The 144179-nt window shown below is 37.2% G+C and overlaps 1 protein-coding gene and 1 pseudogene across 2 annotated transcripts; one reads left to right on the plus strand and one right to left on the minus strand.

Annotated features, from left to right (window-relative positions):
- Positions 1-21500: 21500 nt before the first annotated feature.
- On the minus strand, positions 21501-24335 carry LOC147918227 (uncharacterized; annotated as a pseudogene).
- On the plus strand, positions 23865-112983 carry ZNRF2 (zinc and ring finger 2). Of its 2 annotated transcripts, none has more exons than XM_004419202.3 (5): positions 23865-24347; positions 72540-72635; positions 98101-98206; positions 105010-105089; positions 107914-112983. In XM_004419202.3, exons 1-4 carry the CDS (start codon positions 23897-23899, stop codon positions 105065-105067), a joined length of 711 nt encoding a protein of 236 aa, XP_004419259.3. In that variant the 5' UTR covers positions 23865-23896; the 3' UTR covers positions 105068-105089; positions 107914-112983. The 2 variants fall into 2 exon arrangements, with proteins under 2 accessions (XP_004419259.3, XP_087285295.1); XM_087429169.1 differs by lacking the exon at positions 107914-112983 and adding an exon at positions 107197-107895.
- The last annotated feature ends 31196 nt before the right edge of the window (positions 112984-144179 follow it).

Below are 144179 nucleotides of genomic sequence, written 5' to 3' on the forward strand. Positions count from 1 at the left end.
CAATTGGGTTATTTGTCTTATTATTATTGATTTGTAAGAGTTTTTTGTACATCTTGGAGAGCAGACCTTATAAGATATATGATCTCCAAATACTTTCTCCCATTCTCTGGGTTGTCTTTTCACTTTCTTAATAGTGTCCTTTGAAGGACAAACATTTTTAATTTTTGATAAAATCCAATTGATCTATTTTTTCTTTGGTTGCTAGTGCTATTGCTGTCATATCTAAGACCATTGCCTAATTCAAGGTCATGAAGATTTACATTTATATTTCCTTCTAAGGCTTTATAGTTTTAGGTCCTACATTTAGGTCTTTGATCCATTTTGAATTAATTTTGAATATTGTGTGAGGTAGGGATCCAAAATCGTTCTTTTGCTTGTCGATATCCAATTGTCCCAGCACTGTTTGTTGGAAAGACTATTCTTTATCCCCATTGAATTGTTTTGGCACTCTTGTCAATATCAACTGACCGTAAATGTATGGGTTTATTTCTTGATTCTTGATTTTCTTCTATTGATCTATATGTCAATCCTTATGTCAGTATCACACAGTCTTGATTACTGCGGCTTTGTAGTAAGTTTTGAAGTCAGGAAGTGTAAATTTTCCAAATTTGCTTTTCTTTTTCAAGATTGTTTTGACTCTTCTGGTCCCTTGAATTTCCGTATGAATTTTAGGATCATCTTATCAATTTCTACAAAGGAGCCAGCTGAGATATTGATAGGGATTGCACTCAATCTGTAGATGAATTGGAAAGTATTGACCTTAACTATTAGATCTTCCCATCTATGAACATGATATCTTTCCACTTATTTAGGTCTTCTTTAATTTCTTTCAATGATGTTTTGTATTTTTCAGTACTTTCAGTGTCTTGTGCTTCTTTTGTTAAATTCATTCCTAAGTATTTTATTCTTCTCAGTGTTATTGTAAATAGAAGTGTTTCCTTGATTTCATTTTCAGATTGTTCATTCCTAGTGTATAGAAATACAATTGATTTTTGTACATTGATCTTGTATCCTGCAACCTCACTGAATGCATTTTTTAGCTCTAATAGTTTTTTTGTGGTTTCCTTAGGAATATTCCAAATACTAGATCATGTCACCTGCAAATAGAGAGTTTTATTTCTTCCTTTCCAATTTGGATGCCTTTTATTTATTTTTCTTGCATAAATGCCCCAGCTAGAATCTATAGTACAATGTTGAACAGAAGTGGCATGAGTGAACATCTTTGTTTTATTTCTGATCTTGGGGAGAAAGCTTTCAGTCTTTCCTCATTAAGTATGATTTTAGCTGTGGGTTTTTCATAGATACCCTTTATTAGGCTTGCATTCCCAGTTTGTTGAATATTTTTAACATGAAGTGGTGTTGGATTTTGTCAAACACCTTTTCTGTGTCTATTGATATAATCATGTGGTTTTTTCTTTATTCTATTAATATGGTGTTTCACATTGATTGATTTTCATATGTTGAACCAACCCTGCATTCCTGGGATAGAAATCATTCCAATGATGTATAATCCTTTTTAGGTACTGCTGGATTCAGTTTGCTAGCATTTCATTGAAGATTTTTACCTCTAGATTCATAAGGAATATTGGTCTGTAGTCCATTTTTCTTGTAATGTCTTCATCTGATTTTGGTACCAGGGTAATACTGGTCTCATAGAATCAGATGGGAAGTGTTCCTTCCTCTTCTTTTTGCAAGAGTTTGTGAAGGATTGTAAACCTTTGTTAGAATTCATCAGTTTCTTCATACAGTGAAAACTTCTGGTCCTGAGGTTTTATTTATAAGAATTTTGTGTGTGTGTGTGTGTGTGTGTGTGTGTGTGTATGAGGAAGATTGGCCCTTAGCTAACATCCATTGCCAGTCTTCCTCTTTTTGCTGAGGAAGATTGGCTCTGAGCTGACATCAGTGCCTATCTTCCTCTATTTTTTTGTATATGGGACGTCGCCACAGCATGGCTTGATGAGCAGTGTGTTGGTCTGTGCCTGGGATTTGAACCTGCAAACCCTGGGCCGCCAAAGCAGAGTCCACAAACTTAACCACAACACTGGGCTGGCCTGAGAATTTTTTTATTATTAATTCAATCTCTTTACTTCTTATAGGTCAATTCAGATTTTCTCTTTATTCTTGTGTCCATTTTGGTAGTTTGTGTCTTCCTAGGAATTTGTCCATTTCATCTAGGCTATCTAATTTGTTGGCATACAATTGTACATAGCATTCCCTTATAATCCTTTTCATTTCTGTAAGATTAGTAGTAATGTCCCCTCTTTTATTCCTGATTTTAGTGATTCGATTATTCTCTCTCTTTTTCTTTGTAACTCCAGCTAAAAGTTTGTAAATTTAATGACGTTTTCAAAGAATGAACTTTCAGTTTTATTGATTTTCTCTATTGTTTTTCTTTTCTCTATTTCATTTATTTCTATTCTAATCTTTATTGTTTCCTTCCTTCTATGTGCTTTGGATTTAGTTTGCCCTTCTTTTTCTAGTCTTAAGGTGGAAGTTTATGTTATTGATTTGTATCTTTCTTCTTTTTTAATATACATTTTTATAGCTATAAATTTCCCTCTAATCATTACTTTCACTGTATCTCATAAGATTTGGTATGTTGTGTTTTCATTTTCATTCTTCTCAAAGTATTTTCTAATTTCCCTTGTGATTTTCTTTGACTTATTGGTTATTTAGAAATGTGTTAATTTCCACATATTTGTGAATTCCCCAAATTTCCTTCTGTTAATTGATTTTAATTTCATTCCATAGTGATCCAAGAAGACATTTTTATCAACTTTGATCTTTTAAGATTTGTTTTATGTTTAAATTTGTTTGAAGGTGTTTTATAGCCTAACATATTGTCTAGCCTTCAGAGTGTTCCATGTGCACTTGAGAAGAATGTGTATTGTGCTGTTGTTGGGTCGAGAGTTTTATAGATGTCTGTTAGGTCCAGTTGGCTTATAGTGTTGTTCAAGTCTTCTGATTCCTTGTTATCTTCTGTCTAGTTCTATTCATTATTGAAAGCGTCATGTTGAAGTCTCCAGCAATTATTGTTAATTGTCTTTTTCTTCCTTCATTTCTGATAGTTTTTGTTTGTTTATTTTTGACACTTAAGTCTCTGCTCAGTTAGCTTAGTGGTCAGGTAATGATTAGACAGAGATTTCCTTAAATGCTGGGAACCAATAAGTCTCCCAGTCTTTGCAGAGAGGCTCTGCGTACATGTTGGGGCATGCCTCCAACATCCAGGCAGGCAATTGACAACTCTGCCTTGGCCTTCACTTCCTGCTTGCACACAGCTTCAAGGTTAGGTTGCATAAAGGTGACAACTTAGGGCCTTCTCAGGTCTTTCCTGAGCATGTATGCAGCCCTGGGCACATGTACAGTCCTATGCATGCACATGGCCTTCTAGTTTCTCAGGAATTTGTTGGAGCTTTTCAAAGTCCCTATGGGCATCTCATTTCCCAGCTTTTCCTTTTAAGCTTTTTGGTTAGCCTATTGTTTTCCAGCTGTTATCCACTGCCTCAGTCATGAAATTAAGCAATTGCCTCTAAGTATTTTTAACAAAAGTCCCCAGGGAAAAGGCTTTTCACACTGGATGAGCTCCAAATCAAGTTAAATAAAGACTGCCTTGCAGACAAGTAAAATTATGACAGTTCTCTGAGAGCAAGGCTTTGAGGGTGTTCTAGTCCTATTTTGCCCCCTCCAGTGGCTGTCAGCCTGCTAGTTTTCACTGTGATTGTGAGGTGTTGATTTTCAAGACTACCACAGAGCTGGGGGAAGTGGGTGTTGGAAACAGGGCAAATTAAGCTCACTGTTATTAGTGAGATTCAACTGTTCTTCTTGAATAAACACTCCCTGAGTTGCTGCAAGTCTTTGATTAATTTCCAGAGTCCTGAAAAAGTTGATTCTGACAATTTTTGCCAGTTATCCCATTGCTTTTACGGAGGAGAGAATTTTTGGAGATCCTTACTCACTGACATTACTCCAATGAGGTCTTAATGGGGAAAAAGAGGGAGTGTTTTGAAAAAGTAGTGCTGAAGTTATGTACTCTCAGAGGTGGAATAGTTTCAAGTAATGACAAAGTCTAGGGTACGATCATGGGGCTGGACAGCTGGAGTGCAGTGTAAATGAATGTCACTGCTGTGGGGTAAGGGGGCAGGCGATGGATTTTGAAGCCAGGCTGATGAGAAGGTACCATGGTCTGAATGTTTATGTCCCCCACGCCCCTCATTCACATGTTGAAATCCTAACCCCCAATACTACCCAAGGTGATGATATTAAGAGGTGGGGCCTTTGGGAGGTGATTAGGTCATGAAGGTGGCGTACCCATGAATGGGATCAGTGCCCTTATAAAAGAGGCCCCAGAGAGCTCCTTAGCCCCTTCTACTCTGTGAGCTTACAGTGAAAAGACAGCCATCTAGGAAGGGGTCCTTCCCCAGACACTGAATCTACTGGCGCCTTGATCTTGGACGTCCCAGGCTCAGAACTGTGAGAAATAAATTTCTGTTGTTTATAAGCCACCCAGTTTATGGTATTTTGTTATAGCGGCCTGAATGGACTAAGACAGAGGGTGTACACATAGATTTTGAAATCTTCCAGGATGAAGATATTATTTGGGGGAGAAGAAGATTGACCAGGTGCTTAAGTTCCCCATGACTGCGGAGGAGTTACCCGAGATTGATGGATGGTAGCAGTGTCAGTGTTTGAAATTTGAGAAATAAAAGTTACTGTATGCATAGCCAATAGAATAAAGCAATGGCAGAGATATTCCGATGGTGGAAGATGACCAAGAAATTTTAAATGAGAATTATGATAGTTATATGGAAATTATACCAAGATTAAAAAGGAGAGCTGTTGTCAATATAACTAATATGGTCTACCAGTAGGAACATTTCTTAATGCCAAAAAATTATTTTCATGCATCAGGAAGTGAAGGAAAGAACTGCAGCCCTTGATAGCTGCATCTTCTTGTGGAGTTGCCCTCTCTATTCATTCTTCAAGGGGGTCCTCTTTCTCTGAACTTTATGCTACCTTGTTTTCTCTCTAAATTTATATTATAGTAGAGCCCACAAGACTTTGTCATTGGACATGACCCACCATAAGGTTAGTCAAGGCCTTAAGGATTCCAGGGAGCCCCACACCGCCTTTGTCTTTGGAAAGTCACTGCTTTCTGTAAGCTCTGAGGGCACTGATTCCGATATCTTTGGTTTTACACACAGAATCATGAATATTCATTATGTTAAATTCTTTTAATTGATCTTTTCACTATTTATAATAGCTAAACTACAGTGGTCTACAACGCTAATGTGCAAAGCATTATACACTGAAACGACCTCACTGGGCCATTACCAGGTTACATCTAAATACAAGCCAAGACATCAAGATTTGGGGCTGGAAAACACACTCTTAACATAATTGCTTAAAGCCACCATCACTCTGGACCAGGAAAAGCACTTTAAGTTCAGCTCTCTTGACTGCGAAAGTGAGACCCAGGGGACCTGGGGTAAATTCAGCTGCTTTTTCTCTAATTTTCTAACCACATGTTTACGCCAGACTTAGAAGTAAACGGCATGAGGAAAATGAAGCAGGGAAACTGCCTCCCCATCAAGCTGCTGTAATTTCTTCTCCTGCTGGTCGTTAGCCTCCTAGAAAGAGTGGTCTATAGCTGCTGTCTAGTCCTCATTCCCATGCAGTTTTCAACATGCGGCGGCCTGGCTTCCACCTCTACCACTCTAAAAAGGTCAACAATGATGGATGCTCTCCTGTCAAGAATGATGTCGGTCTTCATCACTCTCTACCTCTTTGAGTGTTGAATGAATGACTTGATCTTCATTCCCTAAACGTTTGCCTCCTTCTAGCACCTTCTGGGATACCTTCTCTTCCTATTTTTCCTCCTACCACTCTGACTCCCTCTTTCTTCCCTGGCTTCTCTTCTTCCACCAGCCCCTTGCCATTCTCTAGAAGTCCATCCTAGGTTTCATATTTTCTCCGTCTCCACCTTCTTTCCCTCGGTGATTTTTAGCAACTTCCACCTAGTATTATTACCTGTAATGACCTAACCTATATCTGCAATGTCCACGTGTGAGCTCCACATCTTGTGCTCTAACTGCCTGCTGGACACTGACATGGACACCAATATTTAGCAAATATCTCCAACTCACCATGCCTCAGACTGTACAAACTGTTTTCCCAAAACCTGCTCCTCTTGTCTTCCTTAGTCCCCACATCACCCAGCCCGGAAATTCTGAGGCATTAACTATTCTTGCTGTCTCTGTCTCCATATATTCAATCTATTTCTGACGAAACCATTCCTAGATGTCTCTCCTCTCCATTTCCACTGCCTTCCTAGTTATCTATCTCCCTGACTATAGGTACCCCTCTCCTTCCCAATCCACTTTGCCACCAGAATTCCCTCTGTAATACACAAATCTGGTCAGTGTCAAGCCTTAGAGGTTTCCCATGGCTACAGTGACTAGATGGCCCTGTTAGCCTGGAACAGTGCAGTTTCATGTTGGGTGTTGCATTATTTCATCTGGTTAGCATACCATTTTACTCTCAAAAGTGACCCATTTGGATGATGAATTATGTGGTCATCCTACCAGGCTAACAAGATAAAATCCAAACTCTTTTATCCGGCTTACAATCTTGCCCAAGCTAACTTTCTAGCTCCATCTTCTTCCTCTCTGGCCACCTGCCATTCCCTAAACATACCAAGCTGTTTCCCATTTCATTGTCGTTCATCCTGTTCTTTCTTCCCGAACACCTTTCCTTTCACTTTCCCCTTGTCACCTCCTCCTTAACCTTCACCATCCAGCCGAAATAGCACCTCTTCTGCGAGACATCATATCTGGTCTGCTCCCATCCCCATCTGTCAGAGCCTATCTCCCCCCACCCCCCAAGTCCCTGCCTGTGATGTTGTAGCAATTTGTTCAAACCTCTGGTACAGGTTCTACTTTGAATCTGATACAACACCTGGCATATCGCAGGTCTTCAAAGCGTTTTGAAAGAGAGGCTGTAAAGCAGCATGAAGCTAGGAGTATTTTCTCTGGCTCTGATTAGAATTAAGAGCTTTTATCCTCCATATGGGACTTGCTTGAGAAAATCCAACATGTCAGAGCCAAGTCTATTTCTTCTTCATCTCTAAAGTAATAAGGAGAATAATTGCTGCTGCCAAAACCTACCCACGTGAACTCAATAGAGTAATAAAAACAAGTCCTGCTGTTGAAGTATAACACATTGAAATAAAGAGTGAGACGAGCCTCCCATCTCCTGTCATCTGTCCCCACAGCCTAGGGCCTGTGGAGGGTGGGGGCAGGAGAAGATTGTGAGATCTGGCAGATGGTTAAATGGAAAAGGTACCTATGGGAGGTCACAATCATTTATCCCAACACAAATGAAACTAATCTGAAGAATAACCATTTATTGACCATGTACACAGGTCAAATACTGTGCTAAGAATTTTACATACCATCTCTTTGTGTAAAGCCAATCTTGTAAGATGAATATTATGGTTTCCTATTTTACATTTGAGGAAATTGAAGCTCAAAGAGGTTAAGTAACTTACCAAGGGCACAAAGTAGTAAGCAGAGTTGAGATACCTAATCATAATATTAATAATGCACATGTATGCACCAGAGTCTTTATGAAGTATGCTGCTTGGTCCTCACAACCACTCTGAGTTAAGATACTGTTATATCTCCATTACCAGATGGGAAAACCCTTAAGTAACTAACCCAAGGTCACATAGCTGGTAAGAAACTGTGCCAGGCACTTTACTCCAGAAGCCACATGCCTGGTCGCTAACTTCGCTGTTGTTCAGCTCTGTTGATTTTGCTATCTCGGCTCATTCAATATGGCTAGCGTCCATCAGATACTCTTCCCTTGCTCCTCAAAGGATAGTCTGCAGACCAGCAGCATCACTATCACCTGGAAGTATGCTAGAAAGGATCTTGAGCCCCACTCCAGACATAGGGAATCAGAACCTGCATTGTAACAAGATCCCTAGCTCCTGGTCTAAACCAGTGGGTCTCAACCTTGTCTGTATGTAGAACTCCCCTGGGGAGCTTTAAAGAATCCTGATGCCTGGGCTCCACTGACAGTGATTTTGCTTTAATTGTCTGGGTGTGCTCTGGGTATTGGGCTTTTAAAAACCTTCCTAGTGGATTCTTTTATGATGTTAGGTCTGAGAACCACTCCTTAAGCAAATACAGCTGTTGGTTCCTTCCTTTCTTCCCTCCTTCACGCATTTCTCTTATGTGCAACTGACTTCACTGACGTACAGGCACAGCTTACTGGGGCGATGGACAAACAATCAAAATATAGTAGAGTAAGCATTATGAAAATCATTATCCCAAGGGCCAGGGGAGATCCAGAGGAAGGCCTGACATCCAAGTCTGCATGGAGGAATCAAGGCAGATTGCTGGCAGAACACCACATTAGTCCCAAGGACGAATAGGAGCTCTTGGATTTACTGAGGGGGATGGTGAGCTGGTCTGGGTGAAGGGAGAGTTCTGCGTTTACTATGACAGTGAAATTCACAGAATTTTAAGCTATAACAGATTATAGAGATCATTTAATGAATCCAGTAGTTTTCTAACCTTTTTGACTATAGCCCACATTAGGAGAAATATGTCTCAGCCCAGAATATATGTAAAGTTTCATGAAACAATATTTACCTTTGTTACATGCGATGTGCTTTGATATTTTCTAGTCTTTCAATACTCTTCTCTTTCATTAAAAAAAAAAAAAAAAATACTGGGGCCGCCCCAGTGGTGTAGTGGTTAGGTTTGCGAGCTCCACTTCGGCAGCCCAAGGTTCACGGGTTTGGATCCTGGGCCAGACCTACACACCACTCATCAAGCCATGCTGTGGTGGCATCTCACATACAAAATACAGGATGATTGGCACAGATGTTAGCTCAGGGACAATCCTCCTCAAGCAAAAAGAGGAAGATTGGCAACAAATGTTAGCTCAGGGCCAACCTTTCTCACCAATAAAGAAAAATACTGGTCATGCTTAACCAAGTTGGTTTCCTGCCCCACCAATGGGTCACAACCTACAGTTTGAAAGACCTGACTTAATCCCTTCAATATTTCCTTGAGGAAACAACGACCCAGAATATCTAAATACCCTGGAAGAGTAAAGAAAAATGTGTTCAAATTCCAAGATTGGTGTTAGAAATAAAGAAAGTCTTCTCTATGGTATTGGTTGTTGGATATTTCAGAAGGACTTGCCTTCCCTGGAAGCCCCACACATTTTCTGGGAGGCTAAGGCTCAGCCCTGTAGAGAAGGCAAAATGGTGAATTAATAAATGAGGTGTCCAGGTCCTTTTTAGCCCCACTAAAATATCCTGGGTGTATTAATACTACTTGGCAGGAATTCTCAGTTTAGCTGGGGAGGGAGGGTGGGAGTCAATACCACCTGGGAGCGGGGAGAGGGCCCTATTAGAACCACCTGGGACCTTTATATAGTATACATGACTCCCAGCCATTCTGATATGCACCTTGCCCCTTCAAGGCCAAAATTCCAGCTGACAATAAGCCCTACTGAGACTCTGGCTGATGGAGGTGTATCATATCACTCCAGTGTCCTGGGGCAGGCAGGAAAAACAAAGGTGAGAGCCACTGATCTCCTGAGCAATGATTCCCTACCTTTTAGGTTTGACAGGCCAATAAAAATTCAAAATGAGTTTAGGAATCAATATCAGGGCACCAATTTTTCATTGTGTCAAATAAGGAAGTAAAAAAAAACTCAAACAAAAAAGCGAATCTCCCCAAACTACTGCCATCTACAACTATTATAAGAATAGAAAGTCTTGTAAATTGAATAAATTCAGCTTTAAGCAATTTTAAAGAAATCTTTAATTAGGTAAATATACATAACATAAAATTGATCATCTTAACCATTTTTAAGTGTACAGTTCAGTAGGGTTAATTACATTCAATTGTTGTGCAACCAATCTCCAGAACTCTCCATCTTGCAAAACCGAAACTCTGTACCCATTAACGACTCACCATTTCCCCCTCCCCCCAGCCCCTGGCAACCACCATTCTACTTTCTGTTTCTATGAATCTGACTACTCTAAGTACCTCATATAAGTGGAATCATACAGTATTTGTCTTTTTGTGACTGACATCTTTCATTTAGCATGTCCTCAAGGTTCATCCATGTTGTAGCATGGGTCAGAATTTTCTTCCTTTTTAAATCTGAATCATATTCCATTAGCTAGCCCTGGTGGTCTAGTGGTTAAGATTCTGTGCTCTCATTGCCATGGCCTGGCTTCATTTCCTGGTCAGGAAACCACACCACCCATCTGTCGGTTGTCATACTGTGGCAGCTGTGTGTTGCTGTGATGCTGAAAGCTATGCCACCAGTATTTCAAATACCAGCAGGGTCACCCATGGTGGGCAGGTTTCAGTGGAGCTTCCAGACTAAGACAGACTAGGAAGAAGGACCTGGACACCCACTTCCAAAAAATTGGTCATGAAAACCCTATGAATAGCAGTGGGGTACTGTCTGATATGGCACCAGAAGGTGAGAGGATGGTGCAAAAAGACCAGGCAGGGTTCTGCTCTGCTGTAGACAGGGTTGCTAGGAATTGGAATTGACTTGAGGGCACTAAACACGACAATTTTCCATTGTATATATATACCACGTTAATCCATTCATCCATGGATGGACACAGATGGCTTCCACCTTTGGCTATTGTAAATAATGCTGCTACGAACATGGGTGTACAAATATCCGTTCAAGTCCCTGCTTTCAATTCTTTGGGGTATATACCCAGAGGTGGAATCGCTGGATCATATGGTAATTGTATGCTTAATTTTTTGAGGAACCATCATACTGTTTGAAGGCATTTAGCTTTTTATAGAGAAAAAAGCAATTACTGCATTGTCCTAATTTTTCTTATTTCACTGTGAACACTTCATCACAGACTGGCGTTAGTCTGTAGATCAGTACCTAGAATTACTACGCCAACAGACACAAACTTCTTCCTGAGGCTATTCACTCTTCAGATGAGGAAATCTTGATTCTTTATATCTTGCCTGACAAGAAAGATAATTATTTTAAATCATAAAATATCCATTAAGTAGTCTGGAAAATTATACAATAGCCATTAGCTTGATTACACTAAATATGAAAAACAAGACAGTTCCTATTATTCAATTTATCAAGCCATCACCATTTCAAATGTAGGCCACGATCATTTTAATATTGGGCTTTGAAGGTAATGGACACTTGCTTTTCTCCTGCATGATGGCTGAGTTTACAAAAACCCTAGAGGAGGTGGCCTGGCTTTCCAAAACTCTTGTTTCTCTAAAGTCCGTATGTATCAAGCTAAGCAATTTTCTGCCCAGTGGGGCTTTAAAATGTTTTTTTAAGTCGTACAACTTAAGTTCTTTGTGAGCTCCAGAAGAAACTCTTTTGCTACTGAAACTCCTGAGCTATTATCAAATAACTTTCATTCAGTAGAAAAAATCGCTGTATTACGATGAAATCCTAATTGTAGCTGTCATTCTTCTCATCAATATTGGTCTTGACACTAGTTTTACTTTTTGGCCCCATCATTGGTGGGGGGCGGGGATGAAGAAACTCAGTTAAATTTATTAGTAGTATGCTATCTGTCAAAAGATATACTGGAGAAACTAGATTGATGTACATCTGAACATTTAATTGAAATGTTACGTTTTAGTGAAGAAATTCCAAATCTCTTCTAATTCTTCCCTGGAATTTCAATGAGTCACAATTTCAATGCATTACAAATTCTAAAAAGTAACAAATCATCATTCCCAAAGCTATGAATCTGCTGTTTGCACAACTTATGTCCGAAGTTCCTTCTTATTTATCTTTTCCTTTTTGGCTTGCCTCACAGAAGCAACTGAAATTTTGGAAATGTTTTTACCTCTCTCTTATTTCTGAGAGTCAAAACTGAATCAGAGATGCTTCATGGAGTGGTATTGTTTTTTTCCTTTTTGCCCTTTCTCTGCTAAATCTGTGTGCTTTTAGTGTAGCACATTTTATTTTTCCACCTGTATGATTTTCTTGAAACTTGATATTTACACGTCATAAAAGAAAATGCTCTAAATGTATGAAGAAAAACACATTTCATTGTAAAATCTGATTAAGTTATTTCATAACGTTTATGTCTGTTTGTTTCAATGAGAAGGTTGTAAGAGTATTTTTGGCATTAGAGTTCTAGAGTTTAATATTTGTTCATCTGCACTTAATCTGCACATTTTGCCCCTGAGAATGATATGGAAATATATCTGCATCCAATCACTTGATTAGACCTGTAGAACCTTCTTCCATTCCCACCGTTACTGATACGGGTCAGCCTCTCTTTTTTTTTTTTTATTGTGGTAAAATATACATATCATAAAATTTACCGTTTTAAACATTTTTTTCCCTCCCCGAAGCCCTAGTTGTAAGTCCTTCTAGTTCTTCTATGTGAGCTGCCGCCACAGCATGGAAACTGACAGATGGGTGGCGTGGTTCCATGACTGGGAAACGAACCCAGGCCGCCAATGCAGTGAGAGCACCGAACTTTAACCACTAGGCTATCAGGGCTGGCTCCCATTCGAAGCATTTTTAAGTGTACAGCTCAGTCGCATTAAGTGCAGTCACATTGTTATGCATCATTTTTTACCTGGATTACTGCAACAGCCTTCAAAATCCAGTCTTGCTTCCAATTTTGCCCCCTTTAAGAAAGGAAATAGAGATCTTATCCCTGTTGACTTATTTTCACCACGTGCATTGGAGAAAAATGGAAAAGGCATTCTTTGCCATTTCTTCTGTGCTTTAGGCTTCATAGTTGATGAAAATCAAATGCGGATAAAGTTCTAGGGACAAAGAAGGGCATGTCCCCACTGCACTTGTTCTATCTCTGATGCAGGTCATTCCTTGCTCAGGACATCACAGCCAAAACCACTGTTCTGTGAACGTAGAAAATATAAATGCTCGTAAAAACTCATTTGGCATTAAAGTGTTTGGCCACCAGAACCACAAAAAGGCTTTTAGAAGTAAAATATTTAGCTTTAAAGTGTGCAGAAATAATCATTTCAAAAAATTAAGAGGCAAAACCCTTAGGTAGCTAAACTTTGCAGCAGTGCATGCAAGCATATAGGAGCCTGCCTGCCTCACCCCACCCAGGGTGGCTGAAGTCACCTGGTCTGCACTGAGTCCTGAGCCCTCTCGGGGGGTAGGTGTGTCAAAAGTGAGGAGCCCATTGATGCAAACTGCAGCAGGTTTCGAGCCTTTGGCAGTGCAGCTTTGTATCACTAGATGTCAGTGTGGACTTTCCTGATAGCCACCTTCTCTCCTCTGCAGGAGATGTACCAGACATCACCCAGGGTCCTTCCTCAAGTCCTGGCAAATACACGGCTATTTTCAGAACCACAATTTCATTAAATACATTATCCACTTACATATTTTGACTTTTCAGAGTTCTTTTAAAACACAGAAACCCTGAACCAAAGCCTGCTCTTTTTAATGCTGTGACCTTCTAACCTCAATGCTTGCATTTAGAAGGCTGCCTACAAGGCTGCTTGGCTGTGTTCCACTTAGGGTCTTTTAACAGCAGCATGCTACTTCAGTGCCCAACTTCAGGAAACCGTAGGGTCCTATGCTACCATGGCTCAAGAGTGAGGCAGGAAGCCAAGAAAAAATATGTATGATTGGCTACATAAGGATTTGATGGCCATGTTTACTAGTTTTTTTTTCTTTTTTTGAGGCAGCTTATAATCAGGGGGCTTCTGAAATCTTAAAGGTCATTATATTAATTTCTTGTTGCTGCTGTAACAGATTACCACAAATTTAGCTAGTTAAAACAACACAAATTTATTATCTTACAGTTCTAAAGGTCAGAAATCCAAAATGGGTCTCACTGGGCTAAAATCAAGATGTCTGCAGGGCTGTGTTCCTCTTGGAGGCTCTTGGGAAGGATCCATTTCCTTTGCCTTTTCCAGCTTCTAGAAGCCATCAGCATTCCCTGGCTTGTGGTCCCCCTCGGTTTTCAAAGCCAACAATGGCTGACTGAGTCCTTCTTGCACTGCATCCCTCTGACTCTGCCTCTCCTCCTCCCTCTTTTACTTATAAGGAACGTTGTAATTACACTGGGCCCACTCAGATAATCCAGAACAATCTCCCAATCTCAAGGTCCTTAATTTATTTACATCTGCAAAGTTCCTCTTGCCATGTAAGGTAACATATTCACAGGTTCCAGGGATGAGGGCATAGACATCCTTAGGTGGGCATTTTTCTGCTGACTGCAGTCATTATTTTAAAAATAATATATGATGCAATTTTTGGAGTGATGAACTTTCTAATAGCCTAATTCAATGTAATAGAAAACTGCTGTTTGTACTGTAGACTGTGTTGGAAAATAACAAGGCCTAAATTTCCTTCGTTCATGGAATGTTAACAATGAAGAAAAATAAATTTGCCACACCTAGCGTTAATATTTGGTCACCCTCCAACCTAACTATGCATAGCACTAACTCTGCTGCCCCTTGTGACTCCCCATTTTCAGGATGTCTATCCTAGGAATAGCACGGAGTTGGTGCAGGGTGAATACACACAGAGATCAGGAGACATGGTTCCAGCACTGAGAAGCATTGTGCAAAATGATACCCAGTGCTCTAGGTAACAGGACTAGGGTAACCTGTTCATACTCTCATGCAAATTCAACATAGGATTGGATGCCTAAAGCCAACAAAACTTAACCCCATGCCTTGCCACACGCTCATGGCTGGTTCCCTCTGCCTTGTCAAGCTGAATTCATCGCCCCAATTCTCAAATTTGATCTCTCCTCCATATTTCCTACCCAGTGCTACCAGGGACCAGAAAGCATACCTGTGATCCTTGAGTATTCCTTCTCAGTTGTGCACAACATCCAATTGGTCTCCAAGACCTGTGGAGGCTACTCTCTTAATAGCTTTGGAATCTGCCCTACATTAGCCTCCTAACTAGTCTTCTAATTCACTGTGCTTTCTTCCCTCCTACCAATAAGTTCTCCAAAATACTGCCTGAGCTATCCATCTAAACTGTAAACACAGTCATGCTACTTCTGTGTTTATGAAAGTGGTTCCCTTTCGCCTTCTGAAGTGATTCCAACCTCCTAGTCCATCACACCAAGTCTCTGAGACTCTGCCGTAACCTACTTTTCCAGTCTATTCGCTCACCTCATTGCCTCCCACTCTTCATTCCAGTTATAATGAACTGCTTGCAGCTCTTCAGATGCTCAAAGCTTTCCCTTGCTTCATGCTCCCTCAGCCTGGAATGCCTCTGGCTGCTTAAGCCAACTCTCCCTCTCAAGACTCAGCTTGGTATCACTTTTGGGAATGCATCCTTGTCCTTCACCCAACCCCCATCCCTGCATTCAGCTTCAGCATGCATTTACCACATTGCAATCTAATCATCTCATTATTTATAGCTATGTCCCCTGACTATGAGCTATAAGGTCTTTGAAGGCAGGGACCCTGTTTGGTTTAACTTGGCATCCTCAGGGCTAAGCACAGGGCCTGGCACATTACAAATGCTCAGTCCCTTTTTGTTTAAGGAATGAAGACATCTCCAGGGCGGGTCCCAAGGTATCCTGATGTTTCCATGACCAGGGATGACCCAGTTCAGGGCTATGTTCCAAAACCTACCTGGTTTAGACCTGTGTCCCTCGAGTGTAGCCAGAGCCCAGCTAGCACAGAGGGTGGGGCCAGTTGAACAGTAGCTCTTCTTGCTCTATTTTTTCTTGTTGCCAGTGAAAGATAGTCCTGCAGTCATGGGCTTACCATTTCCAACCTGGCCTAACCTGGGGGCATACATCAATTAGTAGCAACTCAAAGGGAACTGGCCACCAAAGGTACAGACTGCCCTGGCTGAAAAGCGTAGAAGACAGCACATTTAACTCACACAAACTTAATGTGGTTCTGACAGCCTGTTACATCAGGAATAATTCAGGACATGTATTACCACTGCTGCCCCTCGTGATCCACAGCAGTTACTGTCTCCTGTGTGCAGATTGTCTTGGAGCTCTAGAAGCAGACACTATAGGGAGTTAAAAATAAAACAGAAATAGAGTTTCTGTACTTGGGAGGCTTATGCAATCTAGGCCTAAAATAAGGGGCTTGCCTTTACTGGGGCTTTTGGCTAACTTTGGGGGAGGAGGTGGTAAGGGAAAATGTCTTATAATACTTTTTAATCATTCATGTATAACCATAGTGATTTAAACAAGCGACAGGAAGCAGGGAGGAGAGTGCATATGCATTGGAGGAGGGACCACATGCATTATGTAGCAGAGAGCTATTTTTTCTCCAAGCTGTTCTTCACTTCTGTAGGCTGGGAAAATCCCCTCGGTACTGACCCCATGACACAGCTTTCCACTAAATTTTATGTCTTTTCAACAGTATGCCCCTCTTAAAGATCCAAGATTCCTTTCAAAACATTATGTATGGAATCTGAGAGATTTCTTCATAATGGAGGAAAAGCACCATGGGTTGTATTTGTTTTGTATTAAGGGCTTTAAAATAGGGCTTTTAAAGATTTTTAAAAAATATTGTTTGCAATCCAAAGTGGATTAATTGAGAATAGAGCATAATATAAATATTTAAGCTCTTATTAATACTCCATACCATTTTGATAAGCAAGAATTAAGCTATTCTTATTAGCATGTACTGACATTGTGTCTCAAGCTGTTTTTAGAAAGAAAAATGATTCCAGAATCTATGTTTGACATAGCTTAGGGCTCTGGTCACTGACTGATTAACATGAAATGCTTCTGCAACACATTTAATCCTATTCAGGACCCCAAAGACTCCTTGGTGAAAGTGTAATTTAACTACCCTGTAGAATCAAGAGATATTAAAAAAAAAGCTTTAAGTACGAGAGATTTCAAATAGCTAGTCCCTGGTCTCTTAATGACAATTTCTTTTCAAAATTCCATAGATACATATATGCAAATACATACATCCATCCCATTGTAGAAAGATGTAGATTGGTCATCATACCATGTCATATTGTCATCAAGATTAGAGTAGTGATGTACATACTTACTAGTAAATTACTACTAAACAATTATTACCAATAAATCCTTAAGTGTCAATAATGCATTAGAATTATACAAAGTGGTAAAATCAATTCCAGTGCATCTTAGGCTATATTAAACTGCACAATATCACAACCTGTTTAGAGGTAGTATGCAAATTATACCAACCTGCTAGGGATAATAACATTGAGATTAAAATTTGTCTATCTATTAACAAATCTCAAAGTATTTTCAAATAGAAACTGAGTCATTTGAGACTCACAGCTGCTCTATAAGACTGGTATATGATCATCTGCATTTTACAGGGGAAACAGGTTTAGTGGGGTTAAGTGGCTTTACTAAATCCCACAGCCAGTGCTAGACAGAGCCAGGGCCTTACCCTGGCCCGAGCTCCCCCACTTCACAGTGTGTGCTTATAATCCTGTCATGACTGGCTCCATCCTTTAGAAGACGGGCCTGATTGATTAAAGAATGAATAAGAGTAAAGTGAAGGGAGAATTTGGCTTACTCATAACAGAAAAAAGCCTGTTAAAGACATTACATAAATTATTGACGTTTTCTGAAAAATTATCCAGCAATGTGATTTCTAAATATTCCTCTAACCTAACTTTAGTTTTAGAAGTTAAGCTTTGGGGCTGGCCCTGGGGCCGGCCCTGTGGCTTAGCGGTTAGGTGCGCGCACTCTGCTGCTGGTGGCCCGGGTTCGGATCCCCGGCGTGCACCGACGCACCGCTTCTCCAGCCATGCTGGGGCCATGTCCCACATACAGCAACTAGAAGGATATGCAGCTATGACATACAACTATCTACTGGGGCTTTGGGGGAAAAACATAAATAAATAAAATTAAAAAAAAAAAAGTTAAGATATAAGTTTCTAATCACCACTAAAATCCTAAACAGTGTTTTCTGTAGGATGTATTAAGATAAATTTTAATGTTTAGATGGTCATTTCTTTAAAAAATGAAGTATAGATCCAGCCCTGATGGCCTAGCAGTTAAAGTTCAGCGTGCTCGGCTTCAGAGGCCCGGGGTTCAGTTCCCAGGTGCAGAACCACACCACTCGTCTGTCAGTAGCCATGCGGTGGCGGCAGCTCACATAGAAGAACTAGAAGGACTTACAACTATACACAACTATGTACTGGGGCTGTGGGGGGCAGGGATAGTGAGGAAGATTGGCAACAGATGTTAGCTCAGAGTGACTCTTTCCCTTCAAAAATAATAATAATAATAATAATAATAGGAAAAAGGCATATTTAAAGATAGGTAATTATACATATAGTCCTATAGTTTGGTAAAGAGACTGGGTAGTGTACAACACACACACACACACACAAAGGCAAATCCATGGCCATCTTTTAAATACTATAACGAGAGGAAAAGTGGGATGGCAGAGACTTGAGCAAAAAGTGTAGGGCTGGTGCTGGCTGCAGGGGAGCACTGTTGGGAGGCTGTGGGCCCAACTGAGAGGACTAATGATTGGGACAGGTCTTCGGCCCTGTGCAAATCTGCTGCTCCACTTATCCAAGGTCTAACCCAGCATAGCTTTAAACGGGAGTGAAGAGAGGAAAGAGAAGTACAAAAAAGAATAAGAGCCAAAGAGAAGAGACTCACCTCAACTGAAACTCAAACTAGAAAACAGCAAACTGATCAGTCAGGTATTTTTATTGATAAGCCCACAACTAGCTTATCTGTTCCATGTGGGTTTCTGGCCACCAATTATGTCAATGTGAAATGCTTTAACAATTCAAACTAATTTTGAACCCCAAAAGTCATTGATTAAAATATCATCATTTAACCATGCGAGGAGCAAGAAAAATAGAGCGTATGAAAAAGCTCCAAATATTAGGAATTTTAAAAAGCTGTGGCTCTGGTCTCTTGAAGAGTCATTGAGGCATTAAAACAGCGTTTCTGATTATGTACAGGAAAGTGTCATTTAGACCAGTGCTTCTCCAAGTGTGGTCTGAGATCTTGTGGCATCAGCGTCACTGGGCTGCTTGTTAGCACGCAAGCTCTCAAGCCTCAGCCCTGATCTGTGATATGAGAATCATTGAGGGTGGGGACCGGCAGCATGGTTTAAGAAGGCCTCCAGGTGATTCTTTTTGCACTAAAGTTTGCAAAGCACCGATTCACACCATTGTTTGTCAAACTGCAGATTACAACCCATTAGTGGGTTGTAAAATCAATTCAGTAGGCAGTGACCATCATTTTACACAGGTGAAATGGAATAGGACAGAAAATGGAGTACATCCCATGTAGCGTGGGCATGATCTCATACAACTGGTTTCAGTTCTATATATGTGTGTATGGCCGTGTGTACCCCTTTGGATGAAGCAGCACTTTTAATTTTTGAAGAACTGGTAGGGTACAATAAAAAAGCTACAAATTTTAAATGAAGTCAAAACTGTTTGGTTGACAATAAAACACAGCGACAGCTTAACGTGGATTCCTGTGTGGAGATTGAGGAGAGAGGAAAGAGGGCCAAGGAAGGAACATAGCAGGCCAAAGTTTTATAACTCCAGAATCCTCGTGCAGAAAGAAACAAGAAGGCCCACCCAGAGAGGAAATGGAAGGGGCATCTACCACAGGGGAGATGTCAGGGATAAGTACAAGATGAGGTCATGTGTGACCTTCAAGAAATGATCAGTTAAGTATGAAATTCATTTACTCATTTATTCATTCACAGATCATTTATGGTGCCAGGCACTGTATTAGATGCTAGGGGTACAGATGTGAGGTCTGTCATGCACTGCATTGTTTAGTGACAAGCAAGAAGACCAATAATATAATAGCATGATCTGTGCTGTGAAGAAGTATTAACACAGCAGTGACTGGGAATCCTGAAGTCAGCCTGTGATGATGGGGGTGGGGTTGGGAGTGGGGTCACAGGGACATCCATATGGAGAGGGCATTTAATCAAAATGTTGACCACATCTTAACATGGTATTCTACCTTGAAACTAATCAGTGATTATCTAGATCAGTGGTTCTCAAATATCAGTGTGCATCAGAAGCCATCAGAGAACTTGTTCAAGTACTTTTTGGTTCAGTAGGTCTGGGGTGGGGGTCTGAAAATCTGCCTTTCTGACAAGTTCCCAGGCGATGCAGATACTGTTGATCTGGGAATCACATTTGGAGGATCACTGATCTAAATGGCCGAATTAAGACTTGTGCTAGATGGTGTTTCTAGAGGCACAATTTTAAAGCAGATAGAATTTAGTTGATCCACATGCACACAAAAAATTAGTTTTTCTTTACTACATTATAATGGCTTAGTAACAATAATTGTCACTAGAAATTTTTCATATGACAATTTTTATTGTAAAAGGTTTTACTAAGATTTAATAGTTAGCTTAGATATTTGACAGTCAGGCAACTGTTCTTGTGTGTGGCAAAGACATGCTTGCTAAAATTACTTCCTTTTCTTCCTGGGCACACACATAAAACCACATTTCCTGAGCCCCTTGCAGTTAGCTTGGACCATGTGACTGATTCTGCCAACATGGACAGTGGGCAGGAGGGATGCAAATCGTTACAGGTTTGTCCAAAACTTCTTTCACTCTCTGCCTCTTTCCTTTGGCCAGCTAGGTACACAGGACCTAGTGAAGGACTCCGTGTGTGAGGAGTCTGGGGGCCTGCTTAGCCATTAGATAAGAGCCTGAGTCCCTGAGTCACTACTTGGAGAAGAGACACCCAAGACTGCCACTCAAGAGGGGAACCATTTGGGGAGAAATGAGAGGGTGTGCCAAGTGAACTTGCAATGTGCTTTTGTTGCATCAAGGTCCTGAGGTGTGGGGCTTTGTCTCCACTGCATAGCTTAGGCTGCCCTGATTAATATGCTGTGCCTGACACCGAGTAACACAAAACACATATTTGCGAGCTGAATGAATGATCATCACAACTTCAATTTTTATTCTCTTATGTCTAACATTCAGCCTGTAAATGGCCTCACCACTCATTTATTTAACAAATACTTACCTAGAGGCTACTGTGTGCCCAGCATTGCAATGGTGAGCAAAAGCCACTCTTTCTATGCCCTCATGGAATTTACAGTCTTGTGAGGAATGGACATAAATCAATCAATCACTCAAACAAATGTAAAATTCCAACTGTTGTGAGTGGTGTCAATGCTGGAAACCTGGCACTATAAGGGTATTTTTTTCCTAGTTAGGAATATATGTTGAACACTTTTTTTTTTTGTTTTTTGCTTGAGGAAGATTCACCCTGAGCTAACATCTGTGCCAATCTTCCTCTATTTTGTATGTGGGTCACCACCACAGCATGGTCGTGGAAGAGTGGTGTAGGTCTGTGCCCAGGAACCGAACCCAGGCTGCCGAAGCCAAGCACACTGAACTTAACCACTAAGCCACAGGGCCGGCCCCAAATGTTGAGCACTTTTAAGGTGTAATTGCCATCTGGGTAAAAATGATTTAAAAATATAACTAAGTTTGAATGCAATAAAGCAAAATATAACTAAATCTGGATATGACTAAGAGTCACAGGTTTTATTTTAAATCTTTCCATTTAACAGTTTTAACTACTGAATGGGATTTGCTCCATATTATAGTTAACTAAACTTCTAAAATGCATGTATAATGATGAATGTGAAACCATTAGTTGTTAGCTTCTCAGAGACTTGCTGAAGTCTTTTTATTCCTTTTTTTAAATAATAGTGTTTGTTACTTTTATCTATTAACAGTAAGGTCTTACTGTATTGGTAACAAATTCCTGCTGAACCACAGTTTTACACTGAAGGCCTCATTCAATAAAAGTCAAATCAGGTCAAATCATTACCTTCTTGAATTAGAACTTGTCATTCTGGTAACCACTTTGGTCTTTCAAACTTTTCTCTGCTTACCAAGTAAGCATTGGTTTCAGTAAGCTCATAACACAGGATGAAACAATTTTAGATTTGCATTGAGTAGCTTTGTTTTCCCATTCCCAGATATATAAATATATATCTTATATATATTTTTGATATATATGATATATATACATACACACAATACATATCTACATCTACACATATATTCTTCACGTCTCTGTTTAAAAACTTGATTCTCATACTTGCAAGAGTGATGAAAAGAGTCATTACATAAATGACTCATTCCAAATACGGAAAAAAAGACAAAGATTTTATTTCTGTAGATGGTACAAAAACCACCAGTTGCCATTATTTTCACATAGAAGACACTTTAGGTATTTTCAAAACACGAGGGTCAGAGTAGGCTGTCCACCGGATATCCAGACCATGCTCTGCCAGCAAGATACTACATTACAGTTAAGAATGGACTGAGGAGAATTTTATTCAATTCCATTTGAGAGAAATTATAGGATTTTAAAGCTGCAAGTGCCCTAGGGATTTAATACAAACATTACAGGTAATGAAACTAAAGTCCAAAAAGGTAGAATAATTTGTTCACTACACGTAATTTAGTTTTGGTCCCAGACCTAGACCCCAGGTCTCCTAAATTCGGTGTAGCTTTCTCTGCACCACAGTTTTTGCCCTACAACTGAAGGTCAGGCTGGATTATCTCTAGTTCTTCCAACTCTGCCCTTCCTCCATGGTTGGGGTGTTTTATGGAATAGGTCTAATTCAGATCAAGCTGGCTTCTGCCTTTTTGGTTATTTCTTTTGTTTTCGCTCTTCTCAGTCTTTTATCATCAGTATTGCTGACCTTCTGGTTTATTTAAAAGACACACTCTGAGCATCACCATCGAGGAGGTTAACACCCACCCAATCGGAATGGCTCGGACACAGGACACAGCCATGTTCAGCCCCAGACTGGAAAAGGTTAAGGGACACGGTCTTCTCCAGTGTCTGACAGCCACGTGCGGGAGGAGGGGCTGCCGTCTGGTTGGCGCCCCGAGGGGCTTCCGTCCCTCCAATCGGCTTAGGCCCCGAAGTGGAGGGGGGCCGCGCCCTGGAGGGGAGGGCGCGGCCAGCGACCGGTCCATCACCGAGTCCGCGGGTGGCAGCACCTACCACACCGCGGTACCTTGGCGAGGCGGGGCCGGGGCGGGAAGGCCGCGGCTGGGGGAGGCGGGGCCAGGCCAGCGGGAGCCAATCCGCCAGGCGGCGCGAGGGGCGAGGGCGGGGTCACCGCGCGCGACCCAAACACATGGGCCTCAGCGCACCCTGCAGCCGCGCTGCTCCTCGGCCTTCCGGCGCGAGGGCCGGGGAGCCTCCTCCCCTCCTGGGCACCCCCACCTTCGCGGCCCAGACACCGCCCCCCACCCGCGGCCCCTCCTTTGCGGGGGGGGTCGCGGCAACGGTTGCCGGGAAGCGCGCGCCGCCCCTCCCTCCCCCCTCCGTCCTCCCCTCACGCGCCGCCCGTTTTTCCTCTTTCTCCGTTAATAACAGCTGGGTGGCTGGGGGAGGAGGGAAGGTGGCCCCGGCGGAGCCTGGGCGGGCGCCTCCCACTCACCCGCGAGCCGCCGTGGGAGCAGGAGGATGGCAGCGGTAGCAGCGGCCGCCCGGGAGGAGGCGGTGCCGAGACCCCGGGCGCAGAGCGCGGCGGCGGCGGCGGCGGCAGCGGCAGAGAGCGGCAGCGGCCCGTCGCGGCGCGCCAGAACCGAAACCAGCGGCCGCCGCGCAGCCACCTGAGCCGCCCCTCCCGCCAGAGCCAGCGAGCCTCCTTCTTCTCCGCCTCGCGTCGTCTCCCGCGCCCCCCGTCAGGCCACCGGCATCGCCACCGCCCCCGAGAAGGAGAGCGCGCCGGGCGCCGACCGCCCCTCGGGGCGCCGGGTGGCGGCCCTGGACGTGCGGGCGTCTCTCTGGGCCGGCAGCGGCGCCTCGGCCCTGCCCTCTCGCTCCCGCGCTCGCTCCCGCCCTCCCGGCGCTCCGGGTTCTGCGCGCGGGCCCGGCCCGGGGCAGGGCGGACATGGGCGCCAAGCAGAGCGGCCCGGCCGCGGCTAACGGCCGCACCCGCGCGTACTCGGGCTCGGATCTACCTTCCAGCAGCAGCGGCGGGGCCAATGGGACCGCGGGCGGCGGCGGCGGGGCGCGGGCCGCGGCCGCGGGGAGGTTTCCGGCTCAGGTGCCGGGCGCGCACCAGCCCAGCGCCTCGGGCGGCGCCGCGGCGGCCTCGGCGGCCCCGCGCAGCCGCTCCCTCGGCGGGGCCGTGGGGAGCGTGGCGTCGGGGCCCCGCGGCGCGCAGTCCTCCTTCAACATCCCCAACAGCAGCAGCGGCCCGTACGGCTCGCAGGACTCGGTCCACAGCAGCCCCGAGGACGGCGGCGGCGGCAGGGACCGGCCGGCGGGCGGGGGCCCCGGTGGGCCGCGCCTGGTGATCGGCTCCTTACCAGCTCACCTCTCGCCGCACATGTTCGGAGGTACGGCCCCCTCCCTCCCCCCTTCCTCGGTCCCTGCCCTCCGCGGGCGGCACGTGGGCCGCGGCCGCGGCGGCGTCTACCCTTCTCCTTGTCTCCTTCAGCTCGACCGCCAGGGCTTTGCCGCGCGGCCCGGTGCGGCCGCCCCTCCGGGGAGGAAAATCGCCGCTCCCGCATAGAACCCCGTGTTTGATTTTTTCCAAAAACACGGTGTGCACCCTCACCCCATAGCGGTTCCCCAGTGGAGAAAGCCCTTATTTCCCCCGTGAAGGGAATGGAGTAGATATTGTTTTAAAACAAACAGACGCAACAGCCCTCGTGCTTGTGGCTTTTAGTATCAGGAAGTCAGGAGAAGACCCGTTGCTGAATGGCGTTCTATCTGGGGACTCGAGTGGTGAGCGGTTTTTAAAGGCCAAAAGTCACAGGGTCCCGAGCGAACGCAGGTATTTGAAAAAAGAGGTAGTTAACTGCTTTGGACTGACTGTTAATATAAAACTGTAATTCGTAAGTTTGTGTGAATAGTCCCACCTTCTGCCTACAGTTTAATTGGATGAATGTGTTAATGACAAGTGTATTTTTAACCCCCGGTAAACTACTACTTTAGATAATGGTTAATGTGAGTCCTGCTTAATTTGGACAGAGCGTTTAAAAAGTTGAAAACAGTCTGTTAAGGAGAGAAACTAATAATTATCACAACCCTGCCTGCAAGATGCAGTAAAAGCCTGGGTGCTTTTGAAAAGCAGCGTTGGCCAGAGTTTAGGAGAAGTCACTTGTGAAAAATGGAAATTTTTAATAGGAAACTGTTGTTTTTTTATGTAGAAACAGGAGGGAGGGTGCACTTGATCTGAGAAAAATGAACTCGACCTCTTCAGTTATGTTTTATGGTGATCTTCTTTACCCCAAAACAGTTAATAGTAAATTAATCAAGACCGCTCTCCCTTCCCTGTTCATGCAAAGAAAGAGAAGTTAAATCTAGTTAGAGATGTTGACTGTAGAAGATAAACATTCCCATGTCATTGCATTTTGTATCGTGATGTTACATAGATTCACAATGGAGCACGGATGAACAGTGAAAACTCCATCCCCTCCATTTTTGTGCCCCTTCCTCTCATGTTTCTAAATGTGAAAAATTTGAGTAGGGAGTTGGTAAAGTGGAATGTTCAATAATGTAATTTATCGTGATGTTCTGTACTATCAGCATTCACGTTAGCATAAATTAAAAATGGGAATGTCATGTTTAGTTTTTCCATCTTTTTAGTATTGCTTTGCATGTTCGATATAGAACAACTCTTTAACTACCTTACTTTAATTACTTGTTATAAAGTAATTTTTGCTACATAAATAAAAATATTCATGTTTCTTAAAATTGGGCCATTGGAAAAAAAATCTTTTGTTTTTGGGAAAAAGAACTAGTGCTGTCCTTACTGTGATTTGATCCTAATTAACACAGTTGAAGGTGCTGTAGTCTCCACATGGAGGAATAACCAAAGACTGTTTCTTGAGAATGGGAGATTAGTGCAAGAATAAAGGATAAGCTGGTTTTAAAAAATATTTATCTTTTTAAAATGAAAATTTGCACTTAGCAGTTATGATCATCAAAAGATATTTATATTTCAAAGCTTGCTTAAGGAGGAATAGGAAAAGACTTGTAAAATTAATAGCTCTTATTTCTTTAATATACTGATTACTATTTACTCATTTTTTTTTAAGGGCTGATAATTTCCTTTAACCAACAATGTGTCTGGATGGGTTTATTTTCTTAAAATAAATATGTTCCACTCAGACCAGGGGGCCAATAGTTAACACCCATGCTGTTAATTCATAGTAAATTAGCAAATGAAAAAGTTCTAGTTGCTGAAAGTTGGAGAAGTAAAGCATTTATCCTTTATCTAAGTTCCTAGATTTGTGCACTTAGTTCTTTTAGTACTTTTGGAGTTAGGATGATTGGGGCCTACTAGCAGTGCAGTGACGTTGAGGAACTTGGGCCACCTTTCTTAACCTGGCCTCTGTAGAGAATGGACCCCTAATGTCCTAGGGTATCTATTGTATGCAATTAACTTTTAACAATTAATTAACTTTTTTCTCCTATGCTTTTAGAATGATTGTTGTTATGTATCATTCTTGGGAAATTTGAGAAAACAGTCAGTCAAATAATTTGTGTTTGCTGGTTCAGATGAGGAGCCCCAGTTGAGAAGGACTGGAAGGGAATCAGAGAAATTACCTGTTCCTATTATATGATGGGAACAAGTACTAGTTGAGACAGGGAGATGGAATACCCTTAGGTAAACATTCATCTTTCTAGTGGCATTTGCTTTAAGGAGGTTTTTACCTATATTTCAGTGAATAGTGTCATCAGGGAAACTTAATAGAAGCGTGTTTCTCATAGAAGCATGAGATTTAGGGAGCCAGATGATGAATCTTATTATTTTAAAAATTAGGCTTCATTATACTTCACATTGATGTAATTTTTTAGTATGTATTATGGTATTAATGTGTTTATTCAGTTACAAACTGTATAAATGTTTGGGCATATATAAAATAACTCCATCTGAAAATTGAGAAAGGGAATATTTCTGAATTAGTGGACAGTTCTTAGTGTAATTTTGTAAAACTTATGTTAATTGATGTTTGTACTATTAATATCTCCTAATAAGAAAATATGGTGCTAAGATTCAAAATTATCATTCTCTTGTGGGCTGTTGTGTAATTTATAGAAAAGGAAAACCTAAACAGTACCTTTTTTTTTTTTTTTTTTTAAATTTAGGAGTCTAGCAAGTTGAATTGTTACTAGTTCATCATAATGAATTACCTAATTGGATGAGGTTTTCTCTGTTGGTCTTTATGTTTTGCTGTCTTTGGACATGTATTTTGGCTATATACACTCTTACTTAAGTCTCTAGAGAGAGAACCAGAAGAGAGGTGCTTAATCTAGATATTTCAGTTTCCAGAAGCTTTCTAGAATTTCCTAGAACTGAGTTATTGGCTATCAGAAGATGATTATAATACAGGAGTTTTTAGGTGAAATAGGTTTTTCTTGTTTTTGTTATTCGTTTCCCGACTGCTGAGTTTAATACTATTAAAGTGAACAAAAGCCTTCCCTTGTCTATCACTTTTGTTTTAAAACCAGTCTTTAGAGGTATAGTCTAATATTTAAAAGCTTTAGTGGTATCTTAGCATTTTTTTGGCTGTATTTTATGTCTATATTTTTTCCACTGTCAAGTTGCTAATGTTCATAAAATCAATTATTATGGGTGGTAAAATAGTCTTTAATGATCCAACAGGGATGGGGGAGGTAAATTGGACTATAAAAATATACCAGGGAATGGAGATTATGTCTAGAGAAATCATATGGGCTTCTCTTATAATATATCCTTGAGTCTGGAAGTGAAAATGTAAAGTGAATTAATCTAGACAATTAACCCAACCGGTGGTACCGGCTTGCTTTTGGCCTCCGCCTAACTGGCTTGAGTTTGTTTGGGTGTGTTGTGTTCATGAGTATTTCAGTAGTCTGATTGTAATTCAGGTGCCTCCTGTTACTTAGGAAACATGCTTCCTTATATTGAAGGAGTGTGGGTTATCTCTTAAAACTGAATATGTTAAATAAAATCTGTATTTCTAGGCAGATTTATTTCTCTTAATCTTCAAGACATACGTGGGTTTTTAAGGTGTTAGATTATCTCCATTATCTCCTTTATTCAGTTGTTCTCAGTCATTACTTCTTACCAGTATCTAGTGCCAAAATGTTTGAATTTGGGGTATTGTGATTAATCTACTTCCTATTCCTGAATGTTCTTTTATCCAATTGAAGATTTTTATGGGCTGTGGCAGAAGAGAAATACCTGCTTCTTCCTAAGAAAAATGACATTTCTAACCACCACCCCTGTTACCCCCTCAAAAAAACAAGAACTCTGGTGGTTAATGTTTCTCACTTGTAATCTCATATATCTTTAAACACTGTAGGAGATACCTTGTGTTGTATGCTTTGTTATGCTGAAGTGTGGACGCTGTCATGGAAGTTTCTGCTTTGGGAATATTTTCAAAGTTCTCTTGACTGCAAGATGGAAGGTGGGCTGTAGGGAGGAGTGGTTTGTGTTGGCACCGGACATCCTCTGATAGGAGAGCTGCCTGACCTCAGTACTCTTGATGCTTTGCTGGCTGCAAAGCTAGTAAGAGTTCTGTTGTTTCACTAACAGACAGCTAATAAACAGATAGTTCGTTGGCCAGGTAACCAGTAAGTATGTTCTTATTTATTTTCTGGTTACTGATACCATTAATTAGGTACCAGCTTTTTTCATGTTTATTATTTATCTTGTGTTTATAAGGAGAATTGCCTTAATATATTTATTACATATACTGGGTATATGTACAATTGGATGTATTAGTGAATGGGTTAAAAAAGAAGTATAGGAACTGCTTTATGTAGCAAAATACTTCCTAAATGTTTTGGTTTTGCATGTACTTTTTTTTTTTTTTTAAAGATTTTATTTATTCATTTTTTTTCCCCCCAAAGCCCCAGTAGATAGTTGTATGTCATAGGTTCACATCCTTCTAGTTGCTGTACGTGGGTCTCGGCCTCACGTTGGACGGAGAAGTGGTGCCTTGGGGCGTGCCCGGGATCCGAACCCGGGCCGCCAGCATCAGAGCACACGCACTTAACCGCTAAGCCACGGAGCCGGCCCGGTTTTGCATGTACTTGACTGGTATTAATTAATCAGTTAAGTTTGTTCTACACTTATTTAAGTGTTTAGAAATTGGGGAAAATATGCCCTTTGTGTGAACAAAGGGTTCACAAATACTTTAGGTTCTGAGTGTATTAGTTTTCTGTGCTGCTTATTAACAAATTACTACAAATTTAGCTGCCTAAAACGACATATATTTATTATCTCCGAGTTTCTATGGGTTAGGAGTCTGGGTGCACCTTAGCTTGGGTCCTCTGCAAGACTGCAATCAAGGTGTTGGCCAGGACTGGGTTGTTATCTGGAGCCTCAGCTGGGGAATGGTTTGTTTCCGTGCTTCCAAGCTTCCTCATTCCCTCAGGTTGTTGGTAGAATTTATTTCCTCATGGTTGTTAAGCTAATGGCGGCTTGCTGCTTCAAAGCCAGCAAAGGAGAGACTCAAGCAAGGTGGGCTGGTGCCACACTGTTATATAAATATATACATGTAATCACATACCACCCATTGCCTTTGTTGCATTCCATTGGTTAGAAGCAGGTCACAGGTCCTGCTCACACTCAAGGGGAGGGAATGACAGAAAGGTGTAAATATCAGGTGGCAGGAAATACATGTGGCTAACGTCAAGTCTGTCTGCCACATTGATTATAGACTTTGGTTGACCAGCTAAATATGCAACTGTTCTAACATTTTTAAACTCGTATTTTATTTACTTTGAAAAAGTTGTAATAGTTATGTGGTAAGTGTAGCCTTAGTAAATATGAATTTGAGCCCCTTTTAGGAGCTGGGCATTGTAGTTGTCTGGGGTACAAACATGGGGCTTCTTCCTGTTCTTGCTTAGCTCTCAGTTGAATTTGAGATTATTATGTACTGTAACAAATGCTATAATAGGACTGTTAACAAAATGCATTGTGAGGAGGGCAGATATAGAATACTTCACAGAGGAAGGTAACACTTGAACTGTGTTTTGAAGGATTTAGAAGTTTTGTGCAAGGAGGACACTACAGACTAAAGAAGAATCCACAAGCCTTCGATTTTGATAGGGCATACTGGAAAGTTAAATGTGCCTGAATTGTAGGGTGTAAGGAAGAATAACAACATGAAGCTAGAAAAATAGGATTGGACCAGTTGTTGCAGGATTTTATAGTGCTGTAGGTATGTTTTACCCCACCAAGTTTTAAAGTGGGGTAGTATCATGATCAGGCCAGAGTGCACCATTACAATCATAGTTTGTATGGATGACAGTCTTCCTGAGCAGTGCAGTGCTCAGCCTTTGAAGCTGCATACAGTAGCCCTGATCATGGTTAAATTGCTCATTAGGAGGGGAGAGTGGTAGCACGAAGATAAGCTAGGACTCTTAGAATGTAATTGGTGGAAGATGCCTAAATGAAATCATGGCATTGGTGAGGGAGAGGAAAAGTTGGATTTGATTGAGATTTCTAAGGTAAAACTGATAGGATTGAGAACCTGGGTGCATAGTGATGTCATTAACCAATATTAAAAATAAAGAAGGAAAGAACAAGTTTTAGGAAATGATGATGAGTTCTTTTAGGCCTTTTAAAATTTGAATGGCTATAGAATTTCCATCTAGAGAAGTATCCTTTAAGCATTTGGAAATAGAAGTTTCTAATTTAGGACATTACAAAAAATTGAGAAATCGTCAATTTGCAGATTATAAATGAAGCCAGAAAGTGGATAAAATTACCAAGGGTTGGATGTAAATTGAGGAGGAGCAAGCATGGACTCCTCGGGAGCAAGAATTTTGAGAGACAGGCAGAGTAGGAGGCCAGCAATTAGAACTGAACCACAAGGAAAAGAAGTTGTTTAAATTTCTTTTATTATAAAAACAATACATATTCATTAGAGAAAACTAAAATATAGAAAACACAGAAGAGCGCATATAAGAAATTGCAAATCACTTGTAATCTTACCACCAGAAATAACCAGAATAAAATGTTGATGTCTGTTTTTTTGTATATATATGTTTGTTTTGAATATAAAATTTGGAACGTTAATTGTATATATTCTTTTGATTTTAAACCATTCTGGTGTTCTAATATAAGATTTTAAAGCTACAATTTCTCCTCCAAGAATTGCTTTAGCTGAATCACACAAATTTTGAAGTGTTTTTGTTAACATTCAGTTAGAAATATCTTCTAATTTCCCTTGCGATTTTATTCTTTGATCCATGGGTTACCTATTCTTTGGTAACATGCTTTTTCCACTTCATCAGTTTCTTCCATCTCATTAAATTTTTTTATCGCATGATTTTTAATGACTGCCCAGTGTTCCAAAATTCACTCAATAAATATTTAATGAGGATCTACTTTGCCATGTCCTAAGGATACAGTAGTGAAGAAATAAGATGCATATCCCTGCTTTTGTGGGCCTTATATTCTACTTGGGGGAGACAGTAAACAAACAAGTAAAATATATAGTGTCAGAGGGTTTTGAAAGTGATGGAGAAAAAAGGAGTGGAACAGTGGATAGAGACTGTGGGGTGGAGGCGTGTCCCTATTTTAAATAGGGTTTTAGGGATAACCTCACTGATAAGGTGACATTCAAGCAGAGACTGAGGGAGCAAACCATGAGGATTTCTAGGGTGAAAGCATACCCAGGCAGAAGGAACAGTAACCACCAAGGGCCTAAGGTCTGACTGTAATGAATGTATCTGATGTGTTCTGGGAACACTGTGAAACCAGTGTAGTTGGAGTGCAGAGGGTTGTAGAAGATGAGAGCAGAGAGGAGTTGGGTGGGGCAGAATCATAAAATGTCTTGTATCCATTGACCTGGTTTTTTGACTTTTGTTTTTATTGAGAGATGGGGAGGCATTTGAGAGTTTTTTGAGTAGAAGATTGACATAACCTGACTTGGGCTTCTAAAGGATTTTTCTGCCGCTGTGTGAGAGTGGACTCTGGAGGGCAAGAGTCAAGCAAGGAGGCAAAAATCTAGGCAGAAGATAACAGTGGCTTGGACCAGGGTGGTGGCACTGGAGGTGGTGAGCAGTGGCCAGATTCTGGGTGTCTGGTTATTTGAAGTCGAGGCCAGCTGGATTAGATGTGGAGGAGTGAGAGTGAAAGAGGAGTCAGGATTTATATAGTTTGTTTTCAGTTTGGTACTGTTAATATACCATTGCTGTCAAAATCCTGGTATGCAGATTTTTACCGTTTTCCAGTTCTTAGAAATTGATCAAAGATGTGGGATCGTTAGAACCAAAGAGACGCATTCATTCAAGGCATTTGATCTTTATTGTCGAATTGCCCTTTGGAAAGGGCAACTTCTTCAAGCAAGGTATAATGTTTAGGATTATCTAAAACTTTTTTTTCTCCCCCTGAAAACTCAAGTGAGATTTTTGATACTTATAAGTATAGATTGGTAGATGCATTTTGATGAATAATCAGAATCATTATTCAGTGCTCTTGTTTTACAATAAAGATATTTAGTATATCAAAAAAGAATAAGTACATTCCATCATTTGAATTTAATAAATTCTGACCATCCTGTATATCCTAATTTTTGTTTGAATTGTGATTAGTCTATGATAGTTCATTAATTTATCCTATTGGTATACATGTGAGCTGAGAAAAAAGGAAACCATATATACAAATGGGTTATTAATGTGATTTGTTTCAAAGAGCCAGCTCTTGGTTTGAACAATAAATTTTACTATTTTTATTATTGGTTTTTATTTCATTAGTTCTGCTCTTATCTGTTAGTTTCTTTCTCATTTTTTAAAGTTAATTTTGTTCTTTGTCCTAGCTTCTTAGTTCATTTATTTTTCATTTATTCTTTTTTAATGATAAAAGCATTTAAGGCTGTGATTACTCCTCAGTACCTATAGTCACTTCCCAGAGCTTTAGATACTTAGTATTTTCAGTCATTAAGTACACTTTTTTGTGTGTGTGTGTGAGGAGGATTAGCCCTAAGCTAACATCTGTTACCAATCCTCCTCTTTTTGCTGAGGAAGACTGGCCCTGGGCTAACATCTGTGCCCATCTTCCTCCACTGTATATGGGACGCCACCACAGCATGGCCTGACAAGCGGCGCATCATGTGTGCCCATTATCTGAACCCTGGGCTGCCGCAGCAGAGCACGCGCACTTAACTGCTACGCCACCAGGACGGTCCCCACTTTTTTCTTTTTAAAAAAATCAACTCTATTAGGAATAATTTTGTTAACTACATTTAGATTTTTTTTCTTTTACCTGGGAGTTATTTTAAAGTGTGGATTTAACATTTTTAGGTGGTAAATTTACTGTTGTTCTTGCTAACCTTTTGTTATTTCTAGCATTAACTGGAAGTATTGCATTGTGGTCAGAGATTTTCAGACCTTTTCAGTTGCATATGATAGAAACAACTCAAATAGTGTTACGTAGAAGAACAATATATTGTCTCAAATTATTAGCAAGGATCCTAGGGTAGCTCACAGAATTGAAGGAACAAGTGCAGAAATCAGAGTCCCTGGACCTGAAATTTAGCAATTGTGTGTGTGTGTGCCCACACCCACGTCACCTGGTCTCCTTTTGCTTCTTACCTGGTTTTATCCTCTTCTATTGTATATAGGTCTTCTTTAAGCTCATGGCCTGCAGGCTCACCCTTACTTCCATCCACAAGTGATCTGAGAGGCCTGAAGGGAGTATTTCCCTTTACATCCAGCAGAAGGCCTCTGATTAGCCCAATTTAAGTCATGTGCCTATTCATAAATCAATCACTGAAGAGAAGGAGATGGAATGCTCTGTATGTGCAGGCTGTATTCTGTTATTATGGGGAAGAGCTTGGGTCTTCAAGTCAGCCTGTCTGGGTTGAGTCCATCCACGCTGTGTGACCTTAAGCAAATTACTTAACCCCTCTGTACCTTAGTTTTCTATATCTAAAATCAGGATAAAAATAATACTTTTTAGTATTGTGAGGATTCAAGTAATCTACATAAGGTACATTATACCTTTATATTTTTAACTAACATTTGAACCTCTCCATCAAAAATGAAAACTCATATCCCACTCTGTATTCTCACTCCCTTCAGGAAGACCATGTACTTTTCTCAACTTCTCAGATTTTGCAAAAATAATCCAAAATTTAATTTTAGGTTTTTATTATTATTTTTATAATGTCTTCTATTTCCAAGAATCTCCCCTGAATTTTTTTTTTTTAAAGATTTTATTTATTTATTTTTCCCCCCAAAGCCCCAGTAGATAGTTGTGTGTCATAGCTGCACATCCTTCTAGTTGCTGTATGTGGGACACGGCCTCAGCATGGCCGGAGAAGCAGCGCGTCGGTGCGAGCCCGGGATCCGAACCCGGGTCGCCAGCAGTGGAGCGCGCTCACTTAACCACTAAGCCACGGGGCCGGCCCTCCCCTGAATTTTTGAATTAAGCTTTATAACACATTTACTGTGCTAGTCACATGGCAAATCTTTGTAAATACTCAGTGTTCTTCAAAATGTATTTAAGATTGTTGATCACCAAAATTATTGTTTCTTTAAATCATATATAAAAACGTTGTTCCAGAAAGAAGTGATATGTTATTTTTTCATTTGCGTAAATATGTGTAAACTGAATTTTTGAACCAAAGAAAATAGGTATAGTGTGAACTCTACAAATAGGGATAATCATAAAATTGTCTTAGAAATGAAACTTTGCTGTCCTTAATAGCTCTTCTTTTATAACCATTTGAATGTGCTGCAAAATATTCTTAATCAGTCTGAATATGTTTTGTGAGTGGTTGGAGATGGTTGAGGGGGTGGTTGGTGAGGAGTTAAGGCAGGTCAGTCTTTGTTAAGTGTGTGCTACTTCTCCAGGGCAGAATCTGAAAAACTTAGCATTTTTATAGTTATTGTATGATTTACTGCATCTTATGCAACCTGGATGACTTGGCATTTGATAAAGCGCATCACTGCTTTGCTGGTGCTTTGGCATGCTCCAATCTGGGAGCTCTAAGGTCTTGATTTGAAATTCTCCAGATTTCCTTTCTGTCGTAGCACTTCTTCAAAAACAGCACATCTGGTCACCTTGAAATCTTAGTTCCTTATTAACTCTCATTGTCCACTTTTTCCATCATCTTGCCATATTAAGTTCTTCAGAGGAATGCCATTAGTTTCTTTAAAAAAAAAAACATGGAGAATATTTAATCTTATAGACCACTTTTTGTGTCTTTAAATATTGAACCAGTACCATTGCTTTTGTATAGTAGTTTATGGGTTAAGAAAGTGATTTCACAAGCACTAACTTGAGTCTCATAAGAAGTGTATGGGGTTGGGCCGGCCCCGTGGCTTAGCGGTTAAGTGCGTGCGCTCCGCTGCCGGCGGCCCGGGTTCGGATCCCGGGTGCGCACTGAGGCACCACTCCTCCAGCCATGCTGAGGCCGCGTCCCACATACAGCAACTAGAAGGATGTGCAGCTATGACAGACAACTATGTACTGGGGCTTTGGGGGAAAAATAAATAAATAAAATCTTTAAAAAAAAAAAAAAAAAAAAAAGAAGTGTATGGGGTAGATAATTTCCTTGGTTGTTATTTGGAGATGAGAATCAGAAGTTAGATGAACTATGTGCACTGTTATATTTTAAGTGTTATTTATTTTGTATCTTAGTTGTAAAGCATGTGGAACCTAATTAACTTTGTTCTACTAATCCAGTGTCCTGTTCATAGTTGGCTGCTTTTCTTTCGCTGCACAATTTTGTATTTTTTAAAATTTGTTTAGTTTTGTGTGTAGTCCACAAACCCTCCCTCAGTTGTATAAATCTCCTCTCAGTTTGTTGATAAACCACATATTCTGTGAATTTGATATTCTTGTTAAAGTCTCTCCCAGGGCCTTCTGACCCACTCTATTCTGATTTAGTTATCGGGTGAGGTCTCTGTTCATTATCATCCTGGGGATTCCATTTGCCTTTCAGGTTAAATCTCCTAGTTCCTTGGTCTCATGTCTTTTCTTTCTTCATGTGGTACTCTTGTTGTTTTTAGTGGAACACAATCTCCTGTGTCTTACTGAGAAGGAATGTGTGTAAAGTAAAAGAGATGGAGACTTCAGTGTCTGAAAGAAAATATTTTATTTCTGCCCTTACTCTCGGTTAATAGTTTGGCTTGACATAGAATTCTAGGTTGGAAATTATTTTCCCTCAGTATTTTAAATGTGTTGCTCTGTTGCTTTCTGGCTTCTGGGTGTTGCAGTTGAGTGCATTGATGTCCTTCTGGTCTTTGATCCTTTGTATGAAACTTCTCTTTCACCCACCCTGAGCTTTTAGGATCTTCTTTTACCCTAGAGTTAGAAAGTTTCATCATTATATGTCTTGGGATGGTTCTGTGTTCATCCATTGCACTGCTTATTGGGCAGGCCCTTGCAGTCTGCTAACTCTTGTTTTTTATTTTAGGTAGTTTTTTTGAATTATTTCTGTGATTATTTCCTCTACCATTTTCTTTTCTCATTATTTTAGTGTTGGACACTTAGAGTGATCCTTTGCTTTATTTTTTTTGTCTTGCTCTCTTTTTTTTTTTTTTATCTTTTTGCTTTTTTTCTTTATTTTTGGCAGGGATTTTTTTTTCTCCAACTTTGTCTAATGCTTTAATTGATTTTTGTTTGTTTCTATAATCATTTTTAATTTCCAAGATTTTTTTTTATTGTGAATTTTTTTCTACATTCTGTTCGTATTTTGTGGGTACAGTATCTTTTGCTAAGAAGACTAATGATATGTATTTATGTGTGTGTATATGTGTATGCATATGCTTTTTCCCCTTTCTGATTACTCAGTTTCTTCCCCATTGCCTTTTCTCTTTGTTTGGCTTCAGTCTTTCATTAGGTTCTTTCTTCAAATGTTTGGTGATCTTTGGCAGGTTACTCAGACTTTAAAAATAAGGTAATAAAAAGCTAATCGGAAGCTGTCTGTGCATGTAAGGTCATCTGACTGTGCCCTTTTGTTAGGAATACTAAATTATTGTCTTTTTCTCTTGGGCTAGTCATTTTTCCAGAAAGGCTTTTCTCTTTTCTTGCCGAGGACATACTTTTTTATACCAGTGTTCTAGGAGCAGAGTGAGAAGAAAGTTGGGAGTCTTAGCACTCAGTAAGGTACTTTCGTTAAATCTTCATGTTCACCATCAGTAGGTACCTCTGGCATTAGCTATTTGTATTGTTCCCAAGTCCAGAAACCTTTCCCTTTCCGGATCACAAAGCTCTAGTCTAGTGCAGGGTTGGGGAGGAGCAGTTGCTTAGTTGCTCGAAGTCAGGACAACTGGGGAGCTCTAACTGCGTCTTACATGGATTTGCAGTAAGTCTCTCTCTTGTTAGTCCTCTTCTCGTGCCTATCAGTTCTTGTGCCAGGTGTAAATCAGTTGCTTCTCTGCTCTCCTAGTTCTGCAATGGAAGTCATCACTCATTTATTTTCTTTTCATAGTCTAGTTGTATTGCTTTTTTTCATTTTCTCTGTCCTTTTATAGGCTTATTCCCTTGGGGAAAAACCACATTTTTAATGATTTTGGTAGGATGTTTGGACTGAGCAGAGGCTGGTAAGTGTGTTCAGGCAGTTGTCTTTAACTGAAAGTCCTCTTTTTATAATTGCAGAAGAAATATATTTGCATTTCTATGAAATTTAAACAATTCAGATAAAATGAAAGTCACTTTTAGTCCTCCTTTGCTGATCCCAATCTCTCCCCAGATGTCACTATTATCATTTTTTATATATATACTTCCTAATTTTTTAATAAATTTATTTACACGTTTACAAGTACAGAGAAAAACAGTTTCATTTTGTTTGTGATTTTGTGATGGAGGCTGTTATTGTCAAGAATGTGGTCATACTATATTCTTCTAAAATCTGCTTTTTTCTCTTTAGTGTGTTTATTAGGAGGTTTAACTGCTGCATACTTACTGTTCATAGTATTCATGTACTGTAGTTTATTTAAGTGTTCTTCCATTGGTAAGAAATTAGGATGTTTACACTTTTTCACTTTTCCAGTGTTGTAATAAACATCTTGATAAATATGTACATATGTAGAGATTTTTCTCAGATAGATACTATTATGACACCAACCGTCTGGAATTAGTGTCAGACTCCACGGGTTTAAGGGCATGGTCCTGAGAAGCCTGCCGTCACTTAAGATGTCACCCACACTTTGGGGGAGCCCAGACCTCCTGCATTTCTGATCAACTGACTACAAATTTGTGGGGTTTCCACCACCCCTCAGGTTTGATAATTCACTAGAACAACTCGTAGAACTCAGGAAAATGCTATACTTGGAATTACAGTTTTATTATAAAGGATATATATTAATTAGGACCAGCCAAATGAAGAGATACAATGTGAGGTCTGAGAGGATCCTAAATGCGCTGCTTCTCTGCCTTCTTGTGGAATCAGGCTGTGTCACCCTCCTGGCACACCCTCCTGAACTAGGAAACTCCTCTGAGCCTAGGTGTCCAGACTTTGTATTTGGGTTTTTTTACATAGGCTTGATTGATTAAAAATTGGCTGCATGATTGAACTCAATCTCCAAATCCCTTTACTCCTTAGAGGTTTGCTTAGCTCAAAGCCACCCAACCCTTTACTCACATGGTTGTTCTTTCTGGTGACTAGCCCTCATTCTGAATCATCTCATTAACCAAAAGTCAGATATGATCCCAGGGGCTCATGAATAATGAAGACAGTCTTATTGTTTGTGAAATTCCAAGGGTATTAGAGGTATGCCGGGAACCCAGGAACAAAGACCAGACAAATTCTTTATTATACAACAGATTCCTAGAAGTAGAATTTTCTGGTTCAATGGTATACACACTTTAATTTTTAATAGATATTGAAACTCCCCCCCGAAGGAGTTACTAATCTATTCTGCACCATTATATGATAATACTAAATTTTCTGTAACTTTGCTGGTATTAGATGTTATTCTTGTTTTCCTCCATTTCACTTGATGAAAAATTTTGATTTGTATTTCCTGATTGCTAGTGAAAATGAGCATTTTTCCACGTGTTTAGTATTAGCCATGTATATTTCTTTTTTTAATTGCCTACTCAGTGACTTTGCCCTTTTTTTTTTTGTTGGGTTGTTCATCTATTTTATATTGATTTGTAGTTCATTATATATTCAACAGATTAGTCTTTGGTTGTTTATATGTTTTAAATATTTCCTCCCAGATTATTCACTTGTAAGATTAAATTGTTATGAATTATATTGTGTCAATTCTAACGGTGCAGGGTTTTGAATTTAAATTATTAAAATGGTACTTAATATTGCTTACTAAAGATGAAGAAGAAAGGGCCTTTATTAATGGCAAGATTTTTTTGTGATTTTTAGCTATTTCAGATATCTGATTTCATAGTGATTTAAATTATATAGGTTCCTGTCTGTCTCTTTTCCATTTTTTGGAACAGTTGAAATCTGGAAAAGTAATGCAGAGTAGGAAGAAGAGGAGAATATTTATTATGGCAGTATGATGGGAGAAGTCCAAAGGTAATAACTAATTAAAAAAAAAAAAAATTCTATGGGGTGCCGGCCCAGTGGCGTAGTAGTTAAGTTCCTGTGTTCCACTTCAGCAGCCCGGGGGTCGCAGGTTTGGATCCCAGGCGGGGACCGATGCACTGCTTGTCGAGCCATGCTGTGGTGGCATCCCATATAAAGTAGAGGAAGATGGGTACGGATGTTAGCCCAGAGCCAATCTTGCTTAGCAAAAAGAGGAGGATTGGCAGCAGGATGTTAGCTCAAGGCTAATCTTCCTGACACACAAAAAAATTCTTAAATTTTTTGGATGGTATTTATTCAGATCATCCCTCTTCTGTTTTATTAAAGATGATTTAGAATTGACCATAACTCCAAGTGACATAATTCTGTAAATATTAAATTCTCTATTATAATAATTTATTATACGTATAGTATCTTTATAATAAAATTGCTGTGTGGGGTGTTCTTTATGCAATATAGAAGTATGTAGTAAAAGACTTAGTTCTTACTATTTAAAATTTTACCATTGAAATTTTTTAGAAATTTAGATGCTGATATTTTTGGCATAAAACTGAGAAAGATATAAATAGCTTCAATAAATATTCATGGAACTTTGTCTCTGGAACTCTTAGTTGTATATGTATATGTATTGAATATATCTTAATATACCAGCATGAATGTAATCTTGTTCATATTAATCTTGTGTAATAATATTACTACCTCACATGTGTAGATAGTTTATAAAAGCATATTTACATACTCTATATCTTCAAGTAACACTTTGCCAGAGGCAGAGAACATAATTTCCCCATTTTATAAATGAGAAAACTGAGGCTCTGAGATGTTAAGAGATTTGGCTTTTAAGTGGTGTAAGTCATAATGACTCTGCATCAATTCAGTGCTTTTTGTCATTTCTCCATGTGTATTAGTTTCTTATGGATGCTCCAACAAATGACCACAAATGTAGTGACTTAAAACCACTCAAATTTATTATCTTATAGTTATGGAGGTCAGAGGTACAAAATGAGTTTCACTGGGCTAAAATCAAGGTGTTGGTAGGCTGCTTCTGGAGGTTCTAAGGGAGAACCTGTTTCCTTGACTTTTCCAGCTTCTAGACACCACCTGAATTTCTTGGCTTATGACTCCTTCCTCCAGATTGAAAGCCAGCAACACTGGGCCGAGTCTTTCTTACACTGCCATCTCTCTGGTTTTCACTCTTCTGCCTCACTCTTCCACTAGTTAAGGACCCTTGTGATTAGGTTGGCCTACCCAGATAATCTAGGATAATCTCCCTATTTTAAGATCAGTGATTAGCAACCTTAAGTCTATCTCCAACTTTAATTCCACTTTGTCATGTAACCTAACATGGTTCCAGAGATTAGGCTGAAGACATCTTTGGAAGGCCATTATTCTGCCTACCACACTATGATAACTCTTGAATATCTTGTTGTTTAAAGGAAATGCAGTATTTTTGGTTATATTAATGAGTTATCAATAGGAGAGAAAGAAAAATGATTGAGATGAAACTGTAAAAATAGTATTTTAAGTAAACTTTAGCTACTAGCTGTTGTACCTAAAAGAAAGTTCTATAAGGAATTCTTTATCTAAAAGATTGTTAAGTGAGTATTTTTCAAATCTTCTATGAAACAATAAAAATGAGTGGACTAGTAGAATTAAAACCAACAAAGAAAAGAAAAAATGCGATGATCATCTGGTGTGGTCTCTTGAACAATTCAGAGCAGAGTTGTCTGAATTGTTATTTTTATTCATATTAAATTTAATATTAAAATCAAATCTAGTTATAGAAAGAGGTTCTTCACTTACAGTCAGTAGGTCCCTGAGGAATTTATGGATAAAATTCAGGTGGTCCATAAAGCTTTTGAAATTATGTACAAAATTTTGTGGTTTAATGTTCAGTTTTCTAGAGGAATAATCTATAGTTTTCATCATATTCTCAAAGAGATATATCCCCCTACATTGATTAAGAACCATTGGTCTATGAATTTTTTTCATGTGTAATTAAATTCTTAATTTTTTTGGTACAGTTCTGATGTTTTTGTATAGTTGTTTTATATTTGAAATTTTATGTATACAACAAATTTTTAAGCTTCTGATATATGCTAGGTGCTGAATGTAACAAACATGGACCCTGTTTCATAAAGCTGGGTAATTGTCATGTTTTTTCCTCAATTTTTTAAAAAAATTATTTTAATTTTTTTCTTGAGCCTTCTCTAATTTTATCATCATTGGGAACTGACCTCTTTGTGGAAAGAAAACAACTCCTTTTTTCTTTTTTTAAAATTTAGGATTAATTTGCATACGTCAGAAGGCACAGATCCTAAATGGACCAGTTTGAAGAGTTTTGACAAATACATTTGACAATACACTGTGTAACCAACACACTATCAAAATAGAGAACAGTTTTTTCACTCTGAAAAGTTCCCTTATGCTCCTTCCGAGTCATTCCCACGAGGCTGATTAATATGACCTGTTTCTGTTATCATAGATTAGTTTTGCTTGTTCTTGAGCTTCATATAAGTGGAGTCATACAACGTGTACTCTTTCGTGTTGAGGGTTTGGGGTAATTGTATAGTAAGTTAGAAAAGGGAGGGAGACATTGGGAAGGGTAGTGAAATTCTTTCTTGCCACTCCCGTTTTCCGTGCTCTGTCTCCTTCATGCCACTGCTTCCTCAATCAGTTACTGTACAGTAACAGTGTACTCTAATGGGTGGACACCAGAGCTAAGAGTACCCAAAGTGTTTAACTAATGATGGATGTATAGTACAAGGCTTGAGTGTGTAAATATCTCAAGAGATAGACTTAATTTAAAAATTAATGCTTAAATTCATCCATACTTGATCCATTCTTTAATTTTAATTTATCTGATTGGCAAAGTTTTTGGATGATTATATGTTTTAGATAGCATTCACTATAGCCAAGTGAGATATAGTGGTTGATTTATTTGTACCACTAATTGTCAATTCTCAGGAAAAGGACAAAGTTCAGGGAATTGTATTTTAGTATCACTATTTCCAAGTATGGGAGAAATTTCACTTGTCCGAGGAATGTAGAGAATTGGTTGAACAAAGATTCAAGAGTTGGGAATTTATTGTTTTTGGTATAGTCTAAATCTTTTTAAAAATTAAGTAGACAATGGCTAGACATTTTCTTTCTGCCTATAGTACGTATTTTGTTTTCATATGTGAGTCTAGGAAGTATAAATGAGTCAAAGATCATATTAAGTTTTGTGTACAACTCAACTGTAATCCAAAATAACAGCTGGACCTAAAAGAAGTTCCAGCCTTATGCAAGAGGAACCAGAAAAGGGAGTTCTGTGACTGTTGTGACAATGAGACAGAAGGAACCAAGTCTTGAATATGGATCCGTGTTCACCAAAGATGAGAAGAGGAGAGAAGGATCTGCCCATCTTTTATAGCCTTTCATATCAAGCTGCATGGATTGAGAAAGGTGATTAGGATGACAGAACTTCAGCCTGGAGATTCCTTTAGTATCTATGGAGAAGAGTATTTTTAAAAAGCTAGTAAACGGGCTTGACTAAAATTCCTCAAAGCAGTCTGGGGTGTAGTTAGCTGCATTCACTTTTCATATATTAAATATTTTTGGAAGGGTCCCGGAGTATGGTGAGAACAAGTTCTACTTTGGGTCAGTAAAACTAGCTTTATGACCTTCATCTTTCATTTTCTTGGGCTTTAATTTCCAAGATAGACTAAAGAATAATGAGGCTTTTATTTTTTATTTAAAGCATGTCCATGTCTTGGATTTGAATAAACTAGTGCAGGCAAATGCCATGATTACAAACTCCAAAAAGGTAATTAAATTTACTGTATAAGAACAAATGACTAGGTCAGCAGCCTAGAGAAGTGTCCTCTTGTAGGCTAGTGCATTAAAGGGAGTCATGTGGTACTTTTGAAAGGGGCATGCTGTTCCGAGAAGGCGGTGGTTTCACTTTTTTCAGAGGGAGTGGTGAACGAGTTCTGTCAGCATCATTCCTTGGTGTTCTGAAAGCAGTCTTCTGTCTGAGAGTCAGGAGCTCTAGAGGAATTCGAGAAATCCAACAAGCTTACTCCACAGAAAGTTGAGATCTGTTGAGGACCAAATTGTCTACCACTCCATTGACCTTATTCTTGCTCTTGCTATGTATCCACATTAGTTGATGTCTTAAGGCTTTTTAAAAAAGTAGTGTTATATGTAGCAAAGACTAGAGAAGAATATTCCTTGTACTATATATGAAAATGTGATAGTGGACTTTTACAAGCAAAAGCAGCACAAGGCTTAGATATTCTTTTGTGTTTTAGCTGGCTTTAAAATTGAGCCTGAAGGAACCTTGAATTGTTCTCTTATTATCATGCATAGTCTGTGTATCTGATTTTTCTTTGTTGCTTTACTTATTCACTCAGTCAAAACATATTCAGTGCCTGCTGCATTAGCTAGGTAGGCTTTCTGGTACTGGGAATGCAAAGGTGAAAAACACTTTTGTCCTCAAGAAGCACATAGTCTAGTGGATAGATAGCTTGGAAACAAATGATTATAATATAAAAGTAGTATGGATTGTGTTTTGGTAATTTTGTTACCAAATTAGTGTGTATATGTGTACATAAAGAAAAAAAGACCAGAAGGTAATATCCATACACTAAAAATCAGTTATCTCCGTCTGGTAGGAATACTGCAATGCTATTTTTTTCTTATATATTGGCATATATTTTCTATAGTAATACCTGTCTAGCTTTTATAAACAGAAAAGAACTGGTAGTGGTGTCATCGTTGTTACTACTCTTATGTTACTACTCTTGTACTACCGTTACTCATACTTTGAGAGCTCAGATTCATACTCAAGTCTGTTGACTCTAGGTGTGTATCCTTAGCCCTCAGGCCTAAAGGAGCAAAATCTACTTTGGACAGCATCATTGAAAGTTTAATCCTATTGAACACTGGTTCCGTAAGATTCTCCTGGAAGGAGGAGTTCTGTAGCCAAGCAAGTTTGTAACCTATTAAAGTTCTGTAATAAAGAAAGAAACCTGGTTAACTCATTTTAATTCAGCATTTCCCAAATTAATTTCATAATAACTTGACTCTTTTTTTTCATTAATCCTTTCTTGATATTCTCTGGCTCTCAAATATTAGTGGGTGTAAGCATCACCCCCACCCTCAGAGTTTTTGATTCAGTAAGTTTGGGATGAGGGCTGAGAATTTGCATTTCTAACGCGTTTCTAGGTATTGCTGCTGCTCCTGGTCGGTCCAGGAACCACACCTTGTGTTCCCTTTGTTATGTGATTCGCAATCCCATTTTGCCTTGAGATATAAACTCATAGAACTCTTAGGATAGATTACAATTAGTGTTTTCCTGCTGAAAGAAGGTATCTTCAAAATAGGAAATAATTGTGTTTATCATGGAAAGGGGGTGTTCATTAACTAAATTAGCCAAGGGGCATTATTTCCCTTCTCTTGTCAGTATTTTTCTGCTTTCCTGTGAGCTTTAATTTAGTCGTCTCTAGATGGAAATGATTAAACCTACCTCAAAAGGTTGTAATAGGATTAAATGATATAATTGCAAAAGTGCCTTGTACAGAGCCTGGCACATTCCAAGTGCTTATCACCTTGCTAATAAATGTACAGTCTGTGGAACAATGATGTTACCTTCACTTGGGAGTTTTTTAAGAAATGCAGAATCTCAGGCTCTACTCCAGACTTACTGAAACAGAATCTGTGTTTTAAAAATGCCCAGGTGATTTGTATGCACATTACCACATGAGAAGCACTGATGGGAGCATACATCTTGGAAAAAGTTCCCCTAGTGCAGTACGTGACTTATTCTGCACTTTATAAACTGACCACCTAGGGCTCTTTATAGATGATACCAATTGGAGTATTATTTATTCTAGTGCCCAGAATACTTTGTCCAAAATGTCCCCAATTTACGATGGTTTGACTTATGATTTTTTGACTTTACAATGATGCGAAAGCAATAAGCATTCAATGGAAACCATACTTCGAATTTTTGATCTTTTCCCGGGTAGCGATATGTGGTACAATACTCTTGTGATGCTGGGCAGTGGCACCGAGCCACAGTTGTCAGTCAGTCACGTGATCACAAGTGTAAACAACTGATACCCTTAAAACCATTCTGTACCCATAGAGCTGTTCTTTGTATATTCTGTATTCTACTTTTTCGTCAGTTACATAAGTTCCAAATTTCTTCTCCCAGCTTAATGCTGTATAAGAGTGAAGGGAAAAATATACAAAGGTTGAGAAAAATAGTATAATAAACTGTCATCACTCAGGTTCAACATTTATCAAGATTGTTGCCGTACTTTATCTATCTCTAACCCCTCCTCTTTTCCTGAAATATTTTAAAGCAAATTCCAGACATGTCATTTCTGATGGAGACTTTTGATGAACAGAAGTCATTTGTTTAATGTCACATTTATCAGTCTTTTCCTGTTTTTTAAACTCTTCCCTTCTCCTGAGTCTTAAAGTATTATAGTTTTGCCTTTTATATTAAGACTTTAATCCTCCAGGAATTGATTTTTGTATATAATATAAGGTAAGGGTCCAATTTTTGGATACCCGTGTGGATACCCATTTGTCCTAGCACCGTTTGTAAATCCTCCGATCTGCATTGCCACCCTTGTCATAAAACGTTTGCTTCTTCCAGGATCCTGGGGATCTCTCTACATTAGTGGGCCTAGCAAAATGTGGTCCCAGACCAGCAGTATCAGCGTCACCTGGGAACTTGTCATGCAGATTATTGGGCCCACGCCAGACCTGCTAAAAACTTGGAGGGGGTGTGGGCAGCAGGGGTCTGTGCTTAAATAGGCCATCCAGGTGATTCTGACGCGTGCTCAAGTGTGAGAATTTCAGCTTAGGATTTTTAGACCACCTAGGAATTATAAATTAAGACAGCAAAAGCAGCAGGAGCTCTCTTTGTGGTTCCAAATTCTCAGTGGTGATTTTTCCACCCCCTCCCCACCCGGTATCAGGGTTCACTGGATTTTTGTTGAAGTTGCCTGGGAGGTGGTGGTAAGGAGAGAGGAGGGGTATTTCTAATTTACCCTAACAGTGAAATCATAGGCCTTTTGGGACATCCTAGCTCCAGGCAGAAGCCTCCTGCTATTGTTTACCTACCTTACTCGTTTGGGTTTCCAGCCTTCTCTCATTTTCTGGCCTAAGAATTTGTAGTTTTCTTGCCAGCTCATTAATGTTTTTAAGATTTTTTTTCCTTTAAATCCTGGACTTTGAGTTGTTTCTATTGGGAGGGTTGGTCTGAGTACCTATTCTGCTATATTCCTGGAACAGCATTCTGTATGATTAACTTCCGTAGATTTTGCCAGATTGCTTTCTAGGAAAATACAAACTAAAGTAGTAATTCAGTAGCACTTTATGCCTATCAGATTGGCAGAAAGTAAAGTAATAACATACCATTGCAGGTGATATGGATTGTAAATGGTACTGGTGTAAATGTAAATGATTCTGATCTTTTAAGAAATGTTAAAACAGCTTATGTCAGGTAAAAACTGTCACGTTGAAGGAATAAGTTGGGGGAGGTATTTTGGCAGCAAATGCAACTGGCCGTTCCTTTTATTTTTCTGTGGTGAGGACTGGAGAAAAATGTGAATGAATGTTATCAGTCTCTTATGTTTTAGGGGCATGGGGGTAGGCCTTGCTTAGCTGAACTGCGAGAATAGGTGGACTTAGGGGACATTCACATACGCTTAGAAGAAGTAGTTGAGAGAGCTGATTGATTAAAATATTACAGCTTTCTTCCTGGCTTAATAGGAAAGTGTAATAGCAAAAAGAAGGAAATAAACAAAGGACTGGAGTGAATTAAAAAGGGAACTGTATGCCAATGGTGTGCTGGAACCAGCTGTTCCTGGAGTTGATTGTTAAATTCAGGATTTTGGCAACCATCATTAAAATTAAATTATATAAACTTACAATTAAATAAATTATATTTAAAGCAAAGGTAACAAATACTCAAAATTCATCAGTCACTTCCTGGTTATCTTATTGCGTTTTACTATTATCTGTGTTCTTGAGATTATTAACATTTACCATATCTGTATGGTGGTGTCGGGGGAAGAGGGAGAATCTCCCTCTGCCCTTTCCCTTAAGGTTTTTCTGGCTGGCCAAATAATCAACAAGACAGGTTAGCAGGAGAAAATAATACCAAGTTTAATAACATGTATACATGGGAGAAAGCAGGGACACTGCGTTTCTCAACACAATAGCAGAAATTCTCGTCTTAAATATCATTTTCAGCCAATGACAAAGGAGGATTTTGGGGGTGAGGGGAGTCAGTTACAGGAGATTACCACTAAAGCACAGTAAACAAGAGTAAGGTTTATTATACAGCCCCAAGGCCTCATCTTTCACATTGATAAGTTACTAGAAATGAGCTCACCCCCCCTTTTCCCAATACAGAGAGGGAGATACCTTTACAAATGGAGACTTCCCTTGTAAATGATTGTCTGACAACTCCTCGCAGGACCATCCAAAAAATGTGGCCAGAGAGACAGAACTCCCGATAAGATGGGCTTGTTGGTGCCTTTTCTATTGTAACCTCTATCCTAAATTATCTTTTATAACAGTCATGATAATAACCCCTTCCTAAAACAGATTTTTTGGTTTTAAATTTTTTAGGCAGTTTGGGAGGGGAAACTCAAATATTTTTCCTGAGCTCTCTGAGTCCTTATTGTCTTCAGCTCGAAATAATCCGCATACCAGAGTGGTGCTTCCTGGGGCAGCTTGCCCTGAGCACCATCAGTGGAAATACTATGTTACAATGTGCTACTGCTCCTCTCTCAGTTCTCTGTTCAGTGATGGCAGTTTGGTAGCTTGAAATCAGATGTAGACGATTTATACCACGGAAATCAGCAAATACTAAAAATCAAGATTTTTTTTTTCCTCTGGAGAGCAGTTGTTAAACATCTACCGGAATACCACTGGGTATAACGTTTTGCTGTTTGCGATACAGATTGCCTTTCGTCTCTGTAAATGTACTTACTTTCTGAAGTTTTGTGCTTTTCAATCTTTTGTGTAAAGCTTTAATTGTTCTTAGGGAAATGGGGAGCTCTTAGAACTAGCTATATGCTGTTAGCTAGTAGAACTATAGCTATTAGAACTAGCTATACACTAGTTTTACTCAAGTGTTTTTAAAAATATCTTAAGCTTAAAGAAAGATGCCTTCTTTTATTTAGCTTTTACTTGAACATACACTGTATTTTTGTAAATTTGTTCTCCTAGTCTTTTAAAACATTGTTATTTAAAGGTATAGTTGAAAAATCTTTTTTCATAACAAACAGCCAAGCAGAATTTATCTTTCTTGTAAGCAATTAGTTTCATTTATTGAGTTCCTTGTAGCAAGAAGGAATATACTTTTCCATTCTTTTTAGCGTGGAAATGTTTGTGTGTGTGTGTGATTTAATTCTCACAGCAGTTATAAATGAGGTTGACCAGTTAACACTAAGAAACATTGCTTCTCTAGTATTTTAACTTGACTAGAATTGGACTTTTTGTAAGATTAAAGTGTTGTTGTTGTTTTAATTATTTCCTACTTGTATATTTGGTGTCTTTATGTTCTAGTACTCTAGAATATCAATGAATTGGGAAATTTACCTTAAGTCTTGATTCATGCTACATTTATCTGTAATACATATTTTAGGCACTTACAGGAGTAAGAAAATAAGATTGAAACATTGTGAAGGTATTATTCTAAGTTGCTTATTTATTACTCTCTGTACAGTATAGTGGTTTTTGGATGTGTAGTTGGACCTTTGTGACTTTGGCCTAATCATTTAAATTCTCTAAGCCTCTATTTCCTCAATATTAAAGTGATGATAATAATAGTACCTACTTTATGTAGTGGTTTTGAAGATTAGATGAAGTAATGTAGCATTTAGCAAATTGCTTGGCAAAGTGCTCTGCAAATGTGAGCTAACATCCAAATTATCAAAATAATAAATTCTCCTATCTACAAGTTGCTGTAAATGGTGGATATGAAAGCTAGCAGTAAGTAAAAGATACGTGAAATACTGAAAACAGTAAAAGCCATTGAAAAAGTCATGAAGAGTAAAATTCAATCTTTTATGGCATTAGATGTATATAAGTCAGGTGATTAGGTGTTGTAACCTTTCATTTGTTCAGGATAATGGTTAGATATCAACCATACCAGCAAATAATAAGACCATCTATTTTAAATTCACTGAAATGCTGAACAGCTACTTTAGTTGTGTAGATATATTTTGGATAAAGATAGGTGGTTTTCCTAAAATACTGGGTAGTCCAGTTGCTGTACAATACCATTTAAGTAAGAAAAGGTTTCTTGGTTCCCTTAGTAATTTAAGTTGCATATTGACTTGTTGGCTATAATAGAAATTACCGACTCTACTTTTTTGCCTTCCCGAGTCTGCTTTTTGGAATAGCTGTTAAGTAGCTCTGTGTCCAAATAATACGCAAAACAGGAATCAGAGGCAGAAGGGGGCATTGATAACCCACCTCTCAATACTACTAGAAAGTTGGCTGCCTAACCTCATATTTTATGTTTGTTTGCTATTTTATTCTGGGTGCCTAGAGTTAATATTGTGTTGCCACTCTTTATTCTTAGTATTGATTGGGTTTTCCCTCTTTTTTCTACTCTGCTACCTCTATTCCTTCTGGAACCAGTAGTTTAATGGTAAGTATTTAAATAAGATTTACAAAGTTTTTGACCTAGTGAGGAATTTTTTACCCTCACCTATCGTGGTGAAAACTTTGTAGACTCCGGATGGTCTCTGTGGTTTCCCAGGTTTTCACTGTTCCTTGTTTGTGTGTAGACTGATAAAACTTGGGTTGTGAGGTACTCATGTCCTTGCATGCTGTGTCAGATGGCGTCCATTGTTTGTGTGTTTCGTAGTGATGTTTTTCTTGGACATTGCATTCTCCTTTTCTCCTTCTTTCTGCTGTTTTTTTTTTTTTTGTGGGGGGAGGCTTAGGGGTGGGAAGGAGAAAAATCTTTCTCACACCTGCAGTTTTATTTTTCCTACAATATTTGGAATCTTTCCAAGTTTTGCCAGTTAGATAGATATCTGTAAGATATTTATTTGGACAGAATTATAGATTGAGTCCAGGTCCATTAAATGATACTGTTTTCATTCGTTGACTCTTAACTGCTAAATTTTCTATCAAATTCTGTGTTGCTTTATTTCTCGTTTCAAATTTAAAGATATTTGAGCCTTTTAAGTATTTTTAAAAGGTACAAATATGTTTTTTAGGATTTATCATAGCAGTATCTATTTGTTATGCTGTTGCCACAAAACTTTGTATTTTAATTTAATGAAATTTGCATTTACTACCGAGCCTAATATTTAATTCTTTGAACTTAGATTATGAATATAATTTAATTGATTAAAAGATGAGGCACCACTTCTCTGTCCATCCTGAGGCCGAGTCCCACATACAGCAACTAAAAGGGTGTGCAGCTATGGCATACAACTATCTACTGGGGCTTTGGGGGCAAAAAATAAAATAAATAAAATCTAAAAAAAAAAAAAAAAAAAAGATGAGGCTAGATTTAGAGTACTGAGATTCAGATAGTAAACTTCAGAAAGTCATTTTCATAAAATTCTGTCATTAAAGAAAATATCTTAAAAAAATTTTTTTGTTATAGATAAGAAAAAAATGCATGAAACAGAAAAATACCGTTTTACAAAATGAATACCAGTGCAGCTGTCATCTATGTCCAGAAGATACAATATTGCTAGTACCCCAGAAATCCTCCGCTATGTCTTCCTGATTATAAAACCTTTTCTTTCTCTTAGAATAATCATACTCTGTGATAATCACTTCCTTGCTTTTTGTTTTATCATTTATATATGCAATTCTAAAGAATATCTTTAATTTTGCCAGGTTGATGTAAGTGGCATCATACTCTTATTTTTGGGTCTTTCTTCTTTTCCCCCAGTATTATTTTTGTAAGATTCATTTATATTGTGTGTAGTGTAGAGGAGGAAAAATAATTTTTCCTCTATCCTTCTGAGTTCTCAGCTGAGACTCCTGTAATAAAAGACAGATTAACGAGAAAAACACAGAAGTTTATTAGCATGTGTACTTCATGTATATGTGGGAGATATCCAGGGAAAAATGAATAACTCTCCAAGATGGCTTAGATTTCAGGCTTAAATACAATCTTAACAGGAAAGGGGAGAGGGATGTAGCTCTCTCAGGGGATGTGCTGTCAACTTCTAGTCTTCTCTCCTGTGATAAGAGTCAGTCTTCCTTGGTTGATGAAACACTTTGGGAGAGGATTTATGACAACGGAACTCCTTTTGGAGAATATGTCTTTAGGTACATAGCAGGAGGCCAGAGAAAGCCTCTCCCTGCATTTGTTGTTTTTCAAATGCCTATAGCTCAAAATAATCAGTATACTAAAGCAGCATGTTTTAGGGTGGCATATTCTGCTACCCTTCAGTAGCTGTGGTTAATTTTCATCATTCCATTCTAGCCATACACCACAATTTATTTAACCATTTCTTCTTGGATATTTGCTTCCATTTCTCTATTATGAACACTGCTGCTGTGAATATTTTGTTAACATGTATTCTGGTGCATATGTGCACAGATTTCTTTAGTGTTAACTCAAAGAGTGTGGTCCTCCAACCAGCAGCATTGGTGTTGTCACCTTTGTGCTTTAGGAATGCAAATTCATGGGCCTCACCCTCACCTACTAAATCAGAATCTCTGGGGTCCAGGGAATTGAAACAAGCTCTCCAGATACATCTTATGCACAGTAAAGTTTGAGAATCACTGCTCTGGGATATATACCTTGAAATGGAATTGCTGAATCATAGGTTATGCCTACCTTCAGCTGTATTTAAACAGTTTTCCAACATAGTTCTATCAATTTTTACTTAGGCTGGTGGTGTTGGAGAGTCTTTTGTTGCTCTGCATTCTCTGTAACAATTAGTATTGTCAAAGTTTTATTTTTTTTAAAGTAGAATTTCAATATTTTCTGAGTTCACTTTTAACTGTAGTTGAATTTTGCCTTTTCAGATTTACTGAAAAAATTGACTTCTTAGATTTACTGAAGACTTTCTAAAAATATTATTAGAAAAGTTTTGAAACATATGCAGAAGTAGAGAGAAGTAGTACAGTGAACTAATAAACTTCATGTACCCATCATCTACATTTACCAGTTAATTATGTTTTGCCATATTTGCTTCATCTGTCTCTTTTCTCTGAAATATTTTAAGCCAGATCCCAGATATCATGTCATTTACTTAACATCATTTACCTCATGTACTTAAATGTGCATATCTGAAATATATACCATCTTATTTACATAATGATAATGTCTTTATTACTGAGGCCCTTTTTTGTTTTAAAAACTTAGAGCAACATCGTATTAAAAATGTAAAACTAAAATAATGACAAAGCACAGTTTATAAACTATGATCATTTGTGATATTGTGAGTGAGATATTTTGAATGAACTTACAGTCTTTTAACACTCTCTGACTCTTCTAATGTATTCACTTACATAATCATACTGAATTTTTTCTTTGTCACCAACAGAATCAGAAATTTAGATTTCTTAAAATGATTGATTTACCTAGGTTTTACTTTTAGGAATAAGAAAATGTTTTGAGTACTCAAATGTATTACTTCTCTGATAAAACTCAACATGTGTAATGATGTCCTAGTTGATGACTAGAGTAGACAGCTAAAAAAGACTATATTTTGTCTCTTTATTCTTAGAAGCAACCCTTTGAGAGCCCAGACATAGAGTCTTTGGGAAGTCCTTTTCATAAAGTTCTATCATCAAAGAATATATCTTAAAATATCTGCCACTGGCTTGCTGTTGAGTTGTGCTGAGTTCACTACCCTGAATCAGCACATCCCAATGTAAACTTCCAGCAGAATTAAGAACATATTCAAGGTTTTATAATGAATCAAGCAATGAGTATTTTTTGAGTAGGTCTACTATGTTGGTCATTGTCAGATAAGAATGAAAGTATAGGTAACTTTGAGGGTAGATGAGAAGGCAAAAATTAAATACTCCAACACTGTATGTTATTATGTAGTACAAAAGATGCTTAGTAATTTTCGTATTATAGTGATTCAGTTAAAGACTAAATCATGCTGATCAGGAAACTACAGATATGTTGTATGTTATATAAAAAAAAAGTCAAGTAGTGGTTGGAAGAGAAATGAGGCTGGAGTTGGGAGGGAACAGACAATGCAAGGCTTTGTATAATGAATAAAAAGTTTGTGTGTGTGTGTGTGTGTTTTAAATAGGAGAGTGACAAAACCAGATTTGTGTTTTGAAGATGGCCTGTAAAAATAGCATGAGGAGGGGAAGGGATAGATAGCTCAGATGTGTGTAGAGATTACTGCATTAGTCCGGGAAAAAATAAAGTAGCTAGATACTGGGTGGTGATAGATGTCTAGAGAAGTGGTTGAATTTCACAGATACTTGGGAGGTAAAATCTACTAGGTTGGTGATAGATTGAGAATAAGCAGGGGTGGCTTTAGGGAAGCAGTGATAATACTGGCCTGACTAGAACACGGTTATTCCTCAACTCTTGTAGACTAAACTTTTTAATCAAGTTCACTGGCAGCATACAAACAGAATTTTTGTCATAACCAAAATTTTTCCAAGGAGTTTTCCTAGTTCCCCCTTTGAAACAAATTTTCAGATATTTTGAACGACTTTCTATGACTTACTCCAGAGATCAGCAAACTTTCAGTAAAGGCTGAAAGGCCATTTGATCTCTGTCACGTCTTGTGTAGTGTGAAGCTAGCCGTAGAAAGTATGTAAATGCGTGCACATGGCTGAGTTCAATAAAACTTTATTAGTGGACGCTGAAATTTGATTTTCAAATAATTTTCATGTGTCACAAAATATTATTCTTCTGTTTCTTTTTTTTTTTTCAGCCATTTAAAAATGTAAAACCATTCTTGACTCCAGGGCTGTACAAAAGTAGGCAGTAGGCCACATACAGCCCACGGGCTCACAGTTTGCCAGAGTTGCCCCAAGTGCAGTTTCTTTATAAGAAACTTTTAAGATAAATAGCAAATAGGCTGTAAGGTGTTAATTCCTTTCATTCCTAAGGAGTTATTAATCCTTAAGTCTGTAATGCTGTTATTTGATCCTTCCACTTGTGAGTATGGCAGGACCCAAGAGACGGGGACACACTTAGAAACAAGAACTACGAGCAAACTCAGTAAGTTTAGCTGGGGAAGTATTTAATGCAGAGTGAATTCCCTGAAGAACTGTATCTTTAAGAAGGTAATTAACACATACCAATGAGAAGTAGTTTCCAGGGGTCAGCCCCTATGGGAAAGAAAGTAACTTTTGTCAGACTAAATACAAATATGTTAAGAAAGTGGAGAACTTGGTTTATATTCCGGAGCTGGTATTTCTTTTAGCCTTTGCTCGTCTTGGAGTATCATATACTAGTGATTTCACATTTTCTGCTAACCTTGAAAACCCTTATAGAACCAGCCCTTTAATTCTAAGTCAATTTTGACATGATAAGTCATAAGGATTAAATTACATATGCATGGTATTAGGAAATACTGGCAACAGTGAGTTCGATTATTTGAGTACAAACTTAGTGGGCAAAGTTTTCTCTGTGTAAAAGCAGTACTGATTACAGTCAGGTGCCCAACTGCTGCAGTTAACATTTGATTTTAATTGTGATACTAAACTGTTAATGTATGTTTAGCCTTCATGATTACCTCTTCATTTGTCACGGTGGCCTTAAAAAAATTAAAGTATTGACAATAACAGAAAATACTTTTAGACAAATATATTTACAATTTTAAAGCCCCAGTTGCCAAAAAAATTGTTTTTAAATCCTATCCGATTTTGTTAGGTACATTTTGCATTTGTATAGGTATCTAAAAACCGTTATTTGGTAGAATATGTAGTGTTTGTGATAAATAGATTTATGTTCAATATACACACTTGTGAATTACTATATTAATATTTATTGTTGATAAGAAATCTCTGTCTACAACATCAAAGCCATATTATTTTTAACGGAAAACTAGAATATTTAAGTAATATTTAAAAAATGATATCTGGCTACTATTTAAATTATAATTTTTTTTTAAAATTATTAGTTATTTTTGTCTCCTCACTTTTCAAATTAGTACATGGAGAAAAGTAGGTTTACTCATACAAGTGTAAGATACAACTAGGATGACACAAATATATTTTAAATCTAATTCTACAAGCTTAAAAAACGTAAATATTTTGCACACACGGTCCATGTATATTATCTGTTTCCCAGTAGTTTTTCTTTCAGCATTTCTTTGTTTCCAATTAAAATATTTTTTTCGTTTTTGGACAGTACAGAGTACAGTGAGAAGGGAAATGCAACTGTAGAAGAGCAGATATATTATTTTTGTTCTTTGCTGTGTCTTCCTATTTTACCACCTATGTTGTACCAGCTCTGCTTCAGCAAGTGCATCAGGCCATCGTACTTGCTCTTGCTCTTTAAGCCTTCCCAGTTGGATCTTAACTTTTCTTATTTTGCTTTTTTGTTCTAAGTATCTATTCTTGGGGAATTCTTTCTTGAAGTCTCTAATTCCGTGTGAGTGAATGGGATCATTAAAGATTTTAAGATTTAGTTGATTGGGATGAATGATAAAAGATTATCTTCTTTAGAAACAAAGTGCGCACTAAAAATTTTAGGATTTTATTAAAAAGTAGTCCTCTAGGGCCGGCTCCGTGGCTTAGCGGTTAAGTGCGTGCGCTCTGATGCTGGCGGCCCGGGTTCGGATCCCGGGTGCGCCCCAAGGCACCACTTCTCCGTCCAGCGCGAGGCCGAGTCCCACGTACAGCAACTAGAAGGATGTGAACCTATGACATACAACTATCTGCTGGGGCTTTGGGGGGAAAAAAAATGAATAAATAAAATCTTTAAAAAAAAAAAAAAAGGTAGTCCTCTAAGAGTGTAATGTACATATCAATCCTTGCTCTTTAGGAAAAAAGCATGTATTTTATGGTCAATTAGGGAAAATTTATACTATGGTTATTTATCAGAAGAATATGTGCCTCATTATGTCAGCTTCTCTGTCTTGTTCCTGTGGCTGAGTGGAACATTAGACCATTTTAAATGTATATTTTACCTGAAACAGTAACAGAAAGGCACCAGCTATTGTCCACCAAATAACTAGTCCAGCTTTACATTAAGAAAGTAACAGATATTGGAATTTCTGTCTCTTCAACCATATGGTCTCCGCTCCATCTTCTACTACATGCTAAAATATGAAATTTTACATATTTTGTTGTCTTTGATTTAGGTTTAATTCTGATTAAACCTAAAATCTCCGTGTTGTGTGTGCGTGTTCCTGTACATATACATGAGCTGGGGGGACATGGAGGGGAAGAGAGGAGAAAGGGGGAAACATAGTGAGCCATACTTTAAAAATGTCATTTAGCTAGCTCTTCAGAGCTGCCATTGTTAATTTCAGCACTAAGGGGAGAATTGTGGATAGAAAAAAAACTCCACACATTATCTTCAAATTTAGGCAAGAAGGAAGGATATTTTAGAGGGAGGACATAGTTGTTCAGTCATGCAGTAAATATTTATTGAGTATCTACTCTGCTTTGGCATGGTGCTGTGAAGTAAATGGTATCTTGATATGAAACATGAAGATATGTTTTAAAATCATTCCTTATGTTTTTGAGTTCAGTGAAATATGTTGAATATTTTGCATTTTTATTTGGAAAATTCTAAAGACATTTGACTAATAGTTTCATTAAGGCTATAACCGTGTCTGTAGTTCTTGAATAAATTTTAATTCTAATGAAGTCTGGTTACTACAAATTAAAAGCAGTAGTTTTTTTTCATTTACATTTTAAAGAGACTTAAGAGCCTCAATAAAATTCAACACAGCCTTTAGTAAATAGTTTTTGGAATAGCTAAAACATGGTAAGACAACAAATATAAATATGATAGAAACTTCATGTATATCTTACAGACAGAATCTGAAATGAAACAGGCAATAAACAGTTATAAGCCATGTGGAGTATACCGAAGTTGATACTCTGCTACTAGAGCTCACTATTAAACTTTGGTCATATGTTGTCTGCAACTCAAGGGAATTGGAAACATGTATGTTTAGAAGCAAACTGTTTTGGGAGGTTGAGCTTATTGAAAATTTTAGCTGTGGCCTATACAGATTTTTCATAGTGTTTGCCTTTAAACCAATGACTATAAACAGTTATTAACTGTAGTGGTTAAAGTTCATTGTGATAATCTGAAATCTATACTTGTTTAAATTTTTTTCTCTTCATTTGACTTCTGTGTTAATCTAGGGCCATGGCAAACCTAACATTATTGCTCATATGTTACAAATGACCCCATAGTCTAGTGGGCATTATACAGCTATACTGTGTCTTAGATGAGAAGTTGTGGCTCGAAGGTGCATTTCTCCATCTAGTGTGTGAATTCCCAGAGCAAATGCTATTACTCCATCCTCTCTCCCCCCATCCCCCCGAAAATTCTAGAGCAGAGGCCATTGTTCTGTTTATGAAAATAAACAAATAGACTCTGCTGTTGAAGCTCATTCTCAGTTCCAAAAGTTCCTTGCATACCGCTGTGGTTTGAATGTTTGTGTCTCCCCCAAATTCATATGTTGAAAACCTAATGACCAAGGAGATGGTATTAAGAGAGGGGGCCTTTGAGAGGTGATTAAGTCATGAGGGTGGAGCCCTCATGGAGGGATGAGTGCCCTTATGAAAGAGGCTCCAGAGAGCTCTCCTGCCTCTTCTACCCTGTGAAGATACAAGGAGAAGTCTACGACCAGAAGAGGGCCTTCACCAGACCATATTGGCATCCTGATCTCCAGAACTCTGAGAAATAAATTTCTGTTGTTTATAAGCTGTGTGGTCTCTGGTATTTTGTTATAGCAGCTAGAATGGATTAAAACACATATCTAGTCAAGTTTCTAAAATTGCCCCCAAGAATGCAGAGACTAAGTTACCCGTGGCACTGAGGCATCTTCCTCCTCTTCTAATAGTGAGCTTGTTTCTGTCAATGAAGGATAAAAATTACTTACCTCTTGTTGTCTATGTTTTGGTCATTCTGTACCCTCCTTCACTACCCTCCTCCCCCAGTGGGGGTGTGTGGCCATTTTGAGATTCACTGATGACAGAAGGTGTTCAATATATTGAATCTTACAAGACTCATTTGTACTAGTTAAACCTCTGATCCTTAGGTCCTTGTACCATAATTGGCATAACTTTTTCATACTATAAACTAAGTACACCTTGTTTATATTGCCACATGGAATTTTTTTAGTTTTCCATGGGAACTGACCTGCCCCATACTACCAGGTTTACTTTTCTACCATTCTGAATAGCCATTTGGCTCTTCTGTTCCCCCTTTCCAACTGTTTTAATAAGAGCAATCACATCTTATCCTATTTGGCATTCTTGTGTAAGATGGATTCATTTCTTAATTCACTCAAATTTAAAAGAGAATATTTATATTATTTGTTAGTTTTCCCAAGGAAATACTTATGTTGCTGAAGATATTTATTTTCTAATAAAGCTGTAATTTTCAGTATCAGAATTATTTTCTATACATAATATAGGGATCACACAAATTACAGTGACAGAGAAGCGTTATTATACTGTCTTATAGTTACTCTACTCTATCAGATTTGTAGGTTATATGTATTTAAAATAATCTAGACAATAAAGCCAAAATATAGGATGAGAAATAAAGCTAATGGGATATATTTGGGAGTGAGGTGGGGGAGAGGAAAAAAAAGTTGACACAAAGTTGATTGATAGGTAAAAGAGATAATAAAATAATGAAAAATAATAGGAAACAAAAGCAAAAAGATGGGCATCATTGCAGTGTTTTTAAAGATTGTGAATATGCCAAAGACATAAACATTTATGCATGTTATTGCAATTTATGATTTAAACAATGGCTGCAAAATTTTTTTCAGTTGGATGGAGGAAAATTATTGAATCTCCTGGGCCGGTCCCGTGGCTTAGCGGTTAAGTGCGCGCGCTCCGCTGCTGGCGGCCCGGGTTCGATCCTGGGCGCGCACCGCCGCACCGCTTCTCCGGCCATGCTGAGGCCGCGTCCCACATACAGCAACTAGAAGGATGTGCAGCTATGACCTACAACTATCTGCTGGGGCTTTGGGGGAAAAAATAAATAAAATAAAAAAAAAAAATATTGAATCTCCAATACTTAATCTGTCTGAATTTCTCAATAGTTTCCTAAATATGGCAAATACATTTGTTAAGGTGTCCAGAAGTTGCTCCCAGTATGGCAGTATGGATTTTGGTATGCTTCTGTTTCCTAATGTATGTTCTTAATCCTAACCATTCATTTTGTGGTATTTTGCCAGTGTTCATAAGGAATATCACCTCTCCTTGCGGGGGGTGAGGTCAAAATAGATCCCCTATAATGGTTGCATGGTTACAACATTTTTATGTATAAGGTGCTGTGAATTGTTAGTTTAATTGGTTATAGATGCTTATGAGAGAGGTCTGGTGGATGAGTGGGCTGCAGAGTGCAATGAAAAGAGCCCTAATTCTGGCCCTACTGCTGAGTTGTTTTATGACTTTGGCAAAAATTTTAGCTTCACTGGATTTTTTTTATCTGTAAAAGGAGATTAGAGTAGATGCTCCCTTAGGGTCCATTCACATTCTCATAAATTTGCATCTGGATGGTGTGGGAGTAATTACAGTGAACATGGAAAAGTAGCTCTTTTTGAACAACTGTGAGGGCGTTGTTGGGTGCACCCAGTGTAAAGCATATAAAAATGTCCAATCCTGTAAGTATTTTTGTTGTTTAAATCAGGAACCAAAAAAGGGAAAAGAAATTTAAACCACAAAGAAACCCTCAGGGCATATTTAAAGAATGCTTGTAGGCCATTTTATGAATCATTTCAGTGTGCTGATATTTAACATGAAAAACTAACACTGTTTTGGATAGCCTTTCATTAATTCCAGTATTTGAGTGTCTACTATATGTCATAATAGGCATACCAATGGCTTTGGGACTACAAAAAAATAGATCATGAATGTCACTTAAAATTGCTTCATTCATTTCCTCTTTCCATTCTCATCAGAAATAGTTCTTTTAAAAAGATAATGTATGAAAAAAGAATAAAGTGACAGAATTATCACAAATGGGTAGATAGTAGAAAATAATGACTTTCCCTAATGGGCGTAAAATACGAATTCTCACATAAACTTTTCGGGAATGTTTGTTATGCAAATTGATGTATAGTGATGTTAGTTTTGTAGGTTCATCAAGGATTGTTTTTGATGGTTTATAGAACTAGATATTTCAACATTTAATCTGGTCAATATGCTTGTTGAGTAAGGTTAAAATCTGGCATACTGTGTTGTGGGAACATTTGCTATCCTGCCATTTTTATTTTGTTGGAGATATTTTTGCCCTTTATTAAGTAGTTGTCATTTTTAAACAATGTAGGTTCTACTTAAGTATTTCCCTTTGGCTTCTTGAACATCTTTTCTCTTATAGCAGAAGTTTTACCTATTAGAAGACCATTGATAGAGAGAAGGTGGGTAGTCTGCAGCTGATCTTGCCTGTGGTTATTTAGGTAAATTGGCTTGTGTTTTCTGAGGAAATTTTTCATAAAGATACTCCTGTATTTGCTAAACTCAGAACAGGTCCTGCTGACAAATGAGATGTCTTTCTCCTCAGTTTACACTCTGGACCTTTTCCTGTACATCATATTATATACTATAAAACTTCGCTTATGAAAGTTGATTTATTTACGTTCTTTTTATTGGCATGTTTAGGACAATTTTACCTTTAAACTGAATTAAAAAAAATGCAATTCATTCCTGAATGCAATGCTTAGGACTCTATTAATTGCAGTTAGAATTACCAGTAATTAGAATTCCCTAATTTACCTTTAATTGTGCCAGTCTTGCCTCTGTAGAATTCAGACCAACTCTACAGTTCATTTATGCAGGCATTTAGATATTTATTGTCTCAACTATAAGTCTAGCTAGATGCTGGGGCAGGGTGGTTGAATAGAATACGTAAAAGAATATACAGTTTCTGCCCCACAGATGTTATCAAATTTGGGAGATAAAATCTACACAGAAGAAATGTTGTAGATGATGATATATATCAAATGAGTGTTATCAATAAAAGGAATAGAGTAGGACAGAGAAGGACATTATGATTTTGAGTTCTTTTAAAAGATTTCATTGAGATGGTGAGACTTACCTGGGCTTGAAGAGATGAGAGTAGTTTTTTTTTTTTTTTTTTTTTGTGAGGAGATCAGCCCTGTGCTAACATCCGCCAATCGCCAATCCTCCTCTTTTTTTTTTTTGCTGAGGAAGACGGCCCTGGGCTAACATCTGTGCCCATCTTCCCCCACTTTATATGGGACGCCGCCACAGCATGGCTTGCCAAGCAGTGCGTCGGTGCGCGCCCGGGATCCGAACCAGCGAACCCCGGGCCGCCGCAGCGGAGCGCGCGCACTTAACCGCTTGCACCACCGGGCCGGCCCCGAGAGTAGATTTTTAATAAAAGAAAAGCAAGGCATGTTGGTTTAAGAGCAAAGGCATAGAGGTGTGAATGGGTATGTTCTGTTGGAGGAAAAAGATTAAATTGACTATACCAAATTTGTACTAGGGCAATAGTTAGAGATTATGTGAAAAGCCTAGTGTAGGGGAAAATAGGGTGTGTGTGCAGTGGTGTGAAACATGATCAAGGGCCAGCAAGCTGTGGTAGAAAGCTTGATAGCTTAGCAATCAAGAGAGTTGAGTTCTGTCACTTTTGATTTCTTTGCACTTAGAAGACTGCCTTTCTTGTTAAGTGAGCACTTTAAACCAAGAGTCTGTAGACACCTTTTGCTTAATATTCTCTGGTTCATTATTGAAGATAGGAAGTGGCAGCTGCTGTTTTGTATTACTTGGGGAGTTGGGTGTAGTAGATGAAGGTCACCTGCTGTAAAAATCTCCTGAGCACATTCCTCTATGACTGATTCACTTCATTGTTTGTCACCTTTAGTGCACATATACCTAAGGGAGTTTTAAACCTATTGGTCATTTCCTTCCGGAAATTATTTATATTAGTCAATTAAATTACCTAATTGAGATCAGAAGAAATAGAGCTTTGTTTAAGGGAAAGTGTAGGAATAGTTTTGATTTTGAGGAAACTTGGAGTGTTACCAGCTTTGGGAAGAGAACGTTGACAATCAGTGAGGATAGTAGAAGGCTGATGACATCTGGAGGAGGGGCAGAATATTTGGATTATTATGAAGGTTGAAATAGAAGAGTCGTCAAGTCTGGCATCTGTTGTATCTCCACAGCAGCCAGCACAGGTTGTCTTTCTGTTCTTTTTCTCTACTCTGGTAGTGGTTGAGAGGATAGCTTCGCCAGTGTGACCCTCTCTGGTGTCTGTATTTTGTTTATAGCTATCAACTAAGCGAGCACATTTAGATAACTTGTTTGCAGTTGTAGAGTGACGATTTGATATGTAAATCCCATAATGGGGCCGGTACTTTCATCTGTCTTGCCCGAAAGATTCTGACTGATTGTGGGAACAGTTTTTCCACCTTCAAAAAAACAAAACTGAAAGCTCACCCTTATTTTCCCTGCCAGTAGATGTATTTACCAGACTCAGGTGGAGGATGGGTCCATTTTTGTGTGTGGTAGAAGGAAGCAATGTACAAATACTTAATAAAAGTAGGGTTGGGCCACTGGGGATATAAAGAAGAATCTTTTTGCCTTAGTCACCAACAGTGGAAAAGGACAAGGTATTCACATTTACTGGTGCTGATAGTATTTATTTCATTATGTAAAGTAACTGATGCAGCACGTATGTCTCGTTAAATTGTTACAGGAAGTTTTCCTTTAGTCTAAAGGGTCTGGATTTTATCATTAAAGAATGTCATTTTAGAACTGTACTGTTTTAAGAACTCACAAAGAATAAGTGAATTGTCTGAAAAAGGAAAAAGGGACAATTTCAATAAATAATAGCCACTGTTTACTGACTCCCTGTTAAGTTTTAGGCACTTTATATACATTATTATTTTTTTTTTTTTAAAGATTTTATTTATTCATTTTTTTCCCCCCAAAGCCCCAGTAGATAGTTGTATGTCATAGGTTCACATCCTTCTAGTTGCTGTACGTGGGACTCGGTCTCGCGTGGGACGGAGAAGTGGTGCCTCGGGGCGCGCCCGGGATCCGAACCCGGGCCGCCAGCATCAGAGCGCGTGCACTTAACCGCTAAGCCACGGAGCCGGCCCTATATACATTATTATAATCTTTAATCCTCACCAGATTGCCAATATATAAGTGATTTTATCAACAGGGAAGAAATCAGGCCTGGAGGACTTAAGTGCCTTCTCCAGGCACATACATAGTTTGTATGCTGTAGAACTGGATTTGTGCCCAGTTCTTTGAGATTTCAGAGTCTATGTTTTCACTAGACCGTTAAAGCTAATAAGGAAGATAGACACATAAATAATAATTACAGTGGCATGTGCTACCTTGTGGTATTGGAAGTATCAAAGTTCAGAAGAAATACAAAGGGAGGGAATGATTAAATCAGCTTTGAGGTGAAGCGTTTAGAGAGATTCCTAGAGAAGGGTGACACTTGAGTTAGGGTTTTGATGACAGCCTAAGAGTTATTTAGAAGTGAGGCAGTAATAACATTAGTTTCAGTACCTCTATACCTGTTCTTTGCTTTAAAAGAAAAGGGTGATCTGGCTCATTTCTACTGTGTATTCTATTACAGTCTCCTTTGTCCTTTTGATACACAAACACGATCCTGCCATTCTCATACCAATTTTTGTTAGTTATATCATTTTCACATTGTTGGCATTTTATACTGTAGCAATAATTGCTACAGTTGTTTACACTTATTTCTTCAATTAAATTAAATAATATGTGTGTAATGTACTACCAGTGTGTGTGTGTGTGTCTGTGTATACATATGTATATATACACCACAGTTTGTCCATTCCTGAATTCTTTATTTTGATTAATCTCTTGGTCTTGTCTTGAGTCTTTGAATATTTGAGGATATAAATTTCTTGAGCCCTACTTTTTTCTCCCTTCTAAGAGTTCTGAAGACACCCCCCCACAAACACACACACAAAATGTGTCCCAGCTAATCTATGTATTATTCTATGGATAATTCTAAGACCAGTAAGATTTCTGCCACCCTCACCCCTCAATTGTAGATGTCTTACATTTTCTGTTTAGATATTCACTAGGATTCGTTTTTTTACCATCTTTGATAATTTTGTTCTGTTCTTTTGATTTCATTCTCTGAGAGAAGCAATTAGCCTTTTGTTTTCCATAAATTTCATCTATTTTCAAATCACTGTCATCTCTGTTTCATTTTTTGTAAGCTTCCTTTCTGTGTCAGTGATGTTATCACTAGCTATTTCTATTGCTTTCTGATTCTGTTGTGGTTTTTATTTCTGTTACAGGTTTATTGTAATATTCAGTTTATTTGCTGAACTAGGGCAGCTCTGTTTCCTGAGTTAATTTTCTACGTTGTCTAATTCATCTGCCTTTTTTATGTTTTTGTCTTCCTTATATAGTGGGTTCAATGCTTAGGTCCCATATTGAATCCTTTCTCAAAGAATGGAGCCAGTTCTAGTTGGGCCTGCTGTAAGTGAAGAACAGTGAGGGGGCGTGCAGAGGAAGTGCTCTGGGGCAGTCAGCAGCTTCAGTTGAGATATGTTCTCCCAGAATACTTTTCCACTAGGCTGATATGTCCTGTGCTCTATAGACACTTTTTCCTTTAAAATAGTTTTTAAAATTATACCAAGGTAATGTATGTATATATTTTAAAAAGACAAAGTACTTCTAGTCTTATAATAAAAATCATTATTCTCTTGCCTCAACCTCCTATTCTTGTTTCATAGATATAATATCATCTTGAATTATTGGGACAATTGAGGGAATTTGGAAAAAAACCTTCAACATATAAGATGGACACTAAAACAAATAAATAGAAACAAAATCAAATAAATAATTGATAGAAACAAAAATAAATAGAAGTCTTATAACTAATTATAAGATTTTTGGGGATTGGCAATGCTAAAGTTTTCTTCTGTTTCCTCAGTTGACTATTTTATCATAGTTCTCCTTTTCCATTATTGTTTTGGTGTGAATCTTATATGTTGGAGCCTTTTTCTAAATCTCCTCATATTTAGCTTCAAATTATATTTGGCAAGAATATACTTAAGTATCATATCCTCAGTGAGTCACATCGGGGACAGATGTGCCCGATCACTTGCCCTTTTGTTGGTGGTACTAAGTTAGAATGTTTGTTTAAGGTGATGTCAGCCAATTTCTCCATTTTAAAAGTACCTTTTTATGTTTGTTAATTGTGATCTTGATACTTTCAGAATGTGTAATTATCCATATGTACTTTTGCGTTCTTTTTAAATTTAAAATGCTATAATATATTATGTCATTATCCATTTGGATTCTCAGATTGCCAAATTTGACCAGGAGAAGCCCTTTTAAGCTGGCTTCTGTGCTTTTTTATGTGTCCATATCAATTTTTGAGCACTTCCTTAGTCTGGCACAGCAAGATATTCTTGTGTTTTCCCTGCCCCAGACCTAGAACCAGCCATTTCTCCAGGGAGCCCTGGTTCCTTTTTGTGGGGGAATGATATTTAGAGAAACCCAAGATCTGGAGGCTGGGTCTTCTTGCCACTGAGGTGTCATTGCTTCTGGGTTCTTTTAGTGGACTGGGCTAAGTGTGTGTGTGTGTGTGTGTGTGTGTGTATTTTTCTTTGTATCTATTTGGTATATAGTTAAGTTCATTTGTTTCCATTTATACTTAATTTTAGTAGAGGTTTTCCCCTAATTTTTTTGTTTACTTTTTATTTTTGGATATGTATATCATTAACATTGTTCAAAAGTCAAAAACTTTGTTAAATGGTATACTCAGGAGTACCTTCTTCCCCATGTTTTTTACCACATTCTCACTTACCACCTGTAGGTAACATGTATGTAAACCTTATTTGAAGTTTCTCCTTTCTTGTTTTATTTTTTTATTTTTATTTTTGCAGATACTCATGTACACAAGTATTCTTATTTACTCTTCTTTCTTGCACATAGCTAGCATAACATATGCATTCTTTTTCACATTGCTTTTTTTACTTAATATAGCCTGGATATCTCTCCATATCAGTTGGTAGAGACTTCCTTATTTCTTTTTCATAGCTGCATAGTACTCCATTGTGTAGATGCATAATAGTTTATTCGCCAGATCTCTTACGTGCTTCCAGTATTGTGCTCTTTCAAAGAGTGCCACAGTAAATTACTGTGTGCGTGTGTATGTGTGTTTTAATTAAAACATAAATGTATTGTCTCTCAAGGTTCTATGAGTAGATTGGGATGAATTAATGGGGTTCTCACTTTGAAGTCGCTCAAGCAGTTGCAGATGGAAGTTGGGGCTGGAGTCATCTGCAAGTTCAAAGTAACTCAACATCAAGGTAGCTCACTCAGTATGCCTGGCAGCTGATGCTGGTTGTCAGCTCAGAGCTCAGCTCGCGCTGTTAGCTGGAATGCCTGCCCATGACCTCTCTGTGTGACTATGGCTTCCCAGAGCATGTCAGCTGTTCTAAGAGGGACTGTCCCAAAGGGCCCAAATGGAAACTTCAAGGCTTCTTAAAATTTATCTCAGAAATCCCAGAATATCTCATCTACATTCTGTTGATCAAGCAAATCATTAAGGCTGGCCCAGATTCAAGGGGAGGAAAATTAGGCTACTTCTCTTAATGTGAGGAACAGGATGCATGAAACTGACAGCAAGCATCTTTGGAGGCTATATACCATAGTCTGCCAGAAGGCAAACACAATTCACATTGCTTTCATGTGTACGGTGTACTCACTTTCTTCCCAAGACCCACACAGTCTCATCCCATTAAGGCATCAATTTGAAGTCCAGGATCTTGTTATCTAAGTCAGGTCCAGATATGGATGAAACTTCTTAGATGCAATTCCTACACTACAGCTCCTCAAGAACAGTTCCTCTGACCTGAAGACCTTTATTGAGGTCTTTATTTCTCCATGCAGCTTTAGTTACCACCTAGTGTCCTTTCATTTCATCTCGTAGAACTCCATTGAGGATCTCTTCTAGGGCTGGTCTAGTGGTAATGAACTCTCTCAGCTTTTGTTTATCTGGGAATTTCATAATTTCTCCCTCACTTTTGAAGGAGTTTTGCTAGATACAGGATTCTTAGTTGACTGCTTTTTTCCCTTGAGCACTTTAAATATATCAGCCCACTGACTTCTGGACTCCCAAGTTTCTCATGAGAAATCTGCTTATAATCTTGTTGAGATCCCATGTATGTGATGATTCACTTCTCTCTTGCTACTTTCAGGATTCTCTTTGTCTTTTGAATGTTTAATTATAATGTATCCTGGTTGGGTCTCTTTGAACTCATCTTAACATGGAGCTTGTTGAGCTTCTTGGATTTTCTTGGATTATTTTTTGGATTATATTTTCAAGTCTTTCATCAAACTTGGGAAATTTTCAGCCGTTATTTCTTCAAATATTCTCTCTGCCCCTTTCTCTCTTCTTCTGGGACTCCCACAATGCATATATTGGTCTGCTTGTGGGTGTCCCACAGGTCCCTTAGGTTCTGTTCACTTTTCTTCGATCTTTTTTTCTTTCTGTTCCTCAGACATGATAATTTCCATTGTCCTGTCTTCAAGTTCACTGACTCTTCCTTCTGACTATTCAAATCTGCCTTTGAATCCCTCTAATGAATTTTTTTTTTTTTTTTTTTTTTTTAAAGATTTTATTTATTTATTTTCCCCCCAAAGCCCCAGTAGATAGTTGTGTTACAGCTGCACATCCTTCTAGTTGCTGTATGTGGGACGCGGCCTCAGCATGGCCGGAGAAGCAGCGTGTCGGTGCGAGCCCGGGATCCGAACCCGGGTCGCCAGCAGTGGAGCGCGCTCACTTAACCACCAAGCCACGGGGCCGGCCCTCTAATGAATTTTTCATTTCAGTTATTAGACTTTTCAACTCCAGAATTTCTTTTTGATTTTTATTTAGATTTTCTGTCTATTTATATTTCCATTTTGTTCATACATCATTTTCTTGACTTTCTCCACATCTTCCTTTGGTTCTTTGGGCATCTTTAAGACAGCCATTTTAAGGTCTCTGTCTAGTATATCTGCCATCAGGTCTTTTTCAGGGACAGTTTCAGTTGATTTATTTTTTTTTCCTTTGAATGGGCCATGCTTTCCTGTTCTTTGTATACCTTGTGTTTTTTTGTTGAAAACTGGACATTTGTATCTAATAATGTGGTAACTCTGGAAATCAGATTCTCTTCCTTCCCCAGGTTCTCCTGTTTTTTATTACTGTTTTTTGGGATGTTGTAGGCTGTCTCCATGTGGAGGATCATCAGCCTGAGGTATAAACTTAACATCTTCTCAGGTCTTTTCTGAGCTTTCCCTAGGCATGCACAGTCACTTTCTAATTTTCCCTGTATATGCAGTGGTTTTTGAATGTCCTAGTCTTTAATGTCTGGTTCCCAAAAGGGGAAAAAGGGAAAAATGAAGGAGGAAAAAAGGTTGCAGGCCCTTTAAATCTCCTTGAAGTCTCTTCAGCCAGAGTGGGAGGGGCCTGTAGCAATGGGGAGAGCTGCAACAACAATGACTGCTCTTCTCTTTGCCTGTACTTCCTGGATCAGAAGCAACAATCAGGAATCAGAGTGCTTTTTTGGAGAACTGGGGCCATTTGCTCACCCTGGCTCCTGCAAGCCGTGTGTAAGCTGCTCTAGGAGCAAGTGCACCGCTGCCTGCCAGGTGTCTGGGGGTGGGGGAGGGGTAGCTACTGCTGTGCTAGGAGCTGAAATTAACCACAATGTACTGTCCAAGTCTTCCTCTGGAAATTGCAAGTCTTCAGTAGACCCCAGAGTTCCAAAATTCTTCCCTCAGGCAGATCCAACCAGTGTTTCCTGTTCCACCATCTTCCCCAAATCCTCTCTCTGTGCATGTATTTTTTTGTATTTTGGGGGACATACCTTCTGGGTGAGATCCTAGAAGTGGGATTGCTGGATCAGAAGATAAATACATATGTAATCTAGTTAGATATTGCCAAATTACCTCTGAGATGTTGTACAGTTCTGCATTCTTAGTAGCAATGTATGCAAGTACCTGTTTCTGCACAGCCTATCAACAATGTGTGGTCAGGCTTTTGAGTTTTTGCCAATCTGGGCTGAGTAATGATATCTTAATGTAGAGAATAAATTAGAGCCTAAGGAGAACAACAGCATGTACAAAGAATCACCTGGATTTCTAGTTAAATACGGTGAGTTAAACACATGTTTCTCTCTCCTCCATCCTAAAACCTACTAAAATGAGAATAAAAAAGTAAACAAGAACTTGAGAGGAAAGCACTTCTTTTTATTCTGACACTGTACAGTTTTTCCTTTGTTTAAGGGTCATTTGCATATCTTTTTGGTGAAAACTTTTGCCCTTTTTTCTAAGAGATATTTGGTTTTCCTTAATTTTTAAGAGTTCTTTATACATTAAGAATATTGTCCTTTGTGATATATGTTGTAAATATTTTCTTTTGAATTTGCTTCTGCTGTGTTTTAACTTTGCAAAAAAAATTTTTTAATTGCATTGTGTTTATGAGAGAGGCCCTGAAAAGCTGATTGGAAGCTTTATGTGTAAGACTAGGGCTTATCACCAGACGAGGAGCTTGATGTTTCATTCTGTGGGACCTTTTGATTTAAGAGAAGAATCTTCCAATTTCTTGGTAGAGATGGAGTAAAGGAGATTGGCGGGAGGGGCCCTTTTCAGTATGTAGGTTTTTATTCCCTTGTTTTCTTCCCTTCCCATTGCTGTGCCTGGCGTTCTCAAGTCAATCTATTTTCGGTCTTTTGTTCTATAGTAAACCTTTATTTCCTGCTCTAGTTGGAGAACTGTAGTTGCTTGGCTATATGTCATAGGTTGGGGATCTGGGGATAATTTTTTATTCAGTCTTTCAGTCTCACTGGAGGTATAGATTCCTGAGTCCTTTGGGAATTATGTAGTGAGAATTGGCTTACTTCTGCAGATACTTAGGATGTCTCTTTTCTCACTTCCTGTTAATTCCTTCATCTGTTTTCTTCTCATCTGCTGTTGTTTCCTTTTAAGTTCTTCTTTATCCTATTTTTATTTTATTCTCATTTTAGTGGGGTTTAGATAGGAGGAGAAAGAGACACATTAGTTTATTGTATTTGGCTAGAAGTCCTGGTGGTTCTTTGTACATAGTTTTCTCTCTTCAGGCTCTACTTTGTGGGCAGTTGGAATGCTCTCAATGGTTCATAGTATTGCACTTTTGTTTGATAATTTAGAGTTTATGTGCCAGTACTCAGATGATTCTGATCAGTGGTTAGAAAATTGGTTGCCCTTTGCCCTCTTTTAGTCCTGTTTAACTTCAAGGGAAGAAATTTTTACAATTCCAAGGAAAAGATTGTTAATTGGTCCTTGAAATATGAATGCTACTTGAGAGTCTCTGTCTTTTCCCCATTTGATCCAATCTTGCTATATTGTATGGTCTTTGTTTGGAGATTTTAGCTTTTTTGTAGTTTTGTTTTAGTTAAATCCCCTTTCCTTTTTCTTCTTTTTTAATTTGGTGATTTTTCAAGACGGGGAAGTAAACATACCTTTATTCCTTTCTTTTAAAATGCATTTAATACAGTGTGAAAAGTATTCAAAACCATATATTTCATTTAGGAAGTTGAATACCTGGATTAAGTACCCATGCCAAAACCTGTTCCTGATTTGTATAAAGTTCTGCATGAGGTGTGATTCTGGTCTGACTCATTTGTTTGCAGTGAGTTTCCTGTCACCACGAAGGGAGGAGAGTACCTGTGAGAACACATGTATACTGGAAGTAGAGAGCTGCCAGAATCTGAGGCAGCTTTAGGGACTAGTTTCTTTCACCACCCTTCTTATTAGCTGTTGTTTCTCACGGCACTTCTGCTTCTCTCTGCACATCTGCTCCAAGATGTCCATGTGAACCATTTTTCTGTGCCTGCCGATAGTTTCTGTTCTAAGTTCAGCTTACACATGAGCCAAGATGGACACTCCAGTCTCTCTCTTACCTACATGTGCCCTTTCTGCTTCAGCTCTTCACAGCTGACCAGTGTACTCTCCTGCTGTTTCTGTCATATTTCCAGGAAAAATGGATTGGCCCTGACCATCTTTTTGTGCCACTTCTGTTCTGTTATTCCTAGCCAAATTATAAATTGGCTGTCTTGGATCAGGTGTTCGGTGCGGATCAAGCAACTTAGGAATGTCCGGTGGGTGGGGGGAGTAGTGGGGCAGCAGGGAAACAGCAAGGAACCATGGATGGGACTGTTCTCCTTGGTAAGTGAGGGGGCAGGATAGAGCTGACTACATAACGTGGTCTCTCCTTCAGCATGCCAGTTTATTTTTAATAGAGTAAGCAAACAGTTCAGGTTGAATATTGCAGGAAACTAGCTAATATGTAAGTGTCAAAATTGACTGAGAAGTCTGCCCTGTTTGATGCTATTTTTTATTTGCATTGTAACTTGAGTAGCATGGTGTGGCAGAAAGACTGCTATACTAGAAGTTAGGAGTCTTAGATTCTAGATCTGCTTTTGCTGTTCTGAAAGCCTTCACTTTCTTCATCAGATAAATTTTTAAAAGGTCGATGGAGTACAATAGTTTCTAAGGTACTATCTAGCTATAAAACCTTGTGACTCAAACTGGGAAAGATAATTTCTACAAGGACGGTCAGAATACAAAGCTATTATAACAAAATCGTAAGTTCAAGTTAATGTAAAAAAAAAATTAGAAACAAGAATGATTGGACTCATACTTTAGAAAAAGAAACTGGAGTTTTGTAGTGAACCAAATTCTCCTCATTTGAACTGTTTTATTTGAAATGGGGTGGTCTTCATAAACTGATTTAAGTTAGATATTATAGTCACAAACTGTCTTCTCACCTTAAGTTGCACATAAGGTGTATTACTGTAAGTGTAATATTGAAGTTTGAAGTGCTTTTTGTCTTCCATGCTTTTTTAAAAAACATAGTTGGATATGGAGAATAGTTAAGTAACATAAGTTTCTTTTACTTTTTAGGATTTAAGTGCCCTGTATGCTCAAAATTTGTACCCTCAGATGAAATGGATTTGCATCTTGTGATGTGTTTAACAAAGCCAAGAATAACATATAATGGTAAGTCCCGTGCTTTAAAATAATATTTTAAATGAGGATTACCTTAGATTTTATGAATTTCATGTTTCAGGTAAAATTTAAAAGGCAAGGAGGGACCATTGACAAGCCCTGGAGCTAAGTGGTATTTTAGTTAAGTCTGTGATTTGTGATTTGGCTGTGCTGTTCTTTCCTGACCACAATCTCCAGATACTCAAAACCCTAGGAGAGGTTCAATGTAGTCCAGTACGTTTTGAAATAGACTTGAAAAAAAAATCAGATAGTTCATTTCTAATGTTAAGTAAATAGAATAAAATAAAGGAAAAATGAGAGCTTTTTTCAAAATTTCATAAGTAGAAAGACAAACTTCTTTTTTTTTAAAGCTTTTATTTATTTATTTTTCCCCCCCAAAGCCCCAGTAGATAGTTGTACGTCATAGCTGCACATCCTTCTAGTTGATGTATGTGGGACGCGGCCTCAGCATGGCCGGAGAAGCGGTGCGTCGGTGCGCGCCCCGGCATCGGGACCAGGCCGCCAGCAGCGGAGCGCACGCACTTAACCGCTAAGCCAGGGGGCTGGCCCTAGAAAGACAAACTTCAAAAGGCTATGAGAGGGGCCCTCCTGGTGGTGCATAGCAGTTAAGTTCGCGCGTTGCACTTCGGTGGCCCGGCGTTCCCCGGTTTGGATCCTGGGCACGGACCTACTCACTGCTCATCGGTCTGTGCTGAGGCGTCGTCCCACTTAACAGAGCTACAAATCTACAACTATGATATACAACTATGTACTGGGGCTTTGGGGAGAAAAGAGGAAAAAAATAAAAAGAGGAAGACTGGCAACAGATGTTAGCTCTGGGCCAATCTTCCTCAAAAAAAAAAAGGCTGTGAGGGCCGGCCCCGTGGCTTAGTGGTTAAGTGCAGGCGCTCCGCTGTTGGCGGCCCGGGTTAGGATCCTGGGCGCGCACCGACACACCGCTTCTCCGGCCATGCTGAGGCCGTGTCCCACATACAGCAACTGGAAGGATGTGCAACTATGACATACAACTATGTGCTGGGGCTTTGGGAGGAAACAAAAAAAAAAAAAGAGGGGGATTGGCAATAGATATTAGCTCAGAGCCGGTCTTCCTCAGCAAAAAGAGGAGGATTAGCATAGATGTTAGCTCAGGGCTGATCTTCCTAAAAAAAAAAAATAATAATAATAATAATAAAAAAAAATTAAAAAAAAAAAGGCTGTGAGAAATGTCAGATTTTTCAACTGTTAAATTTGGTTTGAAATAGAATGAGTAGGAAGAGTACCAGTAAACAATGAACCCAGCTGAAAGACTGACCTCATTCAACAAATGTCTTTTGCATACCTATCAAGTATGAGGTAAAGAGTTAGGAACTTGGAATATAGCAGTGAATAAAACAGAGATGGATCCTACAGCCTAGGATCAGCCAAAGGCTAATCAGCGTAGTAGCACTTAGTCAACAATCTGAGATTTCTCCAGATTACAGAAATGTTGGGAGGGTTAGAATTTAATGTTAAAATGAACATGTTACTTTGAGTAGCTTTTTTGCAAATTGGTTTAGGAATCTCTCTCTCTAAAAGGTAGTGTTTCAGCCACACTGTTACAGTGGTGACCATAGAGTACTTTTTCCCATTCATTTTACAGTGAATAAATAAAGTAGCTTTTACCAATTCCTTTGAATAGTACATGTACCTATTGATTATATCCAAACTTTTTGCATTATGAAATTAAATCGGCTACTTTGCAATCTAGTTGAAATTCAGTTACTTAAAAAGCATTCTCATTTAGGTTCAAAATTTGAGGTAAAAGTTATTGGGCTTGTTTCTCATACTTACCCCATTATCTTATTGTTACCCTCCATAATTATTATATTTATTACAGGTGTCTTTAAAATAAATATCCTTAAATCTTAAGCTTTTGGCCTTGAATTTTAAAAGCACAAATATATTTCTTTTGACCATATAATATATTTGCACACAATCTTAGTATTCTGTACATTTACTTTTTGTGTAATAGATCTAGAATACAGTCTTTCTGTGTGTTGATATTTGGCAGTTTTTTTTTTTTTTTTGTGAGGAAAATTAGCCCTGAGCTAACATCCGATGCCAATCCTCCTCCCTTTGCAGAGGAAGATTGGCCCTGGGCCAACATCTGCGCCCATCTTCCTCCACTGTATATGGGACGCTGCCACAGCATGGCTTGACAAGCGGTATGTCAGTGTGCGCCCAGGATCCAAAGCTGCGAACCCTGGGCTGCCGCTGCAGCGTAGCACGCACCCGACCACTACACCACTGGGGGGGGGGGAATATTTGGCAGTTTTTAATTTCCTGATTTAACTATCCTCAGGTCATTCAAGTTTTCTACTAGATCACTGATTTGGTATCTTAAAGAACCAATATGTTACCTTCTGCTTGGGGATACTGTAAGCCAAGTATTCAGGTTTTAAATATTTGGCAGTATTCCAATTCAGAGGTTAGCAAACTTAATACAAAAAGTAAATAAAGTTGCAGCCATTTTTAAGAATGGCTGTCTACTTTAAGGTAGGTACATCTGGAATTTTTGAATTTGTTAAAAATATATTAACTGTCTATAAACATTCAAAAGAAGCAAAAACAGCTTCATAAAAATTATATATGGTTTTTGAAGTTTTAAAACTTGGACAGTGGCCAACTATGGGTAAAAGGAGAAGGAGCTTTGATTGGCTTATTTAGGTTAGAGGTGGGGGATTCCACAGGCTGTGGGAATTCTAACACCACTCTATTTTGAAGGCAGAGCCCTGCAGGGGAGAAAAAATAATCCCTCTACCCTTCTGAGTTCTTGGCTGAGACCCCTGTAATAAAAGATTAACAAGAGAAAAACAAGCAAAAGTTTATTAACATGTGTACCTCCTGTATGCGTGGGAGATACCCAGGGAAAAATGAGAAAATCTCCGAGGTGGTTTAGAATTTGGGCTTAAATACCTTCTTCAGCAAAAGACAAAGAAGGGGGAAAGGCAGTAATGGAAGGTTACCAGGAAAGTCATGGTAAACAAGGGATTTGTTATGAAGATTTAAGTTGGTGCCTTTTCCATCGATAAGATTCTCTTGTAATATTCTCCCGTGATTTAGACTCATCTTTCTGTTCCTGATACAGAGAGGGAGACACTTACAAATGATTTCCTTTATAAATGTAAAATTTCCCTCAGTAAAGGGTAACTTTTGTTTTCAGAGCTTCTGTATCTGCTGTTTCTTAATCCGTTTAAAATAATGCTTATGCCAAAGAAGCATATTTTGGGGTAGCATATTCTGCTACCCTTCAGTCCCCAAAATCTCATCTATCACATGTGATGAGTCTGTGTAAAAATTGGCCTCTTTCACACCTAAGCAAGGCATCTAGGATTTCTATAAAGTTTAGAACAAGGTGAGTCAGACAGTCTCTGAAATGAATCTTTTTAGTCACCTGGACTCCTCACAACCTAATATTTGAATTCCTAAAAGTCAGTGCCATAGAGAGATAAGCATTAGAGAGATTGGGCCTCTAAATCGTGTTAATACTCAAACAAGAGAATTATATTCAGCACAGTGCTTGTAAATTTATACCTTTTGTAGCCTTTCCTAAAATAGCTAGATCTGAAATTTTGAAATTTATGTTAAATATATATTAATTTAACTATCCATAAACATCCACAGTTGCAAGAAGAATACTTGGGCTTGTTTTCAGGCTGAATATTTATAGTCAAACTCCAGAATAGGATAAATTCCAGAAATTTGAATGTAAGTTGATGATTTGGAGTTTCAAATTCGTACTCCCAGAAATGATATTCTAAATGTTGGTTTAGTTTCCAGACTATCCCACAACAGCTTTCTTATTTTTTAAAAATCTGTAATATATCAAATACCCAAGTCCTGGTAGCTGGAGAAGAAAATGGACTGGCTAGGTGGAAGCTTTCAGGGTTTAGGCATCTGGTTCAGCAAAGGTTCAGGTAGGAGGCCCAAGGCAATCATGGCAGGGAATTATTCAGAATGATATGAGTGGTTATTGCAGGTGGTATTTTGGCAGCATGGAAAAAATGCGGAATGCCAAGATGGGTGTTCATCTGTGTAGATTGCCCTTAAGTCAGGGACTACCTATTTCATATACTTTCCCTCCTTCATGTGCTTCATTGTTTAGTTTATGGGCTTAGTAATTTGTTGTGTAGTCTATGAATTTAATATAAATTTTATGAGCATAGAGTCTCTCTTCATTTCTTTGCTCCTCATCTTCTAAAATGTTTCAGAACAAACTGAAAATTGAATACTGTTAGCAAATTCTTAGTCTTGATTGTGTTGGTCTTTAAACTTCATTGGATCATAGCATGTTTTGCATCATATAAAGTTCAGTTTTTATTTTAGACTTCTGTGATTGAGGGCAGTACGATTTGTATTTAAGAAACCTTTGTTTTATTTGTAGTTGATACTGTGTGTATGCATGTGTACCCGTAGAGAGGTTAACTTGAAATAAGTTTGTCTTTTGAGAGTTAATTTTGAACTCATGTAGTGAATCAAAGAGCTTTTCAAAATCATCAGAAAGAAGACTGGCTTTATGGATAGAGTAAGATGTGATTATTACTCTGTTAAACATATTTAAAGAAAGATTGAGTCAATTGGAAGGCAGCTTGTTTTGCAATGAAAATGAGGACAAATGATCCCAACTTCTGTGCTGTCTGTGGGAGAATGTATCGTGTCTCGCTCACACAAATGTTGAACGTAGATTGCGGCAGGCAGTCAGCACTCTGATTCCAGTGTGCACGTGCAGTCTTCTAATGACCTGGCTTTCCGTGTAGCGTATTTGCAGGAAAGAACGTATTTTCTCTCTCTGTAGATACTGTCTGGCTTTCCAGGCAGTTGTGGTTCTCATTTTAAGTTGTAAACTTGCTTTCTGCCTTACATACTATATTTTCTTGGTTTTAAGATTCCCCTCCGCCCCCCGTTTTAATCTTTCTGAATTCAGGATCCTTTCTGAAATTGGCATGTCTCTTATAATTGAGGTAAGAGAAAAAAACCTGCCAACCACCAAGCGGAATTTTAAATCAGGCAGTTATTGCCTGAGTTGATGTGAACTTTGCCTTCTGTGGAAGGTTTCTGTTATCTGACTTGACCTTTCCGTTCATTTATTTGCATTGGTGATTTCTGTGGTTGAGTTTTAACTTAAATGTGAATTCCTAATTGTAGTTTCAAATGACTTCATCAAGATTACATTATGAATTGAAGTTATTTTTTGTACTATAAATTGAGAGTCATGCTATTCAGTGAAATTAAAGCCAGTAGAAAGTGTCACATCCCTTATACTATGTTATAGAAATTTCAGAGTAGACAACATCCCAGAAGAGGTTGGCAAAACAAAAGCAAAACTGTTCTAAAACCCACATGGGATTCCTGTAGAAAAATACAGTCACCTTCTATTAAAGGTGAACTTGTAATGAAAAATTTTAAATATATAAGGAGTGAGAGTTAGCAGATATGACTAGAATTACCACTCCAAGAACTTTAGAACTATAAATATGTTTATTTTCAAATCATTAAAATAAAAGGATGAATAGGAAATAAGTAAAAAATAAGACACATTGTGAATAAGATGCAAATGGAACTCTTTAGACATTAGCCATTGAAATTAAAATCTCAACAAATAGGATAAGCAGCAGATTAGATAGAGCTGCAAGGAGAATTAGTGAAGTACAAGATGGATCTGAGGAAATTACACAGAGTGTAACAGAGAGGTTGATGGGAAATATCAGAAAGGTGTGCATGGCCTGGAGCCTGGAAAAGAGTATGCACCATGCTTATAATAATCTCAGAAAAAGAGATGGAATTGACTTTTGGTCTCCAGTTCCACATGTAGGAAGTTTGGCCGTAGCCACTCTGTCCTAACAACAAGTAAAAAGCTGAACAGACTGAAAAATTAACGACTCTTATTGGACCTATAAGAGATGGAAGGGCACAGAGCAAACTGCCGCCCCCAAGATTGTACAGACAGGCAAATACAGGGAGTCTTGGGTTTTGACTTACTGAGCAGAGACTCAATAGCTGGAACCATCGCAGGAACCAGTGCCAGAGGAGGAAAATCTGAACTGTAATTGATGAATTGCTGGGGGCTCAGTGTGGGCAAGTCTGAGAGCTTAAAACTTCAGAGGGATCCAGTCACAGTGGGAGCCCCACAGTATTACAAGATTTGCCTCCAGGAGCTCTACCAGGTTCCCACAGTAAATATTGGAGAAGAATCCCCTCTTGCTTCTGGCAGGGGGAGGGGAAAAGGAACCATTTGAAATATGCCAGAGGACTATGTTCTTAACAATACCTGCCTCAGGGGAATCTAGTTAACCAGAGTCTAACTGAACCTGGGAGAAGGGAAGTACTCAATTCCAGCCCACTCTAGCCAATCCTGTTCCACCTAATGGGGGAGAAAAAAACTGAGAAACACTTGTGAAGTTCATGGTCCAGAGGCACAGGCGCACTAAAAGACTGAGACTTAATCATAGAACTGTAGAAATCTTCCCCTCTTCCCGTACCTTCACCACAATACTAAAGGCCTATTTACAGCAGTTCCTTTCATCTGGTGTATCATAACTGGCTATCAAGAGAAAATCACAAGGCATACCAGAAAAAAATTTTTTTAAAGAGACAGAACAAGCATCAGAACCAGACATGGCAAGGATGTTGGAATTATCAGACTGGGAATTTAAAACAACTATGATTAATATACTAAGGTCTCTCATGGATAAAGTAGACAGCATGGAAAACAGATGGGCAGTATAAACAGAGATGGAAATCCTAAGAAAGAACCAAAAAGAAATGCTAGAGATCAAGAACACTGTAACAGAAATGAAGAATGCCTTTAATAGGCTGGACACAGCTGAGGAAAGAATCTCTGAAGTAGAGGATATATCACTAGAATCCTCGAAAACTGAAAGCAAAGAGAAATAAGACTAAAAATAATCAGATCAGAACATCCAGGGACTGTGGGTCAACTACAAAAGGTGTTACATACGCATAATGGGAGATGGAATTGGTAAGAGGCAATATTTGAAGGGAAATGGCAGAGAACCTTCTAGGATTAGAAGGTTCTGAATCCTGTCCTGAAAGACAGGAATTCTCAGATTTGAAGGAGCACTATGATCCTGAGCAGTATAAATAAAAATAAATTTATACCTAGAGACACATTAACCAAAAACCAAATAAAAAGAGAATATTAAAGTAACCTGAAAAATAATATTTTACCCTCTTCTACTTGTGTTAACACTTCTAAAATGCTTCTTATTTTGTGTAATAATTTAAAATTTAGCATGTGTTTACTTTATAAAGGTAATGGATCAGAAATGGTCATACAAAAAAAAACTTTACCATATCCAGTTACCAAAATTGTACACCTGTTTTATATGGCACTGAATTCAATTTTACTGCCCTTGTGTTAACATGTAGCTGCTCAAAAGCAGCACTGATTTGCATTTAAAATGTTATAAAGAACAACAGGGGGCTGGCCCGGTGGCGCAGTGGTTACTTGCGAGAGCTCCACTCCGGTGGCCCAGGGTTCGCAGGTTTGGATCCCGGGCGTGCACCGACATACTGCTTGCTAAGCGATGCTGTGGCGGCATCCCATATAAAGTAGAGGAGGATGGGCACGGATGTTAGCCCAGGGCCAGTCTTCCTCAGGAAAAAAAAAAGGGGGAGGATTGGCATCGGATGTTAGCTCAGGGCTAGTCCTTCTCACAAAAAAAAAAAAAAAAAAGAACAACAGTACTTTGTACAAAGTACAAGCTTTGAATGCAGCTTGCTGAGGTCAGATCCCTATTCTATCGTGTAATGGCTGTGTAATCTTGGTCTTGGTTTTCTCTCCTGTAAATTTAGGACTAGAAGTCATGCCTATCTTCGTAGAGTTACTGTGAGAATCAAATGAGAAATCGTGCATAGTTGTTTGTAGGTAGTAAGTGCTAAGTAAATAAGACCTGTTGTTACTACTAAGACCTGTTGCTGCCTTTGACTTTGAGAGGTAAACATATGGTAGGTGCCGTATTTAACACGCTAACAAATCTAAAATTCTTTTGCTGTATTTTTTTAAAAGCCCATAGTTGTTTAATTTCAAATTAGATGTCTAAAAGTCTTGCATGGCAATAATAGTTCTGTAATATATGGAGAAGTAGGGGGTGGGAGGATAATTAGAAAACTACTTGCTCTTATATGATGTAACAATTTATTTTTATTTTTTTGTGTGAGGAAGACTAGCCCTGAGCTAACCTCCGATGCCAATCCTCCCCTTTTTTTCTTGAGAAAGATTGGCCCTAGGCTAACATCTGTGCGCATCTTCCTCTACTTTATATGGGACACCACCATAGCATGGCTTAACAAGCGGTGCGTCGGTGTGTGCCTGGGATCCGAACCTGCGAACCCCGGGCCGCTGCAGCGGAGTGCGCGCACTTAACTGCTTGCACCACCAGGCCGGCCCCCTGATGTGACAATTTAAAGGTGCAATTTAATGAAAAAATATTTTCCTACTTTTTATAAGTATTATGGTGGCCTACACATTCTGAAATCTGAAGTCTAGATTTGATGATAGGCAGATTGTGATGTTGGTAGAAGTATAGCTCTTTTCATATTCTGAATAGAAATAGAAATACTGTAAAAAGCTGTCTGTACATGTATAAATGTGTTTATCTTAAGGTACATTCTTTCCTTAAGGCTTATTATAAAAGAAGATACATAGAATAGAAATTGAAATAAAAATACATAGTTCAGTGAGAAGGAATTCTGATAGATCTTTAAAGTATGAAGTAGGTTTCAGATTCCATTTCTGATTTCACGAATAAAATTTGAGAAAGAAGATGACACCTCTTTTCTTTATTTACTGATTCTTAATTTGTCTCGTCATTTCATAGATCTTTATATAAGCCTTGCCTTTTTGTGTTCTCCTTATCCTTGTATCACTTTCATAGTTTTTTTTTTTTTTAATCATTCCAACATTCAAAGTAAGCTTTCTTGATTTTAAGAAATCAGGAGAAGAAACAGAACAGAGACCTTAAAAAGATTTTTGGAGTGTTAAGAAACCAAGTGAACCAATATAGCTGTCCTCAAAGGGAAAAAGATTTTTTTCTCCTGGTCACAGTTCTTATTTTGGTTAATATGTGGTATTGACAAACTCTAATTTTAAAGGGATTCTAATACAAATATTAATAAAATGTATTTCCAAATTTATCTCATTTTTGTTTCCTCAATATAAGAGCACAGCTAGGATTCAGCCCATATCTGTCAACCGTTTTGCCCTTTCACAAAATATTTTACATCTATCTACATAGTAAAAGATAAATTAGTCTATTTAGACATTTAATCTAGACCTTGAAAGGATTAATAAGATTTACAGAGAAATGGAGGACATGTTTAGAAGTAACAACTAGACAGGTATAGTTTCAGGCAAAGGAGAACGATAAAAGAGAATTGAAGGTGCAAAGATAAATTATGGCTATATAATGAAGTTTTTTAAAATAAGTTATTGGGAATTTGAAAGATTAATCTTGGTATTAATTTGCAAAAATGTTTGTAAGGAAAAGAACTTCTTAAATACCAGTTTGGAGAACGTATGGTACTTTATGTGGGAAGTGGTTAGATCATGTGTTGGGAGGAGAAAGAAACAGATGTCAAAGGCATAATAAAGAAAGGATGAATTGGGTTTAGTGATTGCTGGAAATGGAGAGGGAGGAGTCACAGGTATCTTGAGGGTTGGCAGTGGAGTTATTCCATTTGGGATAAAGAGATTGTAAGAGAGTACCTAGCTGCTCTAAACAATATGTGAGGGCTATTGATCTTTGCAAAATGTGAAAATTATGAAATGTGATTTTTTTTTCTTTTTTAAAGAATTTTTCTAAAAGAGAAGAGTAAGGATTTTGCTGACAGTAATTGAATATTTTGTTCAAGAAAGATTTTAGAGAGGACTGTTAAAGAAATGGCTTGTGAATATTTTTCCAATCACCATTTATTACTTGTATATCTTTTTTTTTAATGCTTTTTCTCCCCCTTTAAGTCACCTTGGCCTTTGATAATTCAAAACACTGCCCTGGATTTGCCTTAGAGATGGCCTTCAAAAGTATCTTCCGAGCCATTGAGTGGTTTTGTTTCGGGGAAGGCAATATTAACACAGTGGCTCTGCCTTTTTTTGGGAATTGTTTTTAACTCTTAACATTTTAACAATGTATTAAGGTAATATAACAATAAAGTAATAAAGAAAAATATTCTAGAAAGTTCCACTCTTTTGTCATCTAAATATTTATAATGTTTATGATTTGCTTGATTTCTTTCATTTTCCATGAGACTGATTTTGGAATCTCCAGGCTTCTTGACCTCTCAGCACCTCCTAGATTATTGTTACTTGGGTCTCCTTTTATCTTAATCCCTTTAAACTGTATTCCTTAGCATTCACCTCAATTCCTAGGCCTTTGCTTGTAATGCTTTTTGATATGAGAGACCTTTTTATAACTGAAAAATCTTTGACACCCAGCACCTAGATCCTGGTTTCTAAATACCATTCTTCAGTAAAAAAACCAGGGCTCCTTAGAGAAATAGCTGATTCTAGGGCTGGAGCAGAGAAAATAAAGAAGAGCCTGGAGCTCTTGTATTGTCTGAAAGCAAGGAAGTGTTCAGAAACCAAAAAGTTGAAGGCATGTCAGAGGAACCTGAAATAGCTAACCTGAAATAGCTCCCAGTGAATAATTTGAGCAACAAAATTAATATAGCATGGTATTGGATTACAACTCAAAGTATAAAATGTATCTGAGTCCATCAGTCAGTCAGTGAATCAATACAGAAGAGTAAAGCTTAACCTGAAGACTTAATCCTAAAATGCAAACCTTACATTCTTCAAATTTTTTAAATTTTAACATTTCTATTTGTTGTGATGTAAAAGGAATCTTCTTCCAAATCTTTTAAATGTGCCATGTGTGCTCTCTGATTTTAAGTACCACCAGTACACACTAGAACTTACCATATATTGCACATGTACAATTTGGAATACATAATCTTAGTTTATTATCAACAATACAAAAGTGGATGAAAGAGATTTCGGGAAATGAGAGCTACTATCGTAAGCCCCAGCAACAAAAGACTATAATTTTCTCCTCCCCAGGTTTTAGAGGGAAAATGTGAGTTAATTTTGTTGAGTTTTATATTGTGGAATTCTCACAGTAAAGGCTTCTGCTATGAAGTCTTATTTTCTACCTTAAGACTTTTTGTGTTTATTATATACAGAGCACAGATGAGTGAATATAAAGTGTAGTTTATTATTCATTAACATAAGACTCAATTGGACGCAGTGTGTTTTACTCTTTTTTAAATCACTAAGAAAGATGTATACTATCTTTTGTTCCATGCGGTTTTTTAAGATTTTCGGTTTACCTATCAAAGAACATGGTTTGTCTTCACGTCTGTTTTGATTCATTGAGAACCTATATCTTTAGGGTTAAATTTGTTAAGTATATGCCTAGTATTTTATAGTTTTGTTACTGTTATGAATGGCATTTATTTTTGCCATTTGAATTTCAAGCTGGTTTTGCTGGTATAAAGAGAAGCTATTGGTGTTAGGTGAGTCCTTGGATTTCCTAGATGTGTAACTGTCATCTGCAAATGAAGATAATGTTTTCAAGTGTTTATGCACGTATTTTATTTCTTTGTCTAACTGCATTAGTTTGAAGCTTAAAAACTGTGTAGATAATAGTGGTGCCAGTGGGCATGCCTGTTGTGTTCTGTGTCTTTACTGTTTCACTTTTTAAAAGATGTTTGCTTTGACTTTTGGTAAATCATCTTTATTGTGTAAATGTCATTTTCCTCTCTTTCTCTTTTACTTAGAGCAAAAAAACAGCTTAATTTTATTTAATTTTTCCTCCCCTTTTTATTTGTTGATAAATTATGTTGATAGATTTTTTTAATGTTTTAGTTGAACTGATTTCTAATGTTGTTGGATTTAACTCTGATCATGGGCTATTCCTCTTTTAAAACGTTGCTACCAAGTTTATGCTATCTAAAGATTGTGCTAGTAAAATGAATTGGAAAGCTTTTCATCTTTTCTGTGCTCTGGAATAATTTGAATAACCCAGGAAGTACTGTTTTTTTCATATCACACAGAATTTGACTTTAAAATCATCTATCCTTTTTAAGGTAGATTTTTGGCAGTCTTTCTAATTTCTTTGATTATTAGTGTATTCATGTTCTTCATGTTCTTCCACTTCCTGGGAATATATAAATTTGGGAATTTGTATTTTGCTAGAAAATAATCCTTTTCCTCTAAATTTCCAAATTAATCGCCATAGCAGTGCATATAACATTTTTTTACAATTATTTTCATCTTTTTAATATCTTTGGTTGTATTACCTTTTTCATTCTAATATTGTGTATTTTTGTTTTTGTACTTTTGTACTTTAGGCCAGTTAAAAGGGCATATATTTATTTAATTGATATTTTTAAAGAAGCTACTTTAGAATTGTAAATAGAGGTACTAATTTATGAGTACCAAGTACTAAGTAAAGCTGCTTAGTTTATTTCTTTTTAATCTTTCAATTTTAATAATAAGATTATTTTAGAAATAGAAATATTTTTCTTATAAGGGCTTTATTTACATCTGAGATTTTAATATGAAATGTTCTTTTTGTTAATTTCTAGATAATTTCTCATTTCAATTTTTAATCTCTTTGATTCAGAGGTTAACTAGAAAAAAAATGCTTCTTAGTTTCGAAAAGAAATTTTGGGGGGGAGGAATTTAATGGGAAGTCATTTTGATCTTGATATTAGAGAATGCTGCCCATAATATCTATATTTTTGAAATTTATTGATGTTTTCTTTGTGGCTGAGTACATCATTGAGCTCTGTAAATCGTGAATATCAGCATTTTCTTGTGCCAGTTCCTCAAGCCCCAGTCCTCACAGGGTGACGTGAAGAGGGCTGGGTGACATCTGCACACTCAGTGAGTTACATTACAGAAGAGGGACCCTGAGTTTAGGGAACCCGAATGTTTTATTGTGGGAAGTCAGCAGGCCTGCCCTTTCCTCTGGAGGGCACACTCTCTGTCTTCCAAGGCTGTTTGCTATTCCAAGATCCTTGAAAAGATAGTCTAAGACATGTAGAAACATGAGAGACCCTTGGAGAATTGTCTCCCAACAATTTCCTTTTATTTGTATTTGTCTGCTATCTTTGCTCATCCTTTTCTTTTCTTTTAATTAATTTTAATTTTATGTTTGAATAGGTAATATGTTTGCATGGTTTCAAAGCAAAGAGATATAAAGGATATCTGGTGACGTCTCTTCTCACCTCAGTCCCTCAGTCATCCTTTCCAGAGGTGGCCACTACTACCAGTTTCTTGTGATTCTTCCAGAGATATTTAATGTATATGCAAACAAATATATACATATATTCTGCCCTCACATACTTTTTACACAGTGATATCATGCTGTAGACAGTTCTGAACCTTGAGTTTTTTGGGGGTTTTTTTGGTGTTTTTTTGTGTGTGTGAGGAAGATCGGCCCTGAGCTAACATCTGCCAATCCTCCTCTTTTTTTGCTGAGGAAGACTGGCCCTGGGCTAACATCCATGCCCATCTTCCTCTACTTTATATGAGATGCCGCCACAGCATGGCTTGCCAAGCAGTGCGTTGGTGCACCCCCCGGGGATCCAAACCGGCAAACCCCGGGCTGCTGCAGCGGAGCGTGTGCACTTAACCACTTGTGCCACCTGGCCGGCCCCCAGAACCTTGAGTTTTTTAAATAATATATCCTGGAAATTATTCCAAATGAGCTTCATTATTCTTCTTTACGATTACCTTATATTTCATAGGTGGACGAACCACAAATTATTAACCATTCCCTTGTTGATGGGCGTTTAAATTGTTCCTGGTATTTTGTATGAGTGTGTCTATGGGATGTGGTCCTTGAAACCTTGCTTGGTCAGGGATGTATGTGCATTTGTATTTCTGATAATGCTTTTAGTATTTTACCTTGAGCGTAGTGCTGGAGTGTATTTGCTAGTATTTTATTTAGGATTTTTGCAAAAATGAGATGGACTAGTTTGGGGGTAATCTTTTTAGAGTCTTAGAATCAATGTTATGCTTACTTCAGAAGAAATAATTTAGACTTCCTTTTTCTGTGCTCTGAAGCTGTATAAATAACATTCAAATCATCTGAACTTGAAAGGTTGAGTATAACTCCCTATGGAAGTGTCTGGGCCTCCTGCTTTTTTGGAGGATCACTCTTAGGCAGCTATCTCTAATTTCTTCTACAGAAATTGATCTATTTGGGTTTCTGCCTTAAATCTGTTTTGCTTCTTGATACTTCCCAGAAAGTTATCTACTTCATTGCTGCATACTGTTAGCAAAGTAATCTCTTGTGGATTCTTTACTTTCTACCATTATGTGATTGTTTCCCAATTTTTTCCTAATTTTTGTATTTGTGTTTACTCCTCCTCATCCTTTTTATTATTGGCTATTTTGATTGTTGTTGTCGTTGTTTTCCAAAGAATAAGCTCTTAGATTCCCTTGGGTCTCTTTTTTTCTGTTTTCTAATTCATTTATTAGGCTTTTGTTTATATTATTTATTTCTTCTGCTTTCCTTAGGTGTGCTTTTCCTGGTTTGTTGTGTTGGGAGTATTAATTCATTCATTTTCTGTCCTCCTTCCTTTCTGCCTTTCTTATTTTTCAGCATAAGTATGCAAGGGTATGAATTTTTCTCTGAAGATATTTCATCTCTGTTCCATAGATTCTGATATGCAGTGTTTTTTTTATGAATAATTTCCTTAGAAAGCCTTTCATAGATGGTATACTTAATGAGCTATTGGATGCCCAAATGTTTTTTGTTTGCCTTCATGTATGAATACTGTCTTGGCTGAATATAGGATATTTTTATTTCAGTTATTTTTTTTCCTTTAAGTCTATAAAATTGTTCTGTTCTCTAACTCCCAGTATTATAGGTGAGAAGTCTAGCCTGGGTGTCATTATTTTTTCATTTTAAGTTACCTGTTCTTTCCATTTGGAAGCTTGCAGATTGATTTCTTTTTTTAAAGATTGGAAATTCTGTTTTTTCCCAGGGCATCTATTTAAATGTTTTTCTATCCTACTCCCATCTCTAATCCTGCTTGGGACTTCATGAGCCCTTTCAGGCTAAAACTCAAGTCTTCAGTCAGCTCAGGGATTATTTTCTTCTAGTATTTCTTTGATTAATATTTCTTTCTCTGTTCCCCTTTCTCTTCCTGTGATTCCTATAATTTCAATATTAGAGCTCCTGGATTTGTCCTTTGTGTCTTATGTTTTCATTCATAGTTTTTTGTTGTTTTAGATTTACTTACATGATATTTATTCTAGATTACTAATTTAGTTTTCTACAATGACCTTCTTTTCCTTTCCTCTGAAATATTAAGTTAAAAAATTGTGTTTTGGTTCTAGGAACTTTTACTTACAAAGTCATCATCCCCCCCGCCCCCCTCCCTCCTTCCCTTCCTTCTTTCCTTCCGTTTGTTCTGACACTATAGTAGATGTCTATTTCAATTTTTCAGCTTGGTTCACCTTCATTCACATTGCTGTGTGCACTTAGATAGCTTATGACTTTTTTTTCTGTTACATAATGTGAGCAGTTGTAGAATCTCTCAACACACATGTAGGTCATACTGTTATTTCTTTCTCAAATAGAAGAAGATGGAAGATATTCTCTGGTGGTCATTAGCTTGGCACCCACTAAGGCCTGTTGTTTGAAGATGTGAGGAAAGAATTTTCCATCCTCAACCCCACTTCGTAGTTTTCCTTCCATTGTCAGAGCAGCCTTCTGCCTTGACCCAGTGGGGTTCATTCAGGTACTACTGACTGCCCGGGCAACTTAAAGATGGGTAGATTTTGAGCAGGCTCATTGAAAAGAAATAAACCTCTTTCCAAATCAGTGTATTTTCCCTCTTCTTAGAACTGTTTTTTAAAAAGTCCATTTCGTACTTGCTCTTTCTTGATTTTCATGTGGTTTCATTTCCTGAGGTTTCAGATGAATCTAGATTTATATTCTCCAGGATCTGGCAGTTAGTCACAGTGATTTTAGAAATTTAGTCGTAGGGTAAAAGGGGATCAAGAAAGAACTCTCAATTGTTAATGTTACATGACTGTTATTGTCAGAGCTGTTGGTTCTCAGCTTCTTGCTTTTTCCAGATACATGTGAGTTTCGCACTTTGCTTTATTGTCTCAGGACTGGACATTTTAAATATCTTCTCTCTGACTACATACTTTTAATACTTGACCCATACGTACTAATCAACCTGTAAGTATTTGTTGACAAACTTGGCATATATTCAGTGCTTTCTGGTTGATTGGCTGATAGGAACCTCTTGGATAGAGAAATCGGTACACTTGAAAAAAAAATAGATCTGGGGGCTGGCCTGGTGGCGCAAGCGGTTAAGTGTGCACGCTCCGCTGTGGCAGCCCGGGGTTCACAGGTTCAGATCCCGGGTGTGCACCGACGCACTACTTGTGGAGCCATGCTGTGGTGGCGTCCCATATAAAGTAGAGGAAGTTGGGCATGGATGTTGGTCCAGGGCCAGTCTTCCTCAGCAGAAAAAAAAAAAAGAGGAGGATTGGCAGATGTTAGCTCAGGGCCAGTCTTCCTCACACACGCACAAGAAAAATAGATCTGATCTCAGCTGACTCACCAGACTGCAAACAAAGTGCCCAAGTCACTGAAATAGCAGCCCCCTGGCTTTGGGGCATTTTCTGTCCATTGGCTGTGCATTTGTTGCTTGGTGTTTTCCCAAGTCTCCTGCGATCTTTCACTTCATTAGCTGTTCAAAAAATATTTATTGAGCACTTAACGGTGTGCAAAAAACTATGCTAAGTGCTGGAGTAAGCGAAGCCTACAGGGTTCCCTGCCCTTGTGAAATTTACTTCGTTTCTTTAATACAGAGGTTGTAAAGTATTGGCTACATCTGGGTCACAGAGATTTTTGTGTATCAAAAATGTTTTTTGAGGGCTGGCCTGGTGGCATAGTGGTTAAGAGCACGCGCTCTGCTGCGGCAGCCTGGGGTTCGCAGGTTCCAATGCCTGGTGCGCACTGACTCACCGCTTGTCAAGCCATGCTGTGACCACGTCCCATATAAAGTAGAGGAAGATGGGCACAGATGTTAGCCTAGGGCCAATCTTCCTCAGCAAAACAGAGGAGGGTTGGCATTGGATGTTAGCTCAGGGCTGATCTTCCTCACCAAAAAGAAAAAAAAATGTTTTTTGAGTCAATATTTTGAAAATGAGAAATTTCACCTAAAAACTTAAATTTGCAGCTGCTTTAAATATATAATATCTGACCACACTGGGCCTTCATTCCCTCATGGCATTCTGCTATAGTAGCACATACCCCTTTAATAGGACTGTGTGCACGAGTTTGTTATGATTACCTATTAATACCTAAAACTAAGGCTAAATTCACTTGGCATTTATTATTACAACGATGCTGTTCTTTTTTTCTTATAAGATAGTTAAGAAGATGAGCTACGTCTTAAACATTTTCTCGCTTTCCCCCTTGAGGCTTTTGAGTTTGTGACCCTTGTACAATATTTATCAGTCAGCCTGCTAATTATCTACGGCCTCAGGAGGTAGCAGAAGGGAAAGACTATTACACTTGAGCCCCAATCAGCAAAAGCAGTAGACATACACGTTGTAATACTCCCCCTCAAATGCATCCTAACAAAATGATAGAATCCTAGATCATAAATCTGAGGTAGTTCTGACATAACATAATATGTATTGTTGCCTGCTGTAATACCATTTGAGTTGACATTTTTCAGTTTACTTCAACAATGCTGTAGTAAAATTTTGTTTATATTCAGCTTACATTTAGTTACAGCCTTATAAGTATTTTCACATTCATTAGCTCTTTTATTTTTAATTATCAATATTAAAGACCATGTGAGATATAGCTATTTATGACCTGCAATTTATTTGAAGAAAATGAGCCTCAAAGAGATTGGTGCATTGTCCAAAGTTGAAGCCTGTTCTTTTTCCATGAGACTGCCTTCCGTTTGCATTATCTCGTTAGATCTTCACAACAATCTTATAGAGACTGGTTGAGCAGGTTTCATCATTTCTTTAGATTGAAGAAAACGAACTCAGGAAGAGTGCTTTCCTGCCAGTAATCACATAGCATTCAGAACATACCTGCTCCTTGCCAGGTACAGTACTAGATATTTAACAGGTATTATCTTATTTAATTCTTACCACTACCACATGAGGTAGGTATTGTTATCCCCATTACATTTTTAGTTTGAAGAGCTGGAATTTGAACCTAGAACTGTCTGTATAAGTAACACTCGTTTTTTGTTGTGCTACATCATATTATCCAGATTGCTTAACTCCTTTTTGTTGCCATAAAGAGCCTACATTATAATTTAATACATTAATCTAATTTAAAAAGTATACAGTAATAAATTAAGCTTGAAAATAAGCTTTTTTGTTTTTTTAGGACTGATGTTTTTCTTTCTGCAGTGATTCAAAACAAAAATGAACCTGAAACTTAAGTTTAGTTCAAAGTATGTTTTATGTTGTTATATATATTCAGCAGTTTCCAAATATTTTTTTACTTTTTAATGTGGACATCTTATTTAGGAAAACACTTGTTTAGGGTTTAGCAAATCAGTGTAATTGGTTTTGAATTTTGGTTTATTGTTGAATTGTGACAGGGGGGAGTAGGAAAGTTAATATGATTTGAAGATTGGGGAATAATTTGGTAATCTAATAATTTCTTAGGTGGCTTGTATGACTTCTTACAGCTTGTTAGGTACCTGATTTTATAAAACCTAATCCTGAGCTAGCTTTTCTAGCCAAATTAGGAACAAAAAGGTCCAAAAAGCTAAATCTATAAGTATTGAGTTAGTGTTCCTTTTGTATATTTTACCTTTTAGAGTTTATAGTTTGGGTTCCATTTTACTTTACTTACATTTTGGAGAAGGCGCCAATTGTCAATTTCCAAAATATTCCTAAAGGTTCACATTTTTCTTTAAAAGTCATCAAAAGAGTCACAAGTTCTATCTATCTCCTTTTGAAGAATTAGTCTTAATTTTCAATTAAGTTTCTAACAATGCAGATGAAAAGGGCTATGTGTTTAGTCAGTTCTCAGTTATATTTATAAAGTAAAGAAAGCATTGATGCCGTATTTGTCACTGGCATCTAGGTACAGGAAGCCAGTAATTCCTAGTGGAACCAGAATAAGTTTCTAAAAAGGATAAAAACTGACACTAACCAGGAATTTTGAGTTTTAGACAGTTTAATAAAGGTTATTCCCATGTTTTTATTGATATATTTGTCTTACAGTGAAAATGGCAGTTTCCCTTTGTTAAATGTCATTTTTAATTCCCCTTATAATATTTGAATACAGTAACAGCTCATGAATCTATAATTTAGAATATTAATGTTAACTGCTTCTTTTAAGTGCATTAGAGATAAATTTATACCTGAAAGTATGTATGAGCCCCAACTTTTCATTCTTTGAGTGATTTCTTCTTACTAATATTGTGAACTTTTTTAATTCTTGATTTTTCTAGGGATTATTTCACATTTCAGCTGTTTTTGTTTTCTACTGCTATCATTGAGGGTGCAAGAACAAAAAATAAGTCTTCAGGTAAAATGCCTGATCCATAATAGTGCTTGGCATTGTATTTTGCTGAAAAGATCATATACCTCTTTGGATGCTTAATCTGAAAATAGTTGTGATGATTATGAAATTTTCGCATGGAGTTTTCTTGGCTGCGTCTAACAAATTTGGTCTTATTTGTTGTTTTCTTTCTTTTTTTTTTTCCCCCTGAAAGGATTTTGGCTGTCTGCTTTTTTTCATGTTGTCTTGATCTGTAGTAACTATATGGATATGTGCTTGTAATTGCTAAATATTTTAATTTTGCATATTTGGCTGCTTGAATTTTAAGTAATTTCTTTGGGCAATGCACATTAACAGCTTGAGGCTATAAGTGAAATACCAATTTACAGAAGTTTTTAATTAGTTTATATGTGTATGTTCTTTACTATATATTTTAAAGTTTCATAATTTGCTAAAAATTAAATAAAATGCAAAGTTGTACTGGCCACATTTCAAGTGCTGTTTTCAGGCCGTATGTGACTAGTAGCTACCATTTGGGACAGCACAGAGAAAAGATTGTTGCTGTCCTCTTAGGAAGTTCTATTGCACAGGGCTCTTGTCCTGTCCAGTAGAAGGAAGTAAGCAATAAAGTGTAAGCAGTAAAAAAGCTCGTTTCTGATACCTTTTTACAACAGTTGAATATTAAACTCCAGAAGGTGAAGCATATGACTAGTCTTCAGCATACTTCCCCTAAATATGTAGTCATCACCATCTTGAGTGTTTCAAACTTAAAGTTGCCTAGAACAGCTCATTTGCTTGAGTATTTTTGCTATTTTAAAGTGAAATTGTTTCTTGTAGCAAAATTCATGAAGTGGTAAAAAGGCCAAGGACTTAGCCTAAATTTGAATACTGACCCCAGGATTTACTAGTTTAGAAACTTCTAGTAAAGTTACTTCTTTGAGCCTCGGTTTCCTTATCTGTAAAATGGAGGTAACATTAGTTACCTCGTAGGATTGATAAAAGACTTAAATAGGTCTGAAAGCATGTAACAGAGCGGACATTTATAATGCTTTTAAATATAGAATGAAGCCAAAACATTAAAAACTAATTAGGTAGTGTTGTTCGCATGGAATTGTTCCCAGCCTGGCTGTTATAATAGGTCTCTAGAAATGGCTATGTCAGGAGTATCCTGTAGAAGTTTCTGGTGGCCATGGGATTATTTATGACATTGTGTAAAGTTGAAACAACTAGAACACCAGAATGGGGAGAAAAAGAAATAGAAAAATGACCAACTTTGTTTTTGGAGAAGTCGGTAAAGTACTTTCTGATAATGATAATAAGAACTAATAATTTGTATATTTTTATAACTTTTAAAGTTTTTTGCATAATTCTTTAAAATTTTATCTCTATAATATTGTGAGTACCTTTATTATACTAATATTAAAGAAGAGTAAAAGGAAGCTGAAGGTTGACCAACATTTTGGAGGTTACATAGCTAACTAATAGTGAGAATGGAAATTCATATTAAGTTTTCCACTTTAAATCTTGTGCTCTTTCTACTTCAACATGCTGTTCGCTTGATACCAATTGTGTTTCTGAGGCAGGTGTATATTTCAGAATCGCTAGAGATGGGGCCCAGGTCTATGTAATTTTTTTTTTTCTGTATTGAGACAGAATGCATTGCCCAAGTGATGCTGGTGCCCACCTCTGGTTGAAAATCATTGCTCTCTTCTGGGTTTAATTCTTTTTCTATATCAGTACAGCTATAAATTAATGCATAGACTGTGAATGAATAAGACAGAGAATTAGACGGATAAGCAATACACTGATTTAACTTACTGTTCCAGATGTTTAGGCAGGACGTCAACAACACTTTTGAAAAAGCAACACAAGTATAGTTTCTGTTCACAATCTCTAACGTCTCTCTGTCGATCAGTGCCTGTGGAGGGGGGAATCCAAACTAGCCAACTATGGTAGTTAAATATATTAGTATTCCCTTCTCTGCTTCTCTGTTATCAATTTTAGCTAGTTAGTAGTCTGCCCTCAATGTATTCCAGTCCTAAAGCATTGACCCCTTCTTGCTTGTAGGTAATATCTTCATGAATGTTTTCAATTGATTGGCTAAAGATTTTGTGTGTGTGTGTGTGAGGAAGATTAGCCCTGAGCTAACATCTGTTGCCAATCCTCCTCTTTTTGCTGAGGAAGATTGGCCCTGGGCTAACATCTGTGCCCATCTTCCTCTACTTTATGTAGGACGCCACCACAGCATGGCTTGGCAAGTGGTGTGTCAGTCTGCGCCCAGGACCCGACCCTGCGAAACCTGGGGCCGCTGAAGCGGAGTGTGCAAACTTAACCGCTGCACCACTGGGCCAGCCCCAAGGTTTTTAATAATCTTTTCCCAGGTGCCTTGAAGATGCTTCAGTGTTCTGGATCTAGTGGTATTTCCAGGCCCTGTTTAATTCTGAATGTGTCACCTTACTAAGCTCAAAACTTCCCTTTGAATGAAAAAACAATGTCACAATAGAGGGGAGAGAGGACTACTCTAGCAAACCCCAGCTATGCAAAAATTAATCGTATTGCATAGTGAATTTTCAGAAATGAGAAATACTTTCAAACAAAGACAGATCTATTGGAAATAAGACTTTCAAATTTGAAAATTAAGCATTTGCTATTGGAGACAGTAACTGTGAGGTTTTGCCGTGAGAGTGGAGTGTCTTTTAACTCAGTTGCTCATCAAAATGCAGTTGAGCAGTGGCTATAATATGTTAACATTAGCTTTTAATTTTCTGAGCAGAGATCATTTCACTCAGATCTATTTACAGTGGACATTGGGCTGCTTCTGCATTGAAATTCATGTGTTTGGCATGTTCTTGTGTATAGGTGTACCTTTCTTAACAGAAAATACAGTCCTGATTATTTTTCATTCCTAGGTCTTAGGGAGCTTATGATTAAAATGACTGACTTTATGACATTCTAGAGTAAACTAAAAAGATTTTTTTTAACGTAATATCTGCAAAACATAACATTATATACTTAAAATATATATCATTCTGTTAATTATATGCAGATTGGATTTGTCTTTGTTTTACTGTAAATAAATTTTCTTAGAAACAGGATAAAACCTAATAAGCCTTTTAAGATGTTAAAATTTTACCAGCTCAGAAATTTTAAAAAACCTATTGCAATAAAGAAAGGAGACTTGGTAGTCATAAATCAGCATAAAAGTATTGTAAGACAGTTATTTTTCTGTGAGCAATGCATTCTGAAGCCTGTACTTAGTGGATTTCTACTTATTTTCATTTGGTGTTGAGAATCCATTACACAGACTTATGTGGCAAAAATGTGGCAATACTTTTTATTTTTTAAAAGCTGGTCTATCTCATTTTCTTAATTTATGATAATTGAGATGTTATAGTTTATTTAGACTTAAATCTAGATGCATTGTTAATATATTCCAAAAGGTAGAAAATGTGATACCCTATTCCATCGATTCTGATACACTTCTTTTTCATACTTTAAAAGCTCTGAAAAATGAGACGTCTTAAAATTGATTTGTGTTGTAGTTTAATGGAAGCATTTTTTTTACTTGGTGGTGTATAACACTAATGGTGTGTCTTATAATCATTGATATCTTCTTAGGCTTCATAAAAAGTGATCATTGATTTTTTGGAGTTTGTTGTGGAACTTGGATTCATTATTATGTGGTATATCTTTATGGTGAAAAAATCTAAGTGGTGAGAATATACCATATTATTTGGAATTATAAGATCTTTTAGTGTTTCCTTCAGATCCTTTTCTTTTTGTTCTCACTGCTGTCATCCTAGTGTCAAATGACAAAACTAAAACCATTTAGTAACAAGTTTGATGTCCTTTATTCAAGGGAACACAATCCATGGATTGGGGGAGTACAGTGCCTAACAAGCGATTCCCAAGGAATTTGAGCAAGAGTGAGTTTTACAGACTGTTAGAAGAGGCAAAGCGGAAACCAGGCATGATTGGCTAGGAGGGTGGGGATTTCCTAATAAGCTCGGGGGTCATATCTAGGGTAAGCTCAGCTAGCTAGAGTGGATGTGGAGGGTTGTGATTGGTGTATGTTCGGTTTTCTTGACAGTGAGGTGTTTCCCATAAGTCTAGGGTGTTTTAGGTTTAGATTTGTGATGTGGGCAGGGCCATTGAGGCGGCCTCCATTTTGTCAGTCCCAATATACTAATTAACTTTATCACTAGTTAGATGCTTTACATTAGGCTGATTCCCTGTCTGTGGAAGGCTATTGAGAACAGTAAGAAAAAAATGGAGATCAAGAGAAGGAGGAAAGACTTTGGGTTGGCGCGGGGTTGGGGTGGAGTGAGGGTAGTGGCTGGGACCACCAGGGCCAAGAAAAGAAAAATAGAGGGCTCTTGAGGAGGGTGTTAATAAGCAGCATTTTCCATTTACCCAGCTTTACTTGTCCAGAAATCTTTTTCTGATTAAGTGTCTGATTGTGATATATTAGCTTGTGAGCTACCCAATAGTTAGCTAAAATCACTTCAACTATATTCCCTAGATTCTGAAAGCATAAGCCCTTCTTGCCAAGGCCCTTTCCGTTTTCTGCGAAAGTTGCCCTCTTATCCCCTCCAGCCTTATGGGTAAATCATCTGCTGGTGCCTTCCCTTCTACAGACCAAATAAATCTGTGCTTCCTCGTAGTGTGCTGTCTCAAAATGAGTAACTAAAGGGGGAACTACTTCTTATAGAATGAATTTTTCTGCAAGGAGCTGTTACAGATATGTGTACAATTAAATTTGTTGATTTTTATAGGAGGTGTACAACTACCAGACAAATACTTAATTTTAGGAAACATCCCTACCTTGCTCTGTCTTTCATCATTTAGGTAGAGATTGGTGCAGTCTTTCCCCTGTAGCTTATTTGATTTTTATTTCCCAAAACCAGTAATTTATTTATTTGTGGAATAAATTCATATTGCACATTCCTGCTTTAAACTTTTCATTCTTGAAACTTAGTGAGAATGTATACTCTTCAACAGTTTCTGTATACTCTTCAGTAATGGCATGTTTTAGTTATTTCTCATTTAAAAAGAGTCACAAAGTGTATCTGGCTAACATACTCTATTTTAGGCAATATCCTTTTAAAAAATAAAATTTAACGTTAATAAAATATAACTGGAATTAAATTTTCAGTATAAAACGTTAAGTTGAGGGAACTTTTTTTTCCAAAATAAGTTTTTGCTTTATAAAGAGTTTTACCATAGGAGTATTTTAAACAGTGTTTAAATACCCTGCAGGACCCTCTGGAAGCCACTCTAATTGCTGCCTAGAGTAGGCTTAACATTGTCATGGAAAAGGATTAAGAATTGTTGCAACCAGTCTTTGAAATCCTCAAGTTTCCAAAAGTTTCTTTGAGAATCTACACAAAATCTTTGATCTACCTTTGCATTTTCTTGAGTTAAGCAGATGTTTTTAAAAAGTCCTACATTGCGGGTGATTCTTTAACTTATCTGATTTTGTTATTTAGAGTTTAAAAAATTATAATACTATTTTCATGTCTTTTCATTCACATTACACTCTAAACTTTTTTGAGCTATCTTGGGCACGAAATTAATATTGATTAATAAGAGAAGGAAAATGAATTGTAAATTACAAATAACTGACTTTGATAAAGTTTTATAGCAAAATCCTTTGCAATTTGAAGGATTCTGTATTGTTCTTGCTTACTGTAATGCTTCAATGAAATAGAAATGAGAGAGACTGTCTATAAGTAAATGTAAACATTACTCACTAATTTATGAATAGTATTTCAAATATGAGTGCTGAGTTTTATGTATTTCTGACCAAATATGCCAGACACCACTCTTTATAAATTAGCATTCACGTAATTCTTCTCTCAGTTTTATTGTCCTGAATTCATTTTCTCTTTCCTCAGAGGATGTACTGAGTAAAGATGCTGGGGAATGTGCAATATGCCTTGAAGAGCTGCAGCAGGGGGATACTATAGCACGACTGCCCTGTCTATGCATATATCACAAAGGGTAAGTTTATGTTTACCAAGTTAACCGAGTTGAAACCAGAGTAAAAGATCTTTCTCAAAGTTTCAGATACTGTAGTTAGGGCTGAAATGGTTTCTTCTTCATTGAAACTTTCTCCCCTCATTTCTTAAAAATTAGTGGTCTTTCTCAAAATCATCCCATTTGCAACAACATGGATGGAACTTGAGGGTATTATGTTAAGCGAGATAAGCCGGACAGAGAAAGACAAACACTGGATGATTTCACTCATACGTGGAAGATAAACAAATACATGGACAAAGAGAACAGATTAGTGGTTACCAGAGGGGAAGGGAGTGGGGAGGTGTACATAAAGGGTAAAGGGGCACATATATATGATATTGACAAATAATAATGTACAACTGAAATTTCACAATGTTACAAACTATTATGACCTCAATAAAATAAAAATAATAATAATAATAATCTTTTTTTCCTGCTAGAACCAAGATTTAAGCCTACATCTGTTTGTATCCAGAAATCTACCATTTGTTAAGCTTTTACTATAACCCCAGGTATTGTCCATAGCTTCTTAAATAGGTTATCTCATGTAAGCCTTGTAACAGTCTCTTTTACAATTCAGGAAATAAGCTGAGGAACCATAGGAAATCTCTCGAAGGTCGCATGGCTAGTGAACGGAAGAGCCATGTCTGTTTGACTTCAAAGCCTATCTGGTTTCTCATAAAGTGGTCTTGGTTTTAGAGCAACACAGGAAAAATTTTAGGTAAAAAAAATTATTTAACAAAAAAAAGAATAGAAAACTATAACTTCCAAGCCAATAAAAGGAGTAAGGTGGAATTTTATTTAAAGGTAGGAGGTGGAATTGGGGGAAAGCATAGAGAAAATGGTAAATAGTACAAAATAAAGAGGAAAAAATAAACCCAGTATCAGTAAATATAATAAATCTAAATAGAACAGACTCACCAGTTGAAAACAGATTGAAAGATTGGGATGTGCTGTTGATAAGCAACATACTTAAACATAAGGATATAGAAAAATATGAAAGTAAGGGGATAGAAAACTGTCCAGGCAAATATTAACTAAAAACTAACCTAAATTAATATTGCACAAAATAACTTTATAGCAAAAAGTATTATCAGTATGATATGATGATAAAAGTATATAAAATTCAATTTTTTGTGTACCTAAGAACATAGTCTCATTATTTATAGAATAATCAGAAAAAATTGACAAATCTGTTATAATGGGAAATTTCAACTCACTTCTCATTGACTCAAGCAGACACACACAAAATGAGTTAAGACCTAGAAAAACTGAGCAATATAGTTAACAGGTTTGATCTAATGGGTGTGGGTGTGTGGGAGTGTGTGTGTGTGTGTCTGCACCCAGCAATTAGTACATTTTCTTTTCAAGCGTGCATGAAGTATGATAGAAATTGATTATGTACTATGCCAATAAAGCAAGTCTTAGCAAACTACAAAAAATTAGTACCATACAGAAAGCTTTTGTCTGACCACTTGTTAGACATCAGTAATAAAAGATAAATAATCTTCTCACAAACTGTTAAGTAACTTGTGGATCAAAGAAGAAATCATAATGGAACTTAGAAAATACTTGGAACTGAATAATAATGAAAACCTTTTTGACATTAAAGAGTGATCTTTGGTTTTCTGTTAGAGTGGAAAGAAAGACTGAAAAGCAATAAGCCAACTTCTTACTTAAGAAATTAGAAAAATGATAGCAGAATAAACACACAAAAAAAAAAATAGAAGGAAGAAAATAATAAAGATCAGAGAAGAAAATAATGAAATTTAAGAATTACACACTAGAGTGGAGACCAACAAAGCCAAAAGTTGGTTCTTTGAAAGGGCTAATGAAATAGATAAGCCTCTGGCCGGATTGTCTCTGGAAGGAAAAAATAAATAGTATAGGAAAGAAAAAGGACACATAACTTCAGACATGGCAGAAATGAAAAATAATCAGAAAATTCTGTGAAAAATTTTACACTCTTCAATTAAAAAATTAAAATGGGCAGTTTTAAAAAATATATAATATTATAAAAAATGATTCAAAAAGGAGTAGAAAACCTGAGTCAACTAATAACTATTATATGTAGTTATTAAGACTAACCCTGAAAAAAAAACCTAAAAACAGGGCTACAAGGACAGTTTGGTAACGTTCTGCCAGACATCCAAAGAATACCGTGTTGACGTCACAAACTCCCCCAAAAGAAGAAAAAGATGGAAGATTCTCCCACATATTTTATGAGAATAGCATAAACTTGATACCAAAATTGGACAAGGACAGTATAAGAAAGAAAATTAGAAGACACTCTCATTTATGAACATAAATGCAAAAATCCAAAAACATATTAGCAAACCAAATTCATCAATAGGTATCTAAAACATAGATAATGCCTCATGACCAAATTGGATTTATATTAGGAATGCAAAGACACTATAAGATTAGAGAATTTATATATGTAATTCACAACATTAACAAAGGAGAAAGACCCTTATTAACTCAATAAATGTGAAAAAAGTTTCAGTAAAATTGTATACTTATGTATTAATGATTTTAAAACAAAAGCAAAGAATATTTATTGGATAAATTATTAAAGTTAATAAGAATTTAGCAGGGTTACCAGATATGAGCTCAACATATGAAAATCAGTTGCATTCATAGCTCAATAAGAAAAAAAATATAACTTTTTTTTAAGAATAATAACAGCAACAGAAACTACGATGGCAATAAGGTGTGTTAAGAATAAATCCTACAAAAGATACTCAAAACTTTAAAACTTTATTGAAAGATATTATAGAAGATGTAAAATAAATGTGGAGGTGTACCGTATTGTGGAAAGGAAGACTCAATGTCGTAAAGATGTCACTTCACCCCAAATTAATCTGTATAGTTAACACTATCCTGATCAAATCTCAATTAGTTTTTTCATGTAACTCAACAAGTTGATTCTGAAATACATCTGGACCAAAGAGTGAAGAGCCGGGAGCAGTCAAGACACTCATGAAGAAGAAAACCATGCTGGGGGGGCTTGTCTTATACAAATTCATTATAAGACTATTAATTAAAACAGTGTGGAAAGGACATTGGCCAGTGGGACAGAAAGAGTCCATAAACACTCATGCACAGATGGAGGGATAGCACAGCTCGGGGGTTAAGAGCATGGGCTCTTGGGAGTCAAGACTCTCAAGATTCCAGTTCCAGCCCCTCCACTAATTCAGTGTGTGATCTTGGTCAAGTTAGTTTTTCCCTCCCTCAATCTGTAAAATGATGCACTATTACCAACTTCATAGAGTTGTTATGAGGTTTTAAATGAGTTAAGTTTTAGAAAGGGCCAGCACATAATAGATGCTATGTAAGTGTTCGTTAAATAAATGAATAAATTAGCCAGAGGTGGTATTACAGTGTAGTTGAGAAAGAATGAACTATTCAATGAATGCTAATGGGATCAATTGGTTATTGATATGGAAAAACAGTTGAATCCCTATCTTACATTTGAAATAAGAATCAGTTCCAAATTCAGTAAACATCTGTCTGTGGAAACCAGAATCTAAAGTGTTGAAAAGAATATAGAGAAATGTTCTTGACCTCTTGGTAAGGAATTATTTTTGGGGCTAAGATACCCCTCCCCCAAATAAAAATTTAAAAGGAAAGTTGACAAATTCAACTATTTTAAAATTTAAAACTTTTTTGCATCATGATACTGTGAAAAAGTAAAAAACTAGACCTCAGACTGAAAGTGTTTTTCAATACACATAACAACAAAGGTTTGGTATCTGAAACAATGCTCGCCTTCAGTGACTTTCTGTAAAGCACCTAGCTCATTGCAATTGGTAGATGGAAGGATGATGACAATATAACGACATGATCTTACTGGTTTGTACATGCTATTTCTCAGCACATTAATGTTTTACTCCATCAAATAAAAGCAGATGAGAGCATATGTGGAAGCAGGCCATGGAAGAATATGGGTAAGGATACCCCTTCACCAAATGTTCTTACACCCAGTTCACTTAGGCCATGGGCTTTATTTTGAAAGTGCTTGCTTCAAGTTCTCCTCAAATTTTGTGCATTGGCTTTTGTCTGCATAACCCAGCAGTATCAATCCTTCCTTAATCCTCTTTATGTCAAGCTAAGTTCGCCCTTTTTTTAAAAACATCCTATATTTACAGTGGTATTTTATTTATTTGGAATGAACACATGTTTGTTCTGGTTAAAAGGTTGTGTTATGTGAGTGGTCTGCCTTTAACTTGTTTTTCCCCATAAACCCAGTTACTTTTAGTGCACAATTTTGTAGAAAGCAAGGTTCATCAAAAACATGTTATAGCTGAAATACCTGAATAACTTCCTACAAATGTATAAGAAAAAGACATATCAAAGTAGAAAATTCAGAAAAATTTTTAATCGTCAATTCAGGAAAAAGGAACCCCAAATGGCCAATAAACATACAATTTTAAGTTGGTATACTTAGCAGATAGCTCTGTAAATAGCCATGTGCTGTACATATCCTACAACTCAGTAATTCCACTCCTAGGTATATTTCCTGGAGGAGTTCTTAATCTTGTGCTCTAGGGCAGTGTTACTACTCAGTATGCAGGTCCAGGGTGAGATAAAGGAGCTTGTGCCAGAATGTACATCAATATATGCTGTCTGCATTGAGAAGGTCTTGCAATGATTCAAAAAAAAGCCAATCAAAACAGTGTGTTTAGGGCCAGCCCTGGTGGCCTAGTGGGTAAGTTCAACGCGTTTTGCTTTGGTGGCCCAGGTTTGGTTCTCAGCCATGGACCTACACCACTTGTCTGTCAGTGGCTGTGCTGTGGTGGTGGCTCACATACAAAAAAAAAAGAGGAAGATTGGCAGCAGATGTTAGCTCAGGGCGAGTCTTCCTTAGCAAAAAAAAAAAGACAACAAAAAACAGTGTGTTTAGTGGCAAAATTAATGTGTATTCTGGCTCAAGCGCCTTGTCTCATTGAGAGCTAGTAACAAACAGCTCATGGATTAGCACTGTGTCTGTGGACCACACTTTGAGTTCCACTGTGCTCAGAGACACGTATAAGAATGTTCATAGCATCATTAAAAGTGTCCAGTAAAAAAATAGATACATAAATTGCAATATGTTTATATAATGGAATACTATGCACAATGAAAATGTAAAAAACAGAGCCTTACTTTTAACAATTGCAAATCTCGAACAATTTGAAAAAAGCAGTTAGAAAAAGCATACTTACTTTACGGTTGCATTTATGTAAAATTTAAAACATGAAAACAATACTATATGTTGTTTTGGAATATGCACATATATAGTTACAGAGTAAGAAAATACCTAAGAATGAAAAGCACGAAATTGAAAATAATGATTTCCTACTGGAGTTGGGAGAAGGAAATATAATATTTTAAATAACATGGGTTGATAGCAATTTATGTGAGAAAGACCTGGGGTTTTAAATTATTACCTTCTCAAGATGAGCCAAAGTTACGTGGTTGTATTTGGATGTACTGTGGATTGTTAATACATGTGGCATATTTTGTTCAGTTCTCAGTACTTCGTTTTAGGAGGTATTCTGGTAGACTAGGGGGACCTCTAGAGCCATGTGAGTAGGATAGAGAGCAGGCTGAAAACTGTTGTAAGCCAAATTGGGCATGTTTATTTATTTAGACAACAAAAGTCTTAATGGCAACAGAAATTGTTTTAGATATTGGAAAGAATATCATGTGGATGAGATACTTTACCTTTTTCTGTTTTTTCCATTCTTTTTTCTTTTTTTCCTTTTTCCATTATTTTTACCTACCAAACCATCCTGTCAGGATATGAGAATGATAAATATTAATTTTATCCTTCAGCATATTAGCCAAGCCTTCTAGCTTTGTGACATATGAAAATTTGATGTGTCAACAATAAGAATGTTAAACAGTTTGAATCCTGCTTGGGTAACTTCCTAGCTGTTGGCAAGTTACTCAACCTTTTCAAGGCCTTGAGTTTATCATTTATCACAGTGAAGTAAAACTTTCTGCAGTGATGGAAATGTTCTGTATCTGTGCTGTCTGGTAGAGTAGCCACTAGCCATGTGGCTGTTGAGCACTTGAAATATGGCCAGTGTGACTGAGGAATTGCATTTTTCTTTTATTTAATCTTAATGAATTTAAATTTAAATAGCCACATGTGCCTTATGGCTGCTGCATTGGACAGTGCACGTCTGTAATGAGGATAATTATATATTCCCTAATTTTTAACTTCTAATAAAATCATGAAATACTTTATAAATGCAAATGGATGGTGGTATATTTATTTGTGTGTGTATATGTATTACAAGATGGGATAGAATTAAAATAAGTATTCAATACATATAAATATGGTCTTTTAAAAATGTGATGCAATGTTGTCAAGAATTGAAATTTAAAAACTATTTTGATTATATTGATAGGTAGCATGAACAGGTTGATATTTGCATAAATGATATCTATTTTGAAGAGAGAAATATCTGTCCAGATTTGTCATTTAATTTTGAATATTGGTAAAATGGTAGTTCTTTAGATTCTCTTGAGGTCATGGTTGTTCTGTTTAAACTTGAAAGTACTTTATAGCATAATTTTGCAAAGATTATTTCCTTAACTGCCGAGAATAATCTAAAGGTAATAAACATATCTTTATCTTTTACCTATATGTGCCAAATATGATCATTTAAAATTTGAATTTTTTTTCTGCAAAGATATAGTAAAGTCAAGAAGTAAGCATTTTTATTATGGCTGTCATGATATAAATAATTAAACATAAGTGTTTCATTTTTTCTGGTTTTGTTCTTTTTTAGCTGCATAGATGAATGGTTTGAAGTAAATAGATCTTGCCCTGAGCACCCTTCAGATTAAGCATCAGCTTCCTGTTTTTTAGGTAATTCTCCCTTTTTCTGTTTTAATTGCTTTTTAAACTGTTACCTGAATTATACATTCTCAGCCACCATTTTTATTCATTCATTTATTCATTGAGGTGTGTGTGTGTGTTTGTGTGTGTGTGTTCTGGACATTGTGTTAGGCTACTGTATAGAAAACTCAGATTAAAAACAACTTGATACCTGAGGAGAGGAGTCATATATTGAGTAACTTTTGTATTCCTGGTACTTTAAAGCACATTAGCTTATTTAATTTTAGTTTAATATTTTTTAAAAAACCCATTTTACCAATGAGAAACCTGAGAGTCAGAGTAATTAAGTTCCATGACTTTAAGAAGCAAGTTGCACCAAAAATCCTTGCAGTCATGCAGTTAGCAAACAGAATCAAATTTCATACTCTCATCCATAACTTCCCAGATATGTTCTTAGGTAATGCAATATAATATTATAACTCTAATCACAATAGTTAGTTAACATTTATATTGCATAATTATGTGCCAGGTATTGTTCTAAGCATTTTACATCTATTAATAACTCATCTAATTGTTATAACAACCCTTTGAGCTCAGTGCTCTTATTATTTCCATTATGCAGCTGAGGAAATTAAGTTATAGAGAGATTAAGAAACTTGACTTGTCAGGGTTACATAGCTAGTTCCTTGGTAGAGCTGGGATTTGAACCCAGGCATTCTGGCTCCAAAGATTGTGTTCTTAGCTATTTGCCTATTATTACGTAGGAACATTTTCTTCAAAAAGTTGCATCATCAATTTATTCATTCAATTTAATCTTTGCTTTTCTATCCTCAACATGTAGTATAGTACGTGTCTATATAGTAGGCAAAAAAAATTGAATAGAATTTTAAACCAAATACAGAATTTGTTTTGCTCTACTGATTTAGCTTATTCATAATTCTGTGTTATTTGAAAATGTTTAGTGAATTGAATGATAACCTCACTTGCGTATTGTGTTTTTTCATATTCCATGAAGTGAATTAAATGGCATTATTTAGCTTTGAAAAAATAGCTGTCTTCATATATATGAAAAGCTTTTTATGAGAAGACTTCCAAAAATGACATAAAGCATTAGGCTTTTACATCAAGGTAGAACATTATAGCCAATCCCGGAATTGTTTCAGAACGAGTTAGAGCATCTACGTTCAGAGACTCAAGACAGTAACAGACAACAGTCTTTTCCGAATGCCTGAGACTGAAGGCAGGGAACTAGAGCAGATGATATCCTGAGGTCTAGTCCTGTGTGTACCCCTAGTTCCTTTGATTTTACTAAACTCCTGGTCTTAAATGTGAGGTGTTGAGGTAATAAACACATTCAAGGAATTCTGTTGCTCTTAATGAGGATAATTTCATAGCAGCAGATTAGAATATGACAAAGGTGATTTGAGGTGATTTAACAGCAGCTACAGCAATTGAAATCAGAGCTGCAACATTAAGTGAGACCTCTGTCATAAGAATGGAGGGTTATGCATGTGAAATGGGAAAGCCTTGGTAAACTGTAGAGAACTAGAAGACTAACCGCTTTTGAACCTTTTACTTTGAGGTTTTCAGCTGATACCTTGACACATTTGAAGTATGAGTTGGGGTAAGATTGCTGTGTAAGGGAAGTTTGGTGTTGGAGTGGTATTTTGAGTATGTGTCCACGTATGATTTTATTTCACTGTGAAAAAGGTTTTTTGAACAGAGGAATGCTTTGGAATGTCTTCAGTGTCTCCGTATGTCTGGGCCAATAAAGTAAAACTATGGCTAAAATTAGAAGCATTTTAAGAGACATATTAAAAACCAATGCTAATAAAATGAAATTCTTTTCTTAGTATTTTACATACCGAAGTAATATGTCTAAATCCTTCACCTTTAGGTAAAATTTGTCTTTTAGAGTCAATAAACTTTTTTGAATGTGATGGAATTTTATGGTATAAAATTTTTATTTCATGATCTAATCAGCTAAATTTTTACTTTAATGTAACAATGATCTTATGGGATATGTGGCACATGTATCTCATCTCATAGTCAATATGCATGTCTGTTGGTCTTAAACAGCTTTTCAGTTTTCTTACCTTATGTACCAGTGTTATCTTTTTATTTATTTTCTATGTAGAACCTGAGTTTGTTGGCAGCTGCCTTCAGAAATCTGAATCAATGGAGTCTGTCTCGATGGTTGTTGGAGAGTCATTTTTAAGAACGTATAGACATGGAATATCTTGACTCTCACATTTTTGCTTTTGTTCTGACTGCTCTTATTTGTCAAATGATAAATTCCTTATAACCCTTTTGCTGTCCCAGATTAAAAGTGTATGTATGGATTTGAAGAAATTTCAGTGTTGTTAAAACACTAAAAAAAAAAAAAAAGGCAACATGTAGCAGCAAATGCAGCATATCTGATATTCTTCAGTATAGGAATTTAATAGCCCAAAATAGAGATAAGTGCATATCTAAGGTCTTGATTAATTAGGAAATTGTTTACTATTTCTGTTTGAGGTTTTTACTTATTTGAGGAGAGATTAACAAGTTTTGTGTACGTGTGTGTTTTCTGTACTCTGGTGTGGTCTTTATTGTGGAGGGGGAATAACTATTATGTAGTGGCTATTTTTTGACTATTTTAAGCTTTAATTGGTCCTGTGTTTTTGATCTGATCTTTTGCAGAACACTAAATTTTATGAGTTTTTAGAATAGTAAATAAGAGTATGAAAATTTATAGTAACTAAAGCAGTGTTCATTGGGAAATGGATGTTGTGTTTTGATTTGTATTACTTTTACGGACTGCTGCTTAAACTAAATGTGTCTACTTTTACACAAGTTTTCTTGTCTTTTCAAGATGCTTGAAAAACCAAGAGGATATGAGGATCTGTCTCTGGAAAAACAAAAACAAAAATGCAGGCATACTCAGCCAGAAATCTGAGTTCTGTGAGACTTGGAAATGCAGAGATGGACAATCATACAGGAAAAAATCCTGCTGCAGAGAGGACAGTTGCTGCAGAACTCAGTGTACCAAACATGCATATAAAGGACACACAGGGATTTTGGAAATGCTGCACATCCCTAAATAGTTATCTACATAGGTAATACTGATAAACATTTTGTATTCAGACGCCAAAGTTAACTGATCTAAAAGTTGATTTACTTTTTATTAAGTTCTCTAGAGCTGCGCAACTCATTGTGTTTTGATTTATTGTGTTTTTTAGTTTGGGGTCTCTTCATTTTCCCCCAACATGATGTTTCTGCATTCATCTATTCTTAAATAATTTAAGACCACATAATTTACTTCTTATAAATTAAAGTCTTAAATGTGAAACCAAGAAATGTAATCAAGAAGTAAAACATTCTCTGAATGTAGACCATGATCTCAAGTTCTTCTATTTTTTTCCCCAAGAGTGGAAAATAGACTTCTACATAGGAAAGCTAAAATATGTTAATATTTTAAATTAAAGGTTTAACATTATCAGAATGCAGTCCAAAGACTAGAATCAAGTTACATAATTACATTTTAATTAATTAAATCTAGGATTGTCTACTGAATTGCAATTTATTAAATACATTGTTTCCTCTTAAAACTGCTCAACAGTTAATCAGCAATGAATCATCTTGCAGCTATGCAACTTTTAAAAAAATAAGAATTACCAATTTTAAGTGCTGCCAGCTACAATAACTTTTGTTTTAACGGGTATTTTTGTTTGTTTTTTTCATGTAATTATTTTATTGTGCTTTGCATCTCCAGGAAGTTTTCCCACATTTGGGTGAAATGTTTAGCAGGTTATAAACTTAATAACTTATGAAAAGGGTAAAATAAAATTTTCTTGAGTGGAACTTGGAATAATTTGAGGGATATTTTATATACTTTTAAAAATCAGAATTTAATTGGGATGCCAGATTTATAGCAATTTGCATCTTTAATTTTCCAGGTAATCTGGAGGTTAGTGTTTGATAAATGATTTTTTTAAAGCAAATATGAAGATTTTGTTAATTTATAATTTATTAATGTGTTATTACTGTAATTGAAAAATGTTATAGAGACTTTTAAATTCAGTCTTGTTTAGAAAGAAATGTATTAAGCAAAATTATGTGAATAAATATTCCCACAAAATTCATCTGAATGGTTAAAAATACTGGAAGAGAGCTATCAGGGCTACAATAGTGAATGTCTTTTTTTTTTTTTTTTTTTTTTTAATATCAAAAATACCAATAAGTAGATTTTATGTTTTCAACATAGGGAAAATGTTATCAGTGAACTTTTAAACAGTGCACTTTACTCAGTATAATTGAAAGTTGCACAGTACTATTTTCTTATTTTAAACTTTCTTTACTCTAATGTATTTAAGTATTTGCTTTTCTATTTAATGCTGCTACTCTTATTCTTCTCAAATTTTTTCCCTACTCTCTTGCTTCTGTTTCATATTTCTTAAAAGGGCACGTACAGGAGCAACTGCTGCTACCCAGAAAAATTTGTGTATTATAAACAGTTAAAAGAATTTTTAATTGCTTTCTAGTGATTCTAGACCAGATAACATTTTCCCTAAAGTTATGCTGTGAAATGCCTTTTGTTATGCTGCAACTGATAAAAGAATCCAAAACCTCCATTGTGACAGCTGACAGCACAGTTTCATAGGTGCTCTTTAAACAGGTTATGGAAAATATTCTTCCCTCGAGGAAAATATTCTCTCCTTAGATTTTTTTCTGTTATCATGATATCTTAGTATGAATCCATTTTATTTCACATTTTCAATTTTGTAAGCTTTCACACATACACACACACACGTACACACACCCCCGCCTGGAAAACCCTCTTAGAATGTGAATAATTCATTTTTTTTCTATTACTGGTATATTGTTATGGTGAGAATTATTTTGTTGTCTTCCATTCTTAAAGGAAAAGATTTACTGTAGTTGTGGTAGTTAACTATTAATATTTTCCTGGAAGTTGATTTTCTGATATAATTTTCTTTTTGACTTTTTAAAACTTACTGGCTTACGTTCACTTTTCCTTCCTTATCCTGTATCATACTCTCACAGTCTTATTCACTTGGCCTCTTTTCGTCATAAGGTTCTGTGCTGCAGCTGCTACAATAGAAGCTCCTGTGGTTTAAAAGAAAGTTCAGTGTTTGTCAGTGTCAAGTGCTACTAGATTATTATATTTGTGTAGAATAGTATTTACTTAAATCTGTTTATAGTGATCCCTTTTTGTTAAAATTTACAAAAGTTAGCATTTTTGATTTTAAACTCAGTCTCCATCAATGACTTCCTAAAAAGAAGAATTTAGAAATTGAAAAGAAAATGTTTTTAAAGCCCAAATGCTCCAGTTTTTATTCAAAGTCAGAGTTCCTATTCTGGAAAATATTATAAGTAATATTCTACATAATGTCACTTATAATACCTGTAAATCCATATGTGGACACTGACTAGTCTAAGTAGGACATAAAATCACGTTAGATATTTAAATATGTAGCTGACAACTGAATATTATGGAGACAAAATAAAGATTGAAAGCCTAGGTTATCAAGTTGGTTATAGCTTTCTAGAATCTTTGTAAATACTTATTCTCAAATAAGATTGCGTATATAGAAAGCAATATGTTCTGAAATATCACTTAGTGCCAGTCTCTTCTTCATAATGGATTTATTGCCAATTTTGACTCCTCGTCTTACTTTGATCTGGCTTTTTTGTTTGTTTGTTTTGCCAGAATGTATGAGAGATAGTAAAATTACTCTTTCTTTGGGCTCTTTGCTAGAGAGATAGACTAAGCATAGTCTTAATCTGTGTTTTTCAGATCTGGTTATAAATCAGGTATAGATTGTGTTTTAAGAGCAGTGTTTGTGATTGAAATATAAATAATGTTTCTATTACTGATTTTTTTTGTGGTAGTCAAAACATTTAAAAAGTCATACTGTTAACTGTTGCATACTATATAGATTTTAATTTCTTAGTGTAAGTCTTATATTTCATTTAAATGTTATACAGTTATTTCCATTTTCACCCACTAAACACTTTACTAGAATGTAGCCCAAAAATGCCTAGGAAACACTTTCAGCATATTTGCAGTATGTATTTCGAAAAGATTTCAGTTTAAATGAGTTAATGAAAATGGCAGATTCCTTTTCAAAGCTTATTTTACTTGCTTAAATTCAGGTATAGTGAAGTTTAAGAGCAATCATTTAAATTAACATAGTGAGACATAGGGATGTTTCTTTAAATGAGAAAAACTGTAAATTCAATGTAAATATTACCTAATTTTATTTGCTAATCTGGAGAGTTGAAGAAGGGAAATTTCCTAACGATGAGCTATATTTGAACAAAACATGAAACTCCTTTTTAAAATTCAAGAATAATTGGATTTACCATGTGATTGACATCCACATTATGCATTAATAATAATATCCAAATCATCTTATTCTTTCATGGAAGAAGTTTCCATATAAATCAGATTATTAGGAACTTTGTAAGACTACATAGAGGTAAATATTGCTTATTAAAATATGAGTACAGTTTGTTAGTTGCAGGAAGTCATCTAATTCATTTGGGCCATTTTCTTGCAATTTGGTTTATGCTGAGGTGAGCTCAGTACATATTGACAATGGGTGGTTAAATGTGAAGTGTCCCTTGTTCTTGTACAAATATTTTCTAAGTTAAAAAAAAAATTATAGCATGCCAATATTTTATCTTTGGCCCATTCCACTTTTTTCTGAAGTATGTAGTTGCTGATTTTTTTCTTTGCTATATTGTGAATAACAGTAATTAAATGATCTGTTTTACTGTCTACTTTTCTTCTCTGCCCAGATCTTTTCATTCTGAAATTAAATTGCTACTTGGCTTTCTTTAGAGGAAATTGCTACTTGGTATACTCCTAGTAGTGATTCTTATTCAGTAACAGCTGATACAACTTTTTGGTAATAATTTACCCACACAATACTTCAAGCATCATATTCGGTGAATGCTGTGCTTAAGCTAGGAAGCAGAATGTTCTTTTTAAATCACAGAATTCTTTTATTGAATGGGAGATACCTGGTCTTTTAAGTCAGCTGATTCTTTATGGAAAGTAAAAGGCATTGAAGACAAACCACGTAGATTAATATTTAGTTTCAGCTGAAAATGCAACATTGCTATACTTAGGGGAGTTGGTATATTTTCATATATTTAAGCTATCAATGATTTTAGACTAGTGACTAATAATAAGATAGATTGTTGGTTGCTTATAAGAGCAGCATGGCATAAACTCACATCCCAGAAATAAATCAAAGTTTAAAAAATGATATTGTAGTATCTCTTAACCAACATTGTTAGCTCTGCCCTGGACTGTGAGGCACCTGTCAGGACCCCAAGTCTTAGAAACAGAAGTGACTGATTTCTTCTGTTACTGAATTCTCATGCCTGCCTTATAGATTTGGTGTGCTGAGATTGATAGGTACTGATGATTTATGTTTCTAAACTTAACACTTCTGCCAGTACCCTGTTACCAGTGAACCAGGTGCCAGCATTGTGAAAAGGTTTCATTATTAGTCAATAGCATTTTAGCACCTGTATGCATATAATACGGTTAGCAGACCCCATAGGGAGGTACAAAAGAGATTTTGGAATTTGATGATGATATTGATCTTTATTTCAGCAGTCCATTATATTTTATTTCTTTGCAATGACTATTTATGAGTTTCATTGTTTGAAAATCATGATAATAATAGATATTTACCTCTATTGCTTTGTTCATGGTTTCTACAACTCTTCTGTAATACCTCTTAATTTCCTCTATTAGAAAGTATTTTCCTGTTAAATAAGGTATCACAAGCATCAATCACAAGAAATATAGAAAATGTATTAGGAACAAGTTGTATTAGTGTGTTCTAAACTAAAATGGAACAACTCATTATTGATATTTTAATAAATAAGACTTTCAAATGATCTTGCCAAATTATCCTATTATTTAGAAGTAGAAAATAAGATAAGAGAAGAATGCTTTCAAGGAAATTTGTCATATCCACCCTTATGTCTAGAAGTTGACAGTACATTACAATAAAACTGAGAATTATCTGAATGCTGAAAGGTTACCATAAATTAACTGATGTTATAGTTTATCTATTTTTGTATACCCATTACCACAAAATTAAATCTAAAAGTATTAGTTAAAATTCTGTAATAGCTTAAGAAACGACTGTTTATAGTGGTAATGGACAGAGGTCTTTCTTCATTACATTAACCATAAGTAAAAATACACTTTCAAATTTCTAGTGTAAAACCTATTTGTAAATTTTGTTGTTGAAATACGATTGGAGAGCTATTACATTTGGGGAGGGATCATCTGTCAGTGTACAATCTTAACTTTTAAAATTTGGGTTGTGTTTAGTAACATTCTATTATGTTTTAAAAAGAAGAGTATTTAATCTTTTGAAGCACAATTTTCGTGATGTAAGAGGTATTGAGTTTTGTAGCATAGTGGTTAAGAACATGGGTTCTGGAGCCAGACTGCCTAGTTTTGCCATCTCCATGACATTGGGCGGGATACTTAACTTCTCTGTGCCTCGCCTTTGCCTATAAAAAGCGGTAATACTACTGTCTACCTCAAAGTTTTGTGAGAATTAAATGAGAAGATACATGTATTCACCAGACACGTAGTAAGCACTTAATGATGTTAGTGGTTATTAAAAACAATAAAAATATTTGTGCCCATCTGTGAATAAATAATTTTTCTCTCCATTCAGGAGGTGTATGAGTAATGTCTTAGACCTTAACAGTGTGTTTAAGAAACCTAAGTATCGATAGAGGACATTGTGGATTCTGATCTTCCCTCTTTCTAAAATCTAGAGATTTACTATTTCAGCAGTTATATAATAAACACTACTTGGTTCTATGGACTGTTAGGGACCAAGAATATAGAAATCAAAGGTAGCTGACCTCCAGGAACTTAATCTTTAGTGAGTGAAGCAAATAAGTAAATAAACATATAATAAAGAGTAATAATATACACAGAGTGTTGTGGAGTTAGTGAGGAGGGTCATTAAATTCAGTCTAGGCAAGAGAATGATTAAACTAAGTCTTTAAGAACAAATAGATCATAGCTCTAAGGGATATGGATAAAAGACATGTGGAGTGGAAAGTTTGGGAAGGGTATTCCCAAGGCAGAAGGCATAGCACATACAAGCATGACACTTAGAGAGTTGCTTTGTGTAGAGAGGTAAGCAGGTGACAAATCATGAAGGGATGTATGTGCTGAATTGATTGAAGGATTTTAAACAGGAAAAAGATAATCAGATATACCCTTCAGATTAGAGAGGGATGAGATTAGAGGCAGAGAGACCTGTTAGAAAATTCTAGTAATTCAGGGAAGATGGTGAGAGACAAAACTAAAGCACTGGCAATAGGGGAAGCAAAGACGGAAGAATTTAAAGATTTAGAGAGTAGAAATAACTCATCTTGGAAGTCATTTAGATGGAAGGGATGAAAGACAAGACCAGGGCAACTCCCAGTTGTACTTTTTTCACATCTTGAAGGATTGAATCTTAAGGATATAAGTCTACCTGGGGGAAGCTGATAATGGTAGAAGTATCTGCTGGAGAATCAGAAATAAAGAACATCAATCCTAACATGAGGAATTGGATCTTAAATGGGAGACAGAGCCTCGAGAGAGAAGCCAGACAGGAATAGTTGGGAAGTTGTGAGAAAGCAAAGTGTGTGTGTATGTGTGTGTGTGGCTGTTAGGGTTCAGGAGGTGTCTAGACACAAATGTTGCCAACACTGTTAGAAGCCTCAGTAAGTGCATAGTAAGTGGGGTACACTGAGCTAGTTTAACGACATCTAGGTTGGTTGAGTTGGATCTGTCTCAGCACTCCCCCTGACGTTCCCCCTTAACCTGTTGGAGTAGGGCGACGCTTTCCCGGGTTTGCTTAGTGAAATGCTGAGATGCACTCTGAAACATTTTTCAGGTTTTCTCTTTAGTCTGTTTGTCCCATACCTTTTCCATTAAACCAGTCTTCTCAGACCTTCATAACAGAAGCTACTGTTGACAGCAGAGTCTTTGTAAAAGTAGACATACAGGAAGGATGAATCCTGGTGTCCAGAGAGATGCTCCTGTGGGGATGGGTGGGTTAGGCTAGGCAAGAGGAGGACCAGAAGAAGTTTACTAGTTCCTAGAAGGCTGTGGGTTGCTACTGGCTGGCTGCGTCATGATCTTTGTTTAGCAAAGGACAGAAAATGAGGACTGGTAAACATATTTAGTTCCTGCAGAAGCAGCAGAAACCTTGGGTTGTCCTTGTGTTAGATGAAGTCAAGGAGTCAGTTCTCCCCACAGATTCCCTAATCTAATACAGTGTATCCATGGGAACACCAATTCAGGCTTTCACAAGTTTCTCCAAATTGATTCAAACATGCTTCTGTAGATAACTTGGAACTTGCTAAACCAGGAATTCCTACAAAGTAAGGCCTGTAATAATAGAAACTTAACACTGAAAGGGAATTGTCCTAAAATGTCAAAAAACCTTATATTCATAAATATCATTGCATGATTTAAAATTGGATTTCCCACAGAAAATGTGGTAAAAATAATTTTTCTGCAGTACCTTAATGATGCTGTAATTAAAAGACAGTTGTTAAATTCTGCCATATAGTGCCTTATTCCTATGGTTCTTTTCCATGAACTTATGAATTCAATGTTCACTATTTTATGAGATTTAAAAAGTACGTAATCAAAAAATATCTTCCCAACAAAATCAGTTTGAGATTTAAATGCTTTCTGATTGACTTGATCGTTTGGTAGCTGGGTAGCTAAAAAAACAAACTGTACAGTGTTAGCAATGTAAATTTATATTTCATAAAAATATCAAATAACTGTGTCATGAACCTTTAAAAGTAGCTCATTAAAAATTGGAATGTAATTAAATCTGTAAATGTTAAGTGTATTCATTATCCAGATATTCAGAGGATATCCATACAGTTCATCCATTGTTGGAATTCAGACATTGCAAAGGCTAAAGGCCTTCGTAGGATATTTAAATATCTAAACTATTGTCATTTTTGCATGTAATCAGTGTAAAAATTATCAGTGAGATATTTTGTATCCTTTTTTTCAGTCTTTGAAATCTGATGTATATTTTATATTTATATCACATCAGTATTTAGAACTAGCCACATTTTAAGTGCTCAAGAGCCATGTGTGACCAGTGGCTACCATATTGGACACACAGGTCTAGATGACTGTGGGAGGTTGGTTTTCCATTCCTATCTATCCTTACCTGAATATTTTTGAAGGTCTTATAATTCCAACTTTCTGAAGACCTTGCCCTTAAAGTTAATTTAGCTACTGTGCATGAGCAGAGCTGATCCTATGTTGTTACTAAATTGAGGCAGAGTTTCCTAATTTTTTCAATGAAAAGGGCTGGAAATATCTTAAAAGGTTGATGGTCTGTTGAATCCTCTTCATGTGCTTTTACAGATGTCACTGGCTTTCCTTGTAATTACAGTTTCTTGGTGAGGACACACAGGCTCTGAATAGCTGGTCGGTTTTATAGTTAGGAGTTGGTGTGTTTGTGAAGTTTTAGCCAAATGACCAGCAGGAATTGTTAGCAGTGCTGATGAAGGGCTCTGGTCTGAGTTGTCCCCTCTGTTGACCTCTGTGGGGGCAGTTTCGTGAGTTTGAAGCCTTCCAGCAGTAGTTGCCTTTTTACCACATCCATGTTTAAACTGTTGAACTTGTCCACCAGACCCTCATTCATAAAACTGAGACTCTTCCAAATCTAGCTGGAGAGTCACCAGCAGTCAAAGCTAAGCTGTCTGCAGTAAGATGCTCACTAGTTTGTGTGGGGATTCTGTGCTCAAGTGCCCTGTTGAGAGGAGTCAGGGGTTAGGATTGCCAGGGAGTTGGTCTACAAGGATGGGCTACAGGATGGAAAGATGGATATTACACTCGTCTGCTTTGGGATCCTCGTAAGCCAGCGATTCTCAACACTTGGCTAAGTGTTAGATCAACTCAGAAGGTAGGAAGGGAAGGCAGAGGCAGCTTGTTAAAGACACTAAGGCCCTGACCCCACGCCAGAGATTCTGAGTTAATTGTTCTGGTATGTTTCTATTGTATAGCCAGCGTGCAACCTGTATCTAGGGTTTTCTCACACACCCCCAAAATAGGGTGTCAACACTTGAGGAGGAGAATGCCAAGCATGTCTCAGACCTCTGCAGTTAAGCTCTAGCTACATCCCCTTCAAGTCTCTTTCCTGCTTGATCAAGCTCTTGTCCCCTTTTGAATGAGAAAACTGCTCATTATATCATTATGCATTCTTTCCAGCTCTGTAGTGTGTAGAATAAACTGCCTGATTGAGCCAGGCTCAGATCCTTGATTGGCACAGCAAAGTTCGTCGATTCCTAAAAGCCCTTTCTGCCTCACAGAGCGTGGCTCTGACAAATCAAAAACCCTTTGGTTTTCAGGCTCTTGTCTCTTCCTTTGGCTTTAAAAAAAGTCGACTTTGACACTCAAAATTGAGCAATGATGTCTTTGTCTTATCCTTATTGTCTCTCCCTACTGAGGCAGCAACTGCCAGTGAGTTACTAAGTTATCATAAGCAACCAGGAACGCAAGTAATGAAAAATATTGCAGTTAATAATTGAAAAATAGCTTTCTGTTACACTCACAGCAATCACTAGAAAGCCACTGTGAGTCACTGTAGTCTGATTTTCATTCTTCGAGTTAGGTTGGTAATCTTCAGAAGTCTTCTCACCCTGAAGAAGGTGTGAGAGTTACTTGAACTAGAATGCAGGGTGAACTGAAGTGTTGGTTTATTCATTTAGCACATATTTATTGATCATTTGATAGATGTAACATACTGTGTGAGACACTGCATGTACACTGATGGGAAGAAAGATAGTTCCTGCCCATATGGGGCTTATGGTTTAGTATTCCTAGCAAAAGTTGGTAATCAGGTATTACAAAGCAAATATATAAATAACGTGGGTGGGTGAAACCTAGTTCTTGAGTAAGCATGTGTGTAAGATCTTTCAAGATGTAAGATTGTTAAAGTCGTTGGAAAATACTTTACTTGACTTGCATCTGGTAACAGTTTTATACCTTGTGCCAGACTCTGCTAAAACACTGATGAAAACAGATGAAAGTACTACAAACACTAGAATTGCGTAGAGACAGCCAGACACAGATTTGTTAATTCATTTCCATTTTTAGAGGCCTGTTTCCTCAGTAAGAATGGTGTTATATATTTTTTTTTTAAATAATTTTACTTATTTATTTATTTTTCCCCCTAAGCAGCAGTAGATAGTTGTATGTCATAGCTGTACATCCTTCCAGTTGCTGCGTGTGGGACACGGGATCAGTGTGGCTGGAGAAGCGGTGCGTCGGTGCGCGCCCGGGATCCGAACCCGGGCCGCCAGCAGTGGAGCGCACGCAGTTAACCGCTAAGCCACGGGGCCGGCCCTGGTGTTATATTTCGAATCAAATTTTTTTCCTTACAACTTTTTAGAAGCAACTCTAGTAAGTTATAATTTACATACAGCACAAACATCCATTATAAGGATACAATCTGATGAGTTTGGACACACGTATACACCTGTGGTATACATCTGTGTAACTATCACCACGACCAAGATAGAGAACATTTCTGTCACCCCTCAAAAGTTACCTGTAGCCCCTTTACCATCAGTTCCCACCCATCCCTCTCAGCCCTAGGTGCCTATTTGTGTCACTCTAGATTAGATGAGAACATTCAGTATGTACTTCATTTGTGTGAGGCTTGTTTGCCTCAGCATATCTGTGAGATGCATCAGTGTTGTTGCTTGAATCAGTTCTTTTTTATTGCTGTGTAGTATTCCATTGTATGAATATAGTACAGTTGGTTATCCATTCTCTTATTGGTGGACACCTGGGCTATTTCTAGTTTGGGGCTATAATGAATAAAGTGGCTATGAACATTTATATATAAATCTTTATGTGAACATGTGATTTCATTTCTCTTGAATAAATACCTGGGAGTGGAATTACTGAGTCATATGGTAAATATTTGTTTATAAGACACTGCCAAATTGTTTTGCAAAGTGGCTGTATTGTTTTACATTCTCACTAGCAATGCATGACGGTTTTGCTGCATTATTGCCAACACTTGCTGTTGGCAGTCTTTTTAATTTTGGCCATTCTGGTCGGTATGTATTTGTATCTCGTTTAGTTTGAATTTACCTAACTACTAATAATATTAAACATTTTTTATGGGCTCATTTGCCATTCCTGTATCTTCTTTGGTGAAATGTCTGTTCAAATCTTTATCCCATTACTTTTAACAATTTTGTTGAAGTGTAATTTACATACCATAAAATGATATGCAATTAATTTAAAATTAAAGTGTACAATTCCATGGTTTTTAGTATATTTACGAAGTTGTACAATCCTCAACATAATCTAATCTTGGAATATTTTCATCATCGTAAAGAAACTTCATACCCATTAGCAATCACTCCCCATTTCCCCCTCCTCCAGCCCAAGGCAACCACTAATCTATATTCTGCCTCCATAATTTCCCTTTTCTGGGTATTTCATATAAGTGGAACACAATCATACAAAATATGGTCTTTTATGTCTGACTTCTTTCACCTAATGTAATGTTTCTGAGGTTCATCCATGTTTAGCATGTATTAGTAATTCTTCACTTATTTTTGCTGAGTAGTGTTCTTTTGAATATACAACATTTGAACTGGTGTTCATTCACCAGTTGATGGAAATTTGGATTGTTACCCCTTTTTTGGCTGTTATTAATAATGCTTCTTTGAAAACTCACCTTCAAGTCTTTGTGTGGACATGTTTGTTTTTCCTTTGTCTTGGGTAAGTACTTCTGAGCAGAATTGCTGGGTTATATGCATGCAGCCTTACATCCCATCCCATCTTGGGATGTTGGAGGCTCACTTACTACTGTCTCATCCCTAGATCGCTATGTTAAATTTTCTGCTGTTCTATTCATCTGTTGCTTGCAACAGCCAATATCTCAACCTCAGGCTAGCTACAATATTGGTCTTTCCTGATTGCCACCTTCTTTGATTCCCTGCCACCACCCAAGATTGCTCTTGTTTCCAACAATACTCCTGAACATGAGTTTTTCCCACATTTCATTCCAGATCAATTCAGCTCCCTCCAACAGGGAGGCCGCAGGTCCTCACAGCCTGCCCCGCTCTGGTAGCACTACAGTACCACAGAACTTGGGACGCTGTGCAGGGTGGGTGGAGGTAGGAGCTGCTCCAGGCTATAATACCAGACACCTACTGTTTTTACCAAGGTTCAGTAGATTTTCTTGAGTAAATGTTTCTCAGTATGTTGCATGCCTTTGGTCAGTTTCCAGAGTTCTAAAATGATTGTTTTGACAGTTTTGTCAAATTTTATCATTATTTTGGGGGGAGAAAATTTGCTGTACTCCTTACCCAGTTATTCGTGAAGCCTCATAGGGCTGCTCATTTTTAAATTGGGTTGTGCATCATCTTATTATTGAGTTGTAAGAGTTCTTTACATGTTCTGCATACGAACCTTTTATGAGATGATTTGCAAATACTTTCAGTCTATGACTTGCCTTTTCATTTTCTTAACAGTGTCTTTGAAAGAGCAAAAGTTTTAAATTTTGATAAAGTCCAATTTACTAGTTTATTCTTTTTCTGTTATGATTTTTGTGTCCTATCTAAGAAATCCTTGCCTAAAGCAAAGTCGCAAAGATTTTCTCTATAGCTCTAACATTTAGATGTGTGATACAATTCGAGTTAATTTTTGTATATTGTGTGAAGGTAAGTATTAAAGTTCATGTTTATCCATATGACTCTCCAGTTTATTCCAGATCATCTATTGAAACAGCTATCTTTTCCTTATTGAGTTAACTTGGCATCTTGGTTGAAAATAAAATAACTTTGTATGTGTGGGTCTGTTTCTGGGCTCTCTTTTGTTCCACTGACCTATCCATCTATGCTTATGCCAATCTTATATTATCTTGATTATTGTAGATTTACAGTGAGTCTTGAAATTCACCTTTAGTTTTGAAAGAAATTTTCTGGGCACAGAATTCCAGATTGTCCTTTTTTTTGTTTTATTTTGTTTTGTTTCAGTATTTTAAAGATAGTGCTCCATTGTCCTCTATCTTATATAGATAGCTTCAGGCGAGAAGTTTGCCATCATTCTTTTTTAAATTTTCAATTGAGACATAATTCACATACCATAATATCCGCCATTTTGAAGTCTATAATCCAGTGTTTTTAGTATATTCACCAAGTCATGCAACCACCACCACTATCTAATTCCAGAACATTTACGTTACTCCAAAAAGAAACCCCATGCTCATTAATAGTCACACTCTATTCTCCCCTAACCACTAATCTACTTTCCCTCTCTATGGAGCTGCATATTCTGGACATTTCATTAAATGGAGTCGTACAATATGTGTCCTTTTGTGTCTGGGTTATTTCACTTAGCGTTGTGTTCTCAAGGTTCATCCATGCTATAACACATATCAGTACTTCATTTCTTTTTAAGTGGTTGAATAATATTCCGTTGTGTGGATACACCAGATTTTGTTGATGTACATTCGAGTTGTTTCCACTGTTTGGCTATCTTGACTAATGCTGCTATGAGCATTTGTATACGAGTCTTTTTATGGACGTATGTTTTCAGTTACCTTGGGTGTGTATTTGGTAGTAGAATTGCTGAGTCATACATATGACATCTCTGTTTAACTTTCTGAAAACTGTGAAACTGTTTCCAGAGTGGCTGCACCATTTTACATTCCCACCAGCAATGTAGAAAGGTTCCAATTTCTCCACATTGTCACCAACACTTGTTATTGTTTGTCTTTTTTAACATAGCCATCCTAGTGTCTGTGAAGTGGTATCTCGTTGTGGCTTTGATTTGCATTTCCATGACTGGTTATGTTAAATGTCTTTTCATGTGCTTATTGGCCATTTGTATATCTTCTTTGGAGAAATATCTGTTCAAATCCTTCCCCCATTTTTAAATTATTTGTCTTTTTATTGTTGAGTTTCAAGAATTCTTTTTTTGTGTTCTAGATGCTAGACCCTTATCAGATATAGGATTTGCCAATATGCCATTCTGTAGGTTGTCTTTTCACTTTTTTGATAGTGACCTGTGCAGCAGAGAAATTTTTAATTTTGATGAAGTCCAATTTATCTATTTTTTTCCTTTGGCTGCTTGTGCTTTAGGTATCTTCTAAGAAGCCATTGCCTAATCCAAAGTTACAAAGATTTACACCTATGTTTTCTTATAAGCATTTTATAATTTTAGCCCTTACATTTAGGTTTTTGATCCATTTGGAGTTAATTTTTGTGGATAGTATGAGGTATAGGGGTCCAACTTCATTCTTTTGCGTGTGGATATCCAGTTGTTCCAGTACCATTTGTTGAAAAGACTCTTCTTTCCCCCATTGAACTATTTTGCCTCCCTTATTGAAAATCAATTGACTGTAAATGTATGGATTTATGTCTCGACTCTTAATTTTATTCCATTGATCTATGTCTATCCTTATGCCAGTACCACACAGTCTTAATAACTGTATTTGTAATATGTTTTGAAACTAGGAAGTGTTCTTGGCTTAGAGATGTAGGAAGTTTTCCATGGCACTTCACCTAAAGATTAGGAAGTACTAGTTTGTAAGTATTAGCATAACTTTGCATTTTTGCATATAGTAAATGATGATGTAATACAAATGATAGGGTTGGGTGTTCTTCTACTATTAGAGTTGACCACAATCTTGGCTTTATACTATTTTCATAAATACTATACTGTACTTTCCGTTGTCTAGCAAGGTGAGAACTCAAACCATGTTGATGGTTGCTGGTAAGTATTTGAATTGTTAGCTGTCAAGTCAGTACAGCTTTTTAAAAATTTTTCTTTGGGACAATTGAAAAGTAAATATGTAAGCACTTACAAACTCAGAGAAAAAGTAATACTACCTCAAATCCCACTGTGTATAGATAACCACTGTTAATATTTGGTGAATATACTTTGACTTATTGATCCGCAAACATAATTTTACATAAATAGTGTCACACCATTATGTCATCTTTCAACCTGCACCTTCAACAATATATCATAAATATCTTTGTCATTAAATTCAGATCTATTTCATAATTTTGATGATAGCATCATACTACTGTTGAAGTAACTGTAATTTCATTAACATTTTTATTGTTGACTTTGTTTCCAACATAACACTCCCACCAACAGGACATGTGAGTTTAAGTTTCCCTGTAGTTTGGGCAAAACTAAGTTTTGTTGCTATTTTTCCACCTTTGCTATTCTGAGAAGCGAAAAAACAGTTTTCATTATATTTCTTTTATTATGACCATAGTTGAACATCTTTTCGTTAGTGTTCTGGCCATTTGTATTTCTTTGTGGATTATTTATTTATGACTCTTGCCCTTTTTTTTGTTTCTTTTTTTCCTTAGTGGTTTAAGACATTTTTAAATGTTAAAACTATTAATTGTTAATATATATTTTGAATGTGTTTTTCAGTTTGCCATTGGTCTTTGAATCTTATGGTAGTGTTTTTTCTTATTATGGTTTTTTGTTTTGTCTCTTGCTTTTTCTCTGTTCAACATTTGTACCTTTTTATAAAAATAATTGCATTGATCAATTTTTGCCTTTATGTTTTTGACCTTTGTGGTCATGTTGAGAAGAATTTTCATCATCTTAAGTTTACATAAATATTCACTTGTGTTTTCTCCTGGTACTTTTATATGTAGTTCATTTAAAATTTATATTTAAATATTTAATCCGTCTATTGTAACACAACTTTAAAAAAGTATAAAACTTTTTATTCTGCACAGTATATTTGAAAAATAAGTGCCTTAGCAGGTAGATTTTGCTTTATTTTTGGAAAATCAACCAGTTAAGCTTTTTAAGTCCCATTGTGCCAAGGCTGGAATAAGAACTAGTGATGAGAAACTTTTTTTTTTCTTTTTTGTGAGGAAGATTAGCCCTGAGCTAACATCCAATGCCAATCCTCCTCTTTTTTGTTGAGGAAGATTGGCCCTGGGCTAACATCCGTGCCCATCTTCTTCTACTTTATATGGGACGCTGCTACAGCATGGCTTGACAAGCGGTGCATCGGTGTGTGCCCGGGATCCGAACCTGCAAACCCCGGGGCCGCCGAAGCGGAGCACACGCACTTAACCGCTGCACCACCGGGGCTGGCCCCAAGATACATTTTTTTATATACAATATTTATGCTCTTCCTCCAGATCTTCACTTGGCTGGTTCTTTCTCAATATTCACATCTCTGCATAAATGTCACTTCCTCAGATAGGCTCTCTCTGACCGCCCTGTCTTTATAAAGTAGACTCTCTCTGATCACTCTGTCTAATGAAGACCACACTCATTGTTCAGTATCCTCTTCCCTATTCAGTTTTCTTCATAGCACTTATCACTGTCTAACTTCATCATGTTTGTTTGCTTATTATCTTTCCCACGAGAATGTGGACTCCATGAAAACAAGAATCTTTTCTGTCTTATTCATTGCTGTGTCCCCAGAACCTAGAACATATTCTGCCACATAGTAGCCACTCGTATAGGTATTTAAGTCAATGACTGAATATGTTAAAATTTATCATTGTGGTAATTTTTCGATGTGTTAACTTCTGTTAAAATGTTATGTGAAAGAAACTTACTTATCCACCAATATCTCTGAAAATATAAATTAAAAAGAAGGCAACAGGGGGCTGGCCCAGTGGCGTAGTGGTTAAGTTTGTGCAATTGGCTTTGGTGGCCTGGGGTTCACGAGTTCACATCCCAGGCACGGACCTACACACCGCTCATCAAGCCATGCTGTGGTGGCATCTCACATACAAAAAATAGAGGAAGATTGGCACAGATGTTAGCTCAGGAACAATCTTCCTCAAGCAAAAAGAGGAAGATTGGCAACAGATGTTAGCTCAGGGCCCATCTTCCTCACCAAAAAAAAAAAAAAAAAAAAAGGCGGCAGTAGAAGAATAGAATTCAATATAAAATGAAACTGTGGAGTCATCTAATGCCAGGGGCATAGGTTGGCCACACCTAATGGTGGTAAAAACAAAACAGTCTATTCACATCAGCCTTTTGATAGTTCTTTTATCAGGATTTTGTGTTAGGAGATTCTGCTAATAAGAGTCATAGCTCATATTTTGGAGCACTCACTGTGTGCCAGCCTTCATGCTAAGCACAGTTATGTCGTTTAATCCTTACAACAGCCAATCAGAAAGGGATTTTCATCCTCATCTTCATAGATGAGGCAACTCGGGGAGGTTAAGTGATTTGCCCAAGAGCAGACCATTGGTAGGTGACTGAACTGAAGTTAGGATTACGAATATCAGGATTCCTGGCTTTAGAAATTTAAGAGTATACCAGCAGAAATTTATAGAGAGGTTATAAAGGCAAAGGCTGATAAGATGTTAGTCTAGGAAATACCTGGTATGAGAAGTATCAAACCCTTTTTGTCTTAATGGAGCGATGAGTGAAGCTGTCTTGTGGTAAGCAGGTTGCCTGATTGGTCATGGGATGTCTAGAGATTAAATTAGTGAGAGAGGACACACAGGTCAAGGGCCTTGGGGACCCTCTATCTTCAAAGGCAGACTGAGTGGGAACCTCAGGGCCTGGTTGGGGAGAAGTAGCCCTAAAGTTGTAGGTCAATTTGGAGAGGCTATAGGGCTAAATGTTTATAGTTTTATTCAAGTACTTAATTTGTAGCTGAGGAAAATAGGCCCCTCTTAGGCCTCATACGAACATGCCTAGGAGCTTTTAACACCTCAAATTTGAAATACTTTAATACTATAACCAAACTCTTCTTTTCAATCACATATACCATTCTTTCCTGTAGACCCTAAGCCCCAGTTAAACTAAATCATTTGCTGTTTCCTTAAACAGACCTTTGTAGCAACCCAAGAGAATGACGGTCTAGATTATTTATCCCTCACATCTTTGCTTGTGAACATTCTACCGTTTCTATAAGGCCTTTCAAAATTCTCTTTCTTAGAGAAAGCTTCTGATTGTGCTAACCTATTGTGAACCCCCACCTCATAATTCATGATTTTTTACTTCCTTCGTCACACTTAGCCTAATGCCTTTTATTATAGTTATTTATATTCTTATCTGATTCTATCTAGTAGATTTTAAGCCAGACGGTAGACTGTGCTGGTTTTAAATCATGCCCACAAATTCTTTGATGTTTCTCCCATCAAGAGGTAAAGTAACAATTCCAGCCCTCTGAGTGTGGGCTGGCTCTAGTAGCTTTCTCCTAACTGAAGCAGCAGAAGTGATGCTGTATGAGTTCTGAGGCTTGGTTAGAAGAGGCGATGCAGCTTCTGCCTGGCTCTCGCAGGAAGCTTCTGCATGGAACCAAGTTTCCGTGCTCTGAGGAAGTTCAGGCCACGTCAACCTCCAGACATGTGAGTGAGGAAGCCTCCTAGATGACTCCAGCCCCAGCCGCTATCAGACTGCAACTGTATCAGAGACCCTGAGTGAGAACTTCCTAGCTGAGTCCACTCAACCGCCAGAATTGTGAGAGGATAACTCATGATTATTATTGTTTTATGCCACTAAATTTCAGATTGTTTGTTACACAGCAGTCAGTACTAACTAGAAGAGAGAACTTTCCTAGAAACACTGGAGAACATCTACTGGGATGGTCCTCTATCATCTCTGTGTTTGGCCACTTTCTTCTCAAATGGTGCCCATTGCATGTGTTTTCTCTAAATCCTCTGTTGACCTGGGTTCTTATCTACCAAAAGCTTCCCTTGTCTTAGTATCCTGACACTTGAAAACCCTTGCAATTAAGAGAAACATGTAGACAACTTTCAAAAAATTGGCAAGCAAAATTAAAAAGTGAAGTTACTACTATATTCAAGTAAGAGGGAAGGTAGTGTAATAGTGTAAGTTAAAACAGTTGTTCAGGACAGCTAACCGTGTTCTCTTTCAGCCCTTATTGAATGTCAGTGGCTCATTCTAGAGATCCGTTAACCATGTACATGCCGCTCAGTTAGTATTTGGTCTTGCTTATTATCATAGGAGCTGAAATGGGCTGCATATGATTGTTTCGAGTTTAAGGTAAAGCAAAGAAAAAGGTTATTTTAGTTTATGTGTCTAATAATTCATCCTTTGGATGTTTTAAAATAAAATTTTTTCTCACAGCAAAACAATGGATATTTGTTGTGGAAACTTATGAAAATACAAGTAAAGCACAAAGGAGGAAACAACATATTTTATCTTTCCTCTGGTATATATCTTTCCAGATTCTCTTCTATGCATATATATTTGCAAGATACCATTATATATGGTGTTTTATAACCACTTTTCTCATAGTCATTCCATTTATCATTATTTTTTGTATTTGCATAGTATTCTGTTTCATAGTTGTGCCATAATATATTTAAACAATGCCTATGGTTAAATAATTTCCTCCAATTTTTTACTGTTAGTAAATAATACTTCAGTGAACATTCTTGCCTAAAGTTGATGGATCAAGGAGTAGGGGTCAGATTATAAGCTAATTTACGTAATATCAGAACATGTTAGTCTTCTGCTGAAAATCCTCCATGGATTCCATCTTACTCAAAGCCACAGCTGAGGTCTTTAACCTAAAGACCCTGCAACATCTGGAGTACACATGCATGCATACACAGATAGGTACATGCCACGTGCTCCTACCTCTCCAACTCATTTCTCCCACTCTCCCTCTTACCTGTTCCCCTAAAGTCACACTGGTCTCTTGATGTCCCTAAAATACGCCAGGCAAGCCCCCGCCATCAGGGGCTCTGCACTCGTTCTTCCCTCTGCCTGTGACACTGCCTCCAGGTGGCTACAGGCTTCCTCTCACTTATTTTGTTACTTTGGCTCAAATATTGGCTTATCAGAGAGACCTTCCTTAACCATACAGGACAAAATAGAAACGTCTTACCAGCCCATTCATCTGCCCATCAGCCCTTGGTTGCTGACCCATGTTCTAGAAGGTTTAGGTGTTACATTTAATCTGTGATCCATTTCCAATTAATTTTTTTTTAATATGGTGCAAAGTGAGTTGAGGTTCCTTTTTTTTTGCATATGTATGTCCAGTTATTCTAGCACTACTTGTTTAAAAGACTCTTCTTTCTCCAATTATCTTTATATCTTATCAAAAATCAATTATCCATACATGTATGGGTTGATTTCTGGATTCTTTATTCTACCTGTTTCTGCCCTTCTCAACACTACACTGTCTTGATGACTGTAGCTTTGTGCTTTGTAGTAATTCTTGAAATTAGGTAGTATGAGTCTTCCAACTTTATTCTTTTTTTCAAAATATTTTAGTTTTTCTAGTTCCTTTTCTCTTCTATATGAATTTTACAATCATCCTGTCAATCACTACAAAAACCCTTGCTGGGATTTTGATTGAGATTGCATTGAATCTATAGATCAAGTGTTATAGTCTGAACAATATTGATTCTTTCAGCCTTTGAACACAGTATATCTCTCCATTTATTTCAGTTTTAAAAAATATCTTCAGTATTTTATAGTTTTCAGCACATAGATCTTGCACATAACTTGATAGATTTATACCTAAATATTTCATGTTTTTTAGTTATTGTAAATACTGTTCTTAAATTTTTAATTTCCAGTTGTTTACAGCTATTATATAAAAACAATTGATTTTTGTAACTTGACTTTTTATCCTGTGATCTTCTTAAACTCACTTGTTTGTTCTAGTAGCTTTTTTGTAGAGTCTCTGGAATTTTCTGCATAGACAAGCATACTGTCCACAAATAGAAATCATTTATTTCTTCCTTTGTAATCTGTGTGCCTTTTATTTACTTATTGTTTTCTTCTTCCTTTTTTTTATTGTTTGCTTCTCCCTCCCTTCCTCCTTTCTTCTTTCCTTCCTTTCCCCCTTTTCTCTCTCCCTTTCTCTCCTCTCTACTCTCCTCCCCCCCTCTTCCCGTCTTTCTTCCTTCTTTTCTTCTCTTATTACATTGGCCAGGATCTCCAGTATGTTGTAAATGGAAGTACTAAAAGCTGAGAACTTTGCTTATTCTTCAACTTAAAGGGAAAGCATTCAGTCTTTTACTATTGAGTTTATGTTATCTGTAGGTTTTTTGTAAATGCCCTTTATAAAATTGAGGAAGTTGCCTTCTCTTTGTACTATTTCCTAAGAGGATTTATCATGAATGATAGTGAATTTTGTCAAATGCTTTTTCTGCTTCTATTGAAATGATCATAAGGCTTTTCTTCTTTAATCTGCTGATATGAATTTCATTGGTTGATTTTTGAATGTTGAACCAACTTTTTATATATTTCTGGATTCAGTTTGCTAATACTTAAGGATTTTTTCACATCTATGTCCATGAGGGATATTGGTCTGTAGTTTTCTTTTTGTGTGGCATCTTTGATTTTATTTTCAGAGTAATGGAGGGCTCATTAAAAGAGTTGGGAAGTGTTCCTTCCCGTTTTATTTTCTGAAAGAGTTTGTGTAGAATGCTGTAAATTTTCCTCTGTGCCGTGCTTTAGCTGTATCCCACAAATTGTGATATATTGGTTAAAAAGAAGGATGAAAACAAGGTTGGTTGAAAACAAGGAAGGAGGGTAGACTACATTGGGAATGTAAATAACATTTATCACATTAGGTGTGAGCCAACTACTTGTCCCTTGAGGCAAGCAGATTCCCTGAGTGAAGGTAAAGAGTTCTTCCAAATCAGGCTGGAGAGGCTCTGAAGAGAACAGGCTGACATTTGCCACCAGGGTAGCCCCAGTATTTGTTCTCAGTTCTAATGAGCTTGTAATGTCTGTACCATAATGGTTTCAACAGAAGTATTTTGTTGACTTGAGATTAGGTTCCAATTTTTAAGAGACTGAAGGTTGGGGTTAATAAATGTGAAGAAAATTCAAATATCAGAAGGGACCTGCCGTTTGAGGTACATAAAGCAACAGCTGTTAAAGTTTTGTCAGTGGGGTCAGATGGAGGATGAAAATAATCCAGCAGTCAATTAGATTTAGAGCAGTTGCTATGGACTGAGAAAACCACGTGGTAGTTTTGCCTTTTGTTACATCGCAGAGAAAGTGGGAGAATGAAAATACAACAGTGAGAAGATGTAAAAAGTATTCTGTGAAACCATTAGGTGATTGCTAGGGGGCACCAAAGTACAGTAACAAATCAGATTAGCAGTAGAGCAGAAAAAAGAAAATCAGAAAATTAATCTCATTCTGCCATGTTGGGTAGAAGCCGTCTGCTTTGTGTCAACATCTCTTCAACCTGAGGGTCTTGCGTTAGCAGTCTTCATCTGACAATCTTCTGTTCCTAAGAGGATTTTTAAGACTCAAGATTTTAAGATCTCCTGGAAATGTCTATTTCATTAAGACTCAAAGGTAGTTTTTTTCTGTTATTAAATCAGTTTTTAAAATTTCTTCTATGATTTGTCAATTTTTGTTCTTTAGCCTATGTTTGGAGAACTAAAAAGAATTCTCATAATAGTTTTAAGTTAGTTAAAATTTGAAGCACCAAACAAATTCAGTTATTTGTATTACTCTTCCTTTTATACGGTGAAGAAGCAAATCACAAGTTCCCTTGTAGCCATTCCAGGACACCCAAAGAACGTTTAGCTGTAAGACACATTGGCAGTTTTATCATTCTCAAATTGGGACAGGCGAAATAAAGAATTGACGAGGAGACAAAGTATAAACATAAGAAGTATCTAAATAAGTTGATAATGTAAAAACAGCAGCAGGAAGTGGCATTGTGAAAATTTAATTTTTTCAAAAAGAAAGAACTTTGGGTTAAAATAATTCAAGTGTGTGCCAAAAGTAAAGAGATTCCACAATATTTTATTTTTTAAAAAGAAACTCGACTCTCCGGGCACAGAATGTGTTGGGTCATTTTACAGGTAAAAAAACCCCCCTAGTTTCAATTTGACTCTTATTATATCATCCAAATGATGGTTTGCAGTGAAGAATTTGTATGGCTTTCATTCATGCACCTTTCTAAAGTTTTCCTAAATATTTGTTTAGACACATAAATATGTAAACGTAATAAATTTAAAGTTTTAATTCATCTTTGAAATACAATTACCTTTATGAGCATATTAAATAAGCCAACTAAATAAAATTAAATATTGTATTGCATTTACCATCTTAATAAAATTAACAGTTCCCGTAATAGCTAAACCACATCCATTATCTCATATGTACAAGATGTATCATTTTGTAACTGTACTATAGTATAGTCTCAACTATTTTATTAGTTACTACCTTAACCAGAATAACCACTTTTATTTCCTCCAAACACAGAACTAGAATACATAAAACCAAAAACTGTTTAAGTTCTTTTCTCCATGGCTACACATTTTGTATCTTTCATAGATTTTAAGGTGGCAAAGATAAATTAATATTGTCCAAAGGCATTTGCACTTAGTTTACTCTTTAGTCATTCTATACTGTACAAAAATAGGAGACAAGAAAATTAAAACCATGTTGTGTGACCAGGGTTTTGTGTCTTTTTCTTACTTAGAAATTGTTGAGGTATCCAAAGATTATTTATTAATTTAACTCAATTTAACATTAAAGTTAAAGTTAGCTATGGATCTGGAAACTACAATTTAAGTTTACACATTAAGTCCTTACGGTTTGTAGCATAATAAGAATTACACATGACTAAATCAACTTGACCCTAAAACCAGTGCAAGAGATTTAGAAAATTCACATCATAAAAGCATTAAACCCAAGTCTTGTACCAACTGACAGTTTGCACTGACATTATTTTTACATGATGGTAAATCAGTGAGAAGACCTAGAGCTATTTTTAAACTAAAATTAAGTCATTCCAATATGTCCAAAGGGATAAGATCAGGAATATTACATGAATTCTTTTCTAGTATAACTCTTTCTACTTCTGGTATAGGATGAACCTATGTATTCATAAACCAAAAATTTATATCATGTCAAAAGTTTTAATGTTTTTGCTTTTTGGATCTTATAGCAACCAAGGCCACTATTCAAAATAACAGTTAACTTTCTCTCCTGTATTAGTTTTAGCTAGAAAAATTTAAAGAGCAAATATGTGTAAGCCTTGAGACTTAAAAAATAAGATAATTTGAATTTTATCTGGACTGTATGTATATGTGAATAACAACAGAGTCCTGTTTGATTAATTTTTGATTTTTTATTAATTCCTAAAGTTTTTCCAAGAGCAAGGAAAGCGGTGGTGGTGGGTAATGAGAGGGTGCCAGCTATAGGCAGATCGGACGGGGGAAAGTTAACCTACCACCTGATAATTTATAATTCTGAAAAATATAATTTTATAATTAGAGAAACAGTTGTAGGATTTATAGTGCAACCTGTGTCAATTTGAAAGGTTCGTTTCTGTCCTTCCATCAGAGAGAATTCACCTTGTTGAGCTAAGGGAACCACTGGAATCTGGATGCTACAGTTTCCCTTGGCTCTCCTTTATAATCACTCAGGCTTCTAGTTCTCTCTCTTCTTGGCTACAGTGGGACAATTTTCTAGTGACCTTTTTGTATCAAGTTTTTGCATCTCCTGGACCCATCAAAAGAAGAACTGCTTGATATAGAGGTCAAGGAGTTTGGAATGTATGGGCCAGAACAGGATTTGGGAAGTTCTGAACAATGGCACAAAGATCTGAGTGTAACCAGGATTAGAAGTTGACGTATTAGGAAATAGGAGGGACCCCTTCATATGGAGATTGCAATTTTAAGGGACTTTGAGTTAGTATGGATAGTTCTGAAGATGAGAGAGAAAGGAAAGATAACAAACAGGAAAGTGTGGAACAGGGTTTAAGTGAATCCACAAGTGAGGCAGATTTTGAATTTTTCACGCTTTGTTGATCTAGGTGAAGACTCTTTTAGGGAAGTTTTGGATTCTGGATTTTATTTAGAAGCCTCTCCTAACAATTTTTTAGCTGTATTTTAAAATAACTTTATACTCACAAGTAATTGTACAAAATAGTATCAAGAATTCCTGTGGACCTTCACTCAGCATTCCCCAGATGCCCCAGTAGTCAGATTTTGTGTAATATAACCATAGTTTATTGTCAAAGCCAAGAAGTTGACATTGGTACAATACTTTAAACTACAAACCTTATTCGAAATTTACCAAAGTTTTGCATGCATTCTTTTTTTTATGTATAGTTCTGTGAAATTTTATCACATATGTAGATTTCTATAACTACCACAACAATCAGGGTACCAAACTATTCCATCACCACAAAGAAACTCTCTTGTACTGACCTTTTTATAAATCATACCTTCTCTAATAGTTGTAACCGCTGGCAACCACTGGTCTGTTCTTCATCACCATAATTTTGTGATTTCAACAATGTTACATCAATGGAATTATACTGTATATAACCTTTTGAAATAGGCATTTTTTACTTAACATAATGGCCTTAAGATTCCTTCAACTTGTGACATGTATCGATAGTTTGTTCCTTTTTATTGCTGAATAGTATTCCATTGAATGGATGTACCACAGTTTATTCATTTTAGGATATTTTGTAGGATATTTTGATTGTTTCCAGTTTTCAGCTATTACAAATAAAGCTGCTATAAACATACGTGTACAGATTTTTGTGTGGACATGTGTTTTCATTTCTCTAGGATAAATACCCAGGAGTGGGATTGCTGAGTCTTATGGTAAGTCTATGTTTAACTTAATAAGAAACTACCAAACTCTTTTCCAGAGTAGCTGTACCATTTTATATTTCCACCAGCAGTGTATGAGAGATCCAGTTGCTCTATAGCCTCAGCAGCAGTTGTTACTGTGGATTTTTTCATGCCATTCTACTAGGTCTATAGTAGTGTATCATAATAAATTCAGTTTGCATTTTTCCAGTGGGTAATGATGTTGAACATCTTTTCATGTGCTTATTTACCATTAAATACCATTTATGATTTGAATATCCTCTTCAGTGAAGTGTCTAAGTCTTTTGCACATTTTCTAATTGTATTTTTTCTTATGGTTGCATTTAGAGAGTTCTTTATATATTCTGAATATAGGTCCCATTTTCAGAATTGTGAACTGCAAATATTTCTCCCAGTCTGTATCTTGTATTTTCATCCTCTTAGCAGGGTCTTTTTCAGAGCAGAAGGATTTGGTTTTGATAAAGTCCAATTTATTGTATTTTTCTTTTATGGATCATGATTTTGGTGTCATGTCTAAAAACTCCACCTAACCTGTAAGATTCTCTCCTATGTTGTCTTCTAAAAGATTTATGGTTTCACTTTTCACATTTAGATCTATGATCCATTTTGAGTTAATTTTTGTATCAGGTGTGAGGTTTAGGTCGAGGTTCATTTTTATGCCTAGGAATGTACAATTATTCTAACACAATTTATTGATAAAACTATGATCTCTCTTTTGACTTACTTTTGCCTTTTTGTCAAAGGCAGTTGGCTGTACTTGTGTGGGTTATTTCTGGCACTCTTTTCTCTTCCATTGATCTGTATATCTGATCCTCCAACAATACCACAATGTCTAGATTACTGTAGCTATATAGTAACTATTAGAAAATTGGGTAGTGTGATTCCACCAACTTTTCTTTCTTTGTTTTGTTTTCTGTTTGGTTTTGTAGTTCCATATAAATTGAGAAACAGTTTCTCTACATCTACAAAAAATCCTTCTGAGATTTTGTTGAAAATTGCATTAAGCCTATAGAACAATTTGAGGAGAATTGACATCTTCAATATGTTGAGTCATTTTGCAATCCATAAATATGGTAGGTTTCTCTATTTAGGTCTTTTTTAAATGTTTCCACAGAGTTTTGTAGTTTTCTTCATACAAATCTTGTACATGTTCTGTTAGATTTGAACTGAAGTATTTCTTTTTTTTATTTTTTTTTTTGGAGCAGTTATAAGTGGTTTTGTGTTTTGAATTTCAGTTTCGATATGTTCATTGCCAGTATATACAATTGCCAGTATATATACAATTGGTTTTTGTATGTGAACTTTGTATCTTGCGACCCTGCAAAACTCAATTACAGTATAAGTATTCCTTTCTCTTCTGTTTCCTGGAAAAAAATGGTGTAAAGTTGCTTCTGTTTATTCTTTTAATATTTGGTACAATTCAGCAATGAAACTATCTGGCCTAGAGATTTCTTTATCAATAGCTTTTAAACTATTGATTCAATTTCTTTAGTAGTTAGACTATTCAGGTTACCTATTCTGGGTGAGTTTTGATAGTTTGCAGCTTTTGAGGTATTGATTGATTTCATCTCAGTTGTTGCATTTATGTGCACAGAGTTGTTTGTAGTATTCCCTTATTATCCTTTTACTGTCTGCTGGGTCTGTAATGATATCCCCTCTTTCATTCCTGATGTTGGTAATTTGTCTTGTCTCTTCTCTTTCTTGCATACAGAAAAATGCTTTTTTTAAATCCATTGTGCCAATCTCTTAATTTGTGTGTGTAGACTATTTGCATTTAACATAAGTATTGGTGTGTTAAGATTTAAGTCTGCTACTTTATTTGTTCTTTCTGTTCTTCCTTGATCTTTTCTATCTTCCTGTGGGTTACTTGAACTGTTTTTAGTGTTCCATTTAGATTTATTTATAGTGTTTGTAAGTATATCTCTTTGTATAATTTCTTTAGTGGTTATTCTACATTTGCATGTATAACTGATCACATTCTACTGGTATCAACATTATACCACTTCAATTGGAGTGTAGAAGCAGACCATTGGATAGTTGGGATTTTGTGCTAAGCTGCCTGTCAAATTAACAGTGTTGCTCATGTCAAATTTCACCAGAGCGACCACTGTGATGCCTAATTGTCCATGATGAAATTATGCAACTTGGAAAGATGTGTGCATGATTTAGCAATATAACAGGATCTCATGAATGAAGAGGTATTTGGTCTGAAGGGAGTGCAAACTTGGACTAAAAAGTCCTCATGAGGACCATTGCATTGATAATGTGCTTGTGCAACCACATGTCTCCAGAATCTGGCCGAGGACCAGCTGTTGCCAACTGAGGACTCATTTAAAAAAAAAAAAGTTCTAGGAAGACACAACTAAAGAAAATAATTCTTAAAATATCTTGAAAGGTAACTGTTGTGGGTTGAATGGTGTCTTCGAGAAAGTTACATTGAAGTCTAAACCCACAGTCTAAACCTGTGAACGTGATCTTATTTGAAATAGGGTAAGTTAAAATGTGGTCATCCTGGATTAGGGGGCCTTGAATCCAGTGACTGGTGTCTTTATAAGGAGAGGAGGATTTGGAGACACACGGACATGCAAAGAGGGAAGTAGGCCATGTAATGACAGAGGCAGAGCTGCAAGCCAAGGAACACCAAAGATTGCAGCAACTGCCAGAAGCTAGGAAGGAGTCTTCCCTAGAGCCTTCAGAGTGAGCATGGCCCCGCTGCCACCTTGATTTCAGATTTCTAGTCTTCAGAATTGTGAGAGAATCCATTTCTGTTGTTTTAAGCCACCCAGTTTTAGGTAATTTGTTATGGCAGCTCTAGCAAACTAAGACAGTGACCCAAGGCAAAGTTTGTTCCAAGGATGCAGGGCTGATGAGATGAGATTTTTTGAACTTATCAACCATGAGAACCAGTGTCATTGACAATTTACCTAGTCTATGTCTCTTAGTATAGACTTTTCTCATAGAGGAGTGACAGTCAAGACAGTGGGAAACTAGACAGATGATAGGAATGCTGAGTTAAATGCTTAGAAGCCAAATTTCACCAAGGAATAGTACAAGCTGATCAGAATTCAAAAGTCCTAGGAACCAAATATAAACCTAACACTGAAGCGCTCAACAAAATGTTTGGAGCTTATATTCAGCTGTTGTTGTCTTGGGAAGGGTGGCCTTGAGAATATGGATATTTAAGGAGTTTGAGATTTGCACACGGTTTCCAAGGCAGGGAAGAGTCTAAGCCAGATTTCAGGAAGCTCCAGTCTTGTCAAAGCTCACCAACCAAAGACCACCGTGAATACAACTGAGGTCATACACAGTAAGATTTCTTTAGCTAGTTGAGGAGCCAAGAGGCACCCTTGTCAGAGAATTGGGACACACTTATTGGTTTGGACTCATGCCGGGTGATTCAAAGAAGGGTTCATAGAAGCAGAGGCTCGTGGTGGTTTGAGTGCTGTCAGGAACTTGGGGCTATTCGGTGGTTGTGTACCTTGGTAATTGTATCTAGGAGGCAGTACGATTAAAGCAGAGCTAGAGTCATGAGTGACAAAAAAAATCCAGTTGCTCCTCTTAGTCTGAAAAGGAGGATGTATAATTTTGTGGTTGCAGAGTGTTTTTGTCGCTTGTTTCAGATATGCTCACAGAGTGTTTGTGCTGGGTCTTGGTCCACTATGGTCACAGAGTTGCCTTGTCTGATCATTGTTGATATATTGTGATCATTGTTCATATTCAGAACGGAATGTCACAGCCTTTCTATTAGTTGCCAAGGCCATTTTTCCCTTTCTAAGGCCTGGCCTGGAGATAGCATCTGTCACTTGTGCCTACATTCCATTGGTTAGAATGCAATTGTGTGGCCACACCTCAATGCATGAGAGGCTGGGAAGTAGATTTTAGCCGTGTGCCCAGAAGGAAATGTGAATTAAGTTTAGTGATTATATAACATAACACTCTTGTGTTGGGGTTTTTTTGTTGTTGTTCTTTCTATATTATTTTCTCCCTTTTTCACATTCCTACCCCTATAGGTATACACCCTAGTATATTTAAAATAAGTCTTTCTGATTGACCTTCTATATATTTAATTAGATTTTTATGACTTTTTGAAAAATACATGGAATTGCTTTGAGAATGTTTTAAAAATGTATATAAATGTTTTGTTGTCTGTATATCATTCTGATTATGTGTTTTTTCACTGTAATTTTTTTTTTTTTTTTTTTTGGTGAGGAAGATTAGCCCTGAGCTAACATCTGTGCCAATCCTCCTCTACTCTGTACATGGGTCGCCCCCTCAGCATGGCTGACAAGTGGTAGGTCCACACCCCGGATCCAAACCCGTGAACCCAGGCCACCAAAGTGGTACACGCCGAACTTAACCACTACTCCACGCGGCCAGCCCCTCACTGTGTGTTTTTGAAATCTGTGCTGCTACATATAAATCTAATTTATCCCTCCTGATTATATTCAAAATACTCCATTTTATTCCTATTCATTCAACATTTTACTTATCCATTCTGCCATGTTCAAAAAGTCAAAAGCTTTACTAATTTAATAATGTCATATTTATTCTTTCAATTATTTTTGCTGCATAATAAAGCTCCCCTAACTTTGTGGCTTAAGATAAGAAGAATCATTTATTTTATTCACAGGTCTGCAATTTGGGCTGGGATTGGCAGGGACAGCTCATCTCTGCTCCATGTAGTATCAGCTGGAGCTGGCAATGACTCAGCGGGTTGGGGCTGAGTCGCCTGAAGGGTCACTCACTCACTTCTGGTGGTTGATGTTGACTGGTGGGTGCCTCAGCTGGGGTTATTTGCTGGAACACCTACATGCAGCACGTCCATGTAGCTGCTTGACTTCCTCACAGTGTGGTGGCTCGGTTCCAATAACATTGTCCCACGAGAGCAAAGCAGAAGTGCATGACTTTCTTGTGACCTTGTCTCCAAGTACATAGAGTCACTTCCACTGTACCCTCTTGGTCAAGGAGGACACAGAGGTCTTCCCAGGTTCACAGGGAGAAGACATAGACCCCACCACCCAATGGAAGGAATGTCAATGTTACATGGTAGAAAAAAATGAAAAGGCATTTGGGATGGGGTATATTGTGGTACCCATCTTTGGAAAAGACAATCTGACACACTTGTGAAAACTAAAAATCTGATTTGGGTACAACAACATGATTTAAGTGTCAAGACTGATTAGCAAAGATTTTAATGGTAAAAGTTATATTCCAAATACACTCTTTCTTTTTGGACAGAGTACTAAATTATGGCCAACAAACTCTTGCTTCCTGTATCGCTAGACTTTTTTTTCTAAAGTTATCAATGTCTTTACCCTCAGTTCTTATTTTTTATGTGATCAATATAACAAGTGAGATCAACCAGTTCATAGAACATGATTACAAAACCTATGCACACCTTGGGTGTAATAAAGAGAAATTGTGTTTTTTTTCCTTCAGAAAATACATCTTATGAGAAAGAAATAGTAACTAGTTCTCAACCTCTTTCTCCTTTTATTTTGTGCTGCTTGCCAGAGGATCTCTTATGTACTGGATATTCTGATTAGATAGCCACAATACACATGACTATTCTAAAAGCTTATTGTCTCCATCACTAGAAAGTAGATCCATAATTTTTGCAGTCCTCATGTTTTTTTCTCTGATCTGTTCTCTCCCGAGACTATTAAATATGATGGTTCTTGAGGAAACCCCTGCCAAAATAGCTCTGCCTTTCTTAGATGATACGTTGTGAGGAGAGTGGGGAAAGTATTCTAGCAATCACTAGGTCAAGAAAAAGTTGTAGTTGAGTTCATCCAACCCTGTCAAGTCTTGATTTCTGAGTATCATTTTAGCCATTTCTCTCAAAATCCAGAAAGACTCCAGCCAAATGGAGGATAATGCTGATCACAGCAGTGTTTCCCTTTTAGTTACATAAAGTTTTCACCAAAGCAGAAAGTTACAGCTAAAAAATGTAAGATGAGCCAATCAAGTCCATCCCTCTTTCTTCTTGAATCTCTAAGCCAAGATGAGATCAGTCTTGGGCTTTTGTTTTTCTTTAATTGATTGATTGTTTAGAGGAAATTTTCTAATGTGTACAAAAGTAGAGAGAACAATATAGTGAACTCCCATGTACCCAAACCCTAATTTCTGCAATTATCAACTCATGGCTGATTATTTGTCATCTGTGCTCTACACTTCGCTGCCCCAAGTGTATTTAAAATGTATTATTTTAAAGTGAAACCCTGATAGAAGTTCATCCATAGATACTTCAATATGTTTGTGTGAAAGATAAAGACTTTTAAAACATATAACCACAATAACTTTATCACATTTAAAAATTAGCTATCCTACAGACTGTTGAAACATACAAAAAGTGTGTCTATAATCGGAGAGATTGAAGCAAAGATATGTAAGTGGCATATAACATGAAAAAGGAAGAGTTCCAGTCTCTGAAGTCCCGGAACAGGTTCCAGGTGGCAGGTCTTTCTTTGATGTTGAGAGCTATACCCTATTTTTCTATCCTTCTGATAAATCCCCTCCTTTTGTGGTAATATTGGTTTGAGTTAGACTTTCGTGATTTATGTTTGGAAGAGTCATGACTACTGCTACTGCTATCTGGATAGCTTAGTGTTACTCTTTATTTCTCTTGATACTCTGATTTCTCACACTATTCAATTTAGTTATAATAATAATGCTAATACCTACCACTTACTGAAAACCTATCAAGTGCCAGACACTTTAGCAAGTACCTTATGTTTAATCCTCACAAAAACCTAGTAAAGACAGTTATTGTATTGTAGATGAAGAAATGAAGATTAAGATGGATTAGATAATTTGTGCAGGTTACACAGTAAGTATGGAATTGAAATCCTGCCCAGATCTTTCTAACCCTCAGCCTGTGTTCACACTATGCCGTTCTGGATCTGACAGACATGATTTTTATTTCCTAAAAAACCACAACAATTCTGTAGCATCAAACTGAATTGTTCATCAAAACCCCTCATCTTCATGGGCACACAGCTAGACTCCTTCGTCACAGTTAGGCTTGGTCACGTGATTGGATTCTACGTACGAAATGTGAATAGGAGAGAGATGCCCTATTTCTTGATGCTGCCCAGTACAACTTCCCATTTGCTGTCCTCTATGCTCACTCTGCTTCTGCTATCGGATTTACAATGCCTCCGGTGACCTTGGAAACCACATATTGAAGACGGCAAAAACTGACAGCGTGGGTCCCTGAGTGACTGTATGCAACAGAATACCCCCTGCCACCAATCTGAAACCTCCTTGAACTGTTTATATGAGCAGTAAATTTCTGTTGTATTTAAGCCATTATGTATTTATAGGTCTATTTATTACAGGAATTAGCCTCCCTTAGTTTTTATGTACTATTTCAATTATCCTTTGCTAGATAACCACCCCAAAATTTAGTGGCTTAAAACCACCGTCTTAACTCACGATTCTGTGAGTTAGAAAGTTAGGCTCTTGCCTTTACTTGTTCATGCAGCTACAACCAGCAGGTGGGTCACCTGGGGCTAACTGGTCTAGCGTTGCCTCACTCACATGTCTGGAGGTAAGCGCTGGCTCCTGCCTGGGCCTCATGTCTCCAGCAGGTTTGTATGGGATTATTCACATGGTAGTGGAAGGGTTCTCAGCAGCAAGAGGGCAAGCCCTGATCTGCAAGTACTTTTCAGGTTTCTGCTTGTGTGTGTTTGCCAATGTACCATTCTCCAGTGCAAGTCACACAGGTAGAGGGAAATGTAATTTACCAAGGAGCATTTGCTGCAACAATCTACCATACATAGTGTGGTACTAATGCACAAATCAGACAAATCATTCACATATATACAACATCTTAGTCACATATTTGATAGTAGAGTTCAACTATGAGGCTATTTTCATAACCCCTGAATCAAGTTTTAATATCAGTGTTGGTTATAATAAAAATCATTGATTTTGTTTTGAAATTACATTTTATGTCTATAAATAAAAATATGTACCAATACATCATAAATTTAAGTTAGTAGAATTGGCACTATATATTGGCACCACTATAGCGATGATGTTTTAGCTGATGGTCCAAATTAACATGCCAACTTTACCTGAGGTTTACAGGATCCAATTTCTCAAGGTCCTATGGGTTTGTAACCAAATCCATACTTTAAAGCAATCTTTAAAGGGCTAAACTTAGATTCACCCTTATTTATTATTATTTATTATTCATCTTATTATTCACTAAACTAAACTTATATTGACCCTTCTTTGTTATTGTTTATTATTTATTATTCATCTTATTCACCTTATTATTCACTTGTGAATAAGTGATTGTACTGTGTTTATACACAGTACTTCCTCCCTTTCCTTTAACTTTTCCTTTATTTGGCTGCGCTGAATCACCCGTAAGAGCAGAGTGCTTCCCTCCGTTGCTCTGGGCACAGTGCTCTGCAGTGCTTTCCCTCCACAATGATGCTGAATTTAGAAGCAGGCTGGTTGAATGCCTGAGTTCTGGAGCCAGAATGCTTGCAGGATCAAATTCTCTCACTTTTGCTTGTTAGTTATGTGACCGTGGGTGACTCAGTTACTCAGTGCCTCAGTTTCTTCATCTATGAAATGGGGATGCTTACCACAACCTTCCTCATAGGGTTGTTGTGAGGATTAAATGAGATAAAATGTCCAAAGCCCTTAGTTCAGAGGCTAGCCCAGGTTATAAAAAAAGTCATATGATTTTCTTTAATTTCAGCTTTAAGGTATAATTGACAATTTTATTTTTTAGTTACTCTTCAGACCTATATATGAGAATGAAATATTTACCAATACTATATCATAAATTTAGGTTTTGTATGATATTGCCTATTTTCTTAGGAGATGCATGCTAAAATATTGAGATAAAGTTTCATGAGGTATATGACTTACTTTCAAAATGGTATAGCAAAAAGAAAAAAATACACTGAAAACATATAGTGAGAAAAATAAAACAATTATGGTAAGATGTTAATACTTAATATTTGTAGAATATGAATGTTCATTGTATTATTTCTATAGGTTTGAAAGTTTTCTATAGGTTTGAAATTTTTCATAATAAAAATTTGGAAGAAGAATGGAAATACTCTGCCCACTTCTCTCAATCTCCCATTTTTCTTTTCATCCCTTCTTCCTCTCCCACTCCCATCTCCCCCAAACTGTCTCCCACGTCTTTCCCAAGTGGGGTCTCTTCTTTCTCCTCAACTATGGGTTATCTCTTTATTAGGTACTTACGAATAGCAGCAGCAGGGCGTATGAGTGGCTAAACACACAGACTCTGGAGCCAGGCTGCCTCTGCTGGAATATCTGCCATCTCACTCATCGTGTGACCTTGGGCAAGTTACTTTAAACTCTCTGTAGCTCAGTTTCCAACCTGGTAGGGTTATTGTGAGGAGAAAAAACAATGAGTATATCTAGACGATTAAAAGAGGGTCTAGTATATTGTAAGCCTTCTCTAGGAGTTTCCCTTAATTGTAATATCTCCTGGTGTCCCTGACTTCTTTCCTTCCGTTCAGTGGTGATGGGCCCTGCAGCCTTCTTCCTAAGGTGAGGGAGTTGGGGGAAGATTGCAAATGCTTCTTACTTAATACTGTTCCTTTTTTCTTTTTTAACACAAATTGAAATGGGCAAAAATCCCCCTGAAAAATATTTCCACAGTTAGAAGAAATATATTTTACTCTACTCTGTTTTTGCCTTCCTCTGTCTTCCTGAAGAGATGATTGATTGTTTAACAATAGTCTTGCATTAATCCTAGGGGTTGATAGTGGCATCAACATCCTACTCCTAACCTCACAAACCCTAGCGTCTGCACCTGTCTTCTCCTTTCTCACTCTCACAATGGCGAAGCCCTTCTTCCTGTATGAAGTTCAGTCTCTTGTCTTTGCTGGAGATGCCAGCTCAACTCACCTTCTCAGGAGCCTTGCATTCTCAGTTACTGCCTCTCTCTCCTACACTTACCTCTCCATCCCAATTATATCTTTCCCATTAACATTTAGCTCCTCTTTGTCTTAAGTCAGACAAAGTAACCCTCCCTAGACTCCATATCCCCTTTGAGCTACCATCCTATCTTTCCTCCTTCACATCATATTTCCTGAGAGATATCCTTGTCTTCCAATTACTTCTCCATGCACTTCCATCTGGCTTCCCCGCTGTCAGTTTACCAAAACAACTCTTTTTAAGGTGACCCATGACCTCCATGTCACTCAATCCATGGGCACTTTTCAGGACTCGCCTTACTTTGACGTTATAAAAACATTCAACAATGTTGACTGTAATCTTATTGAAACCTTTTTATTTTTCCATTGGCTGTCTGCTGTTCTGTGAATAATAAAGTCCTGTGTCTCTGACCTAGGAGTCTTGTGTCTTGTGCCAGCATCCATGAAACAGTAATACAGTAATAGTCTAATTTATTAACTTGTAAATAGGCTGAAATCCAATCCCAGACGTGACACTAACCATTGTATTCCTAGCAACCAGCAC

Source organism: Ceratotherium simum, chromosome 1, assembly GCF_057802395.1.
Source record: "Ceratotherium simum simum isolate JZ-2026a chromosome 1, ASM5780239v1, whole genome shotgun sequence".
Classification (NCBI taxonomy): Eukaryota; Metazoa; Chordata; class Mammalia; order Perissodactyla; family Rhinocerotidae; genus Ceratotherium; species Ceratotherium simum.

What these genes read in the sequence shown, in the direction of transcription:
- ZNRF2 (XM_004419202.3), top strand. Translation starts at nt 23,897, where the DNA reads ATGGGCGCCAAGCAGAGCGGCCCGGCCGCGGCTAACGGCCGCACCCGC. An exon ending in CTCGCCGCACATGTTCGGAG is followed by an intron (nt 24,348 to 72,539) that starts GTACGGCCCCCT and finishes TTTACTTTTTAG; the next exon opens with GATTTAAGTGCCCTGTATGC. An exon ending in CTATGCATATATCACAAAGG is followed by an intron (nt 98,207 to 105,009) that starts GTAAGTTTATGT and finishes GTTCTTTTTTAG; the next exon opens with CTGCATAGATGAATGGTTTG.